Source organism: Lissotriton vulgaris, chromosome 11 (genome assembly GCF_964263255.1).
Source record: "Lissotriton vulgaris chromosome 11, aLisVul1.2, whole genome shotgun sequence".
Lineage (NCBI taxonomy): Eukaryota > Metazoa > Chordata > Amphibia > Caudata > Salamandridae > Lissotriton > Lissotriton vulgaris.
In genome coordinates, this window is record NC_141699.1 from 428,986,432 (window position 1) to 429,130,610 (window position 144,179).

The 144,179-nt window shown below is 44.5% G+C and overlaps 1 protein-coding gene across 2 annotated transcripts; it reads right to left on the reverse strand.

Moving 5' to 3' along the window:
* Positions 1-4,668: 4,668 nt before the first annotated feature.
* Positions 4,669-98,087, reverse strand: PRNP (prion protein (Kanno blood group)). Of its 2 annotated transcripts, XR_015300921.1 has the most exons (3): positions 97,956-98,087; positions 95,793-96,103; positions 4,669-7,123 (listed from the first exon to the last, which is right to left on the reverse strand). XR_015300921.1 is itself a non-coding variant. In XM_086943518.1 (2 exons), the coding sequence occupies exon 2, from the start codon at positions 7,111-7,113 to the stop codon at positions 6,421-6,423; it is 693 nt and encodes a 230-aa protein (XP_086799644.1). In that variant the 5' UTR covers positions 7,114-7,123; positions 95,793-95,930; the 3' UTR covers positions 4,669-6,420. The 2 variants fall into 2 exon arrangements, 1 of the variants encoding a protein (XP_086799644.1); XM_086943518.1 differs by lacking the exon at positions 97,956-98,087 and having other exon boundaries at positions 95,793-95,930.
* Between the last annotated feature and the right edge of the window lie 46,092 nt (positions 98,088-144,179).

The following is a 144,179-nucleotide window of genomic DNA, read 5'->3' on the forward strand; positions in this document are numbered from 1 at the left end:
CGGTTGTGGCAGAGGTAATCAAGTTCTTAGAACCATATTTTAACTAACTAACTTCACCTCAGTACTAAGGCATCACTCAATGACAACTATGGGCCAGATGTACCATTCCAATTCTGAAACCAGGTGGTACAATTGCGCCCAGACTGGTTTGCAAATGGGAATGCAATTTGCGATGAGACCTACTATATTAATAGGTCGCACCACAAATTGTATATTCAGAGGGGCTGCAAAATAACCTGGCTACTGAATATTAACCAGGCAGGTTACAATTTGGTACCTCCTATGATTGGCTTTAGATGCAGGGATGGAGGGCTGAAAGAGAAAGCAGATATCCATCTCTGCATTTCCATTCCCAAAAGGAAAATATTTTTTTAACCTATACCGCGCTAGCGGGTTTTCCCGCTGTGCGCTGAAATTTGAAAATCGCGTGGTTTGTGACAAAGCCAGCTTGTCATCCGCGTAGCGCAGGTAACGCCCATGACGAGCTGGCTTTGTCATCAGCGCTGAAGGGGTTAAAGCAGCTAATGCCCATTAAAGGGACCTGTGCTGCTTTTTAAAAAAAGCTTCAGTTTGGGACGACATTGGGTAGAGCAAAGCCGCTGTCATGATTCCCAAGCAACAGCTCCCCTTTGCGAACAGATATCACACTTTTTGATGTACCATGTCTGAACTGGAGTGGCAGAGTGGGCTAAAGAACGGTGATGGATTAAACCCAGATCTGTTGACTGGGTGTGAGTGTTTGATTGGTTCAGATGCTCCGTCCATCACCACTCACTTTTGTACCGCTTTGTTCGCCATAGGTTGGCAGGGTATACTCAGACGTGAGTCCCTTGCTAGCTTTGCCACTGGATTCAAGCATGCCTGGCTGAAGACGGCTGTAATGCCAGAAACCGTTCCTAGGAAGCTGGAATCCGGTCCAGGGAAGGCATGGCTTGGCAGTTCGGGCTGGACTGTTCCCATGAGGCACAGGGTCAGACTGATTTGCATATGGCCATGTCTTAACTGGGGTGGCAGAGTGGGCTAAAGAACGGTGATGGATTAAACCCATATCTGTTGACTGGGTGTGAGTGTTTGATTGGTTCAGATGCTCCGTCCATCACCACCCCCTTTTGTACCGCTTTGTTCACCTCAGTACTAAGGCATCACTCAATGACAACTATGGGCCAGATGTACCATTCCAATTGTGAAACCAGGGTGGTACAATTGCGACCAGACTGGTTTGCAAATGGGAATTCAATTTGCAAGGAGACCTACTATATTAATAGGCGCACCACAAATTGTATATTCAGAGGGGGCTGCAAAATAACCTGGCTACTGAATATTAACCAGGCAGGTTACAATTTGGTACCAAAAAACTATGGTAGGGGGGACCTCGGGGAAGTTTAAAGACCATGCTCTGGATACTATCCCCACTGAAACATGTAAACAACAAAGGTACCAGAGGGTCTCAAAAAGTGTGCCCAGAGGAAAAGAAAAGCCAAACCATCCCTGACCTCTACAGAGATGCGTCACAGAGGGCTCTCATCAGGATGAGGAAAATACCCATCAGTCACCAAACGGATCCGCCCTTCATCATTTGGGATTTTGACCGTACCACCCGTCTGAGAAGATCGGTGCCACATTCAGAGGTCAACCCGGTGGTAAGGGGGTTCCTCAACAAATACCGGCAATATCATTGTGGTATGCCTACCGATGTTGTGAGTGGCCAACGATGTGACTGGGGTGTGCAGTGTGAGGACAAGTGTGGAAGTGAAGAAACCAAGAAAGGGGTGTATTAAAATTGGTTCAGAAAGAGCACGAAACCAACCTTTATTCTCTGTGTGCCTAACTTACCCATATTAAAAAAGGGTTACCTAGGGCTGTCTGATAATGTAGACTGCCTAGGGTGAGCGTGGTCAACTAGTTTCTGCAAATAAGGGACTACTGCGTCCTTGCATTCATCAGGACCAAGAAAACAAATAAAACTACTGCACCATGTGAAATGAGTGAATGAAGGCTAACACCTAGAAAACAAATAACAAGTGCATATGGTCACCTGATTGCTCTGGGTGCCTCTTACAATCTGTGATGATCACTAGATCTGTAAGGTAGGCTGGCCTCACCCCACCTGGCAGCGGCTCAGGGGAAGATGAAGCACCGCTCTCTCCGTCGGTACTCCTCGGCCGGCGTCCTGGCCAGGACGCCGGCCGAGGAGTACCGACGGAGAGAGCGGTGCTTCATCTTCCCCTGAGCCACTGCCAGGTGGGGTGAGGCCAGCCTACCTTACAGATCTAGTGATCATCACAGATTGTAAGAGGCACCCAGAGCAATCAGGTGACCATATGCACTTGTTATTTGTTTTCTAGGTGTTAGCCTTCATTCACTCATTTCACATGGTGCAGTAGTTTTATTTGTTTTCTTGGTCCTGATGAATGCAAGGACGCAGTAGTCCCTTATTTGCAGAAACTAGTCGACCACGCTCACCCTAGGCAGTCTACATTATCAGACAGCCCTAGGTAACCCTTTTTTAATATTGGTAAGTTAGGCACACAGAGAATAAAGGTTGGTTTCGTGCTCTTTCTGAACCAATTTTAATACACCCCTTTCTTGGTTTCTTCACTTCCACACTTGTCCTCACACTGCACACCCCAGTCACATCGTTGGCCACTCACAACATCGGTAGGCATACCACAATGATATTGCCGGTATTTGTTGAGGAACCCCCTTACCACCGGGTTGACCTCTGAATGTGGCACCGATCTTCTCAGACGGGTGGTACGGTCAAAATCCCAAATGATGAAGGGCGGATCCGTTTGGGGACTGATGGGTATTTTCCTCATCCTGATGAGAGCCCTCTGTGACGCATCTCTGTAGAGGTCAGGGATGGTTTGGCTTTTCTTTTCCTCTGGGCACACTTTTTGAGACCCTCTGGTACAATTTGGTACCCCCTATGATTGACTTTAGATGCAGGGATGGAGGGCTGAAAGAGACAGCAGATATCCGTCTCTGCATTTCCATTCCCTAAAGGAAAAAAAAAATTTTAAGCAGCTAATGCCCATTAAAAGGACCTGTGCTGCGTTTTAAAAAAAGCTTACGTTTGAGACGACATTGGGTAGAGCAAAGCCGCTGTCATGATTCCCAAGCAGCAGCTCCCCTTTGCGAACAGATATCACACTTTTTGATGTGTTGGTATCTGATCAAATGTTTCTGCTGTCACAAAACATTGATACACACCTCTCCCAAATCACAGAGAGGAGGGGCGTCCCTTTCACGACTCCTCCTACTTGAGATACAGGGGGCATCACAAAAATCCTTTTATGAGTCAGAGCCACTTTTTACCTTGTAGAAAGTGTTTTGTAAATAATAAAAAGGTATTTTGCAGTCCCAAGGCCTTTGGTTTTTCAGATAGCAGGTTTTACAACTACAAACTACATTACTGCATCGTGTCTTGAGTCTGCAGTACTTCTGAAAATCAAAAAAATCTGTACTTAACAAAATAGTTTACTAAAACATGTGGACATACTTGTAGTAAACTAGACCCACTATTAAGTTTCTTAACTTTTGGTTCTGGCTTGAGTTTTACACAGACACACGTGAGCACTGACACACGTACACAGTGTCATGCTCCCTTTGTATGGGACAAATATTCAACGCAAAATTACAAATTAACTTCAATGCTCACTCTAACAGGTCCTGGCTTTGTAACCTGTAAATCTGTCATGCTCCTCAGAGCACACTCTGCCCATGTATAGCCACCACTGACTGTCAAGAGTTGTACTTTAACCTCCTTTTTTAGGTAGAGCCTAGCAGCACACATGCGCGGCCCAACGAGGCATGTTGTGTCGGGTCGGGGTGCTTCGGCCACACCTACCACGTTCCATTTGTTCCATTTTGTGCCTTTCTCAATTCCTTTCTGCTCATTCATAAGACATTGCTCTTTGGTCTGCCTTTGAGTGTGTTTTTTCACTTTGTGGCGACCACCCATTTTACATGTCCCCTTACACTCTAATGCGTTTTCCTTTGTTTTCCGCACTCTTTTATTCCACTGGATTTGTGTGGTGCTGTGAACACAACTTCAACATGGCGGTGCTTTTTTAAAAACACTTTATTGGTTACTGCTTGCACACCAGATGGCTAGCATGGGCTTTGTGCTGGGGAGAATGGGGCAGCTTTGCCGGCGCACACCGGCCGACCTTGGGAGAGTTACTCTCTTCAGGAAAGCTAGAAAAGTGTTCAGGAAGCTTGGGCCGTCTCCTGTCGAAGACCGGCCTCCCCCTCTCCACTCTGCTGTGATTCCTGGCTCCAGATAAAAACATCCAGAGGCAGGGGCCTTTTGAAACAGCACTTTTAAGTACAGGTAAGTACTTTTCCTAAATAATCTCTTATAAGGTCCCAAAGGCGATACTTATTGGCTATGCCATTGATGTTCTTTATTGGGCATTGTTTTCTCCAAACACAGTCTGAAAGGTGAAGACCCAGTACAACTAAAGGCAAACCTGCACATATCATTACAAATATCCTCTTCGTAACCATTAAAGATTTGTTTTGAATTCCAAGCAGAAGATCTCTGCTTATGCCTTCTTTGTAGTTAATTTAGGACTTGACAGCCTAAGCACTAGTTCATCAATTAAAAGTTAACGAGATGCCATAAGTATATTATGTCTACCAACTGACGAGAAAAAAAGGTAATTTTTCTATATGTAAAAGGTGCTTTTATTGGGGTTCGGCTGAAAATTCATCTTTTTCAAAACCAAGGGAGCAGCTAACAGGCTGCTTTCAACACAGAAAAATTAAGACACCTGTGCAAGCCACATGCAAACAAAGTAACAAAGTTGTATATCCATTTTACAGAAGACATTACTGAATTCCTCTACTGAATGAAAAGGCAGGAGGAATCTGCTCATCCAGAAAATTGCAATTAAAAGAGAGTACAAAATAGAGCTTCAGCTTTAGGGGCGCTAGAGGGCTTTTGGCTACATTCAAAGAGAGGCTCAGAACCATTCAGAGAGAGGGCCACTAGGCCAGAACCATACATGAAGTGGGAGGACAAAAAGGCCAAGCATGCAAAACTCAGCTCCGAAAGAGATGGTTAACACCTTCTCTAGCATTCACAGATAGATCTCAAGTGGAAATAGGTTATTACGTAAATGTAAAAAGGCCTCAACTATTTATTTAATGAAACCTTAGAGCATGTTCTAGAATAGAGATTATTTACCAGCGCATTCTGTTGCTAATGTGTCAGCCCACTCTCAAGCAAGCTTCAACAACTGCCTGTAGGAGGTCACCTTGCATGAGTCTGGTATTTAAGAAGTTGGTGATTTCTGTGGACGATGGGCATCTTTTTAGGTGGATCATGCAGGGTTGTGTTTATAGTGTGGAGCAGCCAACAGGGGCCCTAGATTTCTGAGAAAAGGAAGAACAAGATGACACTGGCACAACAGTTGCACTTTGTTGCTAGTCGCCCAGTACAGAATGGAGGTTGTGAGAGGGGAAGGTACTTCAGCCTCTCTACAATAACTGATCACTACATCTCTGCCTTTGATTTGGGTGGAGGGAGGTCCTGGAGTAACACAGTCACCTCCTAGTGGCTAGTCAGATTACCTCAATGGTGGAGAACCAAAGCATGGCATGTATCTGCCTTTAAGCAGCATGGGATCACTGGAGAGTCTTCCTTGCTTTGGGTAAGGGCATACATCAGTGTGGCAGTGACAGCTAATGGCCATACGGGGTACAACATTAGTGGAGAGGTGGGGAAAGGCGTGTATTCTGCCTCTGCGAGACAAATGGTCACTGTAGAGTCTGTCTCAGCTTTGAATGGGGCAGTACCATGCCCACCTAGTGGCCACTCAGACTATGGCCAGGCATAGAGTAGGTAATGTAGTTGGATACACAACTACAGTGCCTCAATGTAAGGTTTATCTCTGATTGTGGTGTGGCAGAACCCAGAAATGCAGTGTTTCGTAGTGGTCAGAGATAGGATGGTAGTGTTGAGGCTATAGTGAAGGCATTGTGACAGAGAAATAATTGCAGTGGTTGCCTCTACTAGAAAGGGAATGCAGAAATGATGCACCCTAGCATGGATGTCCTTGCACTTTGCCTCCTTCCTTACTCCACAAAGCAACTTTAAGTGGGTACCAGTGGTCTAAGATGAATGGAGCAGGAGGTATTACACATAACAAGAGTTAGACTCACTTCCTAAGCAGAAGCTGTAAACATATAAAGGAGAGTTTTATGTGTGGATGATCGCTTCTTACTATAGGAGAGAACCTTTTTCTTAATGGAGGACTCCAAAGTTTGAACCCCACATATAACAAAAAATAGAAAGTGAGAAAATGTACTCTCCACATCTGTGTAGGCTATATATACACACACACACACTCTCCTTGCTGCCATTTCAGAACTGTTTAACCAACTGTAAACTTAAAGGATCCACTCCTCCTCTCACTGAACTACAAAGTAGAGGAGAAGCAGGACGGTGATAACCAGTAGGGGTTTTGAGAAGTAGAGCTGCACCCCATTTCCCATACGGTACTCGCTCCGGCACATCTGGGTAATCACAAGGGACTTCACTCTAACTTCCGCAGGATCAACATCGCTGGTGTTCTTCCCTTCATCATTCTTATAAATGAATTCTGTTGCAGACATGTTGTAGCAATCGGTCACAAAGCGTTCCTCAGTGACTGGGCGGTTGTCAATGTAGTTAGGACGGTAGACACGGTCCGGCATGCGTCCAGAATGTTGGTTGTAATAATAGTAATCGTCTTGGTTATCGAAGTTATACCGCATCCTCCCTACTGCGTTGCCCAGCATATAGCCCCCAATGCCACCAGCGACTGCACCTGCGACTGCGGCCCCTGCCACCATTTTCATGTTGGGCTTGGGTTTGTGTGGCTTCCACTGCTTGTTGTTGAAGTTGCTGCCTTGGGGGTTGTAGTTTTGATTTGGATTTGGATTTCTGTTCCAATTGGTTCCACTGTTCCAATTGGTCCAGGTGCCACCAGTGTTACGGTTGTTGTTGTTGCTTCCCCAACCCCCTCCAGTTTTGCTCTTGCTTCCTTTCTTGGCGAGGGATGTTTCAGCCCATATGGTTACAATAAGAACCAGGACCCAGCAGACGATGGATCTTTTTCCCATGGCTACTGACCTACAAGAGAGAGAGAAAATACATGTTTGTATTAAACTCTAAATTTATTTCTTTATTAATTCTACTGTTTCCTAGCTTAAGTACATAAACCTGTGTGACAATGTTACTTACCTGTAACAAAAGTATTCACCAAGGATAAGGGCCTAAATATGGGGGATTACAGTATGTGTTCCACTTAAAATTTTTAAGGAGACAATTTTTTTTATACAATACTTATTTGGGGAGAATCTGACCACTTTTTTCCACTGAGGCCAAATATGCAGCAACGGTCTACTGACAAACTGCCTAAGAGGATGACTTTAGGTCTGTGTATACTTGTGTTCGGGACAGGGGCACACAGTGAGATAGCTAGACCTTTAACTGCCCGTAGCGTTACCGGTGTTTGCCGCCCACGGCAGTCGAACGTAAGAGCCTGGGGCAGGGGGTGCTAGCGATTCCTGCCTTTGCCGCCCTGTGATGGCCGCAGGTAAGAGCAGGGGGGGAGGCTGCTGCCCCCAAAACTTGTGTCGCCCATGGCGGACCCCCCCCTTGCTAGGTGTCTGGTCTCACAATACTTCCTGTCACAGCATATGAGAGAAGATATGGAAACATCGAGAAGGAGCCAGTGGCTGTCCAGGTGTCTCTTATTAGTAGAGAGTTTTATAACTAACACAGGTGCACGAATCGTGAGCTTCAGTAATAACTCTATGTATGTCTGGCTATGTTGACTGGGGTAATCCTAACAAAATGCATGGAAGGTTAAATGTGGTCATGTGAAAGAGTTAATGTGATATTCATTCCTGAGGGTGTTCTTTGTTTTTTAAGTCAAGGGATGTAGAGGCTAAGGCCCGATTCACAGAACTAATCTGAGACAAAATCCTAAACTTACTACTTTTGGTATTCACAGAATGCATTTTAGTAGTCTTAAATTTAGGATTTTGTCTTAATTTTGATTTGAGACAAATTTAAGACAGACTTAAGACCAAATCCTAACTTTACTACTACTAAATGCCTTCTGTGAATACCAAAAGTAGTAAGTTTAAGATTTTTTTCTCAGATAAGTTCTGTGAATTGGGCCCATTGATTCTTAGGGAGTATTGGCAGCTGATGGTTGCAGATCTTCCCCACCCCTCCAAACCCCAACACCAGTGGTGAATGTAACTACCTTTTCGCCTGCCTCTCGGGTAAGAAGCCTTGAGCTTGCATGTCGTCCCAACCAAGCTCGCGTTTTTCACTGAAGGGTGGGTACCTACTACCAGTACCACTGTAAGAGCAGTTCTTTTTGAGGCAATTTCATTTAACAAGGTCATACGTGAGGGATTCATGAGAGGGTCCAGACAAACAGCAATCTTATGCAAGAAAGAAACTGAATGATCTGGACAGACAAGGTTTATGAGGGGCAGAAATGTCTGGACTATCATGAGCACTTGGTCCCTAAATTGTCATGTACTCTCACCGCCTCGGATCCCATGATTCGTAAATGAAATTCACCAAGTATCATTGATGATCCCAGAAGGGACATTAGCGGTCAAATGGGATTTCAACATATTAGTATATCCTTGGAGTAACAGGTACAAACTGGTTTCTAGGGAACATGATATGGCGGGAAAGATATCTTGGAGATAGGAGATTTACCTTCTCCTCTCTTGCACACCATCACTGTCAAGGCGTTAATGCTACTTCATGCCAAACATTGAGGGGCTTTTACGCTGCCGGTGCATCACTTTTTGTGACGCACCATGAGGGTAAAAAATGAGCCATGTTGCGTAATATTTACAAAGTGACGCATCTAGGTAGATCCGTTACTTTGTAATGCCCTGCGCCACATTATACCTGCGCCAGGTATAACGTATGCAGGGTGGGTATTCTGACGCAAGTAAGCCTCGTAGAAGTGACGCAGTGAAATCTATGAGATTTCACTGCGCCACTTCTAGGACGCAAATGCATCAATATCTTACACCTGCCTCACAGCAGGCATAAGACTGATGCAGGCACATTAGACATGGGAATGGTCCCTGTGAAATGACCCATTGATGGAATTGCGTCACTTTCGTGACACACTCCTGTAATGCCTCATTTTTGCGCCTACAGATATGTCAGAAATACTGACGTATCTGTAACTCCTTGAGACATGATGCGTCATACTGTAAATATGACGCATCCAGCATGTCGCAAGGAGGGCGCAATGAAAAGTGACGTATCGCTGTTTTCACACAACGATGCGTCACTTTTCATAAATGTTGCCCTGAATGTCAAAAGATTACAGAGGGACAGATATTGCCCAGATGTAAATCCTGCTTGGCATGTGGGGACTAATTGTGAGGCAGGTACCAAGAAGGATGAAACACTGTGGTGAACTCCTCATTACAGGATAAAGGAAAGTGGCCAAAATGTTTTTAAACATTGCAGGAAATACAAAGGAAACATTGTGGGTCCAGGGACTTGCTATTCGGTAGTCGTGGCAAAATGATATTGCACAACGTACAATGAGGGAATGGGCCTCCATAATATGAAATACTACTTTTAGATTTCACATTGAATGGCCATAATTGATTGGCTGTGTTTACATATGAGGAACCTCTGATCACCATGGAAAACCTAACCTCACCAATACATCACCTATGGAGGGTTACTCCCCACAAAGACACTACCAACTAAGTCAGCAGTTATACATGCATGGGTAAATTGATATGGGTAGTTATGAAGGTGATCATTTCATGTCAATAAGGTGTGATTTTAGGAGAGCAGTAAATCGCAAATGCTGAACGGCTAACAGAGGATTATGGAATCAATTTTATGTTAACAGCTTTGGAGAGGTTTCCTCAGTCCCAGAAATTTCAAACAATGGAAGCGGGAGTAAGTTTGCGGCAAAGAGATTGCCTATTTACTACCTCAACACTCTTCCAGGGCAAGCTGTAATTTCACCCTGGTAATGGATATCTCTCCATCAAGTGATGAAATGGATTATGAGATAGGTGCATCAAGAAAATGGCAGACTCCTGCAGGGTCCCCCTTCAACCAGGAACTTAGACCTGATGGTTGAGCAGAAACCTTCCGAAACAACCTGTGGTCAGTAGGACAGTGGTGTGAATGGGGCGATTCTTAAAAGTGCCACTGCAAACAGGCTGAATGGGAGTAATACCAGGAGCTGCACCCCTTCCCAAGTGGTGCATACAAATAGAAGAGAGAAGGCAAAAGAAAATGCAAGAGGAAAAGAGGTAGGATGACAGAAAACAGGTAGTATTTTCTTTTATTCATTTAGGCGTTTTGTTAAGCACACACATTATGTCCCTTTACAGACAATTAGAGAGCCAAATCCCCAATAACCAATTTGGACGCATTTCAGATGAGATCTGATTTATTCATCGGTTAGAGAATGGTGCCTGTCCTTCTCAATCTTTAAACATTGTGAGCTAATGACATTGAAAGCTGAGGAGTCCTTCTTTGACCAATTATTAAAGAACGGTGGGGACTGGGTTAGATGTCCTGTTGCACTTTACCGGAATGAATGAGTGAATGAATAAATGTAGATCTATTTGTAGAGCGTGAACAGCTGCTCCAAAATAGAGCATCCTGGTACTAAGCCAATATGGAATTGACGTTCAAATTACATCTAAGTAAAAAGGAAGGTCTTCAAGCCCGTTTTAAATGCCAATTCCATGTTAGTTTCCTATATTAACTTTGGCAAGGCATTCTACAGCCTGGCTGCCCATAAGACGAAAGATTTGCCACCCATTCTGGTCTTTCGTACCTTCGGAATACAAAGAAGGTACTTGTTAGCTGGCCGACATGCTCTGTTTGGGGCATACAGTTTTACTCGATCCTGAAGGTAAGTGGGGCCTTTTTGTGCAGTGCTTTGTGAGTGATCATTAAAGCTTTAAATTTGATTTGTTGTCTGACAGGAAGCCAATGCAGTGCCTTAAGGACATCATGGATGGACTGCCTTTTATGAATGTTCAGAATTGCCATAGTCAAGTCTGGCTGTCAATGTCTTTCTGTATATGTATGGGCAGAGACGTAATAGTCTTTGTTAGAGATTTTAACACAGAGAAACAGGTTGCTGTTTCGGCTTAAAGTATAGGTCCCCTGGGTATCTGGCCATCACCATTGAGATTGGGGGCTTCCCTAATCCTTTGGGGCACATACTTCTAACATCCAAAGGGGAAGAATCCCAATAGCGCAGGATCTCTGAATCGTCTAAGTTCAGCTTAAGGCAATTGTAATGCATCCAATTGACCACTGGCCTGAGGCACCCCTGATAATTTGCTTAGATCACCCATCCGATTGGCGGAAGGCTAGCATCAATTGGGTGTCATCTTCATATGACACAATATTGAAGCCCCATTTTCCAAAACTGAAGGAGTGGTTGGGAGGGCGATAGAATAGGGCCCCAGAGAGGGCGGTAGATTTGGGTCCTAGAGGGAGAAATTTACAGTTTAGGGTCAAGAAAGGTTCAAGCTTACAATATGTTTAAATATTGGCCCTGCATCCAATAAACACAACACTGAATCATTACTAGGAGCTTTTATAAACATAAAACAGATGTTATTACTACTCAACTGAATGATAACCACTGTATCTACCTGTGAAGGAAAAAAGGCTAGGTTGATCCCACTATGAATCAAACATTTTCCCTGTAGCTACACACAGATCTCTGCAGTGGGTTGTCAGAGCATTGCTCCATGAGTAATTATGGTTTTGGGGATAAGTATCAATAAATTCAAAGAGATCAGGGAGGCCAAGATAAGTCTTCGAACAAAACCGTTATAACCTTTAACACGTAATTCTAGTCAGAGAATCATACTCAGCTTTTTTCTGTAAAATGAGTAGTGCACTGTGTTATATAAATAAATACAGATCACAGGTTAATCTGACACAATATCTAACAATAAAAAAGGTCCGTAATGAAGGTAAGGGAATGTGGGAAACCGTAAACTAATACCACTGCTTTTTAGACATTATATAGCTATTATAGAGGTGGGCATGCCAATGAAAGCTTGAGCCAGGCTTGAGCCTCAAGCCTGTCTTTGGCTTAGCTCAAGGTCTGGTTGGAACCTCGAGCCCCTACCGAGTCAAGCTAACATGTGGCTTCTGCTTGCCTCCCTCCATCTACCAAGGATGTGGTGTTAGGGCCAGGGCTGCAGACTTTGGAACTGGGGAATCAGGTTCATGTTTTAGCATCGGCTCAACATCCTGTGAATCTTGGCAAACCACCTTTATACCCCATGCCTATAAACAGTAGATGTGACCTTGTGTAATGTAAGAGGTGCTCATGCAAAGTGCTCCATAACCTTAGGGTTGAGTTTACGCTGTATAAAAACTTCATATAAAATGCACAAAGCACAACCAAAGACTTAACATAAGGAAAGACAAATACATACCCACTTCCTGGCTGATTTGTACAAAGTTACATGAGTAATCTGGATAAATCGCAGCTTCCCCGCTTAAATTGTGTGACCTTAGGCAAAAATGTTACTTCACCAAAACTCTTTTTTCTTCATTAATACATATGAAATTACATTAAAACTAGCAGCCCACCTCGGCGTTGCCCGGGGCAGAAGGGGGCTGGGGGCAGCATCGCAGCAGGAGAGGCGCTGCAGAGCGTCCGGGAGCAGCAGAGCGTTCTTACAGTGTTTACTTGCTCCCGTTATGTTGGTCCTGGCCGCTTCTGCCCACGCTCGTGTCCGCTGGTTCTCTGCGCTCGTTTTCTTGGTCCTGGCCGCTTCTGCCGACTCTCCTGTCCGCTCTTACTCTGCGCTCCCCTGGGCATGTCGACGCTCCTCTACTCGCTCCGGACCTTGGAGGCTGTCGCTCACTTTCTCCTGTCCCCTTCTCGCAGGGTGTTGCTTCCGGCTTCCGCGCTACCCCGTGATGTCAGCACGCATCAGCATGCACGTCGTTAGCTGGCGCTACTTCTAAGGGACTACTTTCCCTTAAAAATTACGTTTCCCTTCTAACATATATATTTTGGTTTTATATAGCCTGTGTCCTTCTGCTTGCCCTGACGTTTTCAAAGATGTATTGGGTGTTTGGATTGGTGGTGTACTTTTCGAGTTTACCTGGCTCAAAGGACACAGTTCTCTCTTTATAATAGTAGTATAGATATGTCAGTTCTGAATACCAGTTGGAGAAAAACCTATTGCATTTGATTTAATCGACTATAATGTGATATATTAACATCAATGCTACTCTTCTTTTGAATTTTGAATCGACTTTCTCATATTGTATGTGAAGTTTGTTATATGATTTACATAACAAGCATATCAGGGCTCGGCTCGTGCAGGGGCTCTGAGATCTTTGGCTTTGTCCTGACTCAGCTCAGCTTGTTAATTTGTTGCCACGCTCATCTCTAAGCTTTCATTGCAGCGGTTGAAGTGCGTTAAAAAAAAACGTATGGACACTGCAATGGGGACAGGGCTAGTGAGCGCGTAGGCGGAATCAAACGTGTTGCTAAAAAGAACAAAATAGTCTATCTATTTTGCTGATCTTTCACTATCAAGTAACGACATTTAAAATTACGCACACCTTAACAGAAAAATAAATGAGAGTTAAACTAATCAGTGGGAAATGCATTATTTATGGGATGAACCCTCTCTTGGTTAATATGATCACTCCATATGTCTATGTGTGCAAACAGAGACCCACAGAATTGAATCCTGTTTGGTGCAGCAGGAAAGTGTGATGTATATTTTTAGTGCTAGGAGGTCCCTGAAAGCACTGTGAATACTTAGGTCATTATTTTAAACGTGCATTATACGCAGTATAATCTAGGATGCAACGAAATGTACATATACATTCCAGTTAAAGATAAAAAAATGCTTCTAAAGTATAGATTTCAATAACATGTAGATTACCCAGTTGCTAACATTTGCATTTCTTTGTAGAAGCACACTATAGCTAGAAGGCATGTTTCTTGTTTATCTGTCGGCCTCTCCTCTGGAAACACAGCACAGGAAACTCCCTCTCTTACCCTTCAGCTGGGGAATCTAAAATGTGTACATTATGCAATTTAGCTGAAAGGCTGGATTTCGGGTAAATACCGTTCGCTAAAACATCAGTCACCAACAACTGACAATAGCGCAAATTAACGCACAGTCCGGAAAATTAGGCACTTTATAATCCTATCCTCGATACCGCCTGTCTAAGTAAAAATAATATTTGTGGCATCTAAAATGCTTCTGTCATAAAATTATGAATTTTCTTAAGACAAGTGAGGAAAATCTTAATGTTCACTTCCTCCATGATATAATCCAGGTATGTGTTGTTGATTTTCGACGCAGCTAGCCCCTCTTGGGCATTCATCTGTCACCAGGGACTGTCTCTGAAATCTCAGATGCACTCAGTAGGCAGCATGATTTATTTTTTGAGAACAGTGAAGGCGAAAAGTAAACAATACTTGTAAAGTGGCCCTAACATGTTCGGATTGGCATTTATTAACCCCCGTTTTTCACTCAATGAGAGCTGACATAGTTACTTCATAACCAAACCCTCGCTATTTTTTCTTTGCATTTACCTCCCGCAGTTTAACGCTGTCCCTCAAAAGGCCCTGCTTGTCCCGCTGTGGTTTTTTTCTGCGTCCACATAAAGGGGCCAACTGAGTGGGGAAGCTAGTCCGCGGATCCGTACATGGCTGTCGATGAGATGATCCTCGGGCTCTAGAGCGCGTGCACTTGCATCTCCTTGCCGTTGCCATGGAGACGTCGAGAACGCATCCATTATTAAAACAGGTCGACAAACGCTACCGGCGGCATCTCAATTAGGACGGCAAGCAGCATCACGGGCCCCTCCCCGTCTCAGTCCGGAAGCGAATCCGATCAATGTGTCAAGTGGTGATTGTTTATTTGTCAGACTGACCTCGCCACGATAAAGATCAGCTACAGGGACATAAATTAAACACCAATACAGAATTCGGTCTTTATGTTGTGGCATGCGGTGCTATTTTACTTTTTAAATACATAAGTAGGGTGGAGCAAGTTCGTTTTTATGGATAATTATATACGTCCAAGTAATCGCTTTTGCAAAGAGGTTAGATCGGTGCATGGTAGGTTAGAAAAACCCATGTTACTTTTATTGCTTATCCAGATGCATGATTGCGACAGTAAATAATGTTTATGTATACATGTAGTCCCTTCTGTTGGCCTGTTGTATATGAGGGTACAAGGATTCATTTTACTGCTTGTAGATGAATATTCTGCCTGGGTAGAAAACAGGGGCATCTTTCCACATGTTACAAATAGAAATGACATTGAATTCCTAAAAAAAAAAAAAAAAATAGGAGGGCAGTGTAAATGTTCCTGATAACTGTTTTGCTTAATTTTTCTCAAACGCCTTCTAGTGGATACAGAGCATTTGTTTTTTTATCATCTACATTGAGAACTGCATACCGTGCACCGGATCAAGCGAAGCGCGGGTAGTTTTATCTGTAATTTCTCCTTCGCTTTCTGGAGCTTAATGTATTAGTTTCCACTTTATTAACACAGGAATAGGCATGTCAAAATGCAATCAAAATAAGCACGGACAATCAGGGGCAGCTGGTGACATTCGAAAGTGGTGTGGCGTAAATACTGCACTGTGACGAGCGCGCGCAGCGAGCGAGGCCCAACCACCTATGGGGGATTCGGGGGTTCTCCCACGAGAACATTTTGAAAAAAAAGATTGGGCAAATGGTGCATTCTTAAGCACATTTGAGAAAGAGGTATCTTGGCCAATACATCTCTGGGAGTAGCCAGATAAGTCTCTTTGCACTTGCACAGATTCATCTCTCTCCCTGCATTCGCATAGGCACAGCCACCCTGCACTCATAGACCCATTACTCACCCTTCCTTGACACATCACTAAGCCAGCATTCACCCATCCACATCACTCACTCTGGACTCACACAGGCACACTGCTCAACCTACACTCACACAGTCATCACTCACCCTGGACTCACACAGGCACACTGCTCACCCTGCGCTTACACAGACATCACCAACCCTGCACTGTCACAGACATCACTCACCCTGGACTCACACAGGCACACTGCTCACCCTGTGCTTACACAGACATCACCGACACTGCACTGTCACAGACATCACTCACCCTGGACTCACACAGGCACACTGCTCACCCTGCGCTTACACAGACATCACCGACCCTGCACTGTCACAGACATCACTCACACAGGCACACTGCTGACCCTGCGCTCACACAGACATCACTCACCCAGGACTCACACAGGCACACTGCTCACCCTATACTCACACAGACATCACTCACCCTGGACTCACACAGGCACACTGCTCACCCTGCACTCACACAGACATCACTCACCCTTCAATGAAATGAAATGAAATGAAAACGGGATTTCTAGAGCGCATGGCTGCCCGGGGGCGTCCCAGCGCTGGGATTGTACTAGCCATTGAGGGGGGAAGCAAAAAACGGGAAGGGAATAGGCAAATTATTGTGGGAACAGGTGGGTTTTGAGAAGCTTGCGAAATTTGTTGTGATTCGTTTCTGCTCGAAGATGGATGGGTAGGGCGTTCCACAGCATTGCTGCTGCAACTGAGAAACGACGTCCTCCAGTACGGGCTTTCCTAATTTTATGTACTGTGGCCAAGTTGCCATGGGAGGAACGCAGAGATCTGTTGGGTTTATATGGGAAGAGCCTAGTTTTATGCAACGGGGGACCCTGATCTTGTAGAGCTTTGTGCGTTATACATAGTGCCTTGAATTTGACCCTTTCACGGATTGGGAGCCAGTGAAGGGTCTTCAATGCAGGTTTAGCTGATGTTCTGCGGGAGGTGCCTGTCAGGAGCCTAGCAGCGGCATTTTGAGTTCTCTGCAAGATGTTCAGGGTTGCTTCAGGGGCTGCCAGGAAAAGGGCATTGCCATAGTCTAGCCTCGATGATATCAGCCCTTGTATTAGGAGCTTTTGAGAGGGGGCAGGGAGCAGGGGGAGAATTTTCCTGGCTGAGCGAAGTAGGCCTACGCAGGTACCTGCGGTTTTTTTTGCCTGGGTTTTAAGAGAAAGGTCCTGTTCTAACCAGAAACCCAGACTTTTGAGCTCCGGCTTGGGTTGGGGAAGGGTCCCTAGGCAAGAGGGCCACATTGCGCTGGGGAGGAGTGATGTTTGTGGTCCCAGTAGCATGAGCTCGGTTTTAGAGCCGTTCAGTTTCAGTCTTGAATCACACATCCACTGATAGATCCCTTCAAGGCAGTCATGAAGGTTATTGATTTGAGCACTCTCTAGCGAAAAAGAGACCACCATTTGGGTGTCATCAGCGTATGTGATGGTTTTTATCCCAAATGGGGAGACCACTTCATCCAGGGGGGCCATGTAGGTGTTAAATAGTGTAGGGCTCAATGAAGAGCCCTGGGGGACCCCACACTGGAGGGGGAAAAAATCGGATCGCTCGGTACCTTCACAGACCTGAAAGGTTCTGTTTTTAAGGAAGGAAGTGAGCCAGCGAAGTGCGGTGTTTCTTATTCCTAAGTTGGACAGTCGCTGTATCAGGATCTCGTGGTCCACCGTATCAAATGCAGCGCTTAGATCCAGGAGGATCAGTAGCACCGTTCCCCCTGAATCCAAGATGCATCTGGCTTCCTCCATCACTTGAAGAAGGGCGGTCTCGGTCCCCTGCCCAGGACGGAACCCAGTTTGAGAAGGGCGAAGAAGGTTGTTGGCTTCTAAGAAAGCCGATAGTTGTTGATTAACAACCTTCTCCGTGATCTTACTTATCCCTGGTAGTAGGGAGATAGGGCGAAGATTGGAGAGATCAAGTGGGTCGAGACCTGGTTTTTTCTGTATGGCTTTTACTACTGCATGTTTCCAGCTATGGGGGACCACTCCTTGGCTGAGGGAGGCGTTGATGAGATCGGTGGCCTGGTGTGAGATAGTGGGTCCCACTTGTTTGAGGATATGAATGGGGGCAGGATCGTTTGGAGAGCCACTTTTCATCCCTGAGAGGGTTTTAAGGAATTCTTCCTTGGTCATCTGATGGAAGCTGTCGAGGATAGGACCATTTAATGAACGAGTCAAGGTTTCAGCAGGGATTTTGTCAGATTTGGGGGGGAGGGTTTGTAGAATGGTAGTTATTTTGTTCTGAAAATAAGATGCTATTTGATTGCATCTAGCAACAGAGGGTAACTGGGTTGGGGAGGGATTTGGAATTTTTAATAAGTTTTTGAAAATTTTATAGGTCTCGCGGGACGAATTAGAGGCAGATTTAATTTTTTCCTCATAGAAGGAGGCCTGAGCTGACTTTCGGGCTAGTTTATAGATGTTCAATGCACTGCACTCAATAGGTTTCATGTCTTTCAGCCTGTCTAGGCCCGACATTGCCTGGTGACAGACTCCAGTACATAACACCACGTCAGCTGGGGCCTCTGAGCAGCTGGGGGTGCTCAGCACAGACCCAACAATGGAAGCAGCCCCCCCACAGACACGGGTGTTATTGTAGGCCGTTCGTCACTGCAGCACCCTACACTGCAAAGGAAAGTGGGACTGTGCTGGCATTCAGCCACTTTTTCCTGTTCCTTGGTATCTGGCCTTTTTCTTGAACTCATCACTTTAGTCCCTTTGCCCACCCTTGCGTTGTATCCAAAAGCCTCAATAACATGTGGGAGAGACAGTGAGTGTTGAGGCCTGTAGGCTCTCACACACAGACTCAACTAAGCACTGATCTTCCCTCGGTGCCTGGAAGCGGTCTCCTGAACAGTGGTTACACGCCTTATCTTCATCTTCTTTAACAAACTGACAAATCAATGCAGTATTCGGAGGGGGGGTGGCGGGGGGTTGCGGGGGAATTGGGGTCGCAGTCGGGAGGTGCGCCAAGGGAGAATAACATTAAGAAAACTTAGCTGACCGCCTCTGCTCCTGGTCATCGTTGGCGCCTCATCTTCAAACAGGAACCGGAACAGGAACAGCAGCACCGAGTGGCAACCCCTAAGCCAATCTGCGACGCCAGGGCACAGTTAATCCTCGCCTGCAGTACGCCCATTAGAAGACTGAGGGGCTCCTAATGGGCATGCGCTAACAAGTTAAAGCAAAAGTGCGCATGAGTGGGCACGGTGCAAAAATTCGCCCTCCGTCCCCACTCATGCGCACTTGCGTTGTGCTGCTGCCTGCTGCCCCCATGTCTGACAATGCATGTCAGTCAACATGACGCTTCTGACGTCATGCTGGCTGGCATGCAATGTCAGTTCTCCCTCGGCGTCGGTCTTTGAACTTAAGTAAACTATTCAGTTTACTTAAGTTCAGAAACATCGGAGCTGCGGGCGGCTGCGGGCGGGGGGGGGGCTACGCCCCCACACCCTAATGGACGCACCGCGCCTGCGGACAATATAAATGATCATGCCCTTTAAATGGAAAATTGCCTACCAGTTTTCGCTAAGCAGAGGAAGCTTCCCTCTCTTAGAGAACAGAAAATGCACGAGGAGCAGTAGTGCGAGCTTCCCGCATTCATAAAACAGGGACCGCATGGGACGAATCACAAACAAGCACATTGGCAAAGCCAATAACTCACGCCTTTGGGATCTAATGGCTTCTGTACACAGGCGGAAAAAAACATACGCAACCGGCTGCTTCATTCTGCAGGCATGCGCCGGATGCATGCGCACACCTACAAGATGATGAAGCACTTTTTTAGGTCGAGACTGGGTAGGCTGCGCACATGCACAGTCTCGCCAGCGAGACTTAATGGCTCTGAGTAGCAAGGGTAAACCCCGCCCCTCTTCTCCATTGGCTGGCCTCCTGAATGGCGGCCAGCCATTGGAGAAGCGTTCTCAGTGTCGTCATTGTCTCCTCTAAGCCCTGTCCTTTTCGGATTGGGGGAGTGTTTTTTCAGTTTGTTCTACCCTCTTCTCCATTGGCTGGAATGGTAAACAACAAGTCAAAAACACGCCTGTTGTTTACATTCCATCCAATGGAGAAGAGGGGAGAAAGAAAAACACGCCCCCCAATCCGAAAAGGACGGGGCTTAGCTGGAGGAAACCATCTCACCTTGCAATGCCTGCCGTCTCCTTGTGCCGACGTCATAGAAGACCCGCCTATTCAGGGTCTACGTTTCACTCCGATGCGTGTTATGAAAGTCGATCCCTGACTTTGCTGGACTAAACCACTGTCTGCAAACCAAGCATATCCACACGTGCATATTTCCTGACTCCCGGGAATGGGCACTCAGTAGAGGGGACAGCGAGGCTGGCGAATCTGGTTTGTTTGCCACTACAGCATCTCCCTCTGCCCTGCATGAAGTGGACTCGCCAGGTCTTGTGAGGTGTGCGCTTGCGAGACCGTGTGCAGTCAGAGTGGACAATGGGAGGACGAGCATTTGGAGAGGGAAACATGGCGTCTACTGGTAAGTAACGGAAGGGCTCCCTTGGCCTGTTTTTGTGCTTTGTAACTTGCGCCTGTGCACCATTTAGTCTCCCTTGATTGTGCTCCTGCCGGCTTGAGCCCCTCCAAAGTATTAATATCTGTACTATTATCGAGGCAGGAATGGGGCTGTGCTGATCCTTCACAGATGAGGTGCTAAGTGCATCTTGGTAATCGAGAGAGGTTTTTTACAAACCTTTACGACTTGGGCAAATCATTGGACGCATTTCTTTTGGGGCCGGGGGTGTGCCAGTTAAAACCCCGGTCTCGTGGTCGGTACCCTATGTTTAGTCATTTTAGTTAATGCAATGCAAACAGTGCCCCTATCCTCCGGGGTGTGCTCTGATCGCAACACACCCGTGACCGGGGTATGGGGCTAGTCAACACCCTGCCCGTTGCGTGTTGTGGCCCTGGGTCGGGACTAGTATAATCCCTCTTTTGTCGGCAGCCCCTGAGCCGAGGTACCTTACGGTAATTGTTGCAACCGCTCTCGGGGCCTTCAGTTGGGTTGGTGCGGTCTGGCCTTGCTCGGTTGCTCGAACCTGGGCTGGCGATGCGAGGGGGGGTTCATTAGGGGAAAGGGTGTAGCCTCGCGGCCAGAGCTGCCGACTTCGGAGCTGGGGCACCAGGTGCGTGCCTCGGCGAAGCTTCCGGTTAGTTCAGGGGACATGTTGAATCGGGGCCGGGTGGTCCTTGGCTCTGACAGGCGCACTTTGAAATTGCTGTTGCTGAATTACATATGCGATTGCGGTCTGCTCCCCCACAGCAAAACCAAAAGGGGGTACCAGCGTCCGCAGTTTTAGCTATGCGGCTTCACTGTCATTTCAGTTCCCATGCCGCAGCGGGCTTGCCCTGTAAGCCTGCAGTGCTCTCCGTGCCGTGTGCTGCAGTCCTTATTGTGTGAAGACCCGTGTGCTGGTTAAAAGCGTAGCTTACTCAATCGCACGATCCTTGGGGGAGGCCTGGACCGCACCGGGTCCCGACGTGGGGCAGATGGGCATGTCCATGTGTTGTGTCTCACACACTCGACTACCTCCTAGAACAGGAGGCTTTCGAGGAAACCGGATGCCCCCACGAGCTGTTGGTTGTCTCAGTTGGCGGTACTACCTCAATTGATCGGTTAAGCCCCACTGATCGACGAGTGAGGGGCCTTGCTTCACTGTCGGGTCAGTCTTTCTGTCCATTTGTTTTCTGAACACATTAACAACTTTTGGTTTTGCTTGCCCCGCACAGATGATTTCACTTGTATTCAGTTCCCTGGGAAAAGGTTTGGGGAGCCATGGCTAGCAGGAGCTTCAGGCAGACAACATCCCTTCATCCATAGAGCATTTGCAATGTGCTTCTGCTGTGCAATTCTTTCTTGTGGGGCGGGCAGGAATATTCAGAAAATGTGGTTGGGCCTTAGGAATCCTAGACGCATAAATATATCAGTGCCTGCTGGCCCGGGCTAGTGGCCAATTCCTAACCTCTGCTGCTGCAAACTAGGCATGACAAGCATTGGGAAACACAATGGGTCTAATTTTTTTATGGGTTTAGCTATTTGCCAATGGTAGTTGGAAGGAGTTTTCTAGTGATGCAGGCAAGCTAGCATGGTGGTGCACCAGTGCCATTTTCCCTTCAGTAATTCTCTGGAATTGAACTGTGATTTAAGCTGCATTGAGCAGTTTACATTTAATTATTATATTTATATATAATAGAAATTTGGGGTGGTTTCTAGGGGCACTGGTAGGGACTTAAGGGTTGGCTGCCCCTGCCTCTGAGTGCCCATGGCATGCTTGGCTGGGCGCGATGCAGCGGGTGAACAAGTGAAGTGACATACTTTCAGGACATGAGCGGCATATGCGAGGCATCTTTGGTTTTGCAGGATCAAAGCAGTATCGTGCTGGTCGACACAGTGTTTTCGGGGGCATGCTCAATGTCCTCTGGTGACTCATTACTTATATCGGGAGCATTGATGGTGCTCCCTTGGCCTGTTTTTGTGCTTTGTAACTTGCGCCTATGCACCATTTAGTGTCCCTCGATTGTGCTGCTGCCGGATTGAGCCCCTCCAAAGTGTCAATATCTGTACTATTATCGAGTCGTGTTTCCCCAGAAGACGGTGCTCTACCAATCTGCTTTTTAGGCCCAAGTGGCTGATTTCTGGCAGTGGGTACAGGCGTCTTTCCGCCGTACAAGTGATTGGGGTGATATCCCCTTGCCTGTTGATGTTGAGAACTAACCCCAAAAGGTGGAAACACAAAATGGCGGCTGGGGTAGCAGCCGTTCTGCAGGTATTTGGGGAGCACCAGGAGGTATAGATAGGGAAGGACTACAGATTTCCAGGGCGTCGGAGGGCTTCCTCCCAGCCCCTATATGAACGTCCTTTTGCTATGGTACTTTCCATACGAGATTCAACTTGTTTGGGATCTGAGAACGAGGTAGTGCTTTGGCTAGTGTGTCCCATGGAAAAGAGACATTCGAATTACCCCCACCCCTTTCCCGGTCCACACAGCTATATTTGCCAATTTGATTTTAGTTTGTGTGGTCCTTATTTTCCCAACTCTACACAACCAGTTTCGCAACGTTAATGGCCCATTTTTAGTACTTGTACTACTTTGGATATTTAGTATTTCAGCAAGCCTGGATTTCTGTTGTGAACAGCTGTAGCTCTGCGTTATTGTGCATGCATGTGCAAATAAACCACTTAATGTTAGTAGTGCAATAATATAGATCTTTAGTAAAGCTCGACTCATAACTATAGTGTGAGCTTTTCTTCCTTGTTATGTAACGAAGACTCAAGGCTTGACCGAGCTGAACTCGTAGGGGATCGTCTAACATCACCCCTTTGGAAAATCTACCACTTCTCTTACTACCTACCCCTGCTCTCAGACGTCAAGAAGACGATAACAGGAACAGAAAGTAAACAAGCTTGGGCATAGCCAATAGGTCTCGCCTTTGGGACCTTGTGGCTGGCTCTGTGTGTGTGTGGCTCTGTGTGTGTGTGGCTCTTTGTGTGGCTGGCTCTGTGTGTGGCTGGCTCTGTGTGTGGCTGGCTCTGTGTGTGGCTGGGTCTGTGTGTGGCTCTGTGTGTGTGTGGGTGCAAATGCAATAGGTCTCGCATTTGCGAGAGATTACGCTATTGGCATTGTAAATGACAATGCCATTTATTTATCTGTTTTCAAAACCAACATATAAATAAAAAATGTGTCATTTACAATGCCAATAGCTCCAACGTTTTGCAAAGGCGAGACCGTTGCATTGTAAATGCTTGTCACTGTTTGCCGGAAAAGCGGTGTGGGTGGTGTGAATCAACACTGGGAGGAGAAAGCAATTAAGGTTCGGAAACACTGAGGGTGGGGGAGCAAAGTGAAGGGGTGGAAGCAACAAGAAGGGGCACGCTAAGCAACCTTGGTTGGAGGGGAAAGTGAGGAGAAGTTCAATGGGGAGGGAGAGTAAAGCAATACACAGGAGGGGAAGAAACACGAAGGGAGTGCGAAGCAACACAAGGGTGCAGGAGTGGCAAAGCAACATTAAGGTACAAGGAAGGAACACGGAGATGGAGCAAACAGAGAGAAACCCGGGGAAAACGAACAACAGAGCTCAACACAGAAGTGTGAGGAGTACACATACAAAACAAGCACTGGCGTTGCCAATAGGTCTCGCAGTAGGAAAGTTGGAGCTATTACAATTGCAAATAGCAATGCCTTTTATTTTTGTTTTCATTTTAAAAACATAAAGGGCTTTGTCATTTGCAAAACCAATAGCTCCAACTTTCCTACTGCGAGACCTATTGTGCACTGCACAGTGTGGGTTAAAGTGGCACTGCGTGGGTGTGAGTGCCTTTGGTTGAGTGGCGTTGCATGTGTGATTGTTGTTGCATGTGTGATTGTTGTTGCGTGGGTGAGTGGCGTTGCGTGGGTGAGTGGCGTTGCGTGTGTGTGAGTGGCATTGCGTGGGTGTGAGTGGCGTTGCGTGGGTGTGAGTGGCGTTGCGTGGGTGTGAGTGGCGTTGCGTGGGTGTGAGTGGCGTTGCATGGGTGTGAGTGGTGTTGCGTGGGTGTGAGTGGCGTTGCGTGGGTGTGAGTGGCGTTGCGTGTGTGAGTGGCGTTGCGTGTGTGAGTGGCGTTGTGTGTGTGAGTGGCGTTGCGTGTGTGAGTGGCGTTGCGTGTGTGAGTGGCGTTGCGTGTGTGAGTGGCGTTGCATGGATGAGTGGGGTGTGTGGATGAGTTGCGTTGCGTGGATGAGTGGTGTTGCGTGGATGAGTGGCGTTGTGTGTGTGAGTGGCGTTGCGTGAGTGAGTGGCGTTGCTTTGAGTGACTGGCGTTGCATGTGTGAGTGGCGTTGCATGTGTGAGTGGCGTTGCATGTGTGAGTGGCATTGCATGTGTGAGTGGCGTTGCATGTGTGAGTGGCGTTGCATGTGTGAGTGGAGTTGCATGTGTGAGTGGCGTTGCATGTGTGAGTGGCGTTGCATGTGTGAGTGGCGTTGCATGTGTGAGTGGCGTTGCATGTGTGAGTGGCGTTGCATATGTGAGTGGGGTTGCGTGGGTGAGTTGCGTTGCATGTGTGAGTGGCGTTGCATGTGTGAGTGGCGTTGCGTGGATGAGTGGCGTTGTGTGGATGAGTGGCGTTGCATGTGTGAGTGGTGTTGCGTGGGTGAGTGGCGTTGCGTGGGTGAGTGGCGTTGCGTGGGTGAGTGGCGTTGCATGGATGAGTGGCGTTGCGTGGATGAGTGGGGTTGCGTGGATGAGTGGGGTTGCATGGATGAGTGGTGTTGCGTGGATGAGTGGCGTTGCATGTGTGAGTGGTGTTGCGTGGGTGAGTGGCGTTGCATGTGTGAGTGGCGTTGCGTGGATGAGTGGCGTTGCGTGGATGAGTGGCGTTGCGTGGATGAGTGGGGTTGCGTGGATGAGTGGTGTTGCGTGGATGAGTGGCATTGCGTGGATGAGTGGGGTTGAGTGGATGAGTTGCGTTGCGTGGATGAGTTGCATTGCGTGTGTAAGTGGTGTTGCTTGGGTGAGTGGCGTTGCGTGGGTGAGTGTGGTGTTGCGTGGGTGATAGTGGTGGTGTGTGGGTGAAAGTGGAACAGAGCCTTTGATGTGGCCTGGCGCAGGAGAAATGCTGCTGCTGGGAACAGATGGCCTGGCCGTGAAGCAGGGGGCGGGGCAGCGCTGGGGAAGCCTGCGGGAGGGTGATTGATGCCTTTGATGTGGCGATATTAAACACCCCCCCCCCCCCATGACGAAGTTAAACAGTGGAAATTCATTGGGAGAATAGACTAAAAGCCACGTTTAAGGCTGTGATTCGGATTTTACTAGCACCCTACATTTGATCGTCCTCCTTTTTTTAAGTAGTTGCGTAGTTTGATCTTTTTCAATTCAGTGCATTATGGCCTGATTTTATTTTCCTTTTCATGAAGCTGCTTTCTTCAGCGGCCACCATCCGTTCGAGTGATTAAGTGCTCAGAGCTGGGGAGGGGCCTATGCTGCTGCGGTCAGAATTGCAGGCACTTTTCAGCAGTCCATGGTTCAATAACCGATACCTCCTGTACAGTGCGGCGTGAGTCTTCCTCAGACTGTTTGCCATGGCTCATTCCGGTGTCCAGGAAAAGCATCCTTCATGGTCACTGGCGGCGCTAGTGCTCAGGATATCGAAAATGGAGGGGATATCTGTACTAGTTATGGAGTCGATTTAGTCAAAAATGGTAGTCGATGTTGTGTAATTAATGTAAAGATCCAAAGGAGTGTACCTGAAAGCCCCTTCTAGACAAGGGATGGATATAACCATTCAAAGTCCTATATGAACAAGTGCGCATGCACGCCCCAAAGTTTTGGGTGAAAACCTTCTGTTTCTTGCTCTGAATGACGAGTGAAAAGGAAAGCGTACCAGGCATACACCAATATTGTTATTACTCACTCCAGAGTAGCAGCGTCTGAAAGAAGAGGCCAAGATGGGTAGATTACCCACAGTAAGCTAGATCATTTGATGTGCGTCTTCTGGAGTCCGTGCCCCAGTATTGTGAAAGACCGAGCGAGCGACCATCACTGTCCGAAGCAAGAATGCGCTTTCAAGAAGTGGCTCAAAACGAGGCTTGGAATGCAATGCACAGTTATGAAACTAATACATCAAAGGAGGAGGTGTGGCTCTCTGAGGCGAGAACTATAATGAATCTATAGAAGCATTTGGTGTCACATTAAAATACTGTAATGTCAGAACCCTAGTAAAAAAATAGACTGTACTAAAATACATGTTGCGGCAGAAAAGAGGAATAGGAACAAAAAGTAAGAATATGCAGGTAACCGGGGTAAACCCAAGGAAGAAATCCGAAGTCAAACACTATTTTGAACCTGAATATTTAAAGTACAGGGCAAGGTAATATACAGTTTATGACATTTTAGTTTTGAAACTACAGCTCTTAAACAATTTTGAGCTGTGGGTCTTGGGGGGTTGTTTCCTCTCACTGCATGCAAGGCAAGGGAAACTGAGAGTACGGCCGGCCTGCGGCCGGCCATGAATAATTAGGGGAGGAGAAGCCCTTTGATGTGCTGGGCTGTATAGAGTGCAGGCATGGTGAAAGGAGATGCGTGGAGGATGGGGGCGGGCTTGGGAAACTGAGAGTACGGCCGGCCTGCGGCCGGCCATGAAAGGGGAGGAGAAGCCCTTTGATGTGCTGGGCTGGCCCTGAATGCGCGTGCTTGTTCACGTGAACTTCATGAAAACCGCAGAGCTGAAAGCCCTTAGTTTGACGATGTTTTCGCCACTTGAATTCTCGCTCCGCTCGATGCGCTTGCGCACATCGATAGGTCGCGAGACCTAAAAATAAATGCACGCACGGAGACAAAGTGAAATAAAGAATGGCAACCGAAGCAAATACAAACAAGCAGCAATTGGCCACGGCCTGCCTGCGAGGCTCAAAGTGTTAGAAGGCAGGTCTTGGGCAGAGGCAGAGTACTGATTTAGGAATGACTGAGGCGAATTGGTGTGAAGCACATCAAAGGGCTTCTCCTCCCCTAATTAGGTGAGGAGAAGCCGTTTCAGGAAACTGAAAGTACGGCCGGCCTGTGGCCGGACATGAATAATTAGGGGAGGAGAAGCCCTTTGATGTGCTGGGCTGGCCCTGAATGCGCGTGCATGTTTAATCACGTGGTTCACGTGAACTGCATGAAAACCGCGGGGCAGAAAGCCCTTTGGTTTGACGATGTTTTCGCCACTTGAATTCTCGCTCCGCTCGATGCGCTTGCGCACATCGATAGGTCGCGAGACCTAATTACAGTGGTGGGATAACCACACAAGGGAAGCACAATACGAGCCTGGCAGAGGAGCAGAGGTACAAGAGGGAGACAGAAGGAGAAAAACCCACACTCTCATAGAGTGCTTAAACAAAAGGAAAAAAGGAGTGCCTGAAAAGAAAGCTGTGGAAGGAAGCAAGTAATGGGTCTAAGCTCCAGAGGAGGGGCAAACCAAAGATGAGTCATTGCAGTTTACACGCTTGAGCAAATTTGAAGCCAACACATGAGAGCAACAAAGCTAGGCAATGGTAAGTAATGGGTAGCCTCTAAACCCACACTGTAAGCTAAACAAATGTCTGAGGCACAGCCTAAAAAGGTGCAGCACAGGAGCAGCAGGGCAAGCCTCACCAGGCACAGGAGCAAGATATTGGGGCAGCTGCAGTGCAAGCTTTTCCACTTCAGAGAACAGGTACTATTCAGACTGCAGCAATATAAGCTAAACACATATTATTATTGGGCAAAGTTGTGCAGTTTGGTATGTGAGCGACATGGAGCGCAGGACACAGGATGTGGCCGGCTCCAACAACACCGCAGGAAATCACAGCTGGTACTTGGCAGGAGCTCAGCGAGTCATGACAAGGTGAGCTTGAACCTGTTGTGAATTGTGGCCTGGTGAGCTGGCTGTATGTGGTCTTTTGTGGCGGGGGCTGGGGGAGGAGAGCAGTAGGCCCTCCACGGCGCTCCTGGGTCGCTGGTGCAACAACTCCACTGACTTTACCACCCGTCTCTACCTACACCTGAGCAAGAGTAAGCCACGGTGGTGGCCCTACATGCCTAACTTGCTCGCTGGCCCTACCCGGTTCTGCTCTGCCCCGGCTTTCTTCCGCCCCGGACTCCTACAACCCTGCTATCTTGACAACAAACCTGCACCAGGTTCATCACTGCCTGGATTGCCAGAAGCCATTCACAGGGTGCAGGTAACAGGGGCCCCGGACCTAGATTTTGGGAAAAGAATGCTGGAAGGGAGGTCTGTGGCAAGGTAGAAGCAGGTTTAGATTCCGCAGTATGGGCTGAGTCCTGGGTAGAGCCCCAGCCCATAGAGGCGGCCAAGCCAGGTCTGGGCGTCGCTTGTGGCCCAGGTGATCTTCCTGCCTCTGCTGTCTGCAACCCCTTCAGCGCTGGAGCAATTGACCATTGGGGCAAACTTTCCAGCAAACCAGCAAAACACTCAATCATGCAGTGGTCTCAGCAAGGATCCAGCAAAAAGATCCATATTGTCACTCCCCTACATTGTAACTATATAGGGGGGCACAAACAAACTCAATTAATCTGCGAAAAAACGCGGCCAGCCTGTTTTGAGAAGTGGCGATTGGCGGTATGAAGGAAACTGCGACAGCTCATTTCCAGCAACCAGCCAAACCCCATAAAGGGGAGAGCAGAGGAACTGAAGTTCTGGAAAAACCCCAACCCTGGGCACTAACAAATGATATCTGCCTCAATGCAGCAAGATAAAGCACATAAAAAGAGCCGAAGAGGGCCCTTCGCCCCCTATAAGACAAGTAGGCACCTCCAACTTAGCTGGAAACTCCCCTATAAGATGCCTTTTAGGCTACAATATAAGCAAATCTCCAATATAAACAGTTTGTTTAACCTGTGACAGGGGTCAATAATGACAAAAAGGAGGGTAGGGATAAAAAAGAGCTCCAACTAAAAATTAATTCTACATGTGGACCACCCAACAATACTCATCTTTTAAATGAGCAAGTCCCCGTTCTGTCTCTAATTCCACACTCAGTGTCAATACGCAGGTACTTTACACCAGCGCCCACTACAAACAGGGCACACACTGAGGGAAACCTGGATGAGCAATATCCATCCCTCGCCCTACATCAGATCTGGGTGATCAATTAGTGTATTACCAGGAATCCGACCAGGAACAAAACTCCTACAATATGGGAACCCCATAAAGGGCAGCCCCACTTCTCTGCCAATCTAGACAAGCCCGTCGCATGGTCAGCGGTCCTCAAACAAGGAGACGTGCCTTGAGCTACCTGGGGTTACTGAAATATCATCAGCGCTCACTTTACCACAGGTCACAAATGTCACTAAGGAAAACATTGAAGTTCCTTAGGAGCATGGCAGCTGTTTTCATGGTGATTTGTTTCCTACACAAATGTCCCCTTTACTGTAGTCTTATATTTACAGCCAGAGTCTGCCTCCCCGGGGACGAACGGCAACAGCACAGAGTACCTGCAGAGCCAAATATGGGATCCAAAGTTCGCTTCTAGCCTCAATAAATACAACATTGAAGGCAGCAATGAATATTCTCACATGGCAGATACAAAAGCTAAAACTTCAAATGGACACCATGCAGGCTATTGCCACAGTCATAACCGAGATAGCAAAACTCGACAAACTAGAGGCAAAATGACATACATTAAGCGGCCCTCAAGGCGAGAACAGTTCATGCCCCCATTATAGAAAAACTCTGTACGCTTCCACAAGTTTCTCGTCTCTGGTTACAGAGTTGAAACTATGACAAACATTCAAAGCAGACTTACAGGCATCAGCCATTGAAGGCAGGTATTTGGTCCCAATTTTAGAAGAAGGCTCTCCCACTCCTGCCACCGGATGTGCGGGTGCCCGAGGCCACCGTAGGTGGCCATTGAAGAGGGTGGCACCTTTAGTGGCATTGGGCTCCCCCCTCGGCCATTTCCTTCCACCCCCCTCTCCCTCGTTCCCATGGGAGGGTGGGGCCAAAATGCAGCCTGGCTTTGTTAGGGGTGACGTCGCGTCCGGAGCAGCATGGGGGCAGGGCGGGGGTACTTAAGGCCCCACCTCCATCTTACCTGCCTCTTTCCTGCTCTGGACATGCCGCGGTGATCGCCAGGGGACACGCCATCTCCCAGGAAAAAGGTTAGTTTTCATGCTGCACCCGCCTCGTGCCCGCTCTCCCCCTTAGGGGGTCGCACCAGGACCAGGCGGCCTGCTTAGCGCGGGCCACTGGGGTCGAGGGCCAACTGGTGCACGCTGCTAGCGGTTGCCCCGTTGCTCCCTCGAGCCCGCTCCCCCCTTATGAGGGTTGCAGCGCCGCTGAGGTGAGGCCTACCAGCGATTCGGGGGGCATCCACCCTCTGGTTTGCACGATTGCTGGGGGGGCTGCGTTACAGGTGTGCCCGTGTAAGCGCTGGGGGGGGGGGGTGTTTCAAAGTTAGATGTTCCCCCTTCGCGCCCCCGCCAACTCCAGGGCTCGATTTGGGGACATGACGCGGCCTCGGGCTCCCTTGCCACTGTTGTGGGCTTTTACCAGGCCCTCCCACCGTGGGGCCTACATACGTCGCGGGGACAGTTGCCCCCTTTGTGCCCCTCTTGGTCGTTCCTCCCGGGCACGGCCTTGCTCCCATTTCGGTCCATGCCCCCGGCAGGGGCAAACTTAGAGGTACCCCTCTTTGCGCCCCCGCCAGCTTGGCTTTTGCTGGGCCCCGCCCGCAGTGTGGGCTACACGGGCCACGGGGACAGTTGCCCCCTTCGTGCCCCCATGGTCGATCCCCACGGCCACGACCTTGCTCCCCCCTCGGCCCATGCCCCCAGTAGGGGGAGTGGGCACGGTTTTGAATTGGGGCAAATTGGTGAGGAGCCGAGACTGTGTTTTTTAGGGAGGTAGAGGCGTTCCTTTGTGGGTGCTTTGTGTAGCTACGATGCTTGGAAGGTGCAAATATGCCAGGAGCGCCCACGTTCCTTACCTCGGATTAATGCGCGAGAATTGTCTGCTCAGGCTCCCAGCAGGGGGAGAGGAGTTGTCCGGGCAGCTAGGCGCGTGACCCCCGTGTCCCGGTGATGACGCGAAACATCCTGCGATGCTGGGCCAATCACGGAATCCTGGCAAAGGGTAATGGTCTCGAGGGACCAAATGGTTGGGCGACATCAGGCGCAGCGCCCAGCTTGTGAGGTAGGGTCGGATTTTGAATGGCGGCGAAACCGGGAGGCTGACACACCTCCCCCCCTCCTAAACCTGCACGGTCGTAGGGACTGGTATCGATCAACAATTAGTGCGGTGACATCAGGCGCGGCGCACATGCTTGGCGTGTGGGGTCAGGAATAACATGGCGGCAAAACTGGAAGGCCAACACCTTTCAAACTCCCCACACCCCCCCCCCCCCCCCCCCCCCCCGAATTCCGCAGGGCATAGGAACCATAGGAACTACGCCGGTTGCAGGGCACATCGGGACCGCGTAACTTTGATGGTACACTGTGCCAGGGAACCGTGAGGGGGCACCACGTGCACTGCTAGTCACCAGCTCCTCATCCCCCCCTCAATGGTGGCTACGATTTCCCAGCGCTCACCCCCCTCCCCCGCCCCCCCTCCCCTGGAGCGCTTGTGGAAACTAAGGCGCCACGAGGGCGCAATGCAGCACTCTTTTTTCGGCGGATTGGATCACACCTTTCAGAGGCCCCGCCCACTCCTGCCCGGGTTCAGAGAAAGGTTCGTGGACCTCACCCGAATGTGTCAGAGCACTTCTATGTGAACGGTAGTGAGACATGATGTTTGATTACAAGTCAGCATGTTACAAATCAAAACGTTTGTGTAAAATAAGAAGGCCCCGGTGATAGCTGTGCAGGTATCAGGAGCAAGCTAGAATAAAAGACTTAGCAAATGGTATGTTACAAGAAGAAAATGCTACATGTGTGCATGTTACAAGAGCGCACAACGTACAAATAGAGGGATAGACTGCAAATAAATGGCAGATATTCAAGCACAAGAACAAATGTTGCATGTGGGAGGCGAGGGTGGCGCAGGGGCAGATATCAAAAGAAAAGGGCTATCAATCACGGTTAGGGAGGACCGCGGGACCCCCACCCCCCTCCTGGTCCATGTACCCACGCCCGTGGCAGCTGGCAGTCAAGTTAGCAGACCAGCCAGCAATATGCTGAATATGAGTACATTTGGGGAACCTACAGTAAAATTGTTGTGTGATTGTGTGCACTCACCTTTGTCATCTTCTGCGCAGGTCCAAGAGGGAGATTGTCCCAGGCATTTGAAGCGTGACAGAACTATACTCGGGCCAGCTCCCCCTCCCGCGACCCCAGGAATCAACGCAGTTAGGGCCCAGCCCATGTAGCACAAAGAACCCCAGTCGCTAAGGTCGCTAAGGTAATACATGGTGTGTGGGGGATTTAAGGGGGGATGGTCAATCTAGATTGGCCAAAGGTTTAGTTGTGGGGGAAGGGACATGCAAGCATTGGTAAGGAATAAGTTCCTGGTCAGCTTCCAGCAGGTGACATGTGCAGGAATAACGCTGTTTTTTCGCAGGAGACCTTCCGCCCCCCCCGGCGCTCTCACCCCCCCCGCTTACCTCGACGTGAGGGTCTGGGGAGGCAGACCAACTGCTCGACAAAGTAGCAAAGTAAGTAGATTTGGGGAGCCGGGGAGCAAAGCTCGAAGGGACAGAAAGGCCCACCTGTAACCGCAAGCGCAGCCAAGTGTTTACTACCCCATTTCTTTTTCAGGAGAACCTAGCCCGAGGTGCCGACATGACTAGCCAGGGATCCCCCTCGCTTTTATCGCAGATGTCCCAGGTGGAGGATTCCTTGCCCGGAACCTCCCAAGATGCTCAGCTGGCAGCGGTAATGGAGATGGTCAGGGCAAAGGGCGTGCTTTGGGCCAGCGAACTTTTGAGATCCAACAATCCGGGAGACTCCGGAATTGTCATGTCTGTTCCCCCTAACGTGCAGGAATCCGTTGAAGAGGAAGGAGTCACTAGGTCCAAAAGGCTTAAGAAGGCCAAAGCCAAGTACTCACCAGAAGAATCTACAACCGCAAAAAGTAAGAACACTGAGCTTTCAAAGAGGGCAGTATCAGAGCTGCCTGCGCCTGCACCGGCACCCGTGGTTGCCCTTCTAGCCAAACCTACTCCAACAGCGAACTATGCAACAAGGTAAGACCTTGGTAAGCTTACGCACACGCTGGCTGACTTTATGAAGGAAGTACGAGCCAGCCTACGGGCGTCCAGTAGCTCGGAGGGGGGGGGGGGGTGGCAGTAGTGGGAGTACTGGGGCCGCACCCACCTCAGGGCAAGTGCTTGATGGCGTACCATTTACACAATTGTGGTGTGGAGGGGAAGTCATGCCTGGGGGGCAGCAGTGTGCCAATTTAATCTGCGACAACTCAGGTGTTGAGCGACTGACAGATGCGACAAGGGAAGGGCAGCAGCAGCAGGTGGCAGTGCCGGGCCCGTCGATAACAGCAGTTCCCATTCTCCCCCCCCCCCACCTCAACTGGTAGTGTGGCACCGCCAACAGTAGTAGCTACCCTTCCTCCTCCAACTGTTAGCGTGGTAACTCCTATCCCGGTCGGGAACAACACTGCCCTAACGCCAACACCCCGGGAAAAAACACAGGCGGCTTCGGGAGCGCTAATGACGATGGCCCCGCTCCTGTCGGGCCGTTGCTCTTTAGTCTGGCAGGTGCCATTGGCAGCCAAGGAAGGCATTTGGAGGAGGGAGTTCATTGATATCTTCACACTCCTGATGCATGGGGCTGAGGGCGCAGATACAAGGAAAATGGGTGGAAGAGAGGAGGATAAAAAAGTTCGCTTCCAGCCATGGCCTGAGAAAACAATCAAGACATGGGCACAGGCCTTTTGCATCCTGACAGCTGTGATAATGGAGAGATTCCCAGAGCAGGGGAAGGGCTTGGTCCAATACGCTACCCTCATTACAAACGAGGCAGAAACCAACTGGAGCATGGGATGGTACAAATATGACTGTGAGTTCAGAAAGAAGATGGCCATTTGCCCAGAGCTAGATTGGGACCAATTGGAGGTTCGACTATGGATGCAGCACATGGGCAAGGGTGGAGTAGAACCAGTAGAGAAGGCTGTAAGTAACAGCAGGAAGGGGGAGGGGAGCAAGGGTAACAAACATGAAAGGAGGTTTCAGCATAAGCTGTCCTTTCGGGGGCCGAGGAGGTGGACAGAGGCATGGTCCCAGAAGGCCATCCAGTGGGACATGCAGGCTCTTTAATGGCGGACACTGCACCTGGGGGAGGGCCTGTAGATTCTCCCACACATGTAGCAAGTGTGGTGGTCCCCACCCAGGGTTATCATGCGATAGGAGGGATTCCCCCGCGGGACCTGCTACACAAGAGAAGTAAGAGCAAGGCGTATGCAGGACCTTTCCCCCCGTCCTCCCCACTGGCCATCCTGCCCCCCCCCCCAGTTGGTACAAGTTAGTGGCCTAACAAAGGGTCCCTCTCCCATTGTTATTCAGAACTTACTAGCCCTCCTAAGGGGATACACCAACGCTAAGGACAGGGGTATGCTGGCTGAGGGTTTTGTGGAAGGCTTCAGGATCCCTTACCAGGGCCCCATGGTTAGCAGGGATGCAGAGAACCTTAAGTCAACCAGGGACCATCCAGAGGTAGTGGAAGAGAAAGTCAGGAAGGAAGTGGCCTTGGGGAGGGTGGAGGGACCTTTCGCCCTACCCCCCCTATTTTTTTGGTGTCACCGCTTGGGGGGTGCCCAAAAAGAATCCTGGGGCATAAATGTTGATACAGCACCTATCATACCCTGAGGGTGACTCAGTGAACGCATGTCTTGATGAGAATGCTTGCTCGGTATCCTACTGTTCCTTCGACATGGCTGTGGATTTGGTGAGGAGGGCAGGGGAAGGAGCCTGGTTGGTGAAAGCTGACATCGAGTCGGCCTTCCGCTTATTGCCTGTTCACCCTGAGAGCCAGCATTTACTTGGCTTTAAATGGCAAGGCAAGTTTTTCTTTGACAGATGCATGCCGATGGGCTGTGCAGTGTCGTGCGCCTTCTTTGAAGCATTCATCTCCTTCTTGCAGTGGGCACTCACGGAGCGATATGAGGTAGACAAGGTGACACACTACTTGGATGATTTCTTGTTCATTGGTGGAGTTGGCACGCAGGAATGTAGTCGAGGTTTACATGCGTTTCAGGATTTGGCCCAGCCCTTAGGAGTGAAACACCACTTTGTCAAGACCCCACTGGGCCTGAAAAAGGACCTGGCCATGTGGGACGAGTTCCTGTCCAATTTCAATGGAACGGTGATCTGGAGGGCTCCCTGGGTCGACAGTCCAGAACTGAACATGTTCACAGATGCTTCAGGGAGGGAGGGCTTTGGTGCAATCCTGGGTGATCTTTGGTGTGCGCAGGAGTGGCCCAATGCCTGGCGCAAGCGTGGGATTACGTCTAAAATCACTGTCCTTGAGCTCTTCCCAATTGTCATCTCTAACCATCTCTGGCCTGAGATCCTGTCTAACAGAAGGGTCCTATTCTGGTCGGACAACATGGCAGTGGTTCAAGCGATCAATGGGCAGACTGCCAAGTGCCCCCTGGTACTGTGTTTATTGAGAGAGCTAGTGCGAGGGAACCTGCGCTGTAACATTGAGTGTAGGGCGAGGCACATAGAGGGGGTTAAGAATGTGGCAGCCGATGCTCTCTCTCGTTTCCAGTGGCACCGTTTCCGAAAGGCATGGCCGCAGGCGAGAGCAGAGATGACCCCCTTCCCGTCAACGCTCTGGCGAATCTTGGAGTGGAACAGGAGTTGAGAACTATGGAAGAGAGGTCCTTGGCGCCAGGCACCAGGAAACGCTATGCGAGCCAACTGAATGCTTTTAACAATGCGGTGCACACTTTGGGCCTAGTGGGAATTCCCCTGGAGGGCAGGGTGCCATCTTTTGTGGTACGGGCAAAGAAACAGGGTAGATCACATTCCTGGGTCTGTGGCCACTTGGCTGCAGTCACCCATGATGCCAAACTTAAGGGAAACTTAGACCCAGCAAAATCTTTCGCCATTAGGGCTGCCCTCAAAGGGTGGGCCAGGGAGGAGCCTAGGGTTCCAGACACCAGGTCACCCATCGACTTTCCCATTTTGCAGGTCATGTTAGAAGTAGTAGGAGGGGTGACCAACTCTCCTTTTGAGGCCTCGCTGTTCTCGGCGGCCTTCTGCCTTGCTTTGTACGGTGCCTTCCGCATTAGCGAGCTGGTGGCACGATCCAAGATAGATCAATCAGGGGATGCGTTAGGGCTAGCAGACATAACCCTGGACGAGAAGTTGGCAGTTCACCTTAGAAAGTCAAAAACAGACCAGGTGGGCAAGGGAGTTAAGGTCGTGTTGAGGCCATTGGACGATCCCAGGTATTGCCCAGTCAGGAAAGTCAGGGAGTACCTGGCTATAAGCCTGGCAGTAGCCGGCTACCTGCTCATCCATGAAGATCAGGCCCCCCTAACTAGGTACCAAATGGAGCGGATCATGGGGGCATGCTTATCCAGGGCGGGCATCTTAGTTTCTGGAAAAAGATATTCTAGTCACTTCTTCAGGATTGGAGCAGCTACGGCTGCCTTCACTGCTGGCATAGCACCAGCTGAGGTAAAAAAGGTGGGGCACTGGGAGTCCCAATGTTATAAACGATATATCCGCCTTAAGGTGCACATTTTGCAGTGTTATGGAATTATGTTTGCAGTGTTGTGTGTATTACTGTGGAGTGACTAAAATGTTAATAAAGAGAAGAATTTTAAACGTGTCCTCACTCGACGATCGCCAGGTTAGCCAGATGGGCAGAGATCAGGAACTGAACGCGTGGATTTTCAACAACTAAGTTTGAGTGGTTGGGGCATCCTGGGATGCGATGGGGAAGCCTGATGAACAAACTAGACCACTCGCTGGCATCCGCAGCATGCCACCCCAACTATTTGGTTATCCACCTGGGGGGCAACAACCTCACTTCCTTGGGAAGAACTGCTCTACTGCACAGGATGAAGAATGATCTGGGGGAGGTTAGCAGGCGCCTGGGCCAGTGCGAAGTCTTGTGGTCAGAGATCGTACTGCGGAGAATATGGCTAGGTGCGATATCAGAGCAGGCGGTAGAACGCTCCAGGAGGCGGGTCAACAGCGCTATGCATAAATTCACAGACCAGAGGGGCCTGGGTTACATTAGACACGAGATGATTCAGGAGAGAGTAAAAGGTTACTATGAAAGGGATGGGGTCGACCTGCACCTAACACCAGTAGGTATGGACTTATTCCTGCTAGACCTGCAGGAAACACTGAAACTGAACGGTTGTAAGTAGGTCAGAACGGGGCATGGTGGGGGGTCCTGTCAGCGGCAGGGGCCGCCGTCAGGCCTGTGGCCGAGTTACAGGGCAATCTGGAAGCAGATGGTACAGATGGGTACCTCAGCGTGGCACATAGGGGTGCCAGAGCCTAACACCCGGGGGCCTCATGGGAGGTTCCTGGAACCGATGTCGGTGCCCCATTAGTCCTTCGGGCGGTTGTGGGCCTGAGCAACCGGGGGCTTGCCTAGCTACGCTCAGCCTCAAAAGGGGTGCGAGTATAAGAAATGTTGGTCAGGTGATTCTCCAAGGGTCACCAGAAGGGGCAGCATAGAAGTGGTTCGCCACGGTGCTGCCCGGCTCTTCAGGCGGGCGGGTGGCGAGAATGCTGCCTGCTCTTGGATCGCCCATAAGATAACTCACAAGCATTACATAATGTTGTATGTAATAAACCTGCAGCAGCTTTTCCCAAGTTATCTATTGTGTGATGTGTATTATTTGCGGTAAGCATGCTAGCGGGGCGCTTGTCGACATGATGTCACTATGCGGGTGCCCGAGGCCACCGTAGGTAGCCATTGAAGAGGGCGGCACCTTTAGTGGCATTGGGCGTGGGGTCAAAATGCAGCCTGGCTCTGTTAGGGGTGACGTCGCGTCCAGAGCAGCATGGGGTCAGGGCGGGGTACTTAAGGCCCCACCGCCATCTTACATGCCTCTTTGCTGCTCTGGACGCGACGCGTGATCACCAGGGAACACGCCATCTCCCGCCCTACCGCTTACCCGGGATGTGGGGCTTCGGGGTTATGGTTTGAACAAATTAATGTTTTCTTTACCATTGCAGGAGGAGTTACAGGATGATCTGGAAGCAGATGGTACAGATGGGTACCTCAGCGTGGCACATAGGGGTGTCAGAGCCTAACACCTGGGGGCCTCATGGGAGGTTCCTGGAACCGATGTCGGCGCTCCATTAGTCCTTCGGGCGGTTGTGGACCTGAGCAACCGGGGGCTTGCCTAGCTCAGCTCAGCCTCGAAAGGGGTGCGAGTATAAGAAATGTTGGTCAGGTGATTCTCCAAGGGTCACCGGAAGGGGCAGCATAGAGGTGGTTCGCCACGTTGCTGCCCGGCTCTTCAGGCGGGCGGGTGGCGAAAATGCTGCCTACCCTTGGATCGCTCGTAAGATAACTCACAAGCATTACATAATGTTGTATGTAATAAACCTGCAGTAGCTTTTCCCAAGTTATCTATTGTGTGATGTGTATTATTTGCGGGAAGCATGCTAGCGGGGCGGGGGGGGCTTGTCTCCATGATGTCACTATGTTAAACACAATATCATCAACGTCGTTGATACTCCTCCTACATCCTTACAGCTGGCCTCAATAGGGAAATGTAATCAAAGAAAAACAATCTTACAATGACTCACTTGGGGGAAATTACCATATAGTGCCCACAGTGACTACTACAACCATCAGTAAACAACTTTCTAGAAGAGCAAAAAAAGCGCCTTTAGAAACAAGGAAAAAATTAGGGGAGGGGTGACAACTCCATCCGGCCCACAGAACGTGCAGAATTTTGCCTGTTCCGCGTTCTGCGAAGTAGGCGGAGAAGGCAAATCTCTGCACACTCGAGGCAGAGCAGAGTTGGCCTCCTACCCGCCTCCCGCCCGCACTATTAAAATGTTAAAAAAGAACAATTTAAAACACCTTACCTTATCGGTGGCGTCCCCGGGCTTCCCTCTTCCTCCATTGCGCCTTCTTCTTGAAAACTGCGCGTGCAGTTTTCAAGAAGAAGGCGCGATGGAGGAAGAGGGAAGCCCGGGGAAGACGCCAAAAAGGTAAGGTGTTTTAAATTGTTCTTTTTTAATGTTTTAATAGTGCAGGCTGGAGGTGGACGGCACGTAGCGTAGCTATGCGGAGTGTGTGGAGATTGGTTCTGTCTCCGTGGCATTCCACCTAGTAAAGCTACGCCCACTACGCCCAATCCTAGAAAAATAACACAAACCTTCTCAAAAGGAACTTCGGATGTGCCCAGATGCGCCTGAACCTAGCAACAATGCCCATAAGGCAGTTTCATAACCTGCAGCTCAAATGACTGCAATCACATCGCGGAAGCTCTTGCCGATCTTCCAGACGACAAGGACCTCTACAGGCTCCTGTACTAATCAGGAAACACTAGCCTCAACGCATCAACAAAGCATACGATTGTGCTACCCGTCAGGTACTGACGACAAGGAGTTGACTCACGCCCCTCCAGGGAATAGCTGCACAACAATTTCTACGCTCCCACAAAGTAGGATGGTTAAAGTCCCTGCATCGCATTTAGAAAAGCATGCTCAACCAGTGTCCTCACCTAACTCAATTAATACAAGCACAAGGCCATCGCCCTCTATTGAGAATTCCTCAACGGGAAATGTTCTTCCAAATGCACTCTCTAGCCCAATTATCACAAACAGATTACCTCTGGTTACAAATGCAGCCCAAGTTCGGACTGAGAAACACACAACACAAAATTTAGAGAATAACATCGCAGTATTCACTCCAGAGTACATTTCAAGAAGACGTAAGGATACGGTAAGTAGGGAAAACATTCTGCAGGTCCTACTACACATTCCAGAGTTAATACACTTCACAACAGTCTAGCAATCTACTATGAGTACAATTTAAGCCCACGAGTGGCAATACAACGAAAGAATCTACAATAGCCACATGAAAAAATAGTTGCCTTCCCCAAAAGATCTTAGAAGAAACAGCCCAATTCGCCAGTTGGGGGATTCATGTACAGGCACCAGAGAAAGGCACTGTTGCGCCTGGCAACATGGAAAAGCAACTGTCTGTCGGCGAATAACAACTGCACTGGGGAGCTCACATTTTCAAAATGGCCAACAACCGTGGCAGGCTTGTACCAACAGCTCCAAGGCTGTTGGTACAGGCCATGTAAAACTCACTCTGTCGTCAAGGCAAAGGTGTGCCGCCAGCAATAACCTTAGAGTGCAAAGATAAAGCAGAGTAAAAGGACCCCAAGACAACAGGCCACCCAACTCTATAAATGCTCTAGGGGAGAAGACTGAGCAGGAAGTGGATAATAGCTAGAAAAAAACACAACATGAGCATATGGCGGTAAAAAAAAAACAACAGGTAGAATCCCAATGGCTGTACGTTCACACCCTTATAAAACAAAGCAGACAGGCCAAATTCTGGCAGTTCATTAATACCCTTGCAGGTCGTGGCCATGATAGACGAAATGGAGTACCAGCGGATGCATGGATCACACATGTTCAAACACTATATCGCACACCCTGCATCAGAACCTGCTCAAATAATAAACCACTCTCAGGAGACAGTACTTCATATAACACTTTCTATGTCAGAAATTTGGCCACGAAACCAACTAGTCCTGCTGCATCTATATGTACGGGTGAGTGCAGCCGCGTGGTAAAAATACTGAAGACCATAAGAAGTAATGGTGCTCCAGGCCCAATTGGGGTGCCCGGTCACCTATTCAAACTACAACTTCTGGGACACCTTCCTTACACCCCTATACCAATTCTGCAGTATAAATGCTATAGTCTTTGATGCCTGGAAGGGCTTGATACTACAGCCGATACATAAAAAGGGGGTCACATCGGATCCCACAAATTACAGAGTGATAGCACTGCTAGATGTCGAAGCCGAGGCATATGCAACTCTTTTACTAAATGAGCTTTGGATGTGTTAAGTACCTACAACACTGCCAACAAATTAGTGGCAAACTGTGAAAAAACAAAGGTTATTATTTTTGGCCAATATGCCACTAAACGTAAACATCAGTGGAGACTGGGCAACTTGAAAATTACTACTATCTCCAAATACAATTACTTGCGGGTATGGTTTATGAGTAACAGCAAGTCTAATGTACACATCTCTTCTATAGAAGAAAAGGCCAATGCAGTGACTTATGCCATTTGTAAACTCCACGACAATCTACACAGTCCAACTACTGAGGCAATCCAGAAGGTAGTCCGAACTAAATGCCGCCTTGAATCTCCTAATGGCAAATTGCCATTCCTGGAGCCCTGGCGGACATTATGGATTTGGTGCATTGTTGATATAAACATATCTTTCAAATTCCAGCACATGCCCATAACGCTTTGAGTTTGGCCTAAATAAAAAGAAACTTTGAAATTTGGGCATCTATAATTCGGTATTACTGCGGAATTTGGGCAGCACCCTCCAACAACATGAAAGATATTCTGAAGGATATCTTTATAAATGGCAAAACATTTTGGTCAGACTACTTGGCAGCAGCCTGCTCCAAACAGAACATGGACATGGCGAATTGGGAACATTTTATACACCAAACACTGGCATTCAAGTCTTTCCTGAAAAAACAAGTAAGACTCCTATCCAGGCAGGAAGACCTCAGCTCTAACAAAACCTCCGCTAGCAACATCCAGGTCCGTTTAAGCTCTTACAGGGACAAACTATGCCAGCCTTACTTAAACTGTGTATTGAACAAACCAATTTTAAAGCAGATCCTGCTCGCCAGACTCATGGTTCTAGCCAGGGCAGGCTCTACGGCGGTGCGATCGGTGCCACTGCACCGGGCGCTGACTTGGGGTGGGGACGTCATTTTGCAACTATATTATCATTTTAAAGCACCTGTTGCCACGTTCCTGGCCTCCAACAATTATCAGGCATCAATTAACATGTCAAGATAACTCCTGTTACTAATCGTTTATAAGTCAAAATCCTAATATAGAACATTGAGTATTAACTGTCATCAAAGAGCTGCATGCAACTGCATGGTATATGTCAGAGCTATAAGTTTTTGCCCAGTCTTTCATTATCCTAATCTTGCCAAAAGGGTTAATTTGGGTAGAAAAAATTCGTATTATTAAAGAGAACCCCAAACAATGATGTTATGTTTTAAATTCTGATAGTGTGCTTTTCCAGAATAAGGACTCAAAGTATATTGCCTACTAGTATCCATGACATGACCCTCCTACACTACACTGTGTAGTCCTGTCTGGTGTAACATTTCCTATACTCTGATTCATACACATATGATTGTGTCTGTGCAATTGTGTGATGTAAAGTGTTCTGACACCTTACACTGGTATGAGTGGTGCTATAAAACTAAATGAATCTGAGAGACAGTGGTTATGGAGACTTGAGGGGCACTGTTAAAGGGTGCTAGTGAGGGACTCTGTGGCAGAGTTGGTCATTGTGGGGGCGCCAACAAACATTGTTGCACAGGGCGCCACCAGTGTTAAAGCCGGCCCTGGTTCTACCAATAAAAGATAAAAATGCCCGCTGGAAATCCCTGGCAAATATCGGCGCCTGCAGACTGTGCCATATATAAGGAATCCTTGGTCCATTTGATATGCATTTGCCCGAATTTGTTGTACACATGCCACACTTTAATAATGCCGCCTTTTCTAAAATATTGCACACACACTTGTATTGAGGCAATTGAACTTCTTTTTAGCCTGGAACTATCAATGGAACTGGTAATGTTTTGCACACATTTGCTGGGCATCTTAAACAGCTATTAAGTGAAAGGAAAGATTAGGGATTTTAATCTAACATTGATAAAAACCAAATAACCTATTTTAACGATTGATAGATGCTTTTTACAGTTTTATATGCTATCATGCAATTTTTTTTGCAACAATTTTAATTAATTGAAACAAATAAAAAGTTCCATATTATTATCAGATCTGCATACCCATGTTAAGCTGAAAGTAAAATTGTCTGGATTAACCCTTTGATACCCACGAGCTGCCTTCTGATGGGTATAATTTCTTTCGAAATAGTTCCCCGGCTGGAGTTCATTCCAGTCATTCCAGTGAGCAAAATAACAAGGCTTTTTATAATGGTTTATACAGGGTAAAAATGTATGTTAAAGAAAGTCTTGGCTGACATGACTTTCTTGAGAATGTGTGCTTGAGAAAGATGCAGTGATGGCATAAACGGAGATAATATATGCATTGATAAACACATGCAAACATCATGAATAAGCAATATTATTGTTATGCCCAAAGTGTATACATAAAATGCAGACTGTCTACTGCAGACCGTGCACTAAAAATCTGAATGGGCACAAAACCCTAGATAATAGGATTTAGAAAGACTATATAGTGTGTAGGTAACTGGACATATTAGCACATGACTGTGGCAGATTCTGCTATAGCCTCTGGCCTCGGGCAGTATTAAAAAATATCGTAATAAAAAATAAAATGATGAAGAAAATTAAAAAAATAATAGTAATAATAATAATAAATAATACTGAACATGTTTTAGTCAAAATTATAAGTAAGTAAATCTAGATGCATGTTCTAAATATATATAAATGAAGGATATGTATATGCCGCACAGTGACATGTTGGAAGCATCACGCTAAATCCACTTAGGCGAAAAGCAGCTTTATATTAACCTGGCAGCTGTAATTGAAACCAGGTTAAGTCTTCGCTGTGACTATACAGTAGCTGTTATCCTGTCCTTTCTGATGCTTATCAGAAACAAAACTCTTGCTGTCTCTGGGGATGGCTGGAAACTAATATCAGCCCTGACAAAAAATGTCAAACCAGCCGCACACTGCAGGAGGCCTCACCTGGGACCATGGGGGTGTGGCTGGGCCATGGCTGCCCACCCTGTTCTGAAAGCAGCCCCCTACTCGGGAATGCCAGAGAGGCAGAATGGCCAGTAGGGGCCCAGGCTCTCTGGTACAGCTGGGGTTACTGCCTTCCTCTGTGAAAGAAATAAGAAACGAATTCTAAGGGGTTTATATGTTGATTTTTGAGCATGCTTCTCCAAAACTCTAATTTCATATATAGTGATATTCGATCAGAGAGGAATCAATGCCCGCTGGGGAATCTGAGCTTAAGGCAGTATATTGAAGACTGTGAAAAGTGGCTATTCTAGGCTTAGAACCAAACCAATGATTAAGTTATGTCACCATCAGCAATTATGAAATTCTGTCAAACTGGCACTATACAGAGCACGACAGAGGAGGAACTTCATCTACAATGGAGATTGGCCCCCAGATTCATCATTGTCAAGTTTTGCGAGTCCTTAATAGCGATTTTTAAGGAATCGCTATTAAAGACTCGCAAAACGGGATTCATGTAGAAATCGCAATATTTTTTGCGATTTCTACAGCTTCCTTATTTGCGATTCGCTAATTGCTAATCGCAAATAAGGAATGACTCCCCATTCATTCCTATGGGCCTAAATGCTCATAGGAATGAATGGGGAGTCATTCCTTATTTGCGATTAGCAAATAGCGATTCGCAAATAAGGAAGCGATTTCAAGGGTGCCAGGGTGTCCAAAGGACACCCTGTTGCACCCCTGAAATGGTAATGTACACTGGTGTTGTGCACACACATGTTCAAAGTACATGTGTGTGTGTAACATACAACTTAGAAAAAAGCACTAAAGTGCACTTTTTAAGTTTTCGCTATTTACCACGTAGTTAGACTTCGCGGTAAATAGCGGCCCCAGATTGCGAATTCGCAATTTTAAAATTGTTCATGAATTGCATTTAAGGAAACTCAAATAGAGATTCCTTAAATGCAATTATTCGCAATTTAGCGATTTTTAGAATTGCGATTTTTGCATTTGGGATGATGAATCCCAAATGCAAAAAAAGCGCTCGAAAAGGGCCAGATTCTCAGAATCTGGCCCTTTGCGAGCCGATTTCGGCTTCATGAATCTGGCTGTTAAAAACTTGGCAGGGCCAAAGCTTTCACATATATGTAAAGCATCCCGCTACTGAACTTACTGGCCATTCCAGTTAGCAGCCTCGGTCCAACTCTACAGGCCTTCCAGAGGCACCGTCCTATCACGAATATTTATGTTTTCCCCAATTCCCTAATGTGAATTTGATGCGTTGCCTGGTACAAAACTACTTGATAAACAAAATGGCCACTGCATTCCCTTTTGTAAAAAGTGTCTCATCACTAGGTTTTTTTATTAACTGAGCATGAACAAAACTATCCGAGAAGGAAGAATCAGGGTAACTGATTGAAATATAGTGGTGCAGACTCCGCCTGACTGCAACTGTAAACTCCCTTTTCAATAAGGTCTTAGGAAAGGTGAGGCACCAAAGGGGTCCTACTTAGTTCTTCTCCCTCAATATTTTTTTTTAATAAAATGTCTTACTCCAGGGTGGCAATCCCTCTTGGTGGTGCTATCCTGCTGACCTCAGAGGCAGGGTCGAGCCGGAGGGTGCAGCTGAGGAGAGGCACGGTTGAGCCGTTACGAACAGTGGAATTAATTTATGTTATGTTATGTTATGTTATTCCCTCTTGTATAGCGCAACAACTCACCATGAGGCATCTCAGCGCTTACTCAGAGCACTTAGAGTTCGGTGGGCAGGATACTCTGTCATAAATGTGGCAGAGGGTCATCTGTTATATAACAAGTGCATTACAGCCTATGGCACTTATAATACAACATATGGGATATCTGTCTCGTTTTGAATGAGTGTCTCCTCTGCCATACTCTAAACTAGCCCTAAATGATTAAAGCCTCTCAGAAGCTCCTAGTTTGCTTCCTGGGCGTTTTGTGTGCTACAGCACCTTCCTTCAAAAGCTTCCTGAATACATGAGTGTGCTGGTGGCTCACTAAATGGTTCCTGTGATGTCTGCAGTCCCCCATCACAGGCATATCACTGTAGCAGTAAAGACTGGTAAGGATAGTTGGCCTATCGGGGATCAAGAGAATTCACAGGAGGCTGGGGATTCTGAAGGACTTGTGCAAGGCAGAGTGATGGAAATATCAGGGATGCCAATCATTACTTTGATACTGGAAAGAAAAATAGGCCCGGGCACCAACATAATAGTGGCTTCATTAGCTAATCAGATGGCTAAAAAAAGATAACAGTCATTTGCAAATAGGCCAGTTTTTTTAACTTGTAAAGATATTTTATGTTTGTGTTTTGCAAGGTAAGAGAGACTGCATGCATTTATGCATGATAAAGGGAAGGTATGTGGCAATATCAGGGAAATCACTAGCAAATTAAAGCAGCCCACCAGGCAATAAAACAAACCCACAAATCTCCCAAAAACTACCCCACACATTGATCTATCAGAGCAGCCCACAAGGCACCGCCTGATTGCTCTATAGGCCACTCTTACCCTGGGTATGAAGAAAGAATTTCGAGACAAGTCTGGAAGCAGGAAGTGGGCCACATATAAAGGACAGAGAACACTGCTGCTCTCCGACCTAGCCTGATAAATAAATTAAAATGGAATAAATCAAAAAGGGTTTATAGCGAAGTGGGTCCATGCTAGTATCCAGCAGGCGGCAAATTTGAAGAAATAGTACCCATTCTAGGATCTTAGAAGGTACAGGTCCTACTCCGTGAAACAAAAGTGTGTAAGCCAGAAGGAGTAAATATCAACTGCAGCTTGCTTAATGATTAAACATTCACAGTGGTGCGTTACAAGTATGAATGTTTGGAAGTGAACACAACATTTTGTCAAGTTAAAATACACCATGCGAGAGGCTATGTGCTGGCAGTGGCAGCCCTAGGCATGTGCAAGCTGTGCACCTGCACAGGGCCGCCAAACCCCAGGGGGCGCAATGCCAATATATATCCTTAATATAATAATCCTCTGAGGATGGATACATATTTGTGTGGCGGCCCCTGGCAGGGATTTGGCGGCCTCTGGCTCTATTCCACTTCCAAACACCCCGCCCCCCTCCCCTCTTCACTGGCCTACGCGCCTGCGTTCCTCCGGGGGCCCCCTACCTATGCTCCCTGCCCAGGGCCGCCATGAGCCTAGAGCCGCCCCTGGTTCTGGCATATGCCGAAAGCGGCTACCTTCAAACAATTTGACAGCCGGAGGTTAACACATGAGGAATTGAAATTTACTCACACCCAAGTTATAGGGAACTGTTCATAAGACTGCAGGACTGAGCCACAGTAGCTACATCATCACTCACATAAACTTTACTTAGCCCTTTTTCTCAACTCCTCACAGATCCATGCATAAATCTTCCGATGCTCTGCTCATTAGAGCGATTTACTGGCATGATAAGGCCTAGACAGCGTCCTGGCTATCAGCGTATCTCAGCATGATTCATAATGCATCCACTGGAACGGAGTGTTTGTACGCAGACCATTTATGAAACGTCACACAAGAGCGAGTACCCATACAAATTACAGCCAAAAAGAGTTCTACTCAGCATTCATTCTTTCTCTTGGCTCGGCTCATTGGGTCCAAGGGATCTGCTGTGCAAGGCACTCACTAAAACCAAGCATGGTTTCTTCCACCGCCCAGACTTGGGATTATACCCTTGCTAAGGTCTAGGGTGACAGAAGAATACCTAGTTAATGAGAAGCGCTATTTTCTGGACCCTTTATGAAACTCACAGGATTCATCTAGCGGGCTCAAGTGCTAGAACATGATGAATGCAAGAGCTAAGGAGTGGGTAGTGCCCTTCACCCAGTCAAGAACTTCTCCCCATGGTGCCAGTCAATATGTCCAATTTACAGCTTGCCTGCTTTCCACTTAATGCTCCATCTGCCATCCTCAAATCAGAAGACGAGGGCTAAAGCTTGGTTGCTATTCTAGCCACAGTCTCATTCTTATAGTAAGGAGAGGATTTATGGACCAGGAACATTGGGTTCCAATGCTCAAACACCCGGGAAAATCAGGTGTGGATATACCTGTCAACTCATGATGGTGAGACCCAAAATTGATTTGGAAATTCTGATACACCTGGCTTATACTTAGGGTCCAAGCGTGATCCCACTAATGGTGTTGCTATAATAATTTAAGCCCTGATGTCAAGTAAAGGGCTTGAGGCCACCACAGAAATACTCTTCTTGCTGTTTCTCAAACTATTTTTATGGAGGTTTTGCATCCCTAGGAAGAAGTTAAACCTAGAGAACTAGCTCATTCTCTTTCACAAACTTTAGTTGTTCAAGTATATCTGAAAAAGGGGCATCCCTTTCCACCATAATAGCTTTCAGAATACTCTCTAGGTTAATTTCTTTCAGCACAGAGTTGTAGCAGCATTTTGCTATCTTTGCTCTGCTACTCCGACCATCTCAATCCCTTCCCCATGGGTAATGGGGCTCTTTATACTCTAACCAATAATGAAATATGCATTAAGAAGCAGAATAGAGAAGCACTCAGCTATAATAAAACAGAGGGAAGTGCGCAAAGTTGGGAGCATTTATAACCTTATTTGTTCAATTGCTAGGTTTATAGATATTCCTCATAAAAGCTCGCAGAAAGGTGGTGACAACATTATCTGATGGCAGAGTATTTCAAGTTCTACAAGCAAAGTATCACAAGATGTACATCAGTGCTTTCATCTTATTCGTTTGAGGAATGAACGGGATACGAAGGATTTTCTTCACATATATGCAACTTCCAGCAATTAGTAAATAGTCTTTATGTAAGAAGGGAGAGTTAACAGGAAAGTATGGTTTACATTTTAATATAACAAGTTTTAAATGTCATCTGAACGCCAAGGGAGTCCATTTGGAGCCTGAAAAGGTAACACTGAATGATAAGTTAAGGAGCAGAGTTGCGAATATCTCTACCGTGAACAAGGGATGATTCCGAAGTGACACAAACCATAACTCAACACCGGTCAAGGATAGGTTTTGGAATTTCCTCCCATTATATCCATTGAGTTGAGAAAGAACCATGTAAAGTCTTTTGGGGTATAAGGCTTTAAGGTGAAATTAGAAGAGAGGAAAGTTAGGTATTTCTGTTTTGTGTGGTTGAAAAAGCAGGCAGGCGTCCCTAGGAAAGTGGAACTAAAGTGGAGATATTTCTAAGTGACATTAGATGAATGAGCTCTGATTGGCCAGGCAATTTGCCGCTATGTCCAGTGCCGCACTAACAGGCAGACATTGCTTTCTTTCAGTCCCGGGCGGTTGGCTATCTGTGTAATACACACAGGTTTGAAAACTGTTGTGCAAGACCGTAAGCAGCTGTGTTTGGAATAAGTACGCTGCTAATAGGGTATCATTAGATTTTCTAAGCAGTTTTGATAAAAACGTGACCTTGGAGTCTTAGATCAGATACATCCGATCTAAATTGGAATATGGCGATTTTCCTCTATTTGGAAAATATGAAAAGATCCCTTGTCTCGGACTACTTTAGTTATTTTCAGCACTACAGCAGCATTTTACAAAGAGTAGGCTTTGGAGAAAGATCATATTGAGAAAATAAATGAAAAATAAAGCAGTTTTGACTTAAAAATCTCCTCCTTGGCAATGGCCTCACCTCGATCGAACAGAGAGCCGTGTTATAAACCAGTCAAGAAAACAGACAATCACCACCAGAAGCACAATGAGCACTCGGAACTTGGAGGCTCAGTGGGAAGAAGAGTGCAATTATGTCTTCATTACATCCATTTCAGAGCTCTGGTATGATAAACCAGACTTGTCTGAAAAATGAACACTGCCAGGCATTGGCTTCCACCCAGGAAGGGCGAGGTAGCTAAAAGTATAGAGAAAACAAATTGAAATCAGGACAGAGAAACCGTTTTCTGTTGGGCTTTTAGTCTCTATTAGTCATAACACTATATATATATACTTGTTTACGGCAAATGAGGCTAGCAGGCACATCTAGTCTCCTTTTATCCTCAGTGCTGTGGCACCTACATCTCTGGCGTTGTTGCTGCACTACGAATGAGGCCCTGTGTATTTCCAAAACCTCTTTTATTACGTATTGATGCAGTGGTGCTCTAGCAAGGGTGAACTGCATTGCAGTGGAAGGAGGCCTGGGGAATCCCACTCAGTCATTTACATGTTTTTCTTGCTTTCAAAGGGTGCATAATGCCTGCAGGTACAAGCAGGATGCACTGATCACCTGAACGCAGATTGATGCTGCCTTCCTGTGATTGAATGATTTACTTCTCGGAAAGTAGCATTCTCGAAAACTGGCCTTTTGTTAAATATTGCATCAGCAAAATGTCAGTCTAGATTTTTACTATTTCTAGAAACAGCAGTAATTGTTATCATGGTGTTTTAAAAATATTTTTTTTTATTTAGCAATTTGTCACATAAATGGATTGCTATTGCACATTATGTACCACATTCTGTGGTATTACTACCTTTACATATATTTGCATTTTAATACGCAATAATACAAAATGGATCCCATTGCTAGATAAGCATTGCAATGACAGTAGCTGTGGACTTTTATTTTTTAATTACCAATAGCATGCATGCAATGCCTCTCAAACACAATACATAAGCTGTTCGCTTACACACACAATATCAGACATTAGGCCAAGTATATCAGAATGTCCACAATCACAAACACGTTTGCATATTTGAAAATTATGCTTCAAATGATATGGCAAGCACTGTAAATCCCTAATTATGCAGTAAATACTGCAGCCACAGAATTGCACAAATCCACTGGCCCTCAGCATTTTCTATTGTTTTATCCACAATGTATTCATTAAAGTTAAGCAAAACCTAAGCTTTTATCATTCCAATCAGTGTCCATTCATCTCTGCATTTTGAAGAGGGCAGTTGTTTGAAACTACCCCAAAATGTACAAGTAAATAAAATACATATACTGGTAACTGTGCATTATGGTCCTATCTTGCAAATGATGGATTCTGGTGACATTTACAAACCATTCAGCCATCATTCTTGTGGGTTTATGATATCACCAGAACTCCTTGATGCAATTTTGAACCATATTACACTGAATTAATCTAAAAAAAGGTTCAAACTTGCAAGTGTAATAATGGTATAAGTGATGTTCATTGCACTCCATGCATCTTGATTGTACTATTTAAAGCACTCATACTTTTGGTGGTTTGTATTATGCAAGCTGTTACATAAATAAATGGTATGTCCGTTGTAGTGGGACTGATGTAGGGATTCCCAATGCGGTAACTCCCAATGCAACATGTAACTGGCGACAGTGGGGCGAAAGCTAATGCTGTCTACTATCACATCTTCTAAGAGACAGTAGTAGGGCGAAGGATGACACTCTAGCCACTTTCCCAAAAATACACATAACTAGCAGGCAGTGGAGCAAAGGCTAACACTGTCTGCTATCAATAAACGTATACTTGACTAGGAGACATGGGTGGGGGCAAAGGCCAACTATATCGACTGCAATACTTTAATGCAGCTAAGACTCTCTCTCTCTGTATATGTGTGTGTGTGTGTGTGTAAATATCTCTCTCTCTCTCTCTCTCTCTCTCTCTCTCTCTCTCTCTCTCTCTCTCTCTCTCTCTCTCTCTCTCTCTCTCTCTCTCTCTCTCTCTCTCTCTCTCTCTATATATATATATATATATATATATATATATATATATATATATATATATATATATATATATATATATATTTTCTTAAACAAACTGCCCAAGCTTTTGAAAGAGCACTCGACAGCGCTCGTTACCCAAAGGCAGCTTCTAGCCTCGTTGCAGCTCACCTCTCCTGTACCATATGGTGTCCTCATGCCGACCCGTTTCGAGGCTTCAACGCCTCATCTTCATGGGCTTGATAAAAACAGGCACTCAGGGTTCACTTCATTAACAATGTTCTTTAATTACTGACTCGCCTTCAGTGGGCTTGGTTTAATGCAGTTTTTCTTGTCAGTGCATTATGGGAATTGTTGTCCCTTGAAGTGAATACATTAGTTCCTTAGTAGGTTGCGTGTCCCGTTTTTATTAAATAAAAGCATTTTTAATCCTTTGTAGGTTGGACAGTCAAGGCAAGCTTCCTTAAGCAAGGAGTGCGAATTTAAAGCTCTTGGGCCTTTGGACAACAATATATATATATATATATATATATATATATATATATATATATATATATATATATATATATATATATATATATATATATATATATATATATATATATATATATATATATATATATATATATATATATATATATATATATATATATATATATATATGTATATATATATATATATATATATGTATATATATATATATATATATATATATATATATATATATATATATATATATATATATATATATATATATATATATATATATATATATATATATACGTAAAATTGCATTCTGGACTTTAGAGGACTACACCAAGTGATTGCCAAATTTTGTGCAAATCAATCCACTCGTTCAAACTATATATATATATATATATCTGCAAATACCTCGCAGCAGCGCTCCTTACAAAGAGACTCGAGGCAAGGACCAACTTTCCTTCAGCATTCTTTATTTAGCCATTAGGTAGTGTGTCATGACGCGTTTCGGCCGTCCCAGCGGCCTTGGTCACATGGCGATACAGATTGCTTTTTGCCCATTTAAAGTGATAACGTGCAGTCACATGTCAAAAAATGATGGACATAGAAAAAATACTATATGTTTAAATACATTTTGCATATACTTTCTCCTGGTACCAATACAAAAGTGAAAATAACTGTATGAATACATAAATAAGTCACAATTTGCATAATGTATCAAAAGGTATAAAATTATACATATACTACTTCAATTCATTGTGCGAAGAGTACTAACAATTTGATAAAAATTGATTATAACTGCATCAATGCCTATAACTCTTCTAGATGGTGTTGAGAAAGAAGTGTACCATATAGTCCATCAAAATCTATTAGAAATTATTGTGCGAAAAATAGTGCTCACCCTTGTGTATTAAAGTATAATACCAAATTATACTAGTGTTCACTGCTATTTAATGATAGTAGTGAAAGAAAAAGATCCAAAAAAAGGAAAATTAATTTATCTATATGGATCAAGACAAAAAGAATTGAATTCAAGACGTCAATTGTGCCAGCCAGATAAGGCTCAAAAGAAGAGATTGTGGAGCCTTAACTTACTTCCGGTTCCATTATATCATTCTTATCTTTGGCTATGTTATTGCACTTATATTTAAAGTGACCTCGTGTCAATTGGAAAAAATAAATATAATTTCTTCCTCTAAAGTGACATCGTGCAGTCAAAAGTGCAAATACAGTTAAAGTGGCTGGTGCTGGAGGTTATACAGTACTGAGGTAGAGGGGAAGGGAAGTCTAAACCCTATTAAAACAGAGCTTTGCTTCCATTTTCAAAACAAGATACTTCCATACATCATCAATATTGCACATATAGAAAAAATCATCACACCATAAAAACAGTCTAAAAAAGAGGGAATCGGTAACATGACTAAAATCAGCTGTCACATCAAAAATCAGGATAAAAAACATATTACCCTAATATTTAAAACGACGGCTAAAATCAATCAATTCATATATTTACACACACCATAATTATGTACACTCAATATATAAATTATACATAGTATACTGCAATATAAACATGAATATGTAAAAAAAGTGCAAGGTGCGGACCAACTCCTCTTGTAATTTAGACTATGGTCATGTCATGGTGTTAACTATATGGTTACAGGTGACATTATCCTGAAGTGGTCATAGGTATGTGTGGAGGTCCTCCGTGGTGTTAAGACCTCCCGGCCACTTTGAGTTAAACTCCAAAATATATTTGGTTTCCAGCCTGCGCATACATGCCTCCCTGTCGCCTCCTCTTCTGGTAAGTGCTACAGACTCGATGGCAAAGTATTTGAGACACTGAGGCTTACTGTTATGACACGCCTCAAAGTGTCTGGCCACTGGATAGCTTTGGTCCTTATTTACAATGGCGCGCAGATGTTGTAAAATACGCTTATGTATTTGCAGCTTGCTGCTGCCAATATATTTGAGTTTGCAGTCGCACTCTAAAATGTACACACAGTATTCCGTTCTACAGGTTAGGTGTTGTTTTATTTCCCTAGTAGTTCTGGGGATTACTGTTGTATATTTTTTGGTGTTGACACCATGTTGGCAGGCTTTACATGCCAGGCATTTGTAAAAGCCCCTGCTGATCGGTCTCCAAGGCTCCTTGCCTATGTAGTCTTGACTATTTTTGGAGAGGATGGAGCCCATACTCAGACTTTTTCGAAAAGTAATTGATGGATTAGAGGGCATCACATCACCAATCATGGGATCATCTTTTACAAAGTGCCAGTTTCTCCTGACGATACTCCTAAGTTCTTTCTCCTGTTTGGAGTAGGTCAGAATGAGTCTAACTTCATTAGTGTTGTCACTTTGTTTCACTCTCCTAGTCAGCAAATCACCTCTGTCTTTGACCCTGGATTTCTTTATAGCAGTTTTCACTATCTTGGCAGTGTAACCCCTATCTACAAATCTTTGAAAACTTTCCTGTTGTTTGACAATCATATCTTCCTGATTGCTACAAATACGGCGGATGCGTAGCATCTCGCCATAGGGTATTGATTTGATTAGATGTTGGGGATGAGCACTCGTAGCATGTAAAAGAGTTTTACCTGCCGTCGGTTTTCTAAAAAGAGTACTGGAAATCACATTATTACATATAAAAACCTGTACATCTAAAAATGTTACTGATTCCCTGCTTACATCAGAGGTAAAATGCAGATTAAGATCATTGTCATTGATGTCATGTATAAAGCTTAAAACACTTTCCTCGGAACCACGCCATACAATAAATAAGTCGTCAATAAATCTGAGCCAACAAGTAACATTTGTGAAATCAGACGAAACCGATGTACATAGACAGCATTCATTTCCCTTCTTCTCCCACTCCTCTCCCTGTGGGCTCCATAGATACTGTAAATTATTGATCGTATCACCCTGTCAGTAAGAACCCGTACCCTTATGCATATGTACAGCCATTCCAGGCACCATGGCCTCCCTACCCACTAGAATCCCCAGCTTCCCTCCTGCGCGTATCTTGCACTCTCTCTCTCATGTATAGACCACGAAACCCTTTCCCTTTGCACGATCCTGATGTGAAAAGGTAACCCTCCCGCTCGACCCAGGCCTTCCTCATTTCCCTCTCGAAGAAGCATCCTTCGCCTCAGCTGGCATAGCCCCCCCCCCCCAGTTGTATCTGACTGCCCCTGTTCTCTCATGTACAGGTCATAAGATCTCTCTCTCTCTCTCTCTGCGCGACTCTGGCCCTGCATGCACCCTGACCCCCCCCCCCTCCTTCTCCTCATATGAGCAAGTCATAAACCCTCTTCTTCCGCAAAGCCCTGCCCTTGAGAGTCTCGGCCGCGCCTGACCAGCACCCCCTTCCCTTCCATGAATGCCCCTCTATTGACGAGCCCTCCCTCCGCGCTCGATTGTCCACGTAGGCATGAATACCACTCCTTTGATGACCCCTTCCCCCGAGTTCGGCTGACCACACATGTCCGAGGCCATCGCCTAAGCCAGGAGATACCATTTACTGCCCTTATTGTATGCCTAGCCACCCCACCCCCCGGGCCATGATCAGGCGCACACATCCTACGACACACTCAGCTGCACGATCGCCCTCCCCTCTTATCAGCAGGTCAAGGGTCCCCATTGTGAACGTATGTGGAGTAGGATCATCACGAGGATTATAGGAATGTTTTCCTTTTGCGACATACTGACCTGATTGTATCATCAAATGTTCTGCAATGTATAAAAGCAAGAGTCTCAAGCTCACTTGTTAGAGCACCTCCCGAAAGACACTGTGTTTCGTGTCCGAAATGACTGGCTCTCCTCATGAGAAATAAACTCTGTTCTTGATTCCTGCTTCCAGCGCCCGTCTCTTTATTTGGTAACTATTCAGAATGGGAACTAAGAGGCGGTTTGCGCCAGCAGCCTGGGCATCGATAGAATTATGGGCTCACTTTCAACACATTAGTAGTCCAATATTCTTCAAATTTACGCAGGAGGACCAGTTCCTCCCACCACCCCATAAAGAGGCACGCGTAACTGGGGGAGAAACTGGCCCCCATTGCTACACCCTGAACTTGTTGGTACATTTGACCGTTAAAAATGAAAAAGTTATTGTTGAGGCAGAATTTTAACATATCCAAGAGCATTTTGGTGTGATGGGCCAGTTCAATGGGCCTGCGGCTAAGATAATACTCATATGCCCGCAGGCCATATATATATAGTTTGAACGAGTGGATTGATTTGCACAAAATTTGGCAATCACTTGGTGTAGTCCTCTAAAGTCCAGAATGCAATTTTACGTGCAGATCTGTGCAGGGGAAAAACATTAAAGAGGGTGGGAGGTGAAACAAAATGTGTTATCCTATTTTAGCTCCCATAGGAAATTTTTCTCTGGTCTACAGCCCAAACTGCAGCACAAATTTACACCAAACTTAGCATGAATTCTAGTAAAAAAATAAGTAATTTGGTTGGTTTGGTGTAAGTCCTTTCTGATATCCGTTGAGATATAAGTGTTTGCAGAATGTGCTTTAAAGGGTTACTGCTTTGGAATATATGGAATAAATCATGAATTATAATTGTTCTCAATCACATTTAGAATTTTTTCACAAATGTGATTGACTTAGGGAAAGGATTTGAAAATGTATGTTTCTGCCATTTTGAATACTGTGAAACGATTCCAATTCGAGATTTTGGGCTGCGACAAAAAAATCCACAACCATAAGGGGGCCACACTCGCAATCACCACAAGACGAGATACACGGCTGATCTCACCGACGCTAATCAGGTCCAACCCATGGATACATGCAGCGCTTCTTATGTAATTCGAGCAAGTGGCAATATTCATTAACTTAGATTGAGACCCATCACGCTTGCGGAGAGCTAGTCCACACGACGATTATATGTTACGTGATCCAAGGTACAGGCCCTACGGACTCTTTACTGTTTAAACATTAACTTGGGCGTTTCCCCTATTTTGCGTCATTTTTGACTCTTTTTCCCCAGCTCATTCCAGAATAGATGGCCCACTAATCATGGCAAATTCTCCATTTTGCTATCAAGTTTTAAATAGCTGCATTCCTCCCCTCAACTTCAACCATTAGAGAGAAACAGAGGACTTTACCCAGAGATGAAATCCCATAGAAAGAGTGATAGGACTTCACACCTAAACAAAACTAACTCTGAGCAAACAAGCAGCCATATTGGAACAGCTTTTCTCAGCTTTTCTATCAGCTATATTTAAATTATAACATGTCACCAACCTCACCTTTGGATTACTTTTTCCACCAACGCACGGAGGTAGATATGACCTCATTCTCAGACAGTTGTTAGGATCTAAGTCAGTAAGATTTACTCAGTATTCAACACAAACGTGAGCCCTTACCTTGACACTTACACAAACATAACTAGTCCCTTTCTATCTAAGTTTCACTTCAAGGCGACAACTATCCACCGGAGCCTGCTCCATAGCAGCCGAGCCTGAGACTGACTGTGGATTCCTGCAACGAAGTCTTCACAGTTGAGCGCTACCCCCGGAGTGACGGTATAATAACTGGTACCTCGCAAGGGACAGCGCGATTTAATATGTTACCCGCGGGAGCGCTCAGGGCCGGACTGATGATCGGGGGCCCTTCCTCCCTCCAAGCCTCAGAAACAACCTGATAGCACGGTCCCTCGTCACCCGATGATCCTGACACGAGGAGCGACCCAACACCGCATCGCAGAGAGAAAGATGAAGTCCCGACTCTTTTACCTCACATGTCTCGACAACCGGGCAAGCCCCAGACACCGAAAAAAAACCCTCCCGCACCCCCTCAGACACCGAACCTACCCCCCCCCCCCCCCCCCCCCCCCGGGCAATGCCTCAAACACCGAACCGGCCCGAGGAGAAGGGGAGCCTCGAAGTATCTGCACCGGACCCCACTCAGCGGTACCAAACGGAGAACTCTATTGTGGCGCCTGTGAAGAAACGGACCTGCTTTTTGAATGCCTCGCAGCAGATCCATGGGAACCTTTACCGAAATACCTACCCCTCCCTGCTCTACTCCTCTCCTCTTTCCTGCTACTAACCTTTACCCTCACCTGTCCTTGCCCTAGGCCCCACCCTGTTTACCTGTGAATTTCCCGCGTCATTTGAGAGCTAGCTTTTTGTCTGATGCCCGATGGAGCTACCTGGTTTAGCTATAGGGGAGATGGACCGTGGATTCCCTCCCTGGTCGTCACCTACCCAGTCGGTCTTTAGACAGACTTCCTCTCATCTCTACGGTTGTCTCTTACCTTACCCTCACGTTCTCACCTCACCTACCCCCCACTTCTTTTCTCTCTCCTTTCTCTCCTCTCCTACTGTATTGCTGATTGTTTGATGTATTGTGCAATTGTTGATCTTTTTATGTTATACTGTTAAACCACATTGTTTCACTTCCTTTCGTCCCTCCTGTTGTCTCCGCCCGCATCCTCCCTCTATTTATGTCTCTCCTCCCCTCTCTCAATGTACTGAGACTGAACTTTTTTGTCTGATGCCCGATGGAACTACCTGGTTTAGCTATAGGGGAGACAGGTCGGGGATTCCCTCCTTGGACGTCACCTACCCAGTCGGTCTTTAGCCAGACTTCCTTTCATCTCTCTTGTCGTCTCTCCCCCCATCTCCCTCTATTTATATCTCTACTTCTCTCCTCTCTCAATGTATTGAGACTGAAATAGTTTGTCTGATGCCCGATGAAGCTACCTGGTTTAGCTATAGGGGAGATGGGCCGTGGATTGCCTCCTTGGTCGTCACCTACCCAGTCGGCCTTTAGACAGATTTCTTTTTGTCTCTCCTTGTTGTCTCCTCCCCTATCCTCCCTTTCTCACCTGCCCTGTTCCCTCCCCTCTAAGATCCATTTATTTTGCCCCCCATGTTATTTAAATATGTCCCATTGAGACCTAGCTATTTGGCCAAAGCCCGGTGGAGCTACCTGATAGCTATAGAGGAGATGGGTTTTGGGACTTCCCCCTCGACTGTCACCTCCCCAGCCGGTCTTTGGGCAGACTTTCCTTTGCCTTTCTGCCGTATCTCCCTCCCATCCTGTTTTTCTGCGAACCTCTTCCCCAGACACCTGAGACCGAACTTCTTTGTCTGATGCCCGATGGAGCTACCTGGTTTAGCTATAGGGAGATGGACCGTGGATTCCCTACCTGGTCGTCACCTACCCAGTCGGTCTTTAGACAGACTTCCTCTCGTCTCTACGGTTGTCTCTTACCTTACCCTCAGGTTCTCACCTCACCTACCCCCCACTTCTTTTCTCTCTCCTTTCTCTCCTCTCCTACTGTATTGTCGATTGTTTGATGTATTGTGTAATTGTTGATCTTTTTATGTTATACTGTTAAACCACATTGTTTCACTTCCTTTCGTCCCTCCTGTTGTCTCCTCCCGCATCCTCCCTCTATTTATGTCTCTCCTTCTCCCCTCTCTCAATGTACTGAGACTGAACTTTTTTGTTTGATGCACGATGGAGCTACCTGGTTTAGCTATAGGGGAGATGGGCCGTGGATTCCCTCCTTGGTCTTCACCTACCCAGTCGGTCTTTAGACGGACTTCTATCCGTCTCTCTGTATTGTCTCTTACCTTTTCCTCCCTTTCTCACCTCCCCTGCCCCCTCCACTTCTTTTCTCTCTCCCTTCTCTCCTCTAGTAATTGTATTGCCTATTTTTTGGGATTTATTGTGTAATTGTTGAACTTTTTATGTTACATTGTTGATTCTCATGTAAAGCGCTCTGATACCTCCGGGTCTAGCCAGCGCTATATAAAACTCTTTAAATAAATAAACAAGATGATTCCCATACCAGGTAAAATGTAGAGACCAACAAACGATTTGCAAATCAAAAAAAACAATCGCGATTTTACATCCCACCACTGCCATTTTGTGAACAATTATGATTCACAGCTTCCGTGCAAATGAAAAAAAAATACAGAAGCAAGGAGAGACACTCAATTGAGTGTCTGACCGCTGGGAACAGGTGGTAGGGACTGAGGCATGTAAAACACAAGACTGCCAGTAGCAGGTTTGGGAAGGCGCCTCCAGCCAACCCTATGACTTGGTTCAAAGAATATTGCAACTCACTTCGGACAATGTTCCATGGTCTATGACCATATAAAGGAACTTGGCCTTTGGCCTCGTTCTTCTGTGTGATCATGGAACCCCCAAGTTTCTTACAATATCCTTAAAATGTATGGCAGAGGGTACAGAATCTCATATCTAAAGTTAAAGTTTAAGCCAAAATCGAAATTCCCTTTTAGGTTTCAAAGGGGGCAAGCAGCGAATGATTTCAAAATACATCTCTAATCCGCAGCTGGCGTCATCGAATAAAGAAACATTCAAGAATGACTGTTGTTGATGATTGTTAGAAATGCAAAATTCGGAAAAGATTTAAAAAAAATTATTTAGGGGAGATGGACCCTTTAAATAACATCTGTTATCATCACCAAACTCGCTAAACCTCCCCACTTATAAATCTCAGAAAGATGAAAGGCTGAACCTCTCAAGCTGTTTTTCTAATCTGTAACATGCAGAGCACACATAGGGGAATATTCACAAAGAAGTGGCGGTGAGAGGCGTTAGCCTCCTTGGCTTAGCGCCTCTCACCGCCACTTCGGAAACGCCAGGCTGCACCCTATTCACAAGAATGTGGTCCAGCCTGGCGTTTCCCCCATCGATGGCGCTAAGTCTCACGACTTAACGCCAAAACAGGCACCCTTGCACCAGAGCACAAGGGTGTCTATGGGCAGGGAGGTTTGTTAATGCTTAGGAAGGTGTCCTTGTTTAGCCACCTTAAGACCTGATTTTTCTAGGTCTTAAGTTTGGCGCTGCCACCTATTATCGCCGCCCTTGATAATAGGTGGTAGCATCTAACTCAATAGGTGTTGCGGTTGTACGCCCACCACAACACCCACTGCACGCCCCCTTTCAAGCTAAGTTTACCATGAAAGGGGTCCTATTCTCAAGGCAGCATTAAGCCACTTAACGTGGCTTTAAGCCGGATCTATGATGTTACAACGCGTTATTTTACAACGCATGCTGTAACATCGCAACTTTTACAACGCAGGTTCCATTACATCGGATGCCATTACAACGCAGGATATTACATAGCAGATGCTATTACAACGCATACCATTACATCGTAAGTATAGGTAAGTATAACTTTTTAAAAAAAATGAAATTAAGTTAATTTTATTAATTTTATTTAACTAATATAATTAAAATAATTGTAAAAATGTAATTAATATAATTTATTTAAATAAGTTTAATTTAATTTTAAATAGGAATTAATGTAATTTAATTAAATTAATATAATTTTATTAATTTAATTTAATACATTTTATAATAGTAATTATTTAAATTTAATTATTTAATTTAATTAATATAATTGAATTAATCTTAAAATTGTAAATAATTTGATTTAATACATTTAATTAATTATAATTTATTTAATTAATTTAATTTAATTAAAGTAGTACTTAAAAAAAATAAACCCTAAAAATACCCCTGAACCCCAAAACCCAAACCCACCCCGAAAACCTAAAAATACCCCTGTACCCCAAAACCTAAACCCAGCCCTAAAACCTAAAAACACCCCTGTACCCCAAAACCCAAACCCTGCCCTAAAACCTAAAAACACCCCTGTACCCCAAAACCCAAACCCTGCCCTGAAACCTAAAAACACCCCTGTACCCCAAAACCCAAACCCTGCCCTAAAACCTAAAAACACCCCTGTACCCCAAAACCCAAACCCTGCCCTGAAACCTAAAAACACCCCTGTACCCCAAAACCCAAACCCTGCCCTAAAACCTAAAAACACCCCTGTACCCCAAAACTCAAACCCTGCCCTAAAACCTAAAAATACCCCTGTACCCCAAAACCCAAACCCTGCCCTAAAACCTAAAAACACCCCTGTACCCCAAAACCCAAACCCTGCCCTGAAACCTAAAAACACCCCTGTACCCCAAAACCCAAACCCTGCCCTAAAACCTAAAAACACCCCTGTACCCCAAAACCCAAACCCTGCCCTGAAACCTAAAAACACCCCTGTACCCCAAAACCCAAACCCTGCCCTAAAACCTAAAAACACCCCTGTACCCCAAAACCCAAACCCTGCCCTAAAACCTAAAAACACCCCTGTACCCCAAAACCCAACCCCTGCCCGAAAACCTAAAAATACCCCTGTACCCCAAAACCCAAACCCAGCCCTAAAACCTAAAAATACCCAAACACCCCAAAACATATACCTCAGTACCCCAAAACATATACTCCTATACTCATACTTATTTTAAAAATTACTTAAATTAATATATTTAATTTATAATATTAAAAAACATAAATAAATATATTTATTTATAATTAATATTAATTAAATTAATTAAATAATATTAAATAAAATAAAATAAAAATTATATACTTACCAATACTTACGATGTAATGGTATGCGTTGTAATAGCATCTGCTATGTAATATCCTGCGTTGTAATAGCATCCGATGTAATGGAACCAGCGTTGTAAAAGCTGTGTTGTAACAGCATTACGACGTAAAAGTTGCGTTGTAACAGTAAGTTACCCTTTAAGCCACGTTAAGTGAGTTAACGCTGCCCTGAGAATAGGGCTTTGGCTTTGACTGGAACGTCAAAAAAAGTGACGTTCCCGTGGTGATAGGGGCTTGTGAATATGCCCCTCAGTTGTTTATAGTGGTGCTCAGCCCACCAAGACATGATAATACAGCAAAGGGAAGAAGACAGACAAAATTAGAACCAAACAGTCTTGCCACAAGCTGTGGAAGTTACCATGCTAATATAGTAAATAATTACTTCTATGTCTTTTTAATTTTCACATTTTATAATAAGGACAGGCCGAGCAGGGAGGGCAAAAAAGCACTGATCTGGCGATGAAAGTAATAAAGTATACATAGAGTAAAAAAAATACAGCCATAAACAAGATAGATGTAAAGCTGTAACAGAGGTTCAGCACAGGTTCAACACAGGCAACTTTCAGAAGGTTTAGGATAAAGAGACGGATTTTACAATGAAAATGCCAAGTCGGGGTTTGCATTCTGCAGCAACGTGTGCAATCAAAACCGCTCTCTAAACAGGGTCACAAAGAGGCCTTGTAGAAATGTGTAGAGGCTCTTGTGTACAGCATAGTGTGGGTTGCCAGCGCCAAGGTCAAAATTTAAAAGAAAGTATTGTGCCCCCTAACCTGTGGACTGTTAGCTCAGGAAGTGCTAACGGTCCATGTGTTGGGGGTGTTTCAGCTTACAGAACTCCCGAGGCTTCGCCGGGAGCAACGCTAACTTTTAATCCCCCTCTGACCTTGGTCTTCGCTCGCTCGCTGTGCCCCTCAGCTGCGCTTTGGACTTCCTGCGCACGGCAGCATTTTTTACCAGCCTCCATCTTCTCCCTTCTGCACGCCACCCAGAGCGCCTCCCGCTGATCGTCTCCTCCTGAGACGGGCGAGCTCTCCATCTTGGGCGGCTCTGGGTCAGCGGTGCAGCGTTTGGGCCCCTCCCCCCCAGACCAGTACTTCAGGCGCACTGTGGACATCGCGCCGGCCATTCAGCTTACAGAACTCCCGAGGCTTCGCCGGGAGCAACGCTAACTTTTAATCCCCCTCTGACCTTGGTCTTCGCTCGCTCGCTGTGCCCCTCAGCTGCGCTTTGGACTTCCTGCGCACGGCAGCATTTTTTACCAGCCTCCATCTTCTCCCTTCTGCACGCCACCCAGAGCGCCTCCCGCTGATCGTCTCCTCCTGAGACGGGCGAGCTCTCCATCTTGGGCGGCTCTGGGTCAGCGGTGCAGCGTTTGGGCCCCTCCCCCCCAGACCAGTACTTCAGGCGCACTGTGGACATCGCGCCGGCCATTCAGCTTACAGAACTCCCGAGGCTTCGCCGGGAGCAACGCTAACTTTTAATCCCCCTCTGACCTTGGTCTTCGCTCGCTCGCTGTGCCCCTCAGCTGCGCTTTGGACTTCCTGCGCACGGCAGCATTTTTTACCAGCCTCCATCTTCTCCCTTCTGCACGCCACCCAGAGCGCCTCCCGCTGATCGTCTCCTCCTGAGACGGGCGAGCTCTCCATCTTGGGCGGCTCTGGTTCAGCGGTGCAGCGTTTGGGCCACTCCCCCCTAGCCACTCCACCTCATGTGCCCCTATATTATGGTTGGCCAGTCCCAGCAGCGCAGCGGACGGGCGCAGCGGGCGCGACGAAGGCGCGCCGAAGTTGCGCCTAAGTTAAGCCCGTCTGCGCCTGTCCGCGACGGGCCGGGACCAGGGGCCACAGATTCTGTCCTTCCCTTGGCGTACTCTTCTGCCCAACTGTTATCCTTTTCTGCCCCTGTCCCTCTTTCTCCCTCCGTGGTTCAACACTTATCTTCGCACGGTATCTATGTTCCCAACCCTTCTTGTCCGTGCCCTGTCTCTCCCACTCTTTCTTCCTCTATTTCTCCTATGTCTTCTGTCACTGACACAACTCCGGTTCTCCTGCTGTCTCGGCTATCCTTCTAAATACTCGCTCTGCTGTTAAAAATCAATTAGCCCTCTTCAACCTCTTGGACACTGATTCCCCGGATTTCCTTTTCCTCACCGAAACTTGGTTCTCTTCTGACTCACTCCCGGATCTTCTTGCTATCCTCCCTAGCTCCTACTATGCTCTTCGCGCTGACCGCCCCGACGGTAAAACTGGCGGTGGTGCGGCGATGATAGTTCGCTCTTCTATGAAATTCCAGCTCCTTCCGCACCCCCGCATACCCAGTGTTGATTTTTTGGTGGCTCGCTCTCTTAATCTCCCGGTTCCTCTTACGATAGTACTCATGTACCGCCCCCCTCAAAGCATGCCATCATTTGTATCTACCCTGCAGGACCTCCTGGCCACTTTGGCTGTAAATAATTCCTCGCTGCTTCTGCTCGGGGACTTTAACTTCTGGCCGGGTGATCCGAGGGAGGACTCCTCCTCCAAAGATTTCTCTGCCACACTTCGGTCTCTTAATTTTTCACCTCACGTTTTGGCCCCTACTCACACCCACGGTCATATCCTGGACCAAATCTGGTCCTTACGTTGTAATCTCTCGGCCACCTCTATCCTTCCCTGTGTCTGGTCGGATCACTTCATGATCTCCTTTCCCATTCACTTGGCCCAAGCCGAGAAAGCCTCCTTGCCTAAAAACATCTTGGCTCGGAGCTGGAACAAGACTGATCTTAATGATCTCTCTTCCCTATTGTCGTCATCTGCTCCTATCCTGACTGACCTGTCTTTGGAAAGTCAGGCGGATGCTATCACTGCTTGGCTCTCTTCCGCTTGTGACCAGGTCGCTCCACTTAAAAAGATTAAATCTGCTCGCCGCCATGACGCTCACATGTGGTTTTCCAGCGACCTCAAATCCCTGAAATTAGAACTCAGGCGCTCGGAGCGTCACTGGCGACGCAACTACTGCCCTACCCTCCGCCTCAAATACAAAGCCCTCCTCAATAACTACAAAAAAGCTATCCTAGCGGCCAAATCCAAATATTTCTCTGAGCGAGTGGCCCTCTCGGCCAACAAATCTCGCGAGATCTTTTCACTAGTGCACAGTCTTGCCACCTCTGACCGCGCTTCTCTCTCTCCTGCCCCCTCTCAATCTCTCTGCCACTCTTTGAATGACTACTTTATTAATAAAATCATCACCATCAAGGCCAACATTCCTATTGTGCCTCGGCCTGACTCGCCTGATCATTTTCACCTGCCTCCCTCTGTTCTGGATCACTTTGACCCAATCTCATCTGAGCTCTTCCTTGACCTGCTTGTCAAGGTTAAGTCTGGCTCCCCTGCGGACTGTGCTCCTGCACGGATCCTCAGAACCCTTTACACCAGCTGTCCCGTCCCCCCCCTTATCTTTCTCAATTCTTCCTTGGCTTTGGGTTGTGTCCCCTCTTCCTTCAAATCTGCCATTGTTCTTCCTATCTTGAAGAAAGCTGGCCTGGACCCCTCCCTTCCATCTAATTTTAGGCCGATCTCCCTTCTCCCCTACCTAGGGAAGATTCTTGAAAGCTATGTGACTTCCTGCCTCTCCGCCTACATTGAGGACAACCATCTCATGGCCTCCCACCAGGCGGGTTTTCGACCCGGCCACTCCACTGAGAGTGTGGTCCTCGCGGTCCTGGATGAACTCAAGGGGAAGGCCGACAGTAACCTCCCCCAGGCCCTGGTCCTTTTGGACTTGTCTGCTGCGTTTGACACGGTCGATCATGCCATCCTTCTCGGCCGTGTCAGCGCAGCGGGCATCCAGGGCACGGCCCTCTCCTGGATCGCGTCCTTTCTTCAGGGCAGATCACAGGCAGTTCACCTCTCTGATTTCTCTGCTCCTCCCCTTCCGGTCACTTCTGGGGTCCCACAGGGTTCTTCTCTTTCCCCCCTTCTTTTCAACCTCTACATCCGCCCTCTTGTTTCCTCCCTTCTTGAGCTGGGGGTCTCGGTGTACAATTACGCAGACGACCTCCAGCTCGTCTTTGATCTCTCATCCCCTGCTGACTCTCTCCCTAAGTTCTGCTCCACTCTTGTCTTCATTTCTCAGTGGATGAGCTTCAATCATTTGAAGCTCAATCCCGATAAGACAGAGCTCGTCCTTACTGGTGGCTCGTCTAATCCTTGGTCCTCCGTTCACTGGCCCCTTTCTTTTGGCCCCCCTCCCTCCCCAGTTCCCTCTGTCCGGACTTTGGGCATCAAGATCAGCAATGACCTATCCATGCACGCCCAAATTAGTTCCGTTGTGTCCTCTTGTTTTTCTTCCCTCCGCCTTATCCGTAAGATCTCCCGGTTCTTTTCTGTTGACGCCCTCAAAACCATCATCACGGCCTTGATTACATCCCGCCTGGATTATGGAAACGGCCTGTACGTAGGCATTCCTGCCTACGAGACTCGCCGTCTCCAAGCTATCCAAAACCAGGCGGCCCGCCTCATCCTTCGTCTTCCTAAATCTGCCCACATCTCCCCGGCCCTTAAGACCCTCCATTGGCTTCCTGTTCACCTTAGGTCCCAGTTCAAACTTGCCTGTTTGGCCTTTCGGGCGCACTCTCGCTCTGCCCCGCTTTTCATTAACTCTTTAATCTCTTCCCATGCCCCCAGCCGTTCTCTTCGTTCTTCTTCCCTTTCCCTTCTTCACGTCCCACGCTTTCGCAAATCCCGCACCGGGGGCACCCGATTCTCTGTGCGGGCCCCCCAGATCTGGAACAATCTCCCTCTTTCTATTCGTTCTATCCCTATTTTTTCCCACTTTCGTAAAGCCCTCAAAACTTTTCTTTTCCTTCAGGCCTTCCCCGGCTAAATTCTTTGGGTTCCTCTGTTTATAATGATTTGCCCCTAGCGCCAGGAAGCCGCTTGGCCGCAGTGCGCTCTAGAAATATTTTTTTCATTTCATTTCATTTCAATACTTTCTTTTAAAATGTTGCACCCCCTAAGAATTTTGAACCTGGGGCAACCACCCCCGTGGACCCCCCTTTACCCTCCCGCTACGCTACGCCACTGTTGGGGTGGAGAAGAGTGCAGGTGAGTGGAGAGGAGGAAGAAGAGGAGGAGGAAACAGGACCATAAGAAGGGGGTGGCTGTGGAGTCTTAATTCCACAAGGCTCTTGCTTTTACCATGCTATGCAGTCATGCTCAAGCATTTATTTATAGTTTTTAAAGCAAAGCTGCCTTATTATGATGAGGCAAACAACATTGCTCCATCGGCAGTGTCTTCTCTTTCCCTGCAGGACATATTTTAACTTTTGAAATGGGTCCAGTTGACCGGGGCTCCACAAAAAACTTCTAACTTGTTTAGGAGGTAGAGATGGGAGAGTGGTGGGGAAAAGAGACACTGTGGGGACTATTCACAAACTGTGCTTTGTAGCGTGTTTCGTATTGCTACAATTGTACTACCCACATACTACATATTGCTATTCATGGGCCTATGTGCGAAGGTCTATGCCTCTCCTATCTTTAGTGGAGCTCTCCGCTAAGACTGCGGCGATCTCTACACACGTACACCAAGGTTTTAATAGTAAATTTGGGACGGACTGGTGGAAGTGGCTGGAAAATTGAGAATACCTAAACTGGGCAGGGTTGTGGGAGGAGTAAGGAGGGATTAAGCAATGACAAATGAGGGGTGTAGAGAGGGTACATGCACCCACCCACAAAGAGTAATTGTTATTCAAAAACTCCACTTCTATAGTTAGTACAGCCAAAAATGACTTCAGCCCAGATCTGAAAACAATGGAGGCAGGCACTTAATATAAAACTATGAAACAATCAGAGAGAGAGAGGGTGTAAGGCACTCTTATTCCCCCGGGTTACGTATGCAAAACAAAAGAAGAGTGTCATATGCAAAAGTGTCTATATAGAGACACAGCGGCAAAGACTGTGAAAAGGACTATAGAAAGATACCCTCTTATTGACACATTGGAAACCTTCAAGGGTTTTATGGGAAGCCCTAACTCACCAACCTGGTTAGTGACATGCTTCATCATCGGGGCCCACCAGGAGAAGCCGAGTGCCTCCCTGGTGTGCTACAACGCCAGATTACTGCGGAGCTGGATATTGTGACAGTGGTTTGAAAAGTGATGTTAAAAATGTCTAATGCTGTACTAATCAAAATGATGTATTTACTGGTCCGTTTAGACATGGTTAAAAAAGGTATTTGTGAAAGAACTACCACAGATTATGATGGGAGTTTCCACTTAAATTGGGGTCAAAGTGGAAACTCCAATCATAATCTGTGGTAGTTCTTCCACACATACCTTTTTTAACCATGTCTAAACTGACCAGTAAATAAATCATTTTGATTGGTACAGCATTCGACATTTTTAACATCACTTTTCACACCAATGTCACAATATCCAGCTCCGCAGTAATCTGGCATTGTAGCACACCAGGGAGGCACTCGGCTTCTCCTGGTGGGCCCAATGATGAAGCATGTCACCAACCAGGTTGGTGAGTGAGGGCTTCCCATAAAACCCTTGAAGGTTTTCAATGTGTCAATAAGAGGGTATCTTTCTATAGTCCTTTTCACAGTCTTTGCCGCTGTGTCTCTATATAGACACTTTTACTTAATATAAAACTCCATAGGAAATAAACCCATTTAAACTTTATAATCATGTTAATGTTCATTTTTTAAGCAGGCAATGTGTTTATTCTAGACCAGTGGTCTTAAACGTCTTTACTTTTGTGGACCCCCAGTTAACCATTACTACAATCTGGGTAAACCCACTGAATCATTATTGGAATTCGGGGACTTCAACTGTGTCCTTATTGGAATCCAGGGACCCGGCCTGAGCAATTTTGATAATTTGAACCACAAAACAATACACAAAAATAGGGAAACCAGCGTTCATCAAACAAATACACAATTTATGAAATATTCTATTTAATTCACATACAGATTTAAACAAATCACCATTTTAATTTCAATGGGAAGGTTGGAGCTTTTCTAAATCCAATTGATGCCACTCATTGTACAAACTATAATCTGTTTGATGCACTTTCCCTGCTCCCATGAATACATCTGAGGATACCAACTTAATTTTTTGCCTTCAGTTTCAAATTCCTTCACACCTATGGAATGTTTTAAAATGTTAATTGTTCTTTATTTATATGCAATTTAGTAATCTGTTAATATTATTTAATTTTCTAAGCAGTCAAGGACCTCCTGAGTAGGTTACATGGACCCACCAGGGGTCCACAGACCAATAATCTAGATCAATGATGAGAGAAGGGGTGCCCTGCAACTTGAAATCTGAAAAATATTTTTTCGTTTTGGCTACAGAATGCTTGCACGTAAAGGTATGTTGTGTCTGGATATATGATCATCAGAAAGAACTTAAAAATGACTTTAGTGCCAGTATACCTCCTTCTGATGTTGACTTTCTAAATTACTGGTGCCGCTTATCAAACTTGGTGGTGTCGGTTTAAAAAAATATATCCCTGCAATAAACTATAAAACATGCATGTGGAAAGAATGATTTTTTGCAAAGGTTTACTGACCATGCATACATGTATTGCAGGAATGGTGCAAGGATTTTCAGAGCTTCATCCATATTGTAATGTTGTCGATTTTGCCCTCATATTGTGTCTCTCTTTACATCTCCTAGCTGCCATCATCTCACGCGCCCTGATAGTGGCACCATCTTTTGGATGCACAGTACCTGTGCTTGCCTATTGTATGCAGGCAGTGCATACGTTACACAAATGTCATTTCCACTTGAATGTGGAACAGTGGGTATTCTCGGGTTAGTGTTCATAGCTAAGACACAATTACAATAGACAAAGTGGGCTTTGGGAATTCACAAAAGTTTGTAACTGCATTCTGGCAACTAACTATACACCTAACTTGCATCTATGTGGTTCAGACTTGGGGGTGCAGTAACAGCTGGCAAATACACCGATTGGTAAACTTCTCACATGTGTTTAGGAAGGGATGCTCGGAACATTACCATTATTTATTGTGAAGGAAAAATGTACAAATCTACATTTTTACTTATTTACCAAATTTAGGTAACACACTTATGCATATGCGCGCGTAGGGTTCAGATGTAAATCACAATCAAATATGTATGCTTTAAGAATGCATAGCTGGGTAATGTTATGGTGTGTTGTGTAGGCGTACTCATACTCTGCATATTCTGCCTCGCAGGGTCCTGGCAGCAAAGCTGCTGCCACTGTCAGTGCTTAATTTGTAAAATAATAAGTGCCAGTGCTCTGACTACTCCAGCTTGCACCACCCACCGCCCCTGTCATCGCTGCCAACCAACCGGAAATCAATTAAGTGTTGGTGCTGAGCACCGGAAACCACTGGCTCAAATTAGGCACTGCTGTCCTAGTAGCAAAGTCGTGGTATGGGACCATGCCGCTTTGACATCTAGAATCCCGACGTAGACCGGAGTCAACATGTGCATCACTAAAAAAAAATGTTCGCTACACAGGGGCATAGCTACCAATAGTGCAGCAGGCGCAGCGGCACAGGGGTCAGAGCCCGGGGCCTATTGCAACCCAATTATAGCTGATTTCTTTACTGGCGCACTCAGGGCACCGACGTCCCTTTTACCCTGCTCGCATGAGGTGCTACCCTTGCAACACCACTGAGACTCCACACGTGCCTAGGCTTGAAGAATGTTTCCTCACTTTCTTTCACTCATGTGTGAGGGGGCTTGGAGGGTTGGTAGAACGCTGCTTCAGTTTAGAATTAAGTTCACTGGTGCCCACAGCACATTTCCCGCAAGCCTCGTTATATTATATGAGTAAATTAATCATCACCCATCTGGGCACTCGCGGCGGTATTCAAGCCTCTGAGCTCACAGAGCCATTTTCTTCAGGTGTTTTGTTTGGAAGAACTGACAGTCCTTCCGGTGGCAGCTTTCGTTTTGATCAACAGATTGATTTTTCTGGAAACGTTGAAGATAACACTGACAGCTTTTACTCACATGATTAATTTGCTGTTTCAGGTTGCGACTACCGGCTGAGAAACCCATACTTCTTTGAAGATCAGACTTAAGAGTGCCTTAGACTTGATTTTTGTCTTTTCGAGTTTTGCCAGGTTCCAAAGGTTTGAGGATAAACACCGATGATTTCTGAATAAATGGATATCTTTTGCTCTGTGCTGCTTTTGGCCCATTCACTGCACGAACTGGATTCAAACCTATGTCGTGCTATTTTAATACCAGTAACATTAAATTGATTTATTTATATAGTGCGCATTTTATGGAGCTCAAAAGTCGAAAGGCTAAACAAATGAATAAGCACTCCTGGCTTTTACACATTTAAACTCAAACTACCACAGATCTCTGCAGCAGGTCCATTAACCCCATGCGCAAACTTAATGGCTTAAATCCTGAACATAAACTGGACTGGCAAATAATCTAGTAATGGCTGTGTCACAAATGGGGGTCTGTAGTTGGCAAAGGTAGGTACCTTTGTACAAATAGGGACCCTTGCTTCTAGTCAGAGTAGGGGGGATACACAATTAAGATAACTCCCGCTCAGCCCCTTGGTAGCTTGGCACGCGCAGACAGGCTTATCCCAAAGGCAATGTGTAAAGTATTTGTACCAACATTCACAGTAACACAGTTATAACACCAAAAATGGACACCACAATAAAGTATCTTTATCTAAACTTTAACAAGACCAAAATGACAAAAATCTCACATACAAGTATTAAGAAAAATGACTTTCAAAAGGTTTTAGTAACTAAGTCCATAGAAAACTATGGATGCGTGATTTCTTGCCTGTCATTGCAACAAAATTCACCAAGCCAAACAGCCACAGCGATGGGAAACGTAGAAAAACAAAGAGATGCGTAGATTCCTGAGAGGTTTGTGGATGCAATGCGACCGTTCCGCTGGACACTGGGGAGCTGAGCTGCGGGTCCGGTCTGTAGAGGGAAGCGATGCATTGATTCTGAGACAACTCCAATCCAACCCCTGCCCCCACCACGTCTTCAGCAAGGCCGACTCCATCATCGCACCCCAACTGCGGGGCATCATCAACGCCTCCTTCAACACCGCCACCTTCCCGGAGAGCTGGAAGCACGCCGAGCTCAGTGCCCTATGAAGAAACCAACAGCGGACCCCAACGACCTCAAGAACTTTCGTCCCATCTCGCTCCTCCCTTTCCCTGCTAAAGTCATCGAGAAGACCGTCAACAGACAGCTTGCAGCCTTCTTCGAGACTAACGGATCCCTCGACCCCTTGCAGTCTGGTTTTCGAGCCAACCACAGCACCGAGACCGCCCTCATCGCAGCCACCGACGACATCAGAACCCTGCTGGACAATGGAGAAACAGCGGCCCTCATCCTCCTGGACCTCTCTGCAGCGTTCGACACCGTCTGCCACCGCACCCTAGTTCAACGCCTCAGCAACATCGGTATCCAAGAGAAGGCACTGGACTGGATCATCTCATTCCTCACCGGCAGAACTCAGAGAGTGCGCCTCCCCCGTTCCGATCCGAGGTCACCGAAGTCATCTGAGGCGTACCGCAAGGATCATCACTCAGCCCCACCCTCTTTAACATCTACATGAGACCTCTCGCAGCCATCGCACGCCAGCACAACCTCAACATCATCTCCTACGCCGACGACACCCAGCTGATCCTCTCCCTCACCAACAACCCTGCCACCCCCAGAACCAACCTACACGAAGGGATGAAAGAAGTAGCCGAGTGGATGAAGAACAGCCGCCTGAAACTGAACTCAAACAAGACGGAAGTCCTCATCCTTGGATCATCACCCTCTGCCTGGGACGACTCCTGGTGGCCCCCGGCCCTGGGCAGCGCACCCAAACCAACGGACCACGCACGCAACCTGGGCTTCATCCTGGACTCCTCCCTCTCGATGACCAGACAAGTCAACGCCATCTCCTCATCGTGCTTCAACACCCTACGCATGCTCCGCAAGATCTTCCGATGGATCCCGACCGAGACCAGGAAGACGGTCACCCAGGCACTCGTCACCAGCCGACTGGACTACGGAAACGCCCTCTACGCCGGAACCACAGCCAAGATACAGAAAAGACTCCAACGCATCCAGAACGCCTCCGCCCGTCTCATCCTGAACATCACTCGACGCAGCCACATCTCCGGCCACCTGAAGGACCTGCACTGGCTCCCCGTCAGCAAGAGGATCATGTTCAGGCTCCTCACCCACGCACACAAATCTCTCCACAACCTGGGACCCAAGTACCTCAACGACCGCCTGACCTTCTACACGCCCACCCGCCAGCTACGTTCGACAAGCCTCGCCTTCGCCGCCATACCACGCATCCGAAGAGCCACCGCTGGCGGCAGATCCTTCTCCTACCTGGCGGCCAAGACATGGAACTCCCTCCCCATCCATCTTCGGCTGACCCAGGACCATCTCGCCTTCAAGAGACAACTGAAGACCTGGCTGTTCGAGCAATAGCAGACCCCTTCCCCAAGCGCCTTGAGACCCTGCCGGGTGAGTAGCGCGCTATACAAGTGTTATGATTGATTGATTGATTGATTAAGTCTGGCACAGGCAAAACCTACTGACTTTGCCAATGCTTGTTTTAGTATTGCAGTTTTTAAACCAATAAATGATAGAATGGTTTTAGAACTAAATTCCTGCACCTGCAGAAATGAGTGCCAGTTTCTTTAACTGTATTCCTCCACTTCCCTTCACTGAGCTTGTTGGGGGGCATTTTTTTTATCTCTGTCAGAGCCCGACTTACACTTTTTCATAGAACTGACTTGACAGTGCAGCTGTCTTCACCTCATATGATAACCAGAAAGAGCTTCAAGAAGCACTACTGGCAAAAGAGCTTTCTCTCTGCCCACATGTTGGTTACCTTGCGTACAACATTTGATTTGACAGAATTTGATTACTTGCCCTGATATAGAGTACTTGTTGCACTCCAATTGACTCATTGTGAGTTTTCTCTCACCTAATATGGCCTCTGCATCAAAATGTAATGATGTGCCTGGGAGCAAGAGGAAACCCTCCATGGCGGTTCAGTTCAAGCAGCTGAAAACCTGCCCATGCAACTGTGAAAATTTGCAAGTGTCTGTAAGTTATGCGCCCTCCTGCAAAAGAGAGGAGAGGAGTATTGTAAAGTTAACATGCAGGGAGGGATGGCACTGTTTATGAATAATTATATTGTGAACCCTAACATTTTGCATGCCAACGTGATCTGCGTCCCCGTACACCTACATGCCTTTCCTCCACTACTACCAGAGATTCCAGTGACAGGGACTCTACCCTGGCGGAGAAGTACTGCAGTAGAAGAAAGGATCAGTGTTACACCCTTTCAGTTGTCTTATGTGCGTCTGTAGACCTTGGTTATCTTGGATTCGATGGTTTGGTACTAATGCAATTGGTGTATAGTCAGCAGGCAGCTGTGCTAGGTTAGGAACTACAAGGAAAATGTGGGCTACGGATCTGCTTAAAGACAAAAGGATAGAATGTAGGAAAATGTTATAGCAACGGTACTGGGCAGAAAGAAGTAGAGGTCTCACGTACATGTGGGGATCGGCGGTACCTCATTCTGGATTAGGTGATAATGAAAAAACTCAAGATGTCTGAGGTGCAATAAACAAACTGGCACTCAGTCAAACCATGAGGGTGGACAGTGGATATAGCACCAAGATATAGCACCAAACTCGTATCAACCAGAAATGGTAATTCAAAAAGTAAGTCCAGTGTGCCACTTAAGAAAACCGGTACCCTCTGTCCAGGGGCACCTCACGTAAAACGTGAATCCAAAATGTTTCTCATCCAGTTTAGGGCACCACTCCAATCACAAACAATCAGTTCAAATTTCTCAGAGTCCAAATCCAAATTTAGAAGTCTCAATATTTTCTCAGTTCGTTTTTTATTATTTTCTTATACTCAAAAGAGCCATCAGCCAACGCGTTTCGTTCTGACCACCAGAACTTCTTCAGGGCGTGTGCAATTGTGGAAATCACCAACAGCCAATAAACTGATAAGTATGGGATCCTTCCAAGAAACAAAATAAGTCCAATTAGAATATCTGGATGAGTCTAACTGACTGGCTTTTTCGTCACACAATTTTTAATGATAGCTGTTGGTCGACAAATGTTGTAATATAGACAATAGACCTAATAATCTCAGCAGCAAGCCTATTTATAGGGTATTGGTGTATATCTTCTTCAATATTCCAAATGTGGGTCCGACCCAGTTAATTCAAATGTGTAGTCCCAGTCAGATTTACGAAGGGACAATAGATCTGGACGTTATATCGAAAAAGTGTCCCTACCGCTCGGCCAAATTCGCCATAGTCAGTTAAACTGGAACTCGTAGCGCAACTGAGTTCAATCGCATCACCTCATATGATAACCAGAAAGAGCTTCAAGAAGCACTACTGGCAAAAGAGCTTTCTCTCTGCCCACATGTTGGTTACCTTGCGTACAACATTTGATTTGACAGAATTTGATTACTTGCCCTGATATAGAGTACTTGTTGCACTCCAATTGACTCATTGTGAGTTTTCTCTCACCTAATATGGCCGCTACATCAAAATGTAATGATGTGCCTGGGAGCAAGAGGAAACCCTCCATGGCGGTTCAGTTCAAGCAGCTGAAAACCTGCCCATGCAACTGTGAAAATTTGCAAGTGTCTGTAAGTTATGCGCCCTCCTGCAAAAGAGAGGAGAGGAGTATTGTAAAGTTAACATGGAGGGAGGGATGGCACTGTTTATGAATAATTATATTGTGAACCCTAACATTTTGCATGCCAAAGTGATCTGCGTCCCCGTACACCTACATGCCTTTCCTCCACTACTACCAGAGATTCCAGCGACAGGGACTCTACCCTGGCGGAGAAGTACTGCAGTAGGAGAAAGGATCAGTGTTACACCCTTTCAGTTGTCTTATGTGCGTCTGTAGACCTTGGTTATCTTGCTGCCCTTGGATTCGATGGTTTGGTACTTGTGCAATCGGTGTATAGTCAGCAGGCAGCTGTGCTAGGTTAGGAACTACAAGGAAAATGTGGGCTACGGATCTGCTTAAAGACAAAAGGATAGAATGTAGGAAAATGTTATAGCAACGGTACTGGGCAGAAAGAAGTAGAGGTCTCACGTACATGTGGGGATCGGCGGTACCTCATTCTGGATTAGGTGATAATGAAAAAACTCAAGATGTCTGAGGTGCAATAAATAAACTGCCACTCAGTCAAACCATGAGGGTGGACAGTGGATATAGCACCAAGATATAGCACCAAACTCGTATCAACCAGAAATGGTAATTCAAAAAGTAAGTCCAGTGTGCCACTTAAGAAAACCGGTACCCTCTGTCCAGGGGCACCTCACGTAAAACGTGAATCCAAAATGTTTCTCATCCAGTTTAGGGCACCACTCCAATCACAAACAATCAGTTCAAATTTCTCAGAGTCCAAATCCAAATTTAGAAGTCTCAATATTTTCTCAGTTCGTTTTTTATTATTTTCTTATACTCAAAAGAGCCATCAGCCAACGCGTTTCGTTCTGACCACCAGAACTTCTTCAGGGCGTGTGCAATTGTGGAAATCACCAACAGCCAATAAACTGATAAGTATGGGATCCTTCCAAGAAACAAAATAAGTCCAATTAGAATATCTGGATGAGTCTAACTGACTGGCTTTTTCGTCACACAATTTTTAATGATAGCTGTTGGTCGACAAATGTTGTAATATAGACAATAGACCTAATAATCTCAGCAGCAAGCCTATTTATAGGGTATTGGTGTATATCTTCTTCAATATTCCAAATGTGGGTCCGACCCAGTTAATTCAAATGTGTAGTCCCAGTCAGATTTACGAAGGGACAATAGATCTGGACGTTATATCGAAAAAGTGTCCCTACCGCTCGGCCAAATTCGCCATAATCAGTTAAACGGAAACTCGTAGCGCAACTGAGTTCAATCGCATCACCTCATATGATAACCAGAAAGAGCTTCAAGAAGCACTACTGGCAAAAGAGCTTTCTCTCTGCCCACATGTTGGTTACCTTGCGTACAACATTTGATTTGACAGAATTTGATTACTTGCCCTGATATAGAGTACTTGTTGCACTCCAATTGACTCATTGTGAGTTTTCTCTCACCTAATATGGCCGCTGCATCAAAATGTAATGATGTGCCTAGGAGCAAGAGGAAACCCTCCATGGCGGTTCAGTACAAGCAGCTGAAAACCTGCCCATGCAACTGTGAAAATTTGCAAGTGTCTGTAAGTTATGCGCCCTCCTGCAAAAGAGAGGAGAGGAGTATTGTAAAGTTAACATGGAGGGAGGGATGGCACTGTTTATGAATAATTATATTGTGAACCCTAACATTTTGCATGCCAAAGTGATCTGCGTCCCCGTACACCTACATGCCTTTCCTCCACTACTACCAGAGATTCCAGCGACAGGGACTTTACCCTGGCGGAGAAGTACTGCAGTAGGAGAAAGGATCAGTGTTACACCCTTTCAGTTGTCTTATGTGCGTCTGTAGACCTTGGTTATCTTGCTGCCCTTGGATTCGATGGTTTAGTACTTGTGCAAGTGGTGTATAGTCAGCAGGCAGCTGTGCTAGGTTAGGAACTACAAGGAAAATGTGGGCTACGGATCTGCTTAAAGACAAAAGGATAGAATGTAGGAAAATGTTATAGCAACGGTACTGGGCAGAAAGAAGTAGAGGACTCACGTACATGTGGGGATCGGCGGTACCTCATTCTGGATTAGGTGATAATGAAAAAACTCAAGATGTCTGAGGTGCAATAAACAAACTGGCACTCAGTGACTGTTTATCAAAAGTGCATTCACACGATTTACTTTCCCACGTCTCAGAAAAGTGCCCTGTGAGAAGCCTGCATTGTGCTACACCGTAGGTGAGTTCTATGCCATTATATGGGTCTGAGAGATTGCTGGGATGGCCTGAACCCGGAGATATTTAAATTACAATAGAAAAGCCTCATAAAGATATTTATTTTTCCTTTCAAGTTGATTGGGTCTGTAAATGGGTCAATATCATGTAGAATTATCAAGAAACAAGTCTAGAAAAATTAAATATTGATTCTTGCCTATTTTTTTTAAACAATGTGCAGAAAAAACATTGTTTTTAGTGTATTTGCTCCAGATTTACATACCACTTTTTCGGAGGTGCTTTAACTTGTGTGCCTGTACAGTGCTGCTCAAAGCTCCATGCATATTCACTGTCAATGCTATTGTGTTCCCAGCAAAACTATACTTGTTTATTGGGTATGAACATTATACAGAATTATACATAGGTAACTGTGAACAACAGGGATGTTTTTTGCTGAAGGGTTCTGAGTGACATCAAATAGACAAAGAGGTTGAACTGTATATAACATGAAATAAGAAAAAAATAAGGTAGGAAAGAGGGCCTTCTGTCACTTCCTACACCCCACCTACTGAAACCTGCCACTCCTTAACAAATGCAAATAGAAAAACACAAAACAAACCTGGTCTCCTGCCGCTCCCATCCACTAAATAACCCATTCCTTCCCAAATGCAAATATTCAAAAACAAACCTGGCTCCTGCCATCCACCCTCTGCATAAACTATATTCCTGCCTCTTCCCAAACAGGAAAGAAATTCCTGGCGTCCAGACCCCCGCCACACTCTCTCCCCAGCCCATTAGGCATCCTATTGTTGAAATGTAATAGCAACAAAGATTTTAAGTATAGTAAAACAATTAACAAGAACATTCATTTTACAATTGTTTTATGTGCAAGAAGATAAGGCCAAGATTTAGAATACAATTTTTAAAATAATATTTTTAAAATAAAATGGCCACATTACAGACACACAGATCACCCATAGCCTTTTCATTTAATCTTTTGATTTAGACAATTCAATATATATGTTAAGTTATTTTGTGGTTGGTTACACTACATTTAAGTATAATATGTTACATTATGCCACGCAAATTCAGCAGACTTTTAGTCGTATACTATGTTCGAGGTATTTGTGGATCTGTGAGAAGGTATAGGGACCCATTTAATCACCATACTTTTAAATGGCGCATGAAATGATAGTTAAAGGTGTCTTTCATCCTGACTTACTATTTTGTGTCGCACATGATACCAAATGAGTGCTGTGTACATTGTTTCGGTTGCCTGAGTTTATGCAATATCAGGCAAATATTGTTTATACAATTCAATAAACTTGCAGGTGCAACCAAACAAAAAAATGGCTAGCAACTTTGCTAATAATTAGGACAACATAAACAATTTTTCAAAAACATGCAATAAAACCATGTTACCAATTTTATTTAAAAACAAGCATTGAAAATGCAATAGGTCTCGCCTTTGATTAAGTTAAAGCCATTTGCTTTGCTAATGGTATTGTATAGTAAAGCAATGGCTTTAGCTTAATAAAAGGCGAGACCTAATGCATTTTCAATGCTTGTTCTTTATCATCACACACACACGAACATCTTCAAATATGTGTGAGGATGTGCATTGAACAAAAACCTCTAGAGCTTGATTTAATGGGCTGTATTTTTTTACTTGTTTTATTATTTTCTACGTATATCATTGACAAAACAGGTCTATCAAGTCATAGTGCTTAGTAATGCAACATTACAGTTTACTACCCTGTTAGACACATGCAGTATATGCCTTTGTGTGAGCTGAAATAGAACATATGTGGGTTTCATTTAGAGCCCAACCAGAGGAACACATTTAAACTATGATCCAAACAAGTACAGTCCAGACCAAATTAATAGAACCCTCTCCCTTCTGAGACCCTCCACTAGATAGTATCCAACTTTGCTTTTTACTACAGGACTATTTTTTTCATGGTGAACGCTATAAATTGCAAGAAGACAGTTTGCCTTTAACAGGTTCCTATGGCCTTGCACTTGATTTAATAAGCGGTATATAACATTGCTGCAGGTATAATGAGAATATAGGCCACATATTGTTCATTAATGGCATTGTCGTCAGGGTGGGCAGCAGGAATCTGCTTAAGTTCATGTTTAAAATTGATGACTTTTAAAATTACCTTTCAATGCAGTGAAATAATCCGATGTACTAATGTGAAACACTTCTGCATGTAAAACAATACATGTTGATTACAATTTTTTAAGAGATTTTTGCTGATTTTTACATGTTTGCAGCATGATTTACATGCCAACCATTTTCAGAGTTCATGGGTACAGGGGCTCTTAGAGATAAGCCAGACCCTTGGCTCGTGCCTCCAGGTTATATTCTTTTTCTTTCCCAACTCTAATAAAAGAGTGGGACCGTTTTGCTCTTTCGCCCCAACAGCATGCACTGAAAATCTATTCATGCTACCTGCTCTGTTAAGCTAAAAATGATAACAGAAAACAGGACTTGGTTTTTTAATATTCTGCAGATTGCTTGGGCTTAGGTAGAATGTAGAGGGCCTGTGGAAAGAGTATAGCGCATAGGAAAATATGAAGTCACCAAGATGTGGGCACAATATATTCCAATACAGCCACAGCCATGTATATGGAGAGGCAGAAGGGATGCATGGCATGCCCACATTCCTGGTGTTTATATAGGTTCCAAATGTGGATGGAAGTTTCTCTTTCCTAACATAGAAGGCTTGCTTGACTTTGTTTACTACGCGATTTAACCATCTAAAATACTTTCAGAATTAATGTGTAAGAATGCAACTCACCTTCTTTGTAAACATTTCTTGTATTATATCATCTTAAGAATTAATATTTGTCCAAGAAAGCTAAAATAAAGGGCACAATTCACGCACTTCTACTTTGAAAAAGAGTACCAAATACATAACGATTTGTGTTACAGAGGAGTAATGGTTACAGCCCAACATTACGAGCTCCGTACAGTCAAACTAATTTAATATACACAACAGTCAAAGGTTTTATTATCAGATGCTCCAACAACCACGTGTTTTAACAACCACTTTGTACTTCCCACACAGTGAGCACACATGCCCCCCTCCCCTCCCACCGTCCAACTTTCTTTCATCACACATGCTGTGCACACGCTCTCGCCTCTATCCCCAATGCTCCAGTTTTAGGCTCCTTGAATATCTGCCACGTGAAGTCCCGAGAGTGGGGGGAAGGTGGGGAGGGACTATGCGCATCCACGCCAGCTCGGAGCTCCAGGGGTGGAACCACAGACAGGCGTGAGGCGGGCAGGTTCATGGGCAGGGCTGCAGTCCAGGTGGAGGAGGGCTGGCACGGGCCACTGGTGTCTGCCAGCTGGATGCACCAGGCCGTGGCACGCACATACAAGGGAGGCTAGGGGAATCTCGTCCCTGCGGAACGAGCACGGGTTGAGAGCCTTGCAGGTGGAAGCATTAGAAGTGCACAGCGCTTCGAGGCGCGCGGACGAGGACAGCATGTGCGGTGAACGGCACTGCGGACAAGTCTGGGCAAGCCACATACCTCAGACTGACTGAAAGGGGAGTGAGGGGGGAGGAGAGGGGGCATCAACCAGATCCTGAGACAGTCAAATATCCAAGGGAAATGAAAGAGTAACAATTGCTCTCCTTCCGTGTATACACTACAAACAGTACCGTGAAGACCTGTTTCATGGCGCTTGACATATGATGTTATTACTGTAGTTTGTTAAGAGCGAAGGGTGCACTCTGCAGGGGTGGGACTGTGCTGCAAAGTGGGCCCAGAGCACCGGATGTCTGAAGAGACAGTTTCATTAGGTAAAGGAACATTACTTCCAACCCCCTTCACCAGCCGTCTGTTGAAAATACTCTGGAAGCTATGTGTGAGAGAAACATACGATACTGGTGAGCATAGCTATGGAGTGAAGAGCACCAGAGACAGTCCTCACCCCAGGGACATTCGATCTAGAATAAACACAGTGTGACATACGAGGGCGCGGCCCTTTACAGCCAAGAACCGCAAACAGATAATTGTGTAATTTATTTTTAAGCGAGCACGTCCACCCAAAGGCTTCTAGGAACTAGAAGTCCTAGAAGCAGAAGAAGCGCTCGCCATGACGCCGAGTTATCTGTTTTTCTGCTGTCCCACTTGGCCTGACTTCCTGCTAGCGTAAAAGGTTTATTATCTTCTTTATGGGGCCATCTGTTTTGCTCCATAAAGATAACAAACCTTTTACGCCAGCAGGAAGTCAGATCAGCCAGTCCAAGTGGGACGGCTCTAAAAGAGAAAACTGTACATCACTGGAAGCTCTTTTCCAATGGCTGGCCACCGTTTAGCGTAAACAGTGACGCCAGCCAATGGAAAAGAGGGGTGGGGCTTAACCCCCGCTAGTGAAAGCTACCCAAAAACATAAAATCTCACCAGCGAAACTGCGCATGTGCGCAGCCTACGCTAGCCGAGATCTAAAATTGGTGGGAAGCATTTGCTCAAGAGTAAGTTCCTCATGTCAAATAAAATAAAGACATGTATAAAAATATATTTTCCGACTAGTTAATGGGCTTTTATGATCTGTCTGATTCGTCAAACAGGTTGGGGAGGGTGAATGGGTTAACCCCTTCCTATTTCTGACTCAGATAGGAAAATATCAATGATTTGTGTCTGAAACTGCAGTTGCAAACCATTAAAGAGTTACTGATCCCACGTTGGGTTGGAAATTGATTCGCTAAAGGGAATTTTGGCACCCTCAGGGGAAGCTGGCAATTGTCCAGGGCAGTGGTTAATTTGAAAAAATAATAAGTGCCAGGGCTCTCATCAGGAGGCACTTGCACCAGCCCATTTCTCCTGTTAGCACTGCCTAAAACAGAAGGAATTGCTAGTCAGGAAAGTGGGAATAGGATGTGGCATAATGGCCAGTACTGCTAATTTCAGAGCTGGGGAACCAGGTTTGAGTCTCGACGTTGGTTCAACAGCCTGTGATTCTGGGCAAATCACGCAATCTCTACGTTTGTGAAAAGCGCCGGTGTTGGTGATAAAGTGCCAGTGCTGAGCACCGGAAACCACCGGCTCAAATTAAGGCCTTATTCAGAGGACCACTACCTGCTTCACCCAATGTCCTTCAAAATGGGAAACATTTTTGTAAGCAGCACCTCTGCCTGTAGTGGACAGAGGCTGCTTTTCACATTTCGGGAAATGAATGCAGGGATGGGAGTCTGCTCCATTGTGTGGGTGGCAAGCAATCACAGGGCGTCGCAAATTGTGACCTACCTAATTAATATTTACCAACCAGCAGTGATTCATTTGAACTCATGGTTGCAGGTGGGGACCACCAGCACTCAGTCTTGGGGACCGGCACTTATTCTTCCACATCAGACTTTGATTCAGAGCAAGATAGAGAAAAACACCAAGGAGGGTGAAGAAGGTAGAGAAAGACTTAATAACAGCGACAAAATAGAAAGCAGGGAAGAAAAAGAACCTGCAATAATGAGATAAAGAGGCAGGTAATGCCAGGTGATGGATTAAATAGGCATGAGGTGGAATTAAGACTACACAGCGTTGGTGTTGACACTGAAGTTGGTTCGTAAATTGCACCTCTGTGGTTTGCGAATGGGAAAGTCACATCTGGCCATCAGTTCTCTAGGGTGTACACTCATTGAATTAATTTTGCTTTCTTTATTGTTTGGCTTCAAATATAATATTAAAGAGTGGAAATAGAGGAAAGGGAATTTAAAAACTAAAGAAACAAGTGTAAAATGTCTTCAAGCCTCAAATTACACCATGATTTTTAGGTCTCGCCTATTATTTCCCGCAGGGATAAATCGGCGAGATTTATAGTAAGCGGTTCAAAAAGTCTACCAAACTGCGGATCACGTACAGTTCATGTCAGCTATGCGCGTGCACAGAGCCAGCCACGAGACACACCACCATTTGTCTGAGCCTTGGCATCAGACTTCAAAGGAATGCGCTCCCCCTCCCCCATCCCCCCGCCACAGCAATGCCGAGAGCTCGGTTTTTTTTGCAACCATTTTGCGGGGAAGCCGTGTTTTGTTCGGCGTACTCTGCACCTTTCTCATTTTTTTTCTGAACGAAAGTGAAAGCCTACCATGCTTGTTTACAGTAGCCTTGCTCCTAAAATGACGTTGCTGTGTTGCCATCTCTCTAGGGACACTCAGCTTGAAAACACTCGACTTGCTAGCTGCAATGCTACATCCGCTATGCTTTGCCTCTAGACACGTTGATGCCTCGCAGACTGTGCTGATTCTGCCCCTCCTGATTCTGAAACTGGCCAACGCAGTCACCACGTAGTCTCTTCTCTCTGTCTTATGATGTCTGCCCTGCCACCATTTACTTCGGACCCTCACCCTCACACCTCCTCATCCTCACACACCCTCACACCCTCTCACCGTCACACACCCTCACACACCCTCACTCACCCTCACACCCTTACCCACCCTCACACACCCTCACACCCTCACCCTCACACCCTCACCCGCTCACCCTCACAACCCTCTCACCCCCACCCCCTCACCCTCACCTTCACACCCCCTCACCCTCACACACCTCCTCACCCTCACACCCCCTCACCCTCACCCCTCAACCCCCACACCCCCTAACACCCCCACACCCCTTCACCCTCACACCCTCACTTTCACACCCCCTCACCCTCATACCCCCTCACCCTCACACCCCACACACCCTCACACCCCCACACCCCCTCACCCTCACACCCTCACTTTCACACCCCCTCACCCTCACACCCACACACCCTCCACCTCACACACCCACACACCCCCTCACACCTCCTTACCCTCACATCCCACACCCTCGCACCCCTCACACACACCCTCACCCTAACACATCCTCACACACCCTCACTCACCCTCACACCCTCAAACCCCTCACCCTAACACCCCCTCACCCTCACACCACCTCACACACCCTCACCATCACACACCCTCACCCTCACACACCCTCACCTTCACACCCTCACACCCCATCACTGTCACACACCCTCACCGTCACACACCCTCACCCTCAAACACCCTCACACACCCTCACTCACCCTCACACACCCTTACTCACCCTCACCCTCTCACCCTCGCACACCCTCACTCACCCTCACATCCCCTCACCCTCACACCCCCTCACCCTCACACACCCTCACCCTCACACACCCTCTCACCCTCACACACCCTCACTCACCCTCACACCCTCACCCTCACACACCCTCACCCTCACACACCCTCACCCTCACACCCCCTCACCCCCTCTCACCCTCACACCCCCCCCCACCCACACACCCCCTCACCCTCACACACACTCACACACCCTCGCCAGCATAGCATAACAAAACATAGCATAACATAACAAAACAAAGCATTGGATAGCAAAACAAAACATAGCATAACAAAACAAAACATAGCATAGCAAAACACAACATAGCATAGCCTAAATAACAAAACCCAACAAAACATAGCATAGCATCACAAAACAAAGCATAGCATAACATAACAAACCATAGCAAAACAAAACATAGCATAGTAGAACAAAACATAGCATAGCATAACAAAACACAGCAAAACATAGCAGAACAAAACATAGCATAACATAACAAAACATAGCATAACATAACATAAAACAAAACATAGCATAACAAAACATAGCAAAACAAAACATAGCAAAACACAACAAGACACATTATAGCTTAACAAAACACAACAAAACATAGCATACATAACAAAACATAGCATTGCAAATCATAGCAAAACATAGCATAGCATAACAAAACACAACAAAACGTAGCATAGCATAACAAAACACAACATAGCATAGCATAACAAAACAAAGCTGAGCATAGAATAACAAAACATAGCATAACAAAGCATAGCATGGCATAACAAAACAGCATAACAAAACATAGCATAGCAAACCAAAGCATAGCATAATAAAACACAATAAAACATAACATAGCATAACAAAACATAGCATAGTATAACAAAGCATAGCATAGCAAAACACAATAAAACATAGCATAGCATAGCATAACAAAACACAACAAAACATAGCATAACAAAACAAAGCATAGGATAGCAAAACTAATCATTACATAGCATAAAAAAACATAGCATAACAAAACATAGCATAACATAACATAACAAAACATAGCATAACAAAACACAACAACACATAGCATGACAAAACATAGCAAAACACAACAAAACATAGCATAGCAAAACAAAACATAATAGCATAGCAAAACATAGCATAGCAAAACAAAACATAGCATAGCATAGCAAAACAAAGCATAGCATAATAAAGCAAAACAAAGCATAGCATAATAAAACACAACAAAACATAGCATAACATAACAAAGCATAGCATAGCATAACAAAACATAGCATAGCATAACAAAACACAGCATAGCATAACAAATCAAAGCATAGGATAGCAAAACATAGCATAGCATAACAAAACAAACATAGGATAGCAAAACGAAACATAGTATAGCATACAGCATCAGTCCGCACCACCACAGCATCACTCAGGGGCACCACAACATCACTATGCGCTACCACAGCATCGCTGAACGCCACAGCATCACTCATTAGCCATCACAACATCACTCAGCGCCACCACAGCATCAATCTGTGCAACCATTCAACAACACCTGGTTCAAATATGTTCTCTCAATGTTTTGAGCTTTATTACAAATGTAACAAAAAGATGTTAATATTTCACTTCTGTTCTTGGATTTTCGTCACAATAAAATCCACTGAAGATAATCTCCAGAAAAGTTATTTACAAAACTTTAAGCTATTGCCATTATAAATTGCAATAACTTTTATTTAAGTATTAATTATTGAAAATAAAATTCAAAGCCATTGTTATTTGTAATATCAATGCATCTAAGTCACGTAAATACAACACATATTGCATTACAAATGCTATAGGTGTCACATTTGCAAAAGTTATAACTATTGGCATTGTAAATGACAAAGCTATTAATTTCCCTATTTACAAAAACAAAACATAAATAAAATATTTGTCATTTACAATACCAATAGCTCAAAAGTTCCTAATGCGAGACCTATTGCATTGCAAATGCTTGTTATTCAGTGGCGTTATCCTCTCTTGAGAACTAATGATACAGGTAAGTAACTTTTTCTTATAAAGCTCATGCCACAAAGTGAATCGTCCCTTTTTTCTTAACCAATGTTTACAATACTACTCTGTGATACAAGTTGTTGCCCCGGGAAGGATAAATGACTAATCGAGTCCTGCCAGGCTTCAAAATCTTTAACCCTCAAGACATACACAGTTCCATGCAGCACAGGCTCAACCCATTGGGCTATCTAACCTTGTCTATTCCAGGGCTGTAGAAACTCATTCATGTAAATGCCATTGGGGTCATACGACTATGGGGACACAGGGAAAAACTACAAAGCGACATCAGTCACAACACACAAAGCACTACAAAGCCAAAAGGGCAGGCGATGCAGGGATCAGGAAATTAAACTGACATAGTGCCACAAAAGTGCAAATAGTGGAACGAGGGTACCTACACGACACTGCCATCTTAACCCCTTTGCCGCAGGGCAAATTCTGCATTGGTATGAGGGGGGCAGGTCTGGGCGTGGTGCTCCCATACTCATCACGGCTCCCAGCTGTCATAAATCACAGTGGGCATGTGCTCATGGCGGCCGGGAACCTTCCGAACTCCGCCCACAGATTAACTCCTTCCCTCACCGTGTTACGTTTCCAATAGCGAAAAAAGAAACATTCCCACCCAAAAATGGAAGCCTGACGGATAGACGCACATGCCTATCACGGCAAGTCCATTTGAGCACAAGGATGTAGAGTGTCAGGCAATCAAGACACTGGATGGACTGCATGAGGAGATTGGGGCACACAGTTCAGTTTGGGGCCTATTCTCCTCACACTATGACCATGTACCTTAAGTTAACACACTGCCCCACAATGCGCTAATGCTCCTCATGATGGTGGAGCAATGGGCGCAGTCGCAGGGTCTGAAAAACTCCCGATGCCATGAAAGGCTTTTAACTTTCAGCACCCATAATACTGGGCATTTGATAAAAGCACCTGCATGTGATGACCCTGCACTGTGTGCTTGAAGTAAAGTGTAACCCTGCCTTTTGTTTTTATAGACACTTGCATGCTGCAAGCACAGTTGCAACACTAGTTGGCAAAATACTATATAAAAAGGAAAATAAAACAACACATTACTCTCCCTCCAGTCATAACAACTGGTGAGTTGTGTTCCAAAATACCACACATTCCTCGCTTTCAGCATGCCCTGTGTAGAACTAGTTGTCATGTCAACAAAGCTCAAAGATATACAACTGGCAACCCACTCACACGGACACAATGCCGCTATTCAAAGTGGATGCAGAATTTCCACACAAGGACTGTCCTGCTCATTCATTAAGGGGCACAAGAGCCCGTCACAGCACTCCTGCTAAACAAAGACATTGACCTATAGAATACGTGATCATACGACACCTAGACGTGTGCCTGGCACTGGCATACACAGCTGCACCACAGGAAGCTCTGCATTATCGCCCACGCAAGTAATGTACTTCTTGGACTCACGTCCGCAATACGGTTTACTAGAAGCTGCCTGGTAACTGGATTTATGATGCAGGTCCCATGGTGCAAGTGATACTGGGGGCCGTATTACGATGTTGATCGGAGTTGCCTCCAACCAACACCGTTGTGGTGGAGGATCCGCCCGACCATAGGTTGGCGGTTCCGGACACCGAATTACGATCTGCCCGCACATAATGCGGTTGGAAACTCCCATTTCACAATGGGAGTTTGTGAACATCCCTGCACTGTGTGGCAGGCACCTTAGGCACAGATGCAGAGGGCCAGGGGGGAAAGTGGCTCTGCTAGGGCCCCCCATTGTCGCTTTCCGTCAAGCTTTCCATGTCAGAAAGCCCGACATGGAAAGGCAGTCAGAAACCGACATCATAATCCCAACTGCAGAGACTCCATCCTTAAGGGATTATGGTGAGTTTCCGGCTGACCGACGGGCTCCATGAGGGACAGGGTCCATGAGCTGTCGGAGGTCTGTCCCTCCGACCGCACGCATCGTAATGCGTCGATCAGATCACAGCAGTAGATGCAGTTAGGACCGCAACCGACAAGCAGTCGGTTGTGGTCCAAACCGCATCAGAATAAGGCCTTGAGTACTAAAGGATATCTCCAGTTTCCTGGAAGTAATTCATGGAATCCGTGAAACCTAGGATAAATTACCACATGAATTGAGCCCTCACATAATGGTGGTCGTTCTTGGCATACTCTGGTAATTTCTTGCAGGGTGGGTCCCACCACAGATATAAATCTTGCCCTGCATGGAATAGTGCAACATTGGTGTCCACTCCTGGTATATTTTGACTATCAATGGCAATAGCTCTTGCAAAATGGTGCCCATTTAGGACGCATTTCTGGAGTACTTGGCATGATTGTCACATTTTAGGGATAATTGTTATTTAAATCCATTTTGTAAGGTGGAGAACCTGGTATCTGATGATGATACATGGGTATAAATCCTCCATCCAAATATTTATTTATATATATCCACTCATTCTTCAATGCAAATTGCTATATATATAATGCATATTTAAATAACGAAGCAAACCACATTCACTGGATGATGTCATCAGTGATGTCATCAGTGATGTCATTTGAGATGTCATCAGTGATGTCACTGACCATGTCATGAATGATCTAATATGTGACATCATCAGCAGTGCATTGGGGGTGCGCGAAATATAGTTAGTACAACTAACTATATAGGAGCAATTTCAATGGTTTTGTATGAGTGAAATGTCCAGCTAACTATAACACCCCTAAAACTTATAGTTTTTTTAGTGAATTTCAAAGGTTTTTTTAATGCTAATTCCTAACTATATAAGGCCTGAAACCTATGGTTTTTTAAGTGAATTTCCAAGGTTTTTTAAATGCTAATTCCTAACTACATAAGGCCTGTAACCTATGGTTTTTTCAGTGAATTTCAAAGGTTTTTTATGCTAATTCCTAACTATATAAGGCCTGAAACCTATGGTTTTTTCAGTGAATTCGCAAGGTTTTTTAAATGCTAATTCTATTAGCGGATAACGTTTAAATATGTTAATATCCTTGTGGGACCACCTGAGCAGCCCTAGGGGGTCAGGTTGTTTCTACCCTGCCCCTTGTTTGCATTCTACAGGTTTGTTTTTCTACTTCTTTTGTGCCTCGGTCTACCTAGCACAAGATGAATGCCAACACTTCCTGGTTAGAAGTGTTGACAGCCAATTAGCATGCTGCTTTCCTGCGAAATATTAATTTTCACAAACAGTGGTCTAAGGGGACGGTAGCAGGGGGCCCCCTAGACTAATTGCTCACTTTCCCACACCTCTGCACTCCTTCAGAGCCCATCACCCGTGGCCTGCCTTATTTGACACAAACCGACCTTTTATATCTGAATGACCTCACTATAGCGACACGGTTCACCCCTTTTCTCATAAAATCGCCAGTCTGAGCCTCTTTCTGGATGTTGTGCCACGCTAAATGCACCCACCTCGCTCCGACTACTCTAAGCTCACTGCATGTACGCAGCATGCACCGTACTCCGTCGCCGTCGTCACCTCGGCATGGTATGAGTCTTGCACAGCATATATAGTTGTGATAAGGGTCTGATTAACTGACATGTTTTTATCTTTTTTATGTCTTCCCCTTTTTCCCTTTTATTTTCCTTGTTATTGTATGGCATATTGATTCCCACACAGTGGGTTCAACTGAAATTGTTATTTCTTTAGGCAATGATTTTCTGTCCTGAGGATGAACCGATATTGTGTATGGTTCGAAACGTCGTCGACCTGTATGCACTAAATGCATAGTTGACATTAATTGTTCATGCACATTTGTATATTGTGGATTATCTGTTTATGATTTATGATATTCAGATGACCCGATTTTGCCTACTACTTTTCCGTTCTGTTTGTGTCCCTCCAGTGTGTTAGTCGGACATCGGCTGGTGTCCCACGTTCATCACACTCTGTCTTATTTCTTTGTGAACATTTTTATCAAGATATTAAATTGTCCGGCTGGACATTTCTTAAAAATATAGTCCTATTTAGTCTATATTTATTCTCTTCACATTCTCTCTCTTGTCTAAGGACCACTGTTTGTGAAAATAAGTATCTACCCAAGGTCCTTAGCATATTGCGCCCTGCGTTCCCTTGTTTTGTTCAAATAATATGCTTTTCTGCGAAAGGCATGCTGATTGGCTGCCACTGTCTGTCAACACTCCAAACCAGGAAGTGTTGGCAGCCATCGTGTGCCTCGGTAGAACCAAGGCACAAGAAAGCAGTGAAACAAAGGTGCAAAACACGCAAAGGGGGCAGGGTAGAAGCACCCTGACCCCCTAGGCCTGCTCAGGGGGCCCAAAAATTGTTTTTGGTTTTTCCCCATGGTACGCTCAGGGTACGCGTACATGGCATCGCACCCAGCGCGTACTCCGCGAAATTTTCAAAAAAAATATATTTGTTTTTTTTACCTTTGGGGTCCTCCTAGGCCCCCCTGATAAGACCTAGGGGGTCAGGGGGTCTCTACCGTGCCCCCTTTTATAGTTTTCCCCTTTTGTTTTTCACCTCTTGTGTCTCGGTTCTACTGAGACACAAGATGGTGGACTCTCCGGACCGTTTGGAATATTCACAGACACCCGAGATCCAATCAGCTTTCCGCTCGCGCACTTCCGTGTCGCGCCGGGTTCGCTCCCCGGTACTCGTACCGGTAAGCGCTGGAAGCGCGCATATAGATATATATGTGTTTTTTAACCTAATTTTCGTAAAAACCAATGGAGCAATTTTTACCAAATATAGAAAAGGCACTTCTGCGTACCAGTCGCTACAATTTTGCAAAGTTTGGTGTAATTCCGTTCAGCGGTTCGGGCTGTAGCCTTGTCTATTAGTCCTATGGAAATTAACATGGGGAAAACACGTTTTGGGACCCCCCTTTTTTCTCGGCCCCCGCTTGACGAATCCCCCCAAATTTTGGAAAATTACACGCAAATTCCTCAACCGGCGCCAACGTTATTCCCAATAGAATGTTGCGGATTTCCTTTGGTAGCTAGGTCCTACCTATATATACCTACTGGCTATCGCCAGTAGGTAATATATATATATATATATATATATATATATATATATATATATATATATATATATATATGTATGTATATATACACATGCGCCCACACACACACACACATAAAAACAAAAACTGAATATGCAGATTTCTGAAACGCCTGTAAAACATATCAATTTTAATCCAATCAATTTGGACATAAAACTGCGCATTCCCCTCAATGTTTTCATTTCATTGTTTGGTGGGCCTAGCGATCGAAACACCGATGAACACCGCTGGGAAGACTCGGGTTTACATGGCAAAACCATCTATGAATTTGTATCCAATTTATGAAGAAAATGAACTGTGAAATGCATGATTTGGCTTTATTTTTTCAAAATGTTCACCTTGAAAGAAATTCCTCTGTGTGGGCAGGCCTGCTCGTTTCGCTTGCCCAGTTTTAGGTGGGTGTTTATGCCTGACCATTTTCAAAGTTAAACAAAGGTAAAGTACAGTTTGGTGATAAAGGGGGACAAAAAGAGCATGAGGTCAGCATGTAAATGAATTAGAAGCTGTAAGGTCCTTTGTTATAAAAATTCAGCTCATAATATATTTAATGTAAATGCAGTTTCTAGGAAATACGTGTTACCGATCTGTGAGTACCTAGCAGATAGCATTTTCGGTGTCCTGAGAAGCTAATACAACCTTTCTTCCTTGAAGGTATAAAGTGCTACTGATGTGGATAATAGCGATATTTATTATTTATAATCTTTGTTCAACCTAGTGGTGGCAAAGTGCCATTAAAAGGGATGTTCGTTTTCTGAAGCTCCCCAATAACAATGCTTAAAGCAGAAACCTTTTGTCCTGAATTTGAGAGACAATTTTAATTCATGCACAGTTAAACTAAAACCTTGAAGGATTGCGGGAGAAAAACGAATCAGGAAGCTGGGATGATTCAGCAAGGATAAAGTATGAACAATGCAAAGTACAATCATTTAGATTAAAGGGTTCCGTTTAAACATGGAGAGCTGCCCAAGAGGCAAGGTATCCCCCTGTCACCCAAGTCTCACCACAACAGTGCTTAATTTGGACCGGTGGTTGCCAGTGGGGACTCATTTTTGGGGACCGGGACTTATGTTTCTTCGTCAGACATTGAGGGAGAGGGGGAGGGAGTGGAGGGCGAGAGGGCCAGGTGGTGGTGGGGGGAGGACACAAGCGTAAGAAGTAGAAAGAAAAAAAAGGTAAAACAGTCACAAAGGGAACAAGCAGGAACCTGCAAGAGACAAAGGGACAGCGTGTGTCTGGCATGAATTAAAGATGCGCGCATGGATTGAAGGCGGGGCATACAGCATGCCTCCTATTAGCACCTATGGAGAGCTTTGGGCACCATAAACCCCATCCCACAACCCCACCAGCATCCGAAAGGACTTTATAAACCGTTCCCACACCTCGTTCCCTCGCTTCCTTAAAGTTACATTAGGTTCTCTTCACTTCCTGGATTTAGCATTACCTACTGCCCTCACGCTACTAATTTCTACCAGGGTGTGGTATGATTAAAGTGGTAGCCTTTGGGGATCACGGAAGAGTGCTGCCTGATGAAGTGCTGGCCCAGCACACCGTGTTGTCAGGGCCAAGCAGACAACAGGTTTTGGTTGCACCCTGCCTTGTCGGAGTGCCATGTCCAGTTTATACAAGGGTTCTAGGCCGACCAGATGTAAAACATGGCCACTAATGCTGGGCCGGAGACAAACTCTTGTCTCGTGAGACTATGCTCAACAGCCTGATAACGAAGAGTCATCGCCTGAGGCCCAAGATGTAGAAGGCATAATCTAGAGTGGACAGGAACGGAGAAGACAGGGCGAGGCTTGCCACCTTTACCTGGCGGTACTGTGGATTTAATTGGATGGTAAAATCAGGGGTGGTTTCATACAAGCATAACTGTGTCACTGTTAATGGTGGTAAGGCTTCATTTCGATGAAAACACCATTTTATGGCACATGAAAACCTAGGGTGGGCAAACTTCCCTGGGCTATGCTAAAAAACAATAAGGCCTCCTACTCAGGCACCAAATCCAAATCAAACCAAATTGTATCAAATAGTAGGTACTTAACCCATCACTTCGATTAAACTCATGCAATGAATTCTTAGGAAGAATGAGCGTGGCTATTTCCACATGCCTCTTCCGGTTCTTGTTCCAAGGCCTGAAGCGTTGGCTCCTCTCCGCCACCACCTTCCAAATATCAGGCAAGGCAGGTACTTGACTTTCAGTGAAGTTTTGGGTTAGCATTTTGGTAACGTTCCCAGATGACTCCATGCCATCAGGAACACTATGTTCTTTGCCCTGGGTTTCCTTTTAGAAAGCAATCTTTTCAGGTGTGCCAGACCAATTGGTTTAGCTCAAATGACCCAAGACTATAACTCCCACAATACAACACGTTGTTAACTGAAATCCCAGGAGGGAAATGGTGTCCTCTGTACATGTAGTCATCTGGGACCTGGGCAGAAAGGGCATTCATAGCTTTCTTTATGAACCAATGATAAGGGCTGGGTCTCAAAATGCAGACTAGCTGGTCGCCTTCCTAGGTATGTGCTCAAGAAAGATCTGTGTGATGCCAGATAATGCAAACAGTCCAGCTTACCAAAGTGGCTAAAAGAACATACATACCTGTGCATCACCATATGCATCTTAAACAGACGTTTGGCCCGTGAACTTGCCAATGGGCTATCAAATGTAGCAGTCTTTTTGTGACCTGTCTCGGGTATTTGTTATAGTTTAAAATCAATATTAGGGATATTGTTAACCACCTGGGGAGGCCCCACAGACTTCAATGATGTATTACTGTTATGTATCACAATTGTTTATAGTGTCACCATTAGACTATCGATAATAAATCCTCCATTCATCCACTTACCTGTGTCAACAGATATTCCTCAGTACTGGACCAGCCTGTAGTGTGACACAAAGGGTGGGGCCCTGGACGGCTGACTCTGTAGCTCTCCAAGTGTTGGTCCTCACCTCACATAAGTTGGTAGACAGCTAAGGGTAATTCCTGGAGGAATAAAAGGCGGTTCTTCGAAGACTAGGCAAAGACCATACACCCACACTTGGATGTTATCGCTGTCAGCTCAGTAGGCAGGATCCTGGTTTCAGGGGTGTTATTTCTCTATGTTCTTCCAGTGTGTGGCATATGAAGAAGGCAGGCTTGGTTGCTTTTGTTCTGCCCTGGGTCACAGAGACAAACAGGAAATTTTGTTAGACATCATTTTGAAGACAATATCAATTTGTTTTATTTCACTATCCAATCATAATCCCGATACTCCAGTTTCCCAGGATACAAATAGCAGAAACACAACATCGAGACTCGACAATTTCGAAAAGTCACCTCAATGCTAGAACATAATTAAAGCAGTAAATTAGCTGAAAGGGGAAAGTGATTTTTCCTAAAATTGTGAAAAAAATGCACTAAAGAAATGATGGTATGTGCTCGCTGACATGTATGCAGGGGTATAATGATGGTCTAAGGAACACCACACCTGCATACAATGAAGTGTTTAGCTAGATGGAGCATTTTTCGCGCATCACCCGAGCTGATAAACAAGGTATATAAGACCTGCCCGAGAGTCGCCTCTTATGCTACTCCCATAGTGCGGTAGGAATCTGCGTACATCTGCCAGTATTTTCTGTAATCTCCCACAAATGTTGTGTAATGCGTAATCTGCTGATGGGTTCCCTGTTTAGATCCGGGGGTCACGGTTTACATCTAGCGATCTATCCCCCGGATGCAGGCTCGCAGCCGCTCTCTGTAGGGGCACTGTGGAGGCACAATGCACTGACTGTTTGCTGCGACTGTATATTTTGTATTCCATCCGCGTTCTTTGCATCTGTGCGCATTTATAGCATCCAGAGGCAGCATGTAAAACAACTTAATGAATAAACACGCAAATACCCAGAACCGAGACTCGTATATATAATTATTGAATGTGTGTGTGTATCGGCATTGTTAAATGTGATGCAAATAGGGACACCTATTTCTGTCACCACCGTGGAAGCCCTCTCTCTTTTCACCCCACACACACCAAGATGTTAAAGACAGAGGTGGACGAGCCAACAAATGAACAAGAACATCCGAAACAGAGCCGAGCCCAGAAAATATACATCACACAACACCATGAAAATATGGCAATATCTCTTAAAAATTAAAAAAAAGATATATATATGTCTTTAATATGTAGAAGCTTTGACACTACCAGGGTACATTATGGCACTGCTCTGAGAAGCAGTTAATTAAAATTGTTAGTTTTGTGTAACCTGTAGTCTGAGCTCACATGTTTGAAAGTGCGTTAATATGATTTTAATTTAGAAAATAAGTGTTTTGGTGAAATAAAGTATTTTTCTAAAATAACTCAATGTATGGTTGAAAGCAGTGATGGATCCAGGTGTTCTGGTTTCACTTATACAAATCAGCCAGTAAGTGGCTGTCTATTTCTCTTTCCTTATGTTAAGACTTTGTTTTAATCTCTCAATGCATATTTCAGCATTTTTTTTAATGTAGTGCAAACTCGACCCAATGGTATTGGGGCGCTTGACTTGAGCACCAGTTACATCATTACCCAAGGTTATATTTATTTGCATTGTTTAGAGGGATGGGTAGAATAAATGATTTACCCAGAATGCTGTGCCTTCTTGGTTTCCCAGGTCCAAAATCAGTAGCTCTGACCGTAAGGCCACATCCTAGGTAGAGGAAGGCAGGCAGAAGCCACATGAAAGCTCGGCTCATTATGGCCTCGAGGTTCCATCTATATGCACCTCGCGCTGAGCCAGAGCCAGACTTCAGGCTCGAGCTTTCAGTGGCTCGCCCACCTCCAGTTTCAGAAGAAAGAATAAACACACCGACATCAACGCACACGGGGTCTGGTGACGTCTCAGCCCTCGAGATACAAAGGACTTAAATACGATGCAAACAGAACAAACAAGGAGGGTAACATAGGGAGCGAAAAAAAAGAACGTGAAGAAGACAATCCCGTCATTCTCGGCAACAGAGTGAAAATATCCCCACAGACATCACGATACTCACCGAGGCGGAGAGTCGTTCAGGTGCCGCGATACCGAGAGCTGAGGGTAGGACAGTTTACACAGCTGCAATCCTCCCTCCGATGCTGAGGCTTAATGAATAAACAGCTTCTGTACCCGAGGGGGCGGGGTTGTGATGTAGCTCGTGGAGGGAGGGAGGGTGCCTGAGAGGGAATGACGAAAAGAGGAGCAGTCGGCACGCCTGGCACCTCTCATCTGCAGGCACGCGCATCTGACGCCCCTTGTGCTGACATTGGTACAGCCCAAGAGATGGGCTGTTTTTTCGGCCAAAATTCGATCTTCTTCATAGACTAAATATTTTATATACTACTATATGCAGCCTTTTAGTTAATATCCGCTGTTCATTATACCATGACTCAGTAAACTTGTGATTCGGTCTGCTAGCTCAAGAAAAAAAAAACAGTGCTGCTCGGAAAATGTGATGCAAATGTCAACACACAGGCTAGAAAGCTGGCCAGTTTCTCAGGCACATTACAGACTCCGTTCCAATGTATACGCAATTGCATATAACCATTGAAGGCATTTCGCGTCATCGTTTCTGCAATTTTTCTGGAAATGAAAAAAAGAAACGTGCTAATTTCAACATGAGGTAGGGCTCGGAACCTAGTACTCTCAACATGAGGGAGAAACGACTAAGGATGTCACATGATCTCACAGCTAAACAACACGTTTTTTGTTAGAAAGGATGTAGGTAAGTCATAGTATGTGTCACAATTTATTCATCTGTAGAATTTCAAACTGATAGTTAATTCCATAACAATCTGAAGAGCTGGGCATATTAACTATGCTAATATTATTATTCATATGTATGTATGCATGTATAATTTAATATGAGTGCCAACACATATTGTTAGAAATGGGATTTCTGGTTGGCTGGGGCACGCGTCTAAGCCAGGCAGAAACCACCACTCTAGCCAGGGCAAGGAAGTAACACGCTGAAGATAACCCCTGCTCACCCCTTTGGTAGCTTGCCACGAACAGTCAGGCTTAGCCCAGAGGTGATGTGTAAAGCTTTTGCGCAACACACACACAGCAGCAACACACTAGGCACACCACAAAAACATTAGGCAATATTCACAGGATTATATACATGGCAGAGCCAATTGTGCCGCCGTCAGAACCATCACAAGCACAAGTAGTAAAAATAAAACACAACCAGTAACTACTGGTATAATAATGACCTCTGCATTATATCTAGCAACATAAAAATGCATTATGTCTGCATCACGGTAGGCATGAAAACACATTATGCACAAATCATTATAGGCATAAACACATTATGCAACCTCTGTAGGCATCACATTAGGCATAAAACACATTTACACATAACTTACAATTAGGAGGCACCTTAGGGACACTCCCCAGGTGCATACACCACCCTTCCTTAGGGCCTTGCGCCCTCCTTGCCCACATAGGTACCAAACCTGACCCCAGGCCCACTGGCCTTTCATTGGGGCTCAAATGCCCTTTGTCCAAAATGTTAGGGCTCTGAATTATAGGGCCTTCCAGGTGGCCCTCTGGCTGCCAATGCAGTAAAAACCACTGTACGCAATCTACTGGGGGTGTGGAGTGCGTCTCACCCCTTCCTCACCAAGAAAACAAAATGCCCCTGTGTTGCAGCTGCCCTCCCACAAGCGGCTCAGCTGTGCGAACACCATTGCCCCAACGTCGCAGCTGCCCGTGCTCCTGCTGTGCAGCTGAGTGCATCAAACACAGGCATCCACCATGAACTGGGAGCACCAACTGTGCTTCCTCGCTGAGCCCCACTCACCTGGACTCCTCTTTAGACTCCTCGTCGGGCAAGAAGAGATCTGCCGGTCGTCGCTCGGGGCCCTTGTGGCTCCAGTCGAGCCCTTCCTCTTGGGGCTCCTCTGGCATCTGGTGAGCCCGCGGGGCTCACCTCCACTGATAGGCACACTGAGAAAAGGCACTGACAATGTGCCTCGCAAGCTCCATCCCCACGCTCTGCTTCCTTTCCATGCCTGCTGGCGTGCGGGGCTTCCCCTTCTCCACACGGGGGAGGTCCCGCCTCCAAACAGGCTTCACCTGTTGCCTGATTTCCGCGGGAGTCAGGAAGAGCCATCACGAGGCTCCGTCTCTCCCACGCCGTGGTTGGCACATCGGAGCTCCTTGGCCCCCCACAACCAGGCAGCGGCCTGACTTCCAGTTCTTATGGTACTCCTCTCCTCCGGCGGCTTCTAGTACAAAGAAAAATGCGGGTGGGCTCCTGCTGTACCAATGAAGGCACTAGCATGCAGGGTAGGTTCCTGCCTCTCAAGGAACACCCAATACGGGGTAGTCTCCCGCTTTTAGATGCACAAATGTGAGGTGGGCTCCCACTTTCCCTCCAGCACCTAAGGGGAATCCCTACGCCAGACTTCACTCTAAATCCTCACGCAGCATAGCGCTGCACGCCACCCACTTTCCTCCCGTCCTTTGAGAAGATATAGCACTCACGAGGCGCTCAATCCACACTTTCAGGGGCACAAGGCTGGGCCCAGGCAAGCCAGCTCACAGGTCCTCCCGGCAGGGAGGCAGTCCCTCGGGCCTGTTCCTCCTGGGGCCCAGCAGGAGCAAGTCCCCAAGTAGCACAAGCACCCCACCTGGGGTCACAGCCCCAGTACTTATACTACATTATCCTTTGTTCTGCCATGGCACAGGGCTGGGGGGGATCTGGTTCCAACTGGTTCTGGGGGGTGTTGGAGCACTTTGTTTACAGGGTTCCTCTTCCTCTTTTTCAGGTGGAGGCTCGGTCATCAGACACTTCACTGGGGGGGTGGAGCCAGCATTCACCTAGGCAGGCACAGACCTATTCAGGGTCAGAGGATCACTCCTCCCACTACTCCAAATGCAGATCCCCTATTCAGCCTAGCGCTGACTCACCCTGCCCTCTCTGGAGCCACACACACCTCACCAGCCCCTGTCACTCCAAAGCCATAAATGCAATACACATCAGGCAGGCACACACATAGCACACAGAAATGCCAACTTCTAAAAGTGGCATTTCTAAAATAGTGATAATAAATCCGCGCACACCATGGCGCAGCATTTATTATTACTATTCCAACCAAACCAAACTTGACCACACTGCTCCCCTCATATCAGGAATTACAACTGAAGCACTTATAATGGAATCCCAATGCATTCTTATGGGAGGGTAGCCTCACAGCAGTGAGAAACAAAAATGGCAGTTTGTCATTACCAGGACATGCCACAGACTTAAGGTACATGTCCTACCTTTTACCTACAATGCACCCTTCCCATAGGGCTAGCTAGGGCCTACCTTAGGGATGACTGACATGCAGTAAAAGGTGGGTCAGAGACGTGGCACACACTTAGGTGTCACGTCACAGTGGCAGTAACACTGCACACACAGGCCCTGCAATGGCAGTGTTCTGAGACAGGTTTAAAAGGCTACTTGGGAGGGTGGCACAATCAGCTCTGCAAGCTCAACAGTAGCCTTTAATTTACTCACTCTGGGTATCTGAGATACCACTTTACAAGAGACTGACAGATAACTTAAATATGCCAAACAGGTGTAGACCAATCTTACCATGTTTACCACAGAAAGCACACACACTTTACACTGACAGCAGTGCTAAAATGCCCAGAGCCCTAGAACCACCAACACCATGTCAGAAAAAAGGCTAGGAGGAAGGCAAAAAGTTCAGGCATGACCCTGCAAAAAGGGTCAAGTCCAACTCACATCAATACCATGGCTACTCAGAGCGAAACCCAAAATAAATTGCAGAAATGCGGTACAAAAAAACTTCACATATCATATTTGTTATAGAAGACTAGCAAATCTAAACACTGATTACCCAAATCTATTGTGCCCAATTATTAAACCTCAGACCGATGAAAGTCTGAGTGCATCGACACCGTAAGCTATTTTACCAGAACATACAACAGTCCCACACAGACACATGCAAATGTTGTGGCTTGGGCCATCATTGATGTTATGTTTTATTATTTTTTGTAAAAATCAAAAGAGGGAGGTAGAGCTGATCGTTGGATTCATGCTCCACGGGGATAGTTACATAAACATGGTCTGATAATGACGGGCTATTTAAGGAACAAAATGGGCCCCCCAGGTTTGATTGTAAAAAACGAACCCTTCATCTTTCAGACGGATATGCAGTTCAAGAAGGAGTGGTCATTGATTTCATGGCACTGCACCAGGGACTGGCTGGTCCTAATTATAAAAACGGCAACTAGAATTACCCAAGAACTAAAGATCGAAATTGATAAAATTGAAGTCAAATTGAAAACATACATATCAACCGAGGATTTGAAAGTCAGGTTAGACGAACTGAATCAACAAATGACGGAATTCGAATTTGGCCTGAAACAAAGCAAACTCAATAAATTGGGTAAAGATAAGGATAAATTCACCCCAGAAGGAGCATACCCCTACACCAGGGCTGACTATGTAGCCCCAAACAGAAGCAATGATACCGATAATGATGGGTCAGACACCAGCTCCAATAGCTCAAATTCAAGTGGGGGCAAAGGAAACCGTCAGAATAGAGGTGGTTGGAGGCAGAGAAGACAACAGTACCCAAGACAACGAGGGTGGAGAGGATACCAACCCCAATATCCACAATACATGGGACAAGCACCTTTCCAGCCATTTCAGTTTAATCACCCACCAAATGTCCAAGGTTATCCACAATGGAATCCAGACTTCAATGGGGGTTTCTTTGGTCCGCAGCCTTTTTTAGGGTCCCGCCCTGGGAACCGTGGAAAGAACCGGAAAGGCACCAATGTAACTTGGGAAGACAACGGCCAAGAGAACTCACGACAGACCAGGAGTATGACGGGCTCCTTACCCAATCAAGCCTCAACCAGCAACCAGAGAGGGACCTAGTGGTTAATTTGACTTCAAAGCCACTAACGACTACAGAACGACAGGTACTTAACAAAGGTTTGGGATTTGTACCAACGCAAAGACCGGACATCTTTAAAATAAACGTGGAGATACAAGAGTTCATACGAAAGTTAAAACTACAGGCTTTCTTCCACGACAAACCACCGCAAGCTCCAACAACAGATACAGGTCTAAAACCTAAATCAACCTTCACACCTCCGGACTCAACAATTCCCCTCGAAGTATTAACTTTTGAAAAAGCCATCATGACAGAAGTGAACCAACTGGATAAGTCCACCACACGGACTTTTCACAACACGACCAAGGAGGAACAAACTGCCTTGAAAACGCTGTCTGATGACAAAAACCTGGTGATTAAACCAGCAGACAAAGGGGGAGCGATCGTGCTACAAACTGCGGAGGACTATGACAATGAATGCCTGAGACTCTTATCAGACAGACGTAATTACATGGTCCTACATGAAGATCCAACTGAAAACCTCAGGATACGGATCGGAGGTATAATTGAGGAAGGCGTAACACACGACTGGCTGAGTAAGAAGGAAGGGGAATTCCTCGAGCAAAAGAAGCCACGCATCCCATACTTTTACTGTATTCCTAAAATACATAAAAACATAACCAAACCACCAGGAAGACCGATTGTATCAGGTATTGGTTCCATATTGGAACCACTATCCAAGTTCGCAGATGCCTTTTTACGCCCTCTAGTACAAGCCACAAACACGTACCTGAAGGACACAAAGGCGGTCCTACAACTGTTGCAAGGGACAACCTTCGATCCACAAACACAACTTCTGATGTCCCTTGATGTGGAAAGCCTATATACCAGCCTGCCCCATGATGAAACATTGATGATCATAGAGGAAGTCCTTTTCTCGACACCTTGGAGATACCAAACGCCACGTGGGTTGGTAATGGAATGCATCTCTTTGGCCTTACAAAGGAATTTTTTCCAATACAAAACAACGCTGTACCAACAATGCCATGGGACTAGCATGGGGAGCACCTTTGCTCCGAGCCTAGCAGGCCTCTATGTACACCATCTCGAGACTAACAAGATCCTCCATGATCAAAACCCATATAGAACCAACATAAAATGCTGGAGGAGGTACATAGATGACATCCTAGTCATCTGGGAAGGTGATCAACAGTCAGCAACTAACTTTCTGGAATGGCTCAATAACCAAAACACCTTTCTGAAATTCACGAGCACAGTTTCCAATAAAACATTGGTTTTCCTTGATTTGAACATTTATGCTGAGTCGGGAATATTAAAGACCACCACTCACTTCAAACCTACGTCCCGGAATTGCCTGTTGAGATTTGACAGTTTTCACCCGAGACATCTCCGAGAAAATCTGCCATATGGACAGTTTTTACGCCTTAGGCGCAACTGCACAGATCTCTCTGAATTCAGACAACAAGCAAATGATCTGAAAAAGAAACTCAAACAACGAGAGTACCCCGAAAAAATCGTTAACAAGGCTATGAAAAGGGCAAAAAACAATAACAGAGAGGCCTTACTCGAGGAAAAAGTAAAAGAACCTACAGAAAACAAACGGCCAATCTGTGTGACAACATTTAATGCTTTGTCAAATGATGTATCTAAGATTGTAAACAAACACTGGCGCATACTAACTTGTGGCGAACTGACCTTTGAGAAACCTATGTTTGCACATCGCAGGGGACGTAATCTTAGAGACATATTGGTACACACAAGGCCGAAACCAACTACAACAGCCCTCCAACCCACGATTGGCATCCAGGGCCATTTCCCTTGCGGCAATTGCAGCAGTTGCCACTTGACCGAAAAAAGCACAAGACTTACTTTTCGTAATGGCTCGACATGGGAACAAAGGAGATTCACAAATTGCAACTCAAAAAACGTCATCTATATGATCAAATGCCCATGCAATCTGGAATATGTGGGAATGACCACAAGAGCAATAAAAACACGCATGAGTGAACATAAAAGTAATGTGAGATGCAAAAAGAGCACGACCAAAATGGCTACGCATTTTTTGACCCAACAACACTGTGTCAATGATTTAAAGTGGACGGTTATAGAACAACTGCCCTCTGAGACCGGCCTCTTTCAGAAGGAACAACGTTGGGTGTTCAGATTGGGGACCCATCTGAACGGACTTAATGATGATGTACCCTGGAGTCAATTATCATCATAAAGAACCAACAGTTCCGAGTAACAACAATGGGTGATTTTTTGGACACGACGCATGCGCCAAAAACACTCACTACCGTCAGGCATGTACACATGTGTTAACCCAACTGCACATGCGCCGTCGACACTGGATCCCTGATGTAACGCCATTTTCAGGCCGTCACCAGCCATAATAGACACATGAGCCCTGTTTGGTTAGAAAGCGGATGCTCCATACATGGGCATACTTTCAGTGGTAGGTAACGCCCTCAATCAACACACCCTTACGAGCACCAATCAGGATGGGAAGGTATAAATACTCTGAACCGCACCTAAACTCCACAACAGCGGAGCAGCGTGCGGGGTAAGACGGTGACAAAGGAGTCCTGTGCTTGTGAGTATGATACGGAACATACGACCTATAGAAAATCGTCCACGAACGTAAGTGTGTTAGACTGAATGATTACAGCTATATTATTACCTACCACAGATAGCCATTGAAGCAACACCCCGGCGTTCTGACTATGCTCATGAAGCCCACAAGAAAGCTTCACAAGTAGGACAACCTCTTACAGTACATCCTAGTACTATATGTGTTATATGTTGTATGTGTTGTGAGTCCATTTTTTAACAGCTTATAAAATAAGCATATGGTACGGTTCCTGGTGACTGCACCAGTTTGAACTACCCGCTACATGGGTAACCATTAGTTGTAAATATTTTTCTTTTGTCTTTCTACAGGTCATTGTGCTTGTAGCAGACCGCTGTAGGCACACTTAGCCTTAAATTAATTTTTTCACTTTTTTGTAAATACACAATTTTTATAAATAGACGTGAGTAGGGAGGGGAGGTTGTGCCCCCGTCCTGAGGAAGGAGCTTGTCTCCGAAACATGTCGACAACAATGCACACCAGAGGTCTTGTTCATTATACAACCTAGACCTCAACCTGCACTTCTTTTTAACAGTACCAGCCAGAGCCCAGAATAAATTTTTCTTTCACACTCTAGTGCCAGGTACTTTTTAATAATTTTTCACTACACACCCCCCACTCACTCTGTATATACCCCACACACTGGACACCACACATAGCCAACATTGTAAGTGCTCCCGCGTAGTCGTAGGTCGCAGCACGCCGCATCCCGATAGAGGGGTGCGAAGACCCCGATGATGAAGCATGACACCAAGGGGCCTTTTGGTGTGTGAGGGGTATTTTTCAACACTTTGAGTGTTCCAATCACTTTTGATCACTCTTGTCCCTCTCCCCTGCTGGATTCACTTTGTTTAGGTTTTATTATTTAACATGAAGGTCGGCTGCAACATACTTTCCATTTATTTCCTCTCAAGGGGCCCGATTTAGGTTGCCATTTACCGGCTGGAAACGGCCGATTCGGCCGTTCCCGACCGGTAAATGGGTTTTCTTGATGTAGGGGGCCTATTTTACCGATTCGGTAAATTTACCGAATCGGTAAATTTACAGAAGCAGTATTTTTACCGATTCGGTAACTTCTATATGTAGGTGGGACTCTTCTGAGTCCCAAAGGCCTGTCAGATTCGGTATTTTACCACCCATTCCAATTGGGTGTGCATGCACATGTGTGCATGCACACCTATGCCATGTGACAGACATACATGCCCTTAATGCATGTCTCTGTGCCACATGGCACACATGCCTGTATTTGGGGTGCTAGAGGGTGTCAAAGTGACACCCCCTGCATCCTTGCTGCAATCGGTATTTACCGAATCGGTAAATACCGATTTGGTAATGCCCATTGATTCCTATGGGCTTCAAAGCCCATAGGAATCAATGGGCCTTACCGATTCGGTATTTACAGAATCGGTAAATACCGAATCTCAACGATTCGGTATTTACTGAATCTGAAATACCTACATCCCCCCCCCCCACCCTACATTTTACCATTTCTTAAATACTGAATCGGTATGATTCGGTATTTAAGAAGTGGTAAAATGAATTTACCTACATCGGGCCCTTAGTGCTTATTTTTGTAGAAGGCTGACTTCATTTTCACCTAGCACTGCATGTCAACATTGGCTCTCAGGGTGCTAAGTGCTAAAAAGTAAAGCAAACTAATAACTAAATATATGCCTTAGAAGCAATATTTTTATTGCACTTTTTTGACAAACTTGAGATAGCTGCTTACTCCTATATTTTTTAATTTGTCTTCTAATTCGTACTGAAGATCGAATTGATCAAGATGTGCATTAGTCTGTCATTTATTTTATTATGATCAAATCACCACCAGCCAATGTATTTTTACCCTCTTCACCTTTCACCTGGAAGCCTATCTGGCATTCTATTCACAGAAAATTGTTGAAATCAGATTTGGTGAATCCATCCAAACGTCATCAGAAGTCGAGGTTTGGTACGCGCCTGTTTGAGGACCATGTGTCATATGCCGTCATGTCTAGTTGAGCGCTCATATTAGGATGGCAGAAGTTGACTGGACTGTGGAAAAGGCTGATGCTTTGAGTGTCCTGAAGGAAAGGGGCTGAGTAGGTGCGAAATCAGGGCTTGATTTTACTGCCTTTTTAGGAGGCTGATAAAATAATTATAACTACAAATGGTTAATGGTCAAATTGAATGTTCTCTGAGTCAGGGGTCTGTAAATGCTCAGAGACCTGAACAAGGGGTTGTCACATAAAAGACCACTGTCTCTTTGTTCTATGATGCACTATATATCTTTAAATTGCTGCTTCTTTTATGTTTTCCCCATTCAGTTTCAACGACAATAATGAATAATTAATGCGGTTACCAATCCTGTCGACAGGGCCATTTTAATGATTTTTTGAGCCCTGGCATTTGTGGGGCGTCCTGTTGTCGACTACTTTGAATTTTGTTATCCTTTTTCTGATAGTTCAAGCATGCACAATGCTGAACAATCTTGAGCCGTATGCTGACATTTGAGAAAAAAAGGTATCACAATACTGCCAAAATATGTATGGGCTAGAGCCCCAAAATCTTTAACATGACCCTGGGTAGAGAGAAAGACAGAGTCTGAGGTGAAGATATGCAAAAAGATGAGAAGAGGTTTAGATAGAGAAATTGAGGTGACAAATCACTTTGGCTGGGGCCCTCGGCAATCGCCCACATTGCCAGTACCTTAAACGTCTCTGCTGTTGTAAACCGTTTTTCCATAGATCAAATAAAAGCATAACCAACAATTCTACAAAAATACCTGAGCTACAGATGTATAGCAATTATGTTGCAATTTTCGATTTCCAAGAGATTGAGGAAGAACGCCTGAAAGAATTAATAATGAGAGTAAAACCTGGGCCAACTAAAGACTCCTGTCCTCCTGCTATCTTAAAACATCTAACCTCTGTAACAAATAATGCTCTGAGAAGTCTGCTCAATACATCATTAAATCAAGGCATAGCGCTGCAAGATTTCATGCGAGAAGTGATTCCCTTAATGAAAAAACAGGGCGGGGCTCCAGCGGTATTTAAAAATTATAGACCTGTATCCTTGCTCCCCTTTTCTGCAAAAGCCATAGCTGCTCATGGATCCCCATAAATGTGCAAACACCTACAGATTACTGATTTCCTCCACGCAGGATGTCGACCCATGTACGGGACAGAAGCCGCAATGATGGCTGTTCTAGATGATCTGAGAAGGCATGATGATCACGGGTGTGTATCGACCCTGGTGCTATTAGACTTATTGGCTGCCTTTGACACTGTCGACCATAAAATACCGGTCAACCATGTGGAAGAAGCAGGCTTTCAAGGAAATGCCTTGAGCTGGATTAAGTCCTTTCTAGCAGAGCAGAAGCAGGATGTGAAACTAGCCAAACTCTCAGCGAAGGCAGTAGAGTTCAGGGAGCCACAGGGCTCCTCACTTTCTCCTCATTAATTTAATATGTGTGCTAAACCTTTAATCATAGAAGTAGCTCTCAGAGTTTGCAGACTTTATAATTACTCCAGTGACTCAAAGCTGCTACTCCGCCTTAATGAAACATCAGCATCGCAATGTGAATTCCAAAACATAATGAGATTTATTGCAGACTGCAAGTGCTCCAATCATTTAAAACAAAACACGGAGAAGACAAGGAGTCATTCTAAACTACAGGACTAGTATGTGGAGCAAACTTTATTGGCCCAGTAAATTGGGCTCAGCAGCCAAACCAACAGCTTCAGCAAAATGTAGAGGCGTTATCATTGATGGAAAATGAACGCTGAAACCACAAGTAGAATAGTGGTGTCTAAATACACATCCCTACTGAGAGTGCTCAGGATAATTTCTCTGCCCCTTCCGCTGGAGGCAGCCTTCATTATGCTCATTCTTGGCCTGCCCAGGCCTACCCTGCATAGGCTTCAAGTAATTCAAAATGAGGCGGCAAGATTTATGTTTCAACTCCCCAGAAACATGCAATAAAAAGCTCCACTGGTTGCCAGTAAAGCAACACATACAGAAAAAAATCTGCTGCATCACTTTCAAAGTCATGTTTGTGACCCAAAAAGTTGAAAGGTATACTCTGACAGGCAATCTGAAGTCTACACAAGCAAACCAACTTTTTTTATCCCAAAGTTTCACAAAAGTAGATCTGGCAGACGTAGCTTTGAAGCAGGAGCTCTGTGAATTTAGAACCCTGTGCCTGACAAAAAACACCTGGAAGTTGAATTTAAATCATATCGTGATAAATTAAAGACCAGGCTTTTTAAGCAAGCCTATCAATTTTAGCTCCCCTCCCTGATTGAAGCTCTGCCTTAGTATTGAAGTCTTGTAAAAGTGGCAAGAAACTGTTTGTGAATGTGCACTATACAAGAAAAATTAACATAACATAACCTAACATAACATAACATCTCAGCAGTGAACACAAATTGAAGGGGCTTGTGTAGTGCCTGGGCATCACGGGGGCTCAAGCACTCTGGGGTTCTGTTCCCCAATGCCCTCTTTGCCTGTGAGGTGGAAGGTTTAGGAGAAAAGGATTCACTGAGAGGATGGGCAAGACAGACACCTCAGAGGTACTACCGTCATGGGCGGTTATGGTGTTGTCCATTTCCTCTCTGGTGCCATCATCACTGGCATGCAAATAATACACGTATAATAAAAAATAGTGTCTATGGTAAGAAACTGGAGTTTTAGTTGAGGGTAGTGAGAACCCACATTAAAACCTAATCCCACTCCTTGTAAGAGTGAACCTCAAATATCAAAAAATAAACCTGTGCATAGCCCTCTGGTAGCTTGGCACAATACAGTCAGGCTTAACTTAGAGGCAACGTGTAAAGTATTTATGTAGTAGCTGTGAAAGCATGTGAGATGGAGATCGTGTCATATAAAGATGATACTCAACATCTCATCTCCTTGGCCTCTGATCTCCTCATCTATTTAATATATGTGCTAAACCTTTAATCACAGAAATAGCTTTCAGAGGACGCAGAATTTATAATTACTCCAGTGACTCAAAGCTGCTTACTCTTCCTTAATGAAACATCGGCATTGCAATTTGAATTCCAAAACATAATGAGATTTATTGCGGACTGCAAGTGCTCCAATCATTTTAAAACAGAAAACAGCGAAGACAAGGAGTCATTATAAACTACAGGACTAATGTGTGGAACCAACTTTATTGGACCAGCAAATTGGGCTCAGCAGTCAAACCAACAGTGTCAACAAAATGTATAGGAGTTGTCATTGATGGAAAATAAACGCTGAAACCAAAAGAATAGTAGTATCTAAATACACATTCCTACTGAGAGTGCTAAGGATAATTGCTCTGCTCCTTCTGCTGGAGGCAAACTTAATTATGCCAATTCTGTTTATTTCAGCCTGCCCAGTACTAACTTACATAGGCTCCAAGTACTTCAGAATGAGGTGGTAAGATTTATATTTTAACTGCCCAGAAACACACATGCCATCCATTACTTAAAAAGCTTCACCGGTCGGCAGTGAAGCAACATATACAGATTAAAACCTGTTGCATCATTTTTACAAACCTGCAATGGCTAGCACCCATGTTTGTGATAAAAAAGTCGAAAGGTATATTCTAACACACAATCTGAAGTCTACACATGCAAACTGTCTTATTGTCCCAAAGTTTTGCAAGAGTAAATCTGGTGGACGTAGCTTTGAACAGGAGCTCTAGCAATTTGGAACTCTCTGTCGGACAAAATCCACCAGGAAGTTGAATTTAAGTTATATTGTAATAAATTAAAGACATGGGGCCTGATTCACAAAAGGATTCTGAGACAAAATCCTAACTTTACTACTCCTAAATGCCCTTTGTGAATACTGAAAGTCGTAAAGTTATCATTCTGTCTCAGATTACTTTTGTGAATCAGGCCCACAGCTTTTTAAGCAAGCCTATCAATTTTAGCCTTTCCTCCCTGATCGAAACCATGTCTTAGTATTTAGGTCTTGTAAAAGTGGCAAGCAACCATTGGCGAATGTGGACTATACAAGAATAATTAACATAACATAACATAATGTAACATAACATAACATCTCAGCAGCGGACAAGAATTAAATGGGCATGTGTAGTGCCTGGTCATCACTGGGGGCTTGAGCACTTTGGGGTCCTGCTCCCTAGTGCCCTCTTTGTCTGTGAGGTGGGAGGCTTAAGTGAAAAAGAAGAACTGAGATGATGGGCAGTAACAAACTTTAGAGTTACTACCGCCATGTGTGTGTTATGGTGTTGTCCACCTCCTCTCTAATTGTTATCATCACAGGCATGCAAATGATACACGTATAATCGAAAATAGTGTCTATGGTAAGAAACTGGAATTTTAGTTGAGGGTAGTGAGAACCCACCTCAAATACTAATCCTAATCCTTGTCAGCGTGAACCTCAACTGTCAATAAATAAACCTGTGCATAACCCTCTGGTAGCTTGGCACAGAGCAGTCAGGCTTAATTTAGAGGCAATGTGTAAAATATTTATGTAGTAGCTTGCTGTAAATGAATCTAGGACCCTAGTGTAATTTTCCCGATTCATACCCTTATATAGGTATAAATTACCCGATCCTTATATAGGCATAGAAATCGTTACCATACTTGGACTGAGCCTATGCAGCCCAAATACGGCATGGCTACTTCCACTAAGTTCCAAGAATCAACAACGATTTCTTAGAGAAACCCGCCTTCAGCAGCCAGGGACTTCCCCTCGCCTGAATACTAATTTATCTAGGAAATCATGAAGTTTTCACAGAACTGGGTCTTTAAGTGATGTTATTAAGTCCAATCATACGTCAAACTTGGCACCTTCAAAGTATGAATATGCCTACATTTGCCCAGACAAACACACAGTGGTTTGGAGCAGATCGACTAACTACTTGCCCGACGCCCTGCAGCAGCAAGTGCCGAAGAAAGCCGACCCTCCAGCTGACGCACTGAGAGACGCTGTCTTTTCTCCTGCCGAGAAATCCAGCTCCAGTGTTTCCAGGCTACCCTTGCGGGTTGCTGGGAGATTGAGTCCTGAGAGAGAGATACAAGACCTCCTTCATTCTAAAACCAAGGTACGGAGCTGATTAGACCCTTAGAGAATTCTTGGATAGATCCTTGGCAGAGAAATACTAAACTTAAGCTACTCCTCACTTAGTTCTTCCCTTGTACTAGACTTAGGTTAGGTACACCGGGGTAGGCATATTTTAGAAGCACCAGTTGAGTACTTTTAGTCATTATTTTATTACTATATGTATTTTATACGTTTTAGGCAACTTATGGCGTAGAAACCATATCATGCTTTTACAGTACTACTTTATAATACTTTTCATATTATATGCCCTGTACTTTATAACCAGTATTACGATTGTAGCAGTACATTTCTTATGCTTGAGAAAGAAGACTGTTCAATAAATACCTTTTATTGAAAACGCCCGTCTCTCTATTTTCTCAGCACCTCTGGTGAAAAGAAGCATGCACGATTGACTGAGTAAAATAGTTATCTATTGTTTCCGGGACTCTAGAGATTGATTTCTTATTCTTGGGAAACAAAGTTGTCATGTTTATGCGGTTGTCAGAATTGAATCCCTTCTTGTGAATTCGAGAACGTTTCTAGTGACCTCTGAGCTAGCTGGCACACCTTTAAGTTTAATATATATGATAGAGACCTAGTCGACCTCAGTCCTATGTCTAAACTATAGTATATGTTATTCCTATGCATGGCGCCCAACGTTGGGCAAGGCGATAATTTAACGCTAGATACTAGAATAACTCAGTCGTGCTTTTCACACAGACCCCTTTTTCCCATAAAATACTTCAATAGACGTCTGGAGTGGGTAAAAGGTTAATATCCGCCAAAACTAAGTAGGACGAAAATCCTATGTATTAGTTTTTGGTTTATTCAACATTGAAGGATACAGTGTTCCAAAATATTGTGCACCTAATCTTTGTTTCCTTGAAACTTTGCTCTGCAAAAACTTCCAGTTGACAAAATGTCGGAGAGTGACGAAGAAAGGGAGAGAGCTAGAGTAGCAGCTCAAGCAGTCTTAGATGACACAAATCTCCAACAAAATGACCCGGATGTAATATTCATCCCGGCAAATATAAGGAAAACCATAACTATAAAACTTATTGAGAATGGAGTATCATCGAGAGGTGGTAAAGTAATCTTTGTTAAAGAGGCGCATGAATATCAGCAGACAGAGGTATTCTACTCATGGGTTCTGTTTCCTACAGCAAATCCAGCAACACACGAGTTCCACTACTACAAAGCAGAGGAACCTCCAGTGGAATACGTTCCTTTCAAGGACGTTGAAATTCCATTAACTTACCAAGAGCATCAGCTCTGGTTTAAAGGCGCCCCACAACATCAAAATCACATTACCAGGCTCGGTCCACTAGGCAGACCAGGAGCTACATGGCCGGTACTCGCCATCTATACACCATATCCTGACATAGAAAATATGACAGGTCGAGAACTGTTAGCCCAGCTGATACAGTTAATTAAAATACACAGACAATTGGTTCAATATGTCATGAGGACTTTAACAGTCCAACCAGCTGCAAGTATTCCACAGCTCACCCCTCACCAGGGGAATACAAATAAAATCACACCACAGACAATACAATCAGTCATTGGTAAATTGCCCGCAAAAAGGGAACAAATTCCGTTCTGGTTAGCTCAGAAAATTACTCAAATAGAGGCAGTATTCCCTGATAGTACACCTTATGAGAAACACAGAATTCTGACAATCTGTTTACCAATGGGGATAGCACCACTTGTGGAGGACTCTGACACTTGGGGTACAGTCTTTGCTTCAATCTACACAAAAACACATGGTGTACCGTCCATGGCGGTAATACCAGACGTTCTGAGACAGATTCAAAATGAATACGGTCCAGAACCGGCCTTATATCTGGGTATGAAATTACTGAAAAATTTCAAACAGGTCTCAGCTATATTATTAGCTAACATTAGAGGTGAAGCAGCATCCGTGACAATCCGCCAAAAGTTAAAAGAAACAGAAATAACAGACCGACCATATGAGCTTACTAGAATTATTGAAAAATCTTATGAAGAATTAGGAAGAGACAGTTTGGGTGGGAAACCAGTAAAACTCAAATTAACAGAAAATCCTGAAAAGGTGTTTATTAAAAATAATCTCACTACTCCTAAAAAGAATTGGGAAAATACTAAACAAACACTTCCCAAAGAGAAACATTCTCAATCCAGAGGAAGATCTCCCCAACGGGAAGGTACGTCCCCCAACGGGAGCCCTCTGAAACAAGGTATAGCCTTAGAAGTAGGGATACTTTAAGAAAACCTGATAGATGTCAAGATACTGAAATACGTTCCCCTTGTACCTTTCAGACTTCCTTGCAGAAATCTGAGAGGAGAGGACAATCAGAACAGAAAGAGGAACGCTTTATTTCGGCAATACTTTGCCATAAAAGATTTACACATCATAAACATTTCATTGATAATATACACAATAAATCCCCTAGTTAGAACAATTGATTGGTATGCCATTAAAATCAAGAAAGATTTAAAAAGGATACAAAAGTGAAAAATTGTACTTCTCTAGCTTTAAAAGCAATAGGACGCGGAGCGAGAAATATACACTATAAATACATACATTTACACCACAAAATAGATAAAACCGAGTGAACAAGTGGTTAATGATTTGGACCTTATAGCTTTAGGCCTTTTTTCCTACGCACAATATAGATGGAATGCAAAAAACGACTGACACTAAATACAATGTATCAGATCTGATCATTCTCAGTGCCATCGTGCATGACCTTATTCCCAACAGGTTACATAAAGGTTTAATCCACTTCCTCCAGGCCAACAAATAGGCTGGACAGAAGAATAAGATGTGCTGGTCATACTCCTTGTAATTACCCTCACACATAGTGCATGTTTCACTAGTCGTATGGTCCTCATCAACATTACCCCTTCTGGACCAGCGTGCCAAGGCTGTGTTGGTCACAAGGTTCCCATATCTAAATTTCAAAAAAAGGGTTTAAGCTAGCGGGGGCTCAACTTCGTCTAAAAAGTTCTCAAAAAATGGTTCATCCTTGAACCTTAGAAAGTTATTTACTAATGTCCCACTACTATTTCCATTAGTCATTTGATTATTAATAAAGCACCAGAAGGCCATTTTCACCATTTTTTTAAAATTATGTGGCAACCTTTCCGGATTCTCCCAAAATTGTGATAAACCTATTTTAGTTAACCACAACCTAACGTGTTTTAGCCACACATTAGAATTCGATCTATCCATGCCCATTACCACTTTTATCCCATTTTGCAGTCAAGCAGTTCTGGTGTTTGCCAAAGTCTTGCCCAGAACATTAACGGTCGGATAATGGTATAGTGGTCAGTTCTTCTGATATTTAGATCCAACTGTAATGGTACTAGGGGGTGCCTTTTGGAACCCTTACAAGACTTCTCATAAATTTATTATCAGAGGTCATAAACACATCCTTTGACATTGGCCCCCAGATCTCAGCACCATAGAGTGCAGCGGATTGAACTTTGAATTTAAACAGTTCGAGTGCTGGTGACACAGCTTTGCTAATACTTGCACCCTGCTTCTTCAGAATGGGTGTGGTATTCTGGGTGAATATTAACTTACTTTTCTCAATTTGGGGTCTCCACATAAGATTAGATTCAATTGTGACCCCCAAATAGGAAAAGTTTTGGACAGATTTTAGTCTTTGGCCATTTAATGATAGGTGACCTTTATCTGGTTTGATGGGATTTATGGCCATACATTTAGTAACTCAATTCACCAAAAAGAAGGCAGCAAGCATAAAAATCAGACATGCCAAGGATCTTGAGGACACAGCTCAAGAACGGGGAGTTGGTTCAGACAATGTTAGACAGCGCAGCAGAAGTCACCATAGTTCGCAAGATCCTGAAGGATCATCTGGAGACAGTGGACTTGCATGAATCCATTCAAGTTGAAACTGCAGACACCAAGGTTAGTGTACCCCACATGTTATATGAAATAACACTCCGGATGCAGGGGTACATAACTAGAAAAATAAGAGCACTCGTTTGGGAGAAGCTCTCCAAGGGCTATGACAATCTTCTGGCTGAACAAGACTGGCCACCTGAATTTGTCAGGGAGTGCCCACATGGCGAAGAGATAATTATGCAACCTTCTCAATTCATAAAAAATACACATATGCCAGAAATGGCAGTAGCTTAGGCTCCAGCATTATATAAAAACCATGTAGGATGGGATGAGGACTATCCTCACCATAAAATCCAGTTAAAAAATCAGCCCACTGCACAAAGGCAGTTTCCAGTTAAGCAAGAAGCTAAAAAACAAGTCAGGGAGATTTTAAATCAAGCAAGGGGTGATTGACACATGCACCTCGGCAATGAACAATCCTTTGTTTCCTGTCTCCAAACCAGACAATTCATATTGTCTAGTATTAGATTACAGACATTTAAACTCCTGTTGCAAAACATTTGCAGTACAAAATGCACACAGTGCAGCAAAAAGAATGCGGAAAAAATATAAAACCACATTAGATATTTCAAATGGGTTTTTCTGTCAAAATATTACACCTGAAAGTAGGCATTTGACCGCCTTCTCAATTATGAGGACACAGCAACAATTTTGCCGTCCCCCCCAGGGATTCAAGAATAGTCCAGGGTTATTTTCAGCCAGAGTAACAGAGTTACTACAAATGTATGATGATGAGGCATTATCTATGTCGATGACATCTATCTTACAGGACGTACACTTGAAAAGAGTGAACACCATAATACTTGGGTTCGCATCTGAAGGGTATAAATTCTAATTTAAGAAATCACGAATTGCCCACCTCAACGTCCTATTTCTAGGGTATGAGTTATCAATTGAAGGCAAAAGCCTGGCAGCTAACTTTCTAGAGAAATGTGCGCTGCTCCGACCTCCAAAAACGTGGAAGAACTTACAGTCAATTCTAGGTTTCCTGAATTTTGGAAAAACTTATGTTCTGAATTACGCGGAAAGGGTTAAACCTCTCTACGAATTAATAAAACCTGATTTCAAACCAACTAATTGGACTCAAAAACATACAGAAATTTTGCGTTCAGTACAAACAGACATGTTAACAAAAACACAGTTAGAAACACGCGACAATGTGCGAAACCTTGTGATCCGAATCATCCTAGGAAGATGCGGATTCATATACCTGACCTTTAATTAAGGTGAAAAGGTACCAATAGCATACAAATCACATTTGTACACACAAGCTGAACTTAAATTCACTTCTACAGGAAAAAATCTGAAATCTATTAAAACTGCAGTAGCAAAAATGAGAGCTCTCGCACAGGGAAAACGAATAATGATCATTACACCTGTACTTGCCTTAGAGGCAGTGACGAAAGCAAGCATTCCAAATGCAAAAGCTTGTCATCTGAGATGGATACAATGCGTTAACTCTCTTGCTGCAACAGACGTTGAATACGTCTTTGACCCCTATTTGAAGACACAAGAATTTTTACAATACGAACACGAATGTCCTCTGCCGACCGAGATTCTGCCTATAGAACATTATGGCTGTAAAATATTTACAGACGGATCAGCACAGCCCCTAATTGGGGGTAAACAAGCCTATAGTGCTGCGTGCGCGATTGTTAAAGGTCGCTGGCGCGAAGGCAAAGGCAAATTTAGACCTATGGTCACTAAAACTCAATCACTCAGAGACTGTACAGCTCAGCAAGCTGAACTGCAGGCTTATAAGATGGCCCTTGAAAATACCGACCGTAATAGTGTGCGATTTGTATTTCTGCGTTGAAACTTACAATGAACACTTGCAGAGCTGGGTTAAAAACGGGTTCAAAAATTCGAAAGGTGGCACAATCAAGCATAAAATGCTTTGGGAACAAATAGGTCTTTTACAGAAAGAACTACAAAAGACTCACATGATTCACACACTGAGTCATCAGCGTGATGTTGTTCACATTGCAGGGAATTCATTGGCTTATGAAGCGGCGAAGGCAGCTGTGCAAACGGCTTCCGTAGCTACAATCGCTCGCTCCAAAAAAGTAATAGGCGGTGAAATGTTATTAGCAGTAAAAGCCTCAATGGAAGGCAATCATGCAGCGTTACCTCTAAACTATGCACTCACGTATACATACATAATTGATGCAAACTCCGTTCCTTTTGCTCGAATCCCAGGAGTTGGGGACAGAGCAATTCCAAACCGGAAGCGGAGAGCTTACTTGGTTCAAGAAGCACATATGGGAGAGGGTCTGACACATCAAGGAATCTTGAAATCTCTAAAAGAATTAGAAGAGATGTACCGGTGGCCAGGAATGAGCATCCAAGTTTACGAATTTAGAATCAACTGTGATACCTGTTACAGATATCATAGCTTTGACAACTACCAGATACCTGACTACAGTGTAGCCAGCCCAGTTTAGATGCCTTTGTTAGACAGCATTAGACTATCTGCACGCAGACGTCATCATGGACAGATGTGGTCCCACAACTTCTAGGACAAGATTTATTTGGCTGTGGCCCCAGCGCTCGGCTGATGCCAAAACTGTTATAAAGGATTTGCGAGTCTTCATCGGCACATACGCAATCGGCATGCTACATTCTGACATTCTGACCAGGGTCCTGCGTTTAGCTCTCGAGCTTACAAAGAGGCCATGGCTAGCCTGGGCGTTGCATTGTGGTATTCTAGTCCCTTCCATCCTGAGGGTAATGTGGTAGTGGAAAGAAAAAAACGTGACATAAAGCAATCCATAACAGCTAAGGTATTAGGTTTGGGTGATGGGTGGGTCAAACATCTAATAAGTGTCCAACGTAGTCTTAACAATCTGCCAAGAAATTCTCTGGGTGGAATCACTCCATATGAATTACTATTTGGTACTAGAATGATAATCGAAGACCTCGATTGTCAAACTTCAGTGGTGGAACAAAAACCCTTTGATGTCAAAGATCGTTTGGCTATTTTACAGGACTTAAATGAAACAAGAAGAAGTCTGAGTAACACGATACAGAAGCCAACAACCACTGAAGAAAAACCACCTGTCCCAGCAAGACCGGTCCAAAGATTGGAGATCTAGTCAGGGAAAAGATTGTGGTAAAGCAGGAATTTGGGCTTTCTTACAGAAAAGCAGTACCTGTTTTGGCAATCCAAGGAACAAGATCAATAGTACTACCACCCCTTGCTGGTTAAAGGGAGAACAGAGTTGTGTCCATCGACCTGGTCAAACCACAACATGTGGCCAATAATAAGTAGTAGGCCCAGTGGACTCCCAAGATGTAGCAGAAGACCAAATCTTGCTACTATCCAAGAGGTTCAAACTGAAAGACTTATCACCTTTGATAAACCTGCAGTGAGAAAAGAAGGACTATGTAAGAAAGCCATAGAACTCGTGCCTCTTGAGACCCAAATTACAGTTCGTCAAGAAACACCTGTCTACAATGATGTAGCCTCTGACCATACCAATTTGACAAAGGAAGAAGCAACTCCAAAGATTAATAACAATCCTGATGCAATTCCAACAATTGACAGAACTGCCTCTGGCTATTTTATCAACTTTGATACATTTTCTGAGGATCCCAGTGAACCTGAAGATAGGCCAGCAAATAAAACTTTCAAAGAAAAAATAACAGAACTCTTTCATCAACTTGAAAAACCATATCTGGTTTCACCATGGATTGAATTTTGGATTGTGTAAGGTGTACGTTTCCGCCTGCTCTGGCTCATTCTGGTTTTAAGCTTAGGAAAAATGATAGATGGAAAATACAGTACAATGGACACAGCAAGTCAGAAAATCAATTTGGTCCTGAAACCTCACAAATCATCCCATCGTGAAAAAAGAGACCTGTCATCAGTGAACATCACAGCCGTTCCTGTACCTGGTGGTATAGCATGGGACAGAACTGATTATGATATCTATGGCCCGGTGGAGCTGCTGAAGATTCCACACCAATTCAAGGTTTCTTTGAGTGACTTTGTATCACCTAGCTCATTTTCTAATGATTGGGACTTTGAGACTATTAATAATATGATGTCAGATTTAGAAATGTCTGCAACATTTACAGAACATGGTTACCTAGAAGGTTCATCAGATTATGAACAAATGTATTGTTTTAATCATTATGGTCACCATTATTTACATAAATCTGCAATCCCTAGGAATGTTTTTACATATAATCAATAGGAACATTGTCCAACACCGCCAAAGGGCAGCTCAAAATTATTTTATGAAAAGTTTCCATACTTCTCAGGGTTTAATGTGACAAATCCAGAAACGTTTTATTTCAAAAATATAAATAAGACAGGAATGAAAACAATGCTGACCAATACTAAACAAATTTATTCTGCAAACTTTTATGCTCAGCTGTCTACATTAGGTTTTGACTTTTGGAAAGACAACATTGAGACAAAATCTGTCTGGGGCACGAAAGATTGGCAGGTGCAAGGTTTAGAAGCCCTGTTCAGAGCCTGCATTATTCCCGAACAAATAATGTTTTTAAATGACACTGTTCAACAAACTTCTTGTCTTGGCTTGGTTAAGATAAAAGATTTAAATAAACCGTCTATACCTAAACCCACATCTGAGAGTAAAGATACTACAGAAAAGGAGGTAGACGTACCATATATTTTAAAATACAACAGAAATAATCCTGATAGGAAAAATGGTAAATCTGGCCCACAGACACTAATAACTGGCAAGATAGATTCCTGAACAAAACACAGGGGTTCAAAATGAACAGGCCAGATCAAAGATATTCCCAGAGACAACATCCAGGGATAGTAACAACATACAGTGTAGGAAAACTATGCCTTGAGTGGCTACAGACATCCACACTTCCAGAAATCAAACAACACTTATCTTTACTTAAAGAAGGCAATGATATGCAAGATTTCTTAAATGGGGCCTCGCAAACCACGTCAAAAACGTTTCATATACGCCGGTATATACGCTGCATACAACGAAGCTTGGAAAATAACGCAAATGGAAACTGCAGAAAGAATACGAGAAATTAATCGTATTAATTTAGAGAAAGCTCTCTCTGTAGTGGACAATGGGTTAACGACTCTGTCCTCCAGAATATATTCGTTGGACAGCATTGTATCTTCTGCAATTGACATTATGGAGCAGAACTTGCTAATGTTACAACATGGCCAGTCTCAATTACGTTCTATAATGCAGTTAGGCTGGACGTTACAAAATCTTCATTCAGGCTACATGCCATGGTGTCTAATCAACACAACGTCATTGTTTACTGTATTTAATCTTACAGATAAACAAATGTCTTTGGCACAAAGAGGAGCAGACTTTACGGTGCTGAGCATTGAAAAACTGAAAAGATTACCATTGACAGTTTCTGAGAAGCCTGTCATTGAATGGATAATACATGGCACCATTACGATACCAGTGACGATTTTCCAATCTTAGTATTGTCTACAGCATATACCAGCGGGCCTGTATGAAAGGTTGGGTAAAAAATACATTAAGTTGACCTGGACTTTACCATACACACACACACAAATGTTGGAGTGGGGGAAAAGATGTATTTCTTAGTGGTAAAAATTGTAAGAACTCACTAAGTGGTACACCTTTGTGCCAAGGTATTAATTTACACGGAGCCTGCGAAGGATCTGCAAATAACCTCTCTTGCCACCTGCACGGTACACCCTCCACAGTGATAGAACCAATTTTCAGGCAGCAATCCATTGGCAGCTACGTTATGCTCAATGACCACAGCTGTTGTGGCATGTTGCCAGGAAAACTTTTCTCGTTAGTGTGTCATCCAGGGTCACTTGTTGTATTCAAGTATTGTATCCAAAGAGCAAGACAGACAGGGAGATGGAGTTATGGCCTTCACTGAATATCTCTTCCATACGAATTGATACTTCAAGCAGAATGAAAGTCATTCTTTTGCAAAAAACTGTGCCACTGACCTCGTCTAAAGAAACGTATGATCTGCAAGTTGCAAGGACTTCTGCAGAGATACGTGCATTATTATCAACAAACTGCCCAGTACATTTTGCAGAAATGTTAAGTCAAATCTTAAATATGTCTGATACCAGTGGCATCGCACATGTATTTAAGACGATTTTTTCGGGACTGTTAACACCATTTGAAGCAGTCCTCGGCATTTTTCCAAATTTCGTGCACTCTGTGTTCGGTGGTCTGCCTCTCATTTTGGGACTCATAGCAGGAATTCTATTTTTATTACTTCTGCTCCGATATGGCAAGTCCGGTCACCAGCTATACCCAGAATACCATGGAACAATGCCTCCTTGCCATGAGGTATCGTGAGAGAATTACACAGATTCTTGGCTTGGCTCGTTTAAGAGATCTGAGCACGACTTGGTTTCTATCTTTCAGACCAATCTGGCAAGATTGCATCTTACCTGTTCTACGATGCCTGCTTTGCGGAGAGGAATGCGTGTTAGACATTTGTCTTACACTTCCATCAATCCTGCCATTGGATGTCGTCGCCTTGCTAGGTCCAGTAACGACTCATGCATCGTTTTGTCCCCAACGGCTACCAATCCTGATGACGGCGTTCATTGCGGTCTCACCAGTAAGTCTAACTGAGGGTGAGATACGAGGATCAACAGGCACACAGGTACCATCTGATATGAACATTGCTAACGCGGCACTTGGCGCTGACGGCAATACTTCTCATCTGTGCACATTTGATCTACTTGATGAAATAGTTCCACTTTCACCTACTGTGGTAGACGATTTCTTTGCCAGCCTAGACGATCTGATGTTTTCTCCTGACACCGAGAATAACTCTTGATTCAAGCACACAGTGTTCCCTGAACTCTGAAATTCGGCCTTCATGTTTTCAAAACAAAGACTTCTAAGTTTGGAAACTCTATTTTTCTCAAACGTATTTATTTTTTTCTCCCCCAAAACATTGAACTTTTGGCACAGACTAATCTGCTTAAAGTAGAACTATTCTTAGAGAACAAGAAATTCTTTTTTGAACACTTCCTAGAGGAAATTTTAGCCTTGTTCTCAATACTATAAATATTGACATGCTATGTTATATTATGAAATGGTCTCGACCTTTTTTCTGTATTTAAGAGCCATTTTCATAAATGTAATTATATGGTTCATTCAGTATGCATTTCAGATATGATACTTTATGCTTAGAAGGACATAATTTTCCTTAACCCCTTGCGTGCTGATGACAGAACGGTTCCGTCATCAGCGTCGGTTGAGCTGTGCTGATGACGGAACCGTTCCGTCATGACTCCGCCCACGCAAGGCGGAGTCAGCACTGGTGGGGAATACGCCCCGCATGCAAGGGGTTAAATACGTACAGTAGAAATGCTCAATTTTTCGTGTACAACCATTTCAAGTGCATTTCATGTATTTAGGGGTGGGATTGTAAACACATGCCTTTGATATGTTCAGTGCTTATACATTTAATTTATTGAACGTAATATCGGGGAGTGGGTGTTGTAAATTAATCTAGGACCCTAGTGTAATTTTCCCGATTCATTCCCTTATATAGGTATAAATTACCCGATCCTTATATAGGCATAGAAATCATTATCATACTTGGACTGATCCTATGGAGCCCAAATACGGCATGGCTTCTTCCACTAAGTTCCGAGAATCAACAACGATTTCTTAGAGAAACCCGCCTTCAGCTGCCAGGGACTTCCCCTCGGCTGAATACTAATTTATCTACGAAATCATGGAGTTTTCACAGAACTGTGTCTTTGAGTGACGTTATTAAGTCCAATCATACGTCAAACTCAGCACCTTCAAAGTATAAATATGCCTACATTTGCCCAGACAAACACACAGTGGTTTGGAGCAGATTGACTAACTACTTGCCCGACGCCCCACAGCAGCAAGGGCCGAAGGAAGCGACCCTTCAGCTGACGCACTGAGAGACGTTGTCTTTTCTCCTGTTGAGAATTCCAGCTCCAGTGTTTCCAGGCTACCCTTGCGGGTTGCTGGGAGATCGAGTCCTGAGAAAGAGATACAATACCTCCTTCATTCTAAAACCAAGGTACGGAGCTGATTAGACCCTTAGAGAATTCTTGGATAGATCCTTCGCAGAGAAATACTAAACTTAAGCTACTCCTCACTTACTTCTTCCCTTGTACTAGACTTAGGTTAGGTACACCGGGGTAGGCGTATTTTAGAAGCACCAGTTGAGTACTTTTAGTCATTATTTTATTACTGTATGCATTTTATTTGTTTTAGGCAACTTATGGCTTAGAAACCATATCATGCTTTTACAGTACTACTTTATAATACTTTTCGTATTATATGTCCAGTACTTTATAACCAGTATTACGCTTGTAGCAGTACATTTATTATGCTTGAGAAAGAAGACTGTTCAATAAATACCTTTTATTGAAAACGCCCATCTCTCTATTTTCTCAGCACCTCTGGTGAAACGAAGCATGCACGATTGACTGAGTAAAATAGTTATCTATTGTTTCCGCGACTCTAGAGATTGATTTCTTATTCTTGGGAAACTAAGTTGTCATGTTTATGCGGTTGTCAGAAACTAATCCCTTCTTGTGAATTCGAGAAAGTTTCTAGTGACCTCTGAGCTAGCTGGCACTCACAATTAAGTTTAATAAATACAATAGAGACCTAGTGGACCTCAGTCCTACGTCTAAACTATAGTATATGTTATTCCAATGCGCAGAGCCTATTTGGAATATAGGAACTACACTACAAGCTAGCTCAAATAACAAAAGCATGCAGGGTGTAGATCGTGTCATACGCAGATGATACTCAACTTCTCATCTCCTTCAACCCTAATCCAGATGAGGTGAAAGGTAAATTTGCTAACTGCATGAGGGAAATCGCTGTTTGGATGAATAACAACTGTCTCCAATTAAACAGCAATAAGACAAAGATCATGCTATTCGGCAAAACCACAGAACTCTGGCCAGGAGACTGGTGGCCCCAGGACTTTGTCCAGCCCCTGCACCTAATCAGGCACTGAAAAATCGTGGAGTGGAATTAGACCAGTCACTATCCTTGAAGGACCAAGTCAATGCCACAAGTGGCATTGTTTTGCCACCAATAGGCTCTTAAAAACAGTCTTCCCTTGGCTTCCAGACACCGCCAGGAAAACTCTTGTCCAAGCTTATTATTAGTCGCCTGGACTACAGGAATGCTCTGCTGGTATCAGTTAATGACACCTCGTTGTCTAAGCTGCAGGTTGGCAAAAATACAGGTGCACCGCTGATCTGCAATATTCCCTCCCGCTCACCTTCCTCCCCGATCCTTAGGAAGCTTCAAAACTGGCTCCCTATTAGAAAGCGTGTCATTTTTAAACTCTGCTGCCTGACCCACAAGGCACTCCAGAAGGCCTGCCCAGCCTAGCTGTCCTCACCACTCAATCATTACCTGCCTTCTAGATGTCTTAGGTCTTCAGATAATATGTTTCTGGTACACCACACATCCTTACATCAAGATATGGGGGCAGATCTTTCTCCTATGCAGCCCCATATCACTGGAGTAAACTTTCTCTATCTTCACTCCTGCCCAGATTTCACTACCTTTAAGAAGATGTTAAAAACTTGGCTGTTTTATAATGTCTATCTTTGCCATGAGCAGCGCAGCGCTGAGATACTCCTTCAGGGTAAGCAGTGCACCTTACCTAGTGTCTGAAATGAATAAATAAATACATACATAGTACTGAAACAATAATACAGTGAAAATACAACACAAGTAAAATCCAATTACTAGAACTGAAGATATACATTTCTTTGCTGGCGGTCCATCACTGTTGGCCTTAACTCTTTCTTTTGACCTGGTCCAGCGCAACCATCATTGGTGCTTTGTACTTTTCGTGCTATTTTTAATTCAAACTTTAAACAATATATCTCCGGTTCTACTAATTGGATTTTTGTTGTTTTCGGAGTAATTTTATTTATTAAAATATTCTCTATGTTTTCCAAATTCATTTAGGATTTTTCGTGTATTGTGTTTTAACTTTATTACTGTTTGAGTACTTACAAATTGCCTCTAAGTTCAGGCTGCCTGCTTTTTGCCAAGCTACCAGTGGGTTAAGTGCAGATTTATTTAGTGACTTCGCTGGCTCACCCTGACAATGACTGGGATTATTATTAGAGGTGGGTTATCACCACCTTCAACTAATACTCCAAATTATTACAGTTACCAGCTAAGACCTCACATCATATACACAATCTGATTAACTTAAACTTTGTTTAACAAATCTGTACCTAAGGGTATCACTGTCTTGCACTTTACTATCTCTAGGTTGGACAGAATACCTGTTCTACACCTATTTCACTGCAAGGAAGGCATTACATTTGGTTACTTCAATCTACTCGGAGCCAAGGGGGAAAGAAAAAGGAAAGGCCGCCCCCCACTCACAACATTATAAATAACACAGGGCCTCACCTAAAAGACACTAGTCCCAACATAAATGACAAATCCAGGGTTTTCAATATGCTTCTCAATTCCCTCCAGTGTGTACAATTCAACTACTCCTGCTTGTCACAGTGTCTCGCTAAAAACAACAATAACTGCTACCATCCAGACTCCTTACCTTCCTATCATTGAAAAAATGTGAGAGAAGAACCGCCAACGGGGTTGCTGACTAACAATCGCCAGTTTACCCACCTCTCATCATCGGTGACTCTCTCTCTTTATGTGAAAGAACCACAAAGAAACGTGGTGACACAAGTGATAGTAAGACAACATAACCGTGCTTACTATTGTGTATATGTGCCCAATGAACCCCTGTGAGAAATAATTAACTTTATTCTCACCATTAAAAACTGGCAAGGCTTGCTGGCCAACCAAGTTTCATTCCAAGCATAACACGCAGTAGAGGCAGAACTTACCAGTCCTAGATCGCGGCAACAACCGGGAAGATGACGGCACGAATGACATTGTGGTTAATTTATCCTGCCATGTGTTGACAGCCGCTGAGATAAGAGTTCTAAATAAGGGACAGCTTTGTTCCGACCCCCAGGCATGACACCTTTACCTGCAGGACGGAATTATTTGAAATGATGAAGAAGATTAAACTTCATAAATTTTTGGTAGAAAAAAAAAGAGTTGCTCCGTCTGTCTTTGCCACCAATTTGCATCGCCCTTCCAGTTTTTGTCCACCTACTCCCTCAGTTGGTCCTGAGGTGGCTGTATTTGAACAGCGAGTACTGCACGATATTGAAATTTTAGAACACAGTCAGCAGCCGCGACACGTCAGCAATATGAGTAAGGAAGATTGATCAGCTGTGAAATCATTGCAAGATAACAAATTGGAGATGATAAAGCAGGCCGACAAAGGTGGCGCGGTAGTTGTTCTCAACACATGTGACTATGAAGCTGAGGTGTTGAGACTTTTAGGGGTGCGCACCAATTACCATCCACTGATGCTGGACCCAACGCCTGAACTCCTGGAGATGATTAAGAGTATGGTGGCAGACGCTGTAGAAAAAAAGTGGCTAACATCTAAGGAGGCGGATTTTATTGTTAATAAGAAACCGCGTGTGCCGGCATTTTACATCCTGCAGAAAATCCACAAGCCTCAACGTCCGCCCCCAGGGCGCCCGACTGTTTCGGGCATTCAATCTGTGTTAGAGCCGTTGTCTCAATTTGCAGACTTTTTCTTGAGGGAGGCAGTCATCACACAAGATTCATATGTACAGGATACCACTGACATTTTGAACATCTTGAAGGACGTTGAGTTTGATCCTGAGTCCCAGTTGCTGGTGACTATTGATATTGAATCACTTTACACCAGTATCCCCCAGGACGCCACGCTGGTCCAGGGAAGGCATGGCTTGGCAGTTCGGGCTGGACTGTTCCCATGAGGCACAGGGTCAGATTGATTTGCATATAGCCATGCCTGAACTGGGGTGGCAGAGTGGGCTCAAGAACGGTGATGGATTAAACCCAGATCTTTTGACTGGGTGTGAGTGTTTGATTGGTTCAGATGCTCCGTCCATTACTACTTCCTTTTGTACCGCTTTTGGACGCCATAAGTGTGGCAGGGTATGATCAGACGTGAGTCCCTTGCTCACTTTGCCACTGGATTCAAGCAAGCCGGGCTGAAGACAACTGGAATGCCAGTAACCGGTCCTCGGAAGCTTGTTTCCGGTCCAGGGAAGGCATGGCTTGGCAGTTCGGGCAGGACTGTTCCCATGAGGCACAGGGTCAGAATGATGTGCATATAGCCATGTCTGAACTGGGGTGGCAGAGTGGGCTAAAGAACGGTGATGGATTAAACACAGATCTTTTGACTGGGTGTGAGTGTTTAATTGGTTCAGATGCTCCGTCCATTACCACCCCCTTTTGTACCGCTTTTGGCCGCCATAAGTGTGACAGGGTATGCTCAGACGTGAGTCCCTTGCTCACTTTGCCACTGGATTCAAGCAAGCCGGGCTAAAGACGGCTGGAATGCCAGAAACCGGTCCTCGGAAGCTTGTTTCCGGTCCAGGGAAGGCATGGCTTGGCATTCGGGCTGGACTGTTCCCATGAGGCACAGGGTCAGACTGATTTGTATATAGCCATGTCTGAACTGGGGTGGCAGAGTGGGCTAAAGAACGGTGAAGGATTAAACCCAGATCTTTTGACTGGGTGTGAGTGTTTGATTGGTTCAGATGCTCCGTCCATTACCACCCCCTTTTGTAACGCTGGTGGCAGCAGCATGGGCACTGGGGGAGCTAGAATGGTTTTATGACACTCCGCAGTCTTTTGTTATGCAATGCATTGAACTGGCATTGACAAAAATCTTTTTTGAATACAAAAATCAGTTGTATCTACAGGTGTATGGGACTTCTATGGGGGCCACATTCGCCCCAAGTCTGGCCTGCATTTATGTGGGCCAGTTTGAGGAGAATGTGGTCAACCACCCCGGGAATCCCTTTAAAGAGAATATCTCCCTGTGGTGGAGGAATATTGATGATGTCCTCTGTATCTGGACAGGTACAGAGGACCACCTCCAAAGTTTATTGACGTGGTTGAATCAAGCTGATGAATGCCTCCAGTTCACGTGGTCTATTAGCAATACATCTGCCGTATACCTCGATGTGGACATCACAGTGGTGGAACAGAGGCTGGCCACGACTGTCCACCATAAGACAACGGACAGGAACTCCCTACTCCATTATCAGTTGTTTTATCCCAGAGATCTCAGGGATAATCTCCCTGTGGGCCAATTTTTGCGCTATCGGCGCAACTGCTCCACTAATGGGACATTTATGGAACAATCAGAGGAGTGGGTAAATAAACTCCAGGTGAGGGAATACCCCATGAAAATAACCAAGCAAGCTCGTAAGCGAGCCTTGAAAACCCCAAGAGCAGCCCTCTTGGAAAGGAATAATAAGGAGAGGCAAGAATGTATACCAGTTGTTCACGACCTTTGACCCTTTTTCTACCAAGATGAGACAGATTGTGAGGAAACCCTGGTCAATTGTTGACACTGCTGTGAAAAAAGATGCCACCTATCCGTTTTGCATTCAAACGAGCCCCCAATCTTAAAGATAAGTTGGTCCACACTCGCGTTCCCATAGCACTGCATGTTTGCTCACTCCCATCCGGACATTATCCGTGCGGGGCTGTTCTGTGTGTAACCTGACTCAAACGACCAAGGAGTTAACTCTACAAACTCTAGCAATTTTAGCAATTGTAACACATCTCATGTGATTTACAGATTGACCTGCAGCTGTGGGCTACACTACATTGGTTTGACATTACGCAAGGTGAAGGTGCGTATACAGGAACATCTCAGCACAATCAAAGCCAAAAAACTGTCTACACGCTTGGTACAACATTTTAGCGAAAGAGGACATGAGCCAAATGATCTAAGGTGGACCGTCTTAGAGAGGGTGTTGGGAGAAACACACAACATCGAGAACATATTGGCAAGGAAAGAGGCCAGATGTTTTTTTTCAGAACGAGCAGACCGGGAGGGTCTGAACAACTCCATTGAATGGTATAAGATCAGTAAATATTGACCCTGTTAGATAGATAAGTACATCTCTTGTGTGGGATGAGAATCATGACAGAATATTCAATTTAGATGCCCAGTTTATATGATTACCATCAGGCTGTGACACCTTCTGGGTGGTTTATACCATTCCCCCTTATGCAATGGATATCAGCACCCATGACGTGGGTAATGTGTGGGTAGCATTATTTGATGGAGACATGATAAAATGATGGCCTCATGTGTGAGTGGTCCAATAAAGGAGTTTAAGGTGACCAGAATGGCCTTGATTGATTGGCTTCAGTGCGTGCCCCTTTTGCATATATGTAGAAATCAGGGGTCTAGTCGGTCTTCACTGGAATTAATGGAACACCGTCTTGATATGCAGCAGTGTAATACTGTGACATACTGCTAAATGCATTCGTCATCTGTTCTTTCGGGGTGGGTTAGTGTGGCACACATTAGGTGTTTTTTGAAGATCAAAACTTTATGCAGTGCATACCCCTATCCAAGATGGCTGCCATGGTGACATCAGTAGAGTGAGGCACAGATACTGTCAAGTACTCCTGTAGATTATTGGGGTATACAAGTGAAAACAAGAGGGTGCTGGAGATTGCAGCACCGCTTTTCTTGGCTTGAATTGTGATATTTGATTCTGTGGTCGAACACAATATAATTCATTGTACGAATATGAGAGGAAATATGGTGGATTTCAAATTTTTTAATGCCTTGTGAATGAGGTTGCTTTTATGAGGAAATAGGTTTGTTATACACACATTACCCGTAATATGGAATATGGCTCGTGCATAACGCACTAGACTTTTTCCCTCTATAAGATGGCCACCATGATTGCAAACAGCTCGTGTCATGTTGGAATGACGACGCAATGTCAGGGGGTGGGGCCACAGCAAGAGTAAACACAAACGGCAGTGGGAGCTCTGAGTTAGAGCTCCTAACACACCGGTGGGAAGCGGCACTGGTAAGATGGGTCAGACCGGGCAGTAAGGTGGCCGTTTTAGTGAGTTTTGGAATTAAGTGGTTGCGAACGTGTGATTTTTAATGATAGCGCGAGTAGATTGCGCTACCGGATGGGCATGTACATTGTTGGCAAAAGCATCGCGCAGGCAGTGCTGTTTGATTTTTGAAGCCAACAATTTGTATGGGAATCAGAAAGGACGGAAATTAGCTTGAGACCAATATAAACAATGGGGAACTAGAGGATTGTGTTATGAGTACATAATGAGAGTGTATGGTTTGGATAAAATGATATATACAAGTCAAAAAATAAATTCCCTTTGGGCGAATTAACGTCAATACAAGGGTATTTACAGACAAACAATAGACTCACCAATACCAAAAAGTAACAGGGAAGCAATGATAATAGTGAAAAATTCAATACACGTGAAAACACTATGGTAAAATTAAACCTTAGGACAATTTATTGACATACATTATATTGGTTAAAAATTGGGAAACATACACAGGACGGAACAATAATAAATAAAAACAACATTCCAATAAAAAGGAGCTACAGGAAAAAAGGACTAAACTCAAATAAAACAATTATTTTGAATTTTCCTTAGTTTCTTATTCCAAATTCACTCCTTGAGCATCGACGCGTTTCGGCGGTATAGTCAGTATATAACCGCCTTCATCAGGGTATTTGTACACCTGTTTCCCAATACTTCTGTAAATTTAAATAAGATTGGTCTAAGTTATAATTGATAGACACAACAAATCATATTTAACAACAGCATATTTAAAAAACATAATGTAGACATCTTACTCCATCTTTGAACACACATAATAACATTGTTTCCAAAATTACAAAACATTGAACAATGACATATAGTCGAAACCACACATGGGTCTAAATAATAAGCAGTACCTTTCAATTCATCACATCGATACATTGCACATGTTGACAGTATTTCAAGAAAAGGTCTGTTAGATCCACCCACAGAGGCCAGGAACATGTAGCCGAGACCAAAAATCTCATTGGGAAATATAGGTTGTTAGTTTGGCCAGTTCTAAGGGGGAGGTGGTAATAAAGGGAGCCATGATGCATCACCTACCTCGGGCACAAAACAAATTTTTCAGTGCGTCTTAAGGGGTATACTGCCTCCTTATCCTTTGCAGGAGATATTCGTCCAGCGAATTATCTTCTTAGCATATATCGTGTTCCTAAGTATAACATAGATAGATATCTCATTTAATATTTGAGAAAACCATTTATTCCATTCGATGAGAATATTTGGCGCATAGCTTAGCCAGAAAACATACATAAAAAAAGTGCTGGTGTAACTAAGGCCAAAGACAATGTGGCTATATCGGTTCATAGCACTATCCAAAAAATAGGATGGCCTATCGTAGAGATGGCAGGGTTCCTAATTGACACAATCTGGCCCTGCCTATAGCGATTATCTAACATGTTTTCCAATTTGCAGATATAACATGTTACACTCAAACAGTTCCCAAGAATGATGCACACGGCATAACAAGCGTAGTTAAACATAGAACAGACAGTTGTGCATCTCTATCTATTGATCTCGCTGGGCATAGTTACAGATACGGTTTATAAAGGGGTTCACTATGTACATAACGCAACACGCGTAGTTGTGCGTGGAACAAGAAGTGATGCATCTCTGTTAGTATCGCTAGGCATGGTCACATATACGGCTATAGAGTAGTTCACATCGGTATCCTTTCACTGTTAAAAGCATAGTCACATATACGTTATTTTGCCAAGGACTACTAATAATAGATCCTTACGGCGTTCTACTTACTAAATTAGAAGAATGGCGGAAGTATAGTCCTATTTTCACATTCGGTAGCACGTCCAGCATAATAGCTGAGAGCTATGAATAAGCAGAAATGCCATTAGTTGCTGCATAAAAAACAATTGTGAGCAGCTAATCCTAAATTGTAGTCCCTGGGTATACTTACATAAAATTTAAAAATAGTATGGACCCAGCACGCGGTAAAGCAGCAGTAATGTGCGCTCAATATATAATTCCAGGTAGGTCCAAGACGTTTAAAACGTTAGAGCGTTGTATGGTTCCGGTAAACGGATAAATACCAAAACCCCGGGATTATTTTCTCCTTGCTTGTCCTGTAAGGCAAGCAAACAAGCACAAACCGTATCAGAGGCGTATCGAACTTGTAACTACACGTTTCCATAAAGTACAGCGGGGGCCGTTCCTTACCTCCTTTTCTGAATTATCAAACGTCCCGCGTGATACAATCCGGTCCTTCTGACGTCCAACAGTAGCTAAGTTGTTTGCTGTGACTTATATACTACTTGGGCATGTCCGCGTTCGCTGAGATGTTAGTGACGAACGCGGAAGTAATAAATATAAAAGACGGACTTTCATAAGTTCCTGCAACGGATCCCCATCGCATAGCCGAACGAAGGAATGGATATAGACAGCGGACTATCGAAGTGCCTGCAGGGATATCAAATGTCCTAAAAAAAGATGGCGGATTAAGGCAAAAGGAACCATAAGTGGAGGAATGTTTCCCCATAGCGATACAATATTCTAACACATTGCAAACTAAAGACAGATGTCTTTCCTGTTGATTCCGACATACATAAGTAGTGATATCACGAACAGTTGAAATGCTGAAAAATACATAGTTAGGTTTCCTTATATGGATAGTCAGGCTATTCTATTTCTCAATCCCTTTATTATAAATAGATACATTCAGTGTGGAACGACATAAATGCCACACAAACTGGCAAAAGAATATTAGCCATTGTCGCAATCCACCCTACATATTCAATAGTAGAGAGGATGATTCAAACCAAAAAAGAAGAAGAAAATGAAAAAGATTAGGGGAAATAATTAGTGCCACAAAAGGTGCATATTCATATTAGATGTACTAAGAATAGCTCAAATTTCTATTAGGCATGACTACACGCTTGTGTGTGTAGAGTGTGTATCTAAAATGCTATACCCTACACTCCCCAAATAGAATAGATCTTCTGGTGAGAAAGCTTAATTAATAACAGATTCTAACAGATAGACTGGTAAGGGCACAAATGGATTATACTGCTCCAATAATGCGCTCCCATTCTTCTCTTGAATTAAGACCCCTTTTAACTGTGTCGAGGTAGGAAATGTACCACTGCTCCCTCTCCTTCCTTCTGGAGACAATATTACCACCTCTTTTGCCTATCCTAATCTTTTCCAAAATGAACCAGCCAAATTCAGATTCTTTGTGTCCCTTCTCTAAGAAATGGGCAACAATTGGTGCAGTGATTTTTTTCAGTCTTAACAGCTGATCTATGTTCCTGAAGCCTCGTGCGTAAGCGATATCACAACCATAACATCTCAGGTAGAGAAAGAGAGGCACTGAATAGACTCAGGGAAGATGGATCCCTCACTATCAAGCCAGCAGATAAGGGGGGCGGGGTGGTAGTTTTCGACACAGGCGATTATGAGCAAAGGATGCTCAGATTACTTAATGTCGGGGAACACTACGCCCGCACTACTGAAACAAGTCTGAAACAAGTGGCAAGAGAATGCTTATCATTGCTCACAGAGGCTAGGGAGGCTGGTTTTATATGTGAAGATGAATTCTGCTTTCTTAACAACTTAGAACCTAAAACACCAGCCATTTATGGCTTACCTAAAGTGCACAAGGACAGATTGTACCCGCCCATGCGACCAATAGTGAGCAGTATAGACTCACTACTGGAACCGGTCAGTAAATATGTCGACCATTTCTTACGACCTCTTGTCTGTAATTTAAAATCATATGTACGAGATTCAGCGCACATTATTTCCTTGGTTGAGGGCATCCCTTTCTGTGAGGAGACTCAATGTCTGGTTACGCTAGACATTGAGTCTCTTTACATTAATATCCCACAGATGGATACTATAGAGGTGATAGATGAACTTCTCTCTGGCCAAGACTTAGGTGGTGCCAATAAAGAGTTTATTGTTGACTGTGTAAGACTCATCCTCACCAACAATGTGTTCCTATTTAAGAATGAATATTTTAGGCAGCTTAAGGGGACCAGCATGGGGGCTACCTGTGCCCCCAGTCTGGCCTGCTTGTATGTAGGCAATTTCGAGTCCCAGACACATCGATAACGAGATGGCCCCTTTTTCTCGAAAATGTAGCGGGCTGGTACCGCTGCATTGACGACATTTTCTTTATTTGGGAAGGATCAATGGAACTTCTGGAGGAATTCCTTCTCTGGATCAACTTAGGGGATCCAAATCTTAGATTTACATCTACATACAGTACGTCCAAAGTTGAATTTCTGGACATATGTATTAAAAACTGTAATGGAGTTTTGGCAGTCGAATTGTTCACGAAACCTATGGCCAAAAATACACTGCTACATTTCTCTAGCTTCCACCCAAAAACCCACAAAGGGAGAGTATCCCTTTTAGCCAGTTTCTCCGTCACCGGAGAAACTGTTCCGACTTAAAAGACTATTACAAACATGCTGAAAATCTGAGAACAAAATTTAAGGACAGGGGATACGCGAAAAAGCTTCTCTCTCATTCAATGAAAAGAGCACGGTTTTACGACTGTGATGCTTTGGTTCACAATAAACCAAAAGACAAGGAACCTCTGAACAAAGTGGTCTTTGTTAGCAAATTTTCCAATATAAGCAATCAGATAAAAAATGTTGTGAACAAGCATTGGCACATCCTAAATCATGAGGAAGAGTTAGCTTTAGAGAAACCTCTCTTTGCATTTAAAAAGAATAAAAACTTGCGTGACTTGCTTGTTCATACTTATAAAGAAGAGTTTGTTGAAAGCAAAGAACGATTGATGGTACTAGGGTCACCGAAACCACAAAATGTGGCATGTGTAACATTTGTTCTCAATGCATTGTGGGATCGGAAATTGTCTGTAACACCAAGACAGTAGTATGTAAGACGCATAACAACTGTAAAAGCAAAAATTTTGTATATTTGCTTAGATGTCCGTGCGGCCTCTGCTATGTGGGAGAGACAGGCAGAGAGGTACGCACGAGGCTTCAGGAACATAGATCAGCTGTTAAGACTAAAAAAATCACTGCACCAATTGTTGCCCATTTCTTAGAGAAGGGACACAAAGAATCTGAATTTGGCTGGTTCATTTTGGAAAAGATTAGGATAGGCAAAAGAGGTGGTAATATTGTCTCCAGAAGGAAGGAGAGGGAGCAGTGGTACAATTCATACCTCGACACAGTTAAAAGGGGTCTTAATTCAAGAGAAGAATGGGAGCGCATTATTGGAGCAGTATAATCCATTTGTGCCCTTACCAGTCTATCTGTTAGAATCTGTTATTAATTAAGCTTTCTCACCAGAAGATCTATTCTATCTGGGGAGTGTAGGGTATAGCATTTTAGATACACACTCTACACACACAAGTGTGTAGTCATGCCTAATAGAAATTTGAGCTATTCGTAGTACATCTAATATGAATATGCACCTTTTGTGGCACTAATTATTTCCCCTAATCTTTTTCATTTTCTTCTTCTTTTTTGGTTTGAATCATCCTCTCTACTATTGAATATGTAGGGTGGATTGCGACAATGGCTAATATTCTTTTGCCAGTTTGTGTGGCATTTATGTCGTTCCACACTGAATGTATCTATTTATAATAAAGGGATTGAGAAATAGAATAGCCTGACTATCCATATAAGGAAACCTAACTATGTATTTTTCAGCATTTCAACTGTTCGTGATATCACTACTTATGTATGTCGGAATCAACAGGAAAGACATCTGTCTTTAGTTTGCAATGTGTTAGAATATTGTATCGCTATGGGGAAACATTCCTCCACTTATGGTTCCTTTTGCGTTAATCCGCCATCTATTTTGAGGACATTTGATATCCCTGCAGGCACTTCGATAGTCCGCTGTCTATATCCATTCCTTTGTTCGGCTATGCGATGGGGATCCGTTGCAGGAACTTATGAAAGTCCGTCTTTTATATTTATTACTTCCGCGTTCGTCACTAACATCTCGGCGAACGCGGACATGCCCAAGTAGTATATAAGTCACAGCAAACAACTTAGCTACTGTTGGACGTCAGAAGGACCGGATTGTATCACGCGGGACGTTTGATAATTCACAAAAGGAGGTAAGGAACGGCCCCCGCTGTCCTTTATGGAAACGTGTAGTTACAAGTTCGACATGCCTCTGATACGGTTTGTGCTTGTTTGCTTGCCTTACAGGACAAGCAAGGAGAAAATAATCCCGGGCTTTTTGGTATTTATCCGTTTACCGGAACCATACAACGCTCTAACGTTTTAAACGTCTTGGACCTACCTGGAATTATATATTGAGCGCACATTACTGCTGCTTTACCGCGTGCTGGGTCCATACTATTTTTAAATTTTATGTAAGTATACCCAGGGACTAAAATTTAGGATTAGCTGCTCACAATTGTTTTTTATGCAGCAACTAATGGCATTTCTGCTTATTCATAGCTCTCAGCTATTATGCTGGACGTGCTACCGAATGTGAAAATAGGACTTAACTTCCGCCATTCTTCTAATTTAGTAAGTAGAACGCCGTAAGGATCTATTATTAGTAATCCTTGGCAAAATAACGTATATGTGACTATGCTTTTAACAGTGAAAGGATACCGATGTGAACTACTCTATAGCCGTATATGTGACCATGCCTAGCGATACTAACAGAGATGCATCACTTCTTGTTCCACGCACAACTACGCGTGTTGCGTTATGTACATAGTGAACCCCTTTATAAACCGTATCTGTAACTATGCCCAGCGAGATCAATAGATAGAGAAGCACAACTGTCTGTTCTATGTTTAACTACGCTTGTTATGCCATGTGCATCATTCTTAGGAACTGTTTGAGTGTAACATGTTATATCTGCAAATTGGAAAACATGTTAGATAATCGCTATAGGCAGGGCCAGATTGTGTCAATTAGGAACCCTGCCATCTCTACGATAGGCCAGCCTATATTTTGGATAGTGCTATGAACCGATATAGCCACATTGTCTTTGGCCTTAGTTACACCAGCACTTTTTTTATGTATGGTTTCTGGGTAAGCTATGCGCCAAATATTCTCATCGAATGGAGTAAATGGTCTTTGCAAATATTAAATGAGATATCTATCTATGTTATACTTAGGAACACGATATATGCTAAGAAGATAATTTGCTGGACGAATATCTCCTGCAAAGGATAAGGAAGCAGTATACCCCTTATGACGCACTGAAAAATTTGTTTTGTGCCCGAGGTAGGTGATGCATCATGGCTCCCTTTATTACCACCTCCCCCTTAGAACTGGCCAAACTAACAACCTATATTTCCCAATGAGATTTTTGGTCTCGGCTACATGTTCCTGGCCTCTGTGGGTGGATCTAACAGACCTTTTCTTGAAATACTGTCAACATGTGCAATGTATCGATGTGATGAATTGAAAGGTACTGCTTATTATTTAGACCCATGTGTGGTTTCGACTATATGTAATTGTTCAATGTTTTGTAATTTTGGAAGCAATGTTATTATGTGTGTTCAAAGATGGAGTAAGATGTCTACATTATGTTTTTTAAATATGCTTTTGTTAAATATGATTTGTTGTGTCTATCAATTATAACTTAGACCAATCTTATTTAAATTTACAGAAGTATTGGGAAACAGGTGTACAAATACCCTGATGAAGGCGGTTATATACTGACTATACAGCCGAAACGCGTCGATGCTCAAGGAGTGAATTTGGAATAAGAAACTAAGGAAAATTCAAAACAATTGTTTTATTTGAGTTTAGTCCTTTTTTCCTGTAGCTCCTTTTTATTGGAATGTTGTTTTTATTTATTATTGTTCCGTCCTGTGTATGTTTCCCAATTTTTAACCAATATAATGTATGTCAATAAATTGTCCTAAGGTTTAATTTTACCATAGTGTTTTCACGTGTATTGAATTTTTCACTATTATCATTGCTTCCCTGTTACTTTTTGGTATTGGTGAGTCTATTGTTTGTCTGTAAGTACCCTTGTATTGACGTTAATTCGCCCAAAGGGAATTTATTTTTTGACTTGTGTCAATTGTGGAACCCTATCCCTTTGGTCTTGGGGTCCCTCTCTCTTTTATTAGTGGTAAAATGATATATAAACAATGGATCATTGATGTCCTTATGTGTGAACTGTGTTTATATACTATTACAGAGGACCAGACCGTCGACGGTCTTCTAAGGTACACGTGATCGATCGACACGTTGGCCCCAATGAGGAGGGTTGTAGGTATGCTGTCATTTCGCAACCTCCAGGTAAAGAACAGTAACAATGTTCCAAATGAACTGTGTGCCACTACAATTTTGATATTCACGATGTCCGTGCAGAAGGCATGTGGATTTTTACAACTGGCTCTATTTTGTGTGCTGTTGTCTACCATCACAGGTTTTTATGCAAATATGAAGTAAAAGATTGAGAAGGTGAACCCCCATTAGCCCTAATGAAGTTGCGAGAGAATGTATCAACAAAACATGTTAGCAGTACAGAATTAAACATGGTTTGATGGGAACCATTTTTTAATTTGGAGGGCTTGCAGCTTGGAATAAAAGTTGGTTGGCCAGCAAGCCTTACCAGTTTTTAATAGTGAGAATTACGTTCATTATTTCTCACAGGGGTTCATTGGCCACATATACACAATAGTAAGCACAGTCATTGTGTCTTACTATCACTTGTGTCACCACATTTCTTTGTGTATCTCGAAAAGGAGAACAAGCACTGTTTTTTCCTTTCTTTTCTTTACTTCTTTCACATATGGAGAGAGAGTCGCCGTTGATGAGAAGTGGGTAAACGGGCGATTGTAAGTCAGCAACCCCGTACTCTCTCTTCTCACATTTTTTCAATGATAGGAAGGTGGGGAGTCTGGATGGTAGCAGTTATTGTTGTTTTTAGCGAGACACTGTGACAAACAAGAGTAGTTGAATTGTACACACTGGAGGGAATTGAGAAGCGTATTGAAAACCCTGGATTTGTCATTTATATTGGGACTAAGTGTCTTTTTGGTGAGGCCTGGTTTGTTTATAATTACATTTGGTTACCCATACCTAACAGAAGTTGCACTTGTTGGAAATGCCATTCCTCAAGTTACAGAGATACTTGTGACAACAAAGCCATCATTTGAGTACTAATATGGGAAATATCTAACCCACTAGGAGATAAATATTCTCACAAATATCAGTGTGGATTATTGCAAACTATTATGGAAGTCAAACTTTTACAATCAGTAAGAATGTATGATAGCTCAACCGATCCATTTCAAAGAATCCAAACAATAAATAAAAAAGAACAAACTTAGCGGGCTATCATACATCTACCATTGGAATGTTTTATCATTAGATGATTGCTGGATACCATTATTTTGTGAAGGAAACACACAAAGGAAGCTGCCTTTAAATTTATCTCAGAAACATAGCAAGCACAGTGCAAGTAACAACAGACTAGATTATGGAACACTATTATGAACATCAGCATTTTAAACTAAATCAACACAAATATTTCACTGTGCAAATGGTCTATTTCCAACGCTCCTAGAGAATAACTAAAAGAAAACAAGAATTGCTGGCCAAAATGTTTCAAGTACTTTTTATAAGAGTTACATACATTTGTATGTGAGACCTTTTAGCATTAGATGAATAGTGGACACTACCCTTTTTTGAAAGCAGGAGCAGTTCCTCTTCCTCTTCATGTGAGCCTCAGAAGCCACTGCAAAATTACATTATTACACTTATAATAAATTAGTTTAGCAGTGTTCATGCAAGCACTACTTTTGTGCTTACATGAACCCTGCAGTGCACAGGTCAACCCTCTTACCTCTTTACCAGGCTCTTGATGACAGGAGGAGGGCTGAGCGTCATCCAGCTATAGAGTGTTGTTTGAAAACACAACACTCTTTAGGTTGATGCCTGGATGGTGCATGTCTGAGGGGCATAGTTCCACTACGATCCCCTCGCATAAGCACAATCCATTTTATTTAGCAGGCATACTATGCATGCCTCAGGCAGCACTGTATATCTGCTAAAATGTGGCTGTCAGGACGAACCTCTATGTATCCCTGAGACCAATGAGGAGTCACACAGAGCACAAGGGGCGGGACCCGCAGCACTATCCCATCTTTTGATAGGTCTTTGCTTCCAGTCTTGCTCCTCAGTAGGAATCATGGCTCGACAGTTCTTATGGCCAGCATCTGATTCCTGCTCTGCTGCTGCCATGGAGGCTCTGATTTGCCATAAAAGGAAGAGAGGTAAGTAAAAAAATTCAGTGTTGTTTCTTTGTGTGTGCAAGTGAAGGCGTGTTTGCGAGTGACTGAGCGAGAATGAAATTGCGAGAGATTGTGTGTTAATTTAATGTGTTTGAGAATGTCAATGAAAGAGTGAGTATGAATAAGGAAAAGTGAGGGAATTGGTAACGCAGTGTGAGTGAGTTAGAACGAGTGATTGGGGGGATTGTGTAAGTGCATGGAAGTGAGTCAGGGTGCAACAGGTGCAGTGTCCCCAGAACACCGAAGACCTGGTGCAAGTGCACTTGCTGCACTATTACAGGAGAACGCTGGTTCCCAAGGATTTCAAATCAGAGCCCCTGTATACCAGTAGTTGTGAGTGAGGGACCAGTGATCATGAAATTGTGAGTGTGTGCAGTTGCGTTTGTGAGTGGGAAATAGTGAGTGTGGGTGGGGAAAATTTTTGTGTGGGGGCACCCAAGGCAAATGTTGAAAATAATGAGGTGAACCCCTGGCAAGTATTACATTTGACTACTTTTAGGGTTCAAAACAACAAAGAGGTGCCAGAGGGTCTATCAAAGAAATGAGGACTTACAGTGTATAAAGTACAAACAAGGAACAAGGAACGCCTAGAGCTGACCTGTGAATTATGGTGTATAATGACAACCTAGATGGATAGTCAGAATCACCCATCAGTCACCACTCTATACCGCCCTTCATCATTTGGGATATTTTCAGCACCATCCATGCAGGTATGTATTACTCAGTAACAAAGAGACCTCGATGTAATAAGGACTCTTAACTGAGCAGACGATGGTATGGTCGGCCACTCCTCTGGGCTAGTGAATGGTCAAAAAGTGTTGTGACTGGGGAAGTGCAGTGCTAAAAAATGTGAAAAAGAAATGATAATAGTGAGTGTAACTAAAATTGGATGAAGGAGCACAGAACAGACTTTATTCGGATGGTGCTCACTCCGCCTATGTTAAAAAATTGTTAAAGACAGTTAGAGAAAATATACTGTCTAGAGGTGGAACTGGGTCGACATGTTTCAACAACCAGGGGACACAATTATCCTTGCTTTCATCAGGACCTTACTAACAATTAAGTGCTACTGCATACATAAAACTAAATAATAAGTGACAACTAAAATAGGTGCAACAGACAAGTACAGAGATCACCTGCGGTATCCAAGTGACACGTCTCGTCAATGACTCACAGCTTATGTCGTTCACTGAAAGGTCAAGACATACAAGGGTTACATGTAACAAATGCTGACTTCATACAAAAAACCTCACAATTGAGCCAAGTCTAGTAAGTGTAGACCTTAGACTAAGTACAGCTAAAAACGCTGACTTATAACACTCAAAACAGTAGTGTGATAGGTATATCTTATTAGGATATATAGTTTATATGCCACAACAGATAGGATCACATCTTACGATAGCTTGTAAGTAGTGAAGGCCTCACCCCACCTGGCAGTGGCTCAGGGATTAGAGTGAAGCACCGCTCTATAAAATATAAAGAAAAAACCTTATTTCTAAAGTGCACAGAAAGCGCTATAACCAAGATCCCTTCCACACGTTTAAAAACAAGATATGCAAAGTTGTGCTTGCTCGCATCGAGTTACATGAGTGATTTACGGTTCGGGAATAGTTCCGGCATGCTATGTACTATCCCCAAGGAAAGACTCTAATCACGGCTAGCGCTTGATATACCAGGTGTAAGTCTAGGGACCTCTATCGCAAAGAATGGGCTGCGATATAATCAAATAGTCGGCGCATGCTCGTATAGTAATGTCTCCTAGCAAATCACACAGTACTCAAGGTTAGTAGCGTACCGTGAAACAGAGACCCGCATATTAAGAAACATGCAGGTCGTGGGCTATATTTGTACCCACAAGGACATGTGATAAGATACATTAGTCGTTCACTGTTACAATTGGTGAATCTGTTCAGTTGCCAAGGCCTCGATGTTCCTATATCGATTTCTGTTGTTTTTTTGGTCTGAGGGCCCTCTATCTTATCACATGTCCTTGTGGGTACAAATATGTGGGCATGACCACTCGCAAAATTCGCATCAGGATATCAGAACATAAGAGCACAATCCGATGCAAAAGACAGGCAACTAAGCTCACTACACATTTTTTAGAAGCTAATCATCCTTTTACCTCATTCCAGTGGACCGTGTTAGAGCAGCCTTTTATTCCCTCTCATATTGCGGATGTGGCTAAATTCCTCCTTTTGAAGGAACAGAGATGGGTCCTCAAGCTGGACACCCACCACAAGGGACTTAATAATGAGATACCCTGGTCCACATTGTGAATACATATGTGAATGAATCTTTATTGTGTGGTTACTTAAAACCATTACATTAAGACCAGGTATAAAATTACGAAAGTTAAAAAAACCACAAAATTTCTGTAAGCAGGCGTTTGTTAAAAAAGTTCCCAAAGTTCATAAGGACGAAAAACCACAGAATTTTTGATAACAAGCGTTTATAAGAGGTTCCCAAAGTTCATACGGGCACACGCGGTCAAATGCCTTTGAGGGCCACCGGGGGTCCTGTGGCAAGGTCTCTATTCCTGCGTGGCCTTTGCGGCTATCAACTCCAGCCGAG

Excerpts from the sequence above, each read along its gene's own strand:
- PRNP (XM_086943518.1), bottom strand. The coding sequence starts at position 7,113 with ATGGGAAAAAGATCCATCGTCTGCTGGGTCCTGGTTCTTATTGTAACC.